Source organism: Canis lupus, chromosome 22, assembly GCF_011100685.1.
Source record: "Canis lupus familiaris isolate Mischka breed German Shepherd chromosome 22, alternate assembly UU_Cfam_GSD_1.0, whole genome shotgun sequence".
Classification (NCBI taxonomy): Eukaryota; Metazoa; Chordata; class Mammalia; order Carnivora; family Canidae; genus Canis; species Canis lupus.
The window spans coordinates 17,706,624-17,850,802 of NC_049243.1; the positions used below are offsets into that span (position 1 = coordinate 17,706,624).

The 144,179-nt window shown below is 34.5% G+C and overlaps 1 long non-coding RNA gene across 1 annotated transcript; it reads right to left on the reverse strand.

The window, feature by feature from the left end:
• Nucleotides 1–835: 835 nt before the first annotated feature.
• On the reverse strand, nt 836–71,077 carry LOC111091831. Its single transcript, XR_005376013.1, has 4 exons — nt 70,946–71,077; nt 59,871–59,938; nt 12,307–12,431; nt 836–978 (listed from the first exon to the last, which is right to left on the reverse strand). It is a non-coding gene; the product is annotated as an uncharacterized LOC111091831 (long non-coding RNA).
• Nucleotides 71,078–144,179: the final 73,102 nt, after the last annotated feature.

Below are 144,179 nucleotides of genomic sequence, written 5' to 3' on the forward strand. Positions count from 1 at the left end.
TTCTTCTTTTTTTTCCTGTTTTGGGGGGTGGGCTTTTGTTTTTCATTTCTCTTTTAAAAAAATTAAGTATAGTTGACACACAATGTTACATTATTTTCAGGTGTATGACATAGTGATTCAACTTCTTTATGTTATGCTGTGTTCACCACAAGTGTAGCTCCTATCTGCCACCACACAACACTATTACAATATCACTGACTATATTCCTTATGCTGTGCTTATTCCTGTGACATACTCATTGCATAACTGGAAGCCTTTTTCTCCTACCGGCCTTCACCCACCCGCTATCCCCTTCCCTCTGGTAGTCATCAGCTTGTTTTCTGTGTTTATAGGTCTGATTTTGCTTTTTGTTTGTTTATCATTTGTTTTGTTTTTCAGATTCTACATATGAGTGAAATCATGTGGTATTTGTCGTTCTCAGTCTGACTTATTTCACTCAGTGTAATACCTTCTAGGTCCATCCGCTTGTCACAAATGGCAAAATCTCATCCTCAAAAAGAGATGTTTTGATTTGATTTCTTCATACACAATGAGCTGTTATCTTAATTATAATGCCTGGAAATTTTTTATTGCTTTTTCTTATTTAAAAGACACATTTCTTTTACAAGCAGTATTCCTGAGGAGACTAAGAAATAGATTTTAAAGTACAATTGATTGTGATTTTCTCACTTTAAATACAATACATAGTACTGGACCAGAGACCTTAATGCCAAAACTAGAGACCCTAATACCATTTTAGGTGATACCCTTAATATGTCTGTGTTACCTAGGATAATACTATATCCTATAACAAATAAACCCACAAATGCCAGTAGTTTAATTCAGAGAGGTTTATTTTCTTTTTTACGTGGAATCCAAAGATGGATATTTCTGGAACCTGTGAATTCCCCAAATTCCATGAACTCACTGCTTCAAAAGAGTATTCAGATTCTCAGGCCGACAGAGGCTGCTCCATATGCATGTCACCTCCAGGCTTCACTGACATCAACCATTATTGAACAGACAAGAGAAGAAACAGTTTGAAAACTCAGTGGGAGGTTATCATGGTCCAGGTCTGAACATATTGTTATTACTTCTACCCACATTCCATTGGCCAGAGCTGAAAGTCTCAGCCACACATAACTGAGAAGGGTTGATAAAAGTACTGTAACCATGTGCTTGGAACTAAGAGAAAAGGGATTTCATGAAAAAGTAGCTTGTGACTACCAGTGTTCTTGATACACATTGAACTGAATATGAGGTACATCAGGTGACACATAAAAATGTCATTTTTTGTGTTGGGGAAAAATAGACTGTTAATTTGAAGGTCAGTTCTCTGACTTTAGCTCTACTATAACTTAGCTTAATCTCACTAGATCTGTATTTTCTCATCTGTAAAATATTGGACCAATAAATTGATTTAACCATTGTGTGAGTCTCATATTTGTTTGAAAACCCAAGACATTCTCCCTCTCTCCTTTTTCTTTCTTATTTTTCTTTTTCTTTGAGAGAGAGAATGCAAGCAAGGTGTAGGAGGAGAGGAAGGAGAGGGATAAGCAGACTCTGTGCTGAGCGTGGAGCCCAAGGAGGGGCTTGATCTCATGACCCTGAGATCATGACCTGAGGTGAAATCAAGAGATCCTTGGCTGACTGAGTCACTGAGGTGCCCCTCCAAGACACTCTCTTAAAAATGTAAATACAGGGACAGCTGGGTGGCTCAGCAGCTGAGCATCAGCCTTTGGCTCAGGGCATGATACCAGGGTCCTAGGACTGAGTTTCCATCAGATTCCCTATAGGGAGCCTGCTTCTCCCTCTGCCTATGTCTCTGCCTCTCTTTCTATGTCTCTCATGAATAATTTTTTAAAATTATGTACATAGTACACATATACCATATTACACCTAATCCCATATAGGTTGCAGAAATCCTATAATGCAGGCCTAATATTTGTAAATATAATATAAAGAAGTTATTTTAGGAAGTAACTTCCACATCTTACATAAGAAATGCTTTATGTTTGCTTGCTAATAATACACTAGTGAGAAAGTGTCTGCAAACATCGATGTATATATATTAATGTTTTTATTAGTGGGTGGAAGAAAGTTTGAGGAAAATGGAAAGCATTGCTGGCTGGCCAACCTTGTGTGACTTTAATAATAACTCACTGCAATGACAGTATTAGTTCATACCTATGTGAGGTACATATTTCTAATTTTGTGTCTTAATTATTTTTCAAAATGGGATAGACTTTGGGAAAAGATAGATTGATCAGATCTTTAAAAATCTGATAGGTTTTGGAAATTGGGAATGTTGCCTTCATAGAAACAACACTTTTCATTTTTTTGAGTTGAATAGGGAACAGAGAAAATATATCTTTACTCTTACTTTCTTTCTCTGAGTTGCTCATATATCACAGACCATAACATGGCATGAGAAAATTGATTCCACTGGGTATAAGTATTAAGGATCAAAACAATTCCATTAATTTTATCCATTACTCTTCTTCTGTCCTAACATTTGGACTAACTGGACAATGTCAGCTATTTTTGTGGTGATAAATAATAGGGCTATTATAGAACTAAGGTGTTTTTGGATCATTCACACTTGAATTACAGGATGAAAAATGTAAGTTAAACTTAAAGGCTTTTAAAATATCAGTTTCCACCAAAATTTATAGTTAACCTATAATTTCTACTTGTATTTATGCCAATTTCATGAAAATTCTCCATTTTCTTAATTGACAACAAGATGTTTATGTAACTGCATACTACATAATACCTACGTTGTTAGTATGCACAGAATTTCTGATTCTCCATCTCCTTAGTGAGGCTAACTATTTTTTGTGAGTTATGGAAAACTGAGATCTTAATGATCTTAATGGACATGATGAGTTGCCACAGAGACGTAACTAGGTAGAAATTCTGCTCACCCCCCCTCCCCAATTTATTCTTTCTCAGAAAATTTTATTTTCTTTTAATTCTGGAACATGTTTTTTTATGTGTGAACAAATCAAATGGAAAGAGAGAGTGCACTCCTAATTTAAAAAATACTTTGGGGGTCCCTGGGTAGCTCAGTCAGTTAAGTGTCTGTCTTTGGTTCAGATCATGATCCCAGGGTCCTGGGATGGAGACTCACAGCTTCAAGCTCTTTGCTCAGCAGGAAATCTGCTTCTCACTTGTAAGTAAGTAAATAAATAAATAAAATCTTAAAAGAATACTTTGGAAACTAATGGTAGACAATAGCTTTCAAGGATAACATCTAAGGGGCAGCCCGGGTGGCTCAGTGGTTTAGCGCCACCTTCCGCCCAGGACGTGATCCTGGAGACCTGGGATCGTGTCCTATGTTGGGCTCCCTGTGTGGAGCCTACTTCTGTCTCTGCGCCTCTCTGTATCTCTCATGAATAAATAAATAACATATTTTTTTTTTACAAAAAGAAAGATAACATCTAAGAAATGGATGAGGGGGCAAGGGATTGTACATGGGAATAATTCTGGAGATGAGTCTTTAGCAGTTGTATTTCCAAAATTGATGAGCAATAGAACATCCTACAAAGCTTGGAGGCCTGAAAAGGCAGAATGGATGAATGCTGATCAATACAATCAAATCCAACATGTTAGAGGGCCTCAACTTACTCCTAACAGCAGGGTGAAAAGAGATGAGAACATTCTGAAGTGACTTGTTCCAGTAGTGAAACTGACTAAGCATATCCTGGATTTACAAAGATTATGTCTTTCTTCCTCAGATGGAATGGGCTCTGACTAAAGAGTAACTTCAACTTGGAAAAATGAAATTATTTTTTTAAACATAATGCAGGGCTTAAAAATATATTCAGTTGATTTGTTTTGTACTATATGCTTCCAAAAACAGTTTCATTTTCTGTCTCGATGTTCCTCATTAAACAGATACATTATATCCATAATAGATAAGAGGAAACTGAAGGTTTTGGGGCTATGGGAGTAGCATAATACAGCCACTATGTGGAAGAGAGGGAAGTCGATTTCAGGATTCCTGGTAAACTCTCTGATTCTATCAAACAGTGCTCCATGCCCTTATTAGTTAGGACATGTGGAGGTGGGTAAAACCAAACAAGCTTTTCTATGCAAAGATCACATTAATGATGTTATACTATGTAGTTTGGAAAGCACTGCTCTGGATAGTTCTCTGATAATCATCTTGTATCTTGAGGTAATGCTGATGATGGAAACCGAGACTTAAATTGGATAGATCAGAAATAGATTGTTTCCTCATGTCCTCAAACAGCCACCATGCATGCCTTGGACTACTTCTCTCCAGAAAATTATATGATGTTAACATCACTATTATTTTGAGTTTTCATATTAGATTATATTGAACTGAAATTCATTTTACTTTGCACACCTTATAAAAATTAAACTGTAGGGCATAATAAGAAACATTAAGTAATAAATAAATAATAGATAATATACTATGAAAAATAAGATCATACATAAAATTTTTCTGTGAATGACAGAAGTAGAGACTGGGCTCCAGGACATTGTGAGACTTTACATTATTTAGATAATTTTAGCATACCTTAAAAAAATAAAAGAATAGATCATAGAGAAGGAGGAGAAGGTCAAAGAGGAGAAAGAGGAAGAGGAGGAGTCAGAAATAGAGTAAGAAAATTGAGTAACCGGGGAGCAAGGTTGGCCGTTCACCTTCTGCACTGTGCAAGGAACATAGAGTTGTGACATAAAACTCTGCTGTCTTGGTGCTTATGGCAGACATCTTTCAATGATGGAAATCTGCAAATGAAGCAATCAGAGCCTGATGCTCTGTAATATTTGAAGCATGTAAAATCACTCTCCTTATTGTGATTTGCATGCTCACAGGAAAACCTTCCGACCATGATTTGGTTTGCCAAATTGATTTTTTGGCCACCCAAGCAAGTATTAGTTTGTGTGACAGGTATATTGCTCACTGAGGATTAGTATATTAATTTATCTGCTGATATATATTTTATTTTTTTTTGTGAGTTTAGTTAGTGTGAGTCAGCCTGATTAAATACGGGGAACTCTGGAACCCAGATAGAAATGTATTTTTTCTAACCTGTTTGTTTCTACATTTTGCGTCTTTCTCACAGGATAGAAAAAGCTAAAAGAGTAATGCTTATAAAAGAACCTGATACAGGAACTGGCCTATAAAAGGCCCCCGCAAACGTTCTCCCAGCTTTTTCCAGCACTCACTACATGAGTGATCATTGATGAAGTGCCCAACTTCTGATTTCCTATTTCCTCATAAGTATCAAAGAAATTAGCTTAACATTGTTGAGTCTTGTGAAAAGAAAACCTATGCGATGGTTGCATATTACAAAATGTTTCACCAATCTTAGCTTTCTCCCATATGGATATATAGTGCATTCATTCCAGACTTTTTTTTGTAAGAGCAGCAAAAAATAAAATGGGGGGAAGGGGGGTTGAGTTTCTGGACTGACTGTTTATCAGGTTGTTTCATCTACTACCAGTATTACAGAGTGTTTAAAACCGTATTATAGGAACACCTGGGTAGCTCAACGGTTGAGCATCTGCCTTTGACTCAGGTGTGATCCAGAATCTGAGGATCGATGGAGCCTGCTTCTCCCTCTGCCTATGTCTCTGCGTCTCTGTGTTTCTCAGGAATAAATATATAAAATCTTAAATAAAAAACATATTATAAATATTCTCAAATAGTGCTATAGATTATAGCATATGTCAGGATACAACAAGGCCAACTATAAAAAAGTCAACTCAGAAATGGTTTGTTCAAAATTAGGCTAGTTTCTATGGAACCATCAGTAAGGACAGATTCTAGTACAGTAACCTTTGTCTATTATTTGAGGACAATTTTATTATTTGTTTATTTTAAAAAATATTTTATTCATTTATTCATGAGAGAGAGAGAGAGAGAGAGAGAGAGGCAAAGGGAGAAGTAGGCCCCATGCAGGGAGCCTGATGTGGGACTCGATCCCGGGTGTCCAGGATCATGCCCTGGGCTGAAGGCAGTGCTAAACCACTCAGCCACAAAAAGCCACTGAGGACAATTTTAGATTTTTTTTTTTTTGCCTCCTTTTGTCTAGTTTTCATACTCTGCCCTTAGGCAGTTAAATTTTAATAATATCTGCTCTCCTTAAACATCACTTCATCCTTTCATAGGCGTTGATGAGAATCACTATTCTTAGAATCTTAAGTTCCTCTGTCATGTTAGTCTTGATAAATCATGTATATTTTCACCACTATAAGTCTGAGATCTAGGATGCACATAATCAAGAAGAATGCTATTCTCATAATTATAGCTTCTAACCTCTGATTCAGTGAGTTGACATAATCATATTCATCAAAGATGACTTACACATATATTGGGAATGTAGGACAATTTACTTTGTCATTTTGTGGAAAGATGCATCTTAGAAGTAGAATTCAGAAGGTCTGTTAATATATTGTAACCACAGTGTAAGGCCTACTACACTTACCTCCACTTACACATCTATGGATAGCATGTTGAATATCATTGAGTATGACATCTGATATTACTTTGATACTATTTTATTTCCAAAACCAATTTATAGTTATCAAACTTCCCATATTTCAGGGTAGACTTCACTTCTGTTTCTGCTATAATCTGTTTAAAAATCCAGATATATCATCTAGTCTAGATTGTTACAGAATCATTTCATCTGTCCCTGACCCAGTACATTTTTAAAAAATATTTTTTTCTAATATCTCTGAAATGTCAGTATGATGGTAAAGGATACTTTTCATCTCTGAAAAACTATTTTTTCTTAACTATTTTGATAATTATGATCAATTAGACATTTCATAAATACATAAATACATCTCTGGGTTTTATTCAGAGGAAAAAAACTCTTTTTTCTAAGTAATGTATAAGAAATAAAAACTTTTACTGATTAGTAGTATAGACATACTCAAGTGTAAACCCCATGAGAGCCTCAAGTTTATCTGATCAGTATTATTATCTGATCAGTATTATTTTCTCAGGACTCTCACAATGAACGAGAAGGTGGATGGATGCATGCATCTGTCACACACACACACAAACACACACACACACAAAAGCTCTGTGCATTCTGAAGATAGGAATTTTGGAAAAAGAAATGAGAAAATTTCATTTTACACTTTCTCTAATCCTCATCAAGCACATTGCCTATGTTTGTTTTTTAAATAATTGACTTACAGTGATAGTAGTAGTAATAAAACCTATTGATTTTAGAGCAATTATGGTAAGACAGTCATTTTAAGTACTTTCGTATAGGAATTCATTTAGTATCCACATTATTAATATCCAATTTTTCAATTGAGGAGAATCAGGTATAGAAAGATAAATTATTGTACCTAAATTCAAAGAAGCAAATGATTATCAAACCATTATATAGAATCTGTGCTCTTAAGCCTAAGACTATCCTGTCTGTCAAAATTTGAGTGGGGCAGTATTTATAAATCCAATTCCTGGACACCAATCCAACATTAAAACAGATTATGCATATTTAACATTTTTTCTTATTATCTGAGAACTTTAGTAAACACTGATTTAGAATAACTCCTTAATGTAAAGGAAGTATAATGTCTTTTTCCACATTTTTTTGAGGCAGATTTAAAAAATTTTCTATTGATGCTATAAATCCACATATTTGTACTTTAGCAAGCTGGCAAGCTTGCTAGATACTGTGAATTTGGATGTATACTATAGCACTACTTTGACAATAAGTGAGACTAAAATGTATATGTTTTAAGGATCTGTATTTCATTCAATAAAATTATTTTAAGTTTAATATTAAATGCAAATGAATGAAATGTAAAAGTATAGTTTTACCCATATATTTTAGATTTTAATTCCTCCAGAGAAGTATCTAAAATACATAGCATACCCACATTCAATGTACTACAAATATTATTTTGTATTTACATTTTTTTTTTTTTTTGTATTTACATCTTGAAGTCAAGGCAGTGTTTTGAAAAATGTGATACTCAACACACCATCAATTAGTCTACAGGTCATTTTTTGGTCCCAGGGAAAGAAGGGATGAAACAATTATTCTCCTATACATTTCACAAATTTGAAATGTAAGGTTAAGGTAATTGCTAGGAGCTTCTAAGCCACCTACAAAGGTAATAACGCATAATACATTCGGGGACAAAATGAGGTTCTGGAAAATAACCTTGCCAAATTACATGCTTGACTATTCAAAGCAGTGACATATAATGTGCAAGAGCAAATAACACCAAGAGTTTGGGCTATCTGATAATTTAGCTTACAATGGGTAAACACACTAGTATGGAGAGAATATGCCATCTTTTGTAAATGTGTTTTGACACAGGAAGGAAAAATGCTTAATGACTTTTTGATCTGTTCAGCATTGAGAATATATGTTACAGGAACAGGAATATTTTCTTTAATTCTTAATACTGGACACCTGGGTGGCTCAGCAGTGGAGCATCTGCCTTGGGCCCAGGGCGTGATCCTGGAGTCCTGGGATCAAGTCCTACATTAGGCTCCCTGCATGGAGCCTGCTTCTCTCTCTGCCTATGTCTCTGCCTCTCTCTCTCTCTCTCTCTCTCTCTCTCTCTGTGTCTGTCATGAATAAAAAATTCCTAATACTTCTTGGTCAGTATTGACAAAACTACTATGTGAGCAGCAGAAACCTTAATATAGACATAAAAGATTTTGCATCTGAATATCAATCCCAAAACCGCACTAATCAAAAAATAATTATCAGTCAAAAATATTCTTTTTATTTGGAGTCAGTGTTAAAAAGAATAGTGAAAGTCACTTGTTAAAATATCATGACCACTTACGTTTTCTTGGATACCTGTTTGAATAAATGGATGTAGGATCAAAACATATATATATATATATATATATATATATATATATATATATATTTTTTTTTTTTTTTTCAAATCTGGAAGGCTCTCATGGTTAATGAAACACATGTTCTTAAGAATGTCTGAATTAGGGGGCAGCCCCATTGGCTCAGCGGTTTAGCGCCGCCTTCAGCCTGGGTGTGATCCTGGAGACCCGGGATCAAGTTCCCCGTCGGGCTCCCTGCATGGAGCCTGCTTCTCCCTCTGCCTGTGTCTCTCCCTCTCTCTCTCTCTCTCTCTCTCTCTCTCTCTCTCTCTCTCTCTCTTTCCCTCTGTGCTTCTTATGAATAAATAAATAAATAAAAGAAAAATAAAAGAATGTCTGAATTAGAGGACAAAACTACAGATATTTTCTCATGGTATTCAATACAAGGTTAAGAGAAACTAATATTTCAGTGGGCCTCTTACAGCCAGTGTTACCACCATGGGTTTTGTAGCTTGAGGCAACTAAGAGTCACAGCCAAAATGTGATAACTTTTAATATAAAATAAGACCTTTAAGATTTTAGGATTTTTTAATAGGATTAAAAAGCCAATGTGTCAGTCTCTGAATTTAACTTCTCCCCATCAACTGATAATTTTTGTCACACGTCTGTGAAAGAAATGATAATGAGGACATACTGAAAGTGTACATCGAAGCATGGGATTAAAAAAATTGGAAGACTTTTCAAAGTGTGAAGATAATAAAAATATACACTTTAAATCAATATTCCAGTATCTCCAAAGTCTCCTTATACCTAATGACATGCTTTTTAAATTAGTATCTGAAATTAGAGCTGAAAGTAGTCTTTAGTGACTATTTTCTTCATAACTCATGGATACAAATTGACCCCCAAAACTAAGAAAGTCTAGCGGAGCTGCAAATGACATGCTACTTACCATTCTTGACAACATATAATTTTGAGGTAAGATTTCTAGCATGGTAACAGATGAATAAAGGTGTGATTATAGATCCTACGCTTTAAGCAAGCTCTTACTGGGTATACATATCTTCGAGAATATTTTACACATCATTTTTGCACTGTTCAAAAATAATTATGAATAATTTTAATATATGTTCTTGTATATTTACTGTTAATATTGCAAATAACTAAAATTGATGATCTTCATGCACACTAACTTTTGACTATTATTGAAATGTTAAAATTGTAAGACACAATGGGAGTATCTAATCAAAAAAATTATTTGAAATGCAAATATGATAGGGCACTTTAGTAACTCACTGAGAAATAAAGATGTTTCACAATAAATTAAATTATTTTATATTTTTTCCTTCAAGATATTGATTCAGCTTTGAAGCATGCATCCTGTTATCCTGTAGAAATATGGCTGTAAAGACAAATCCTCGTGCTGGAACAGGGACTCTAAGTAGGGGCTATAAAATAAGTGGTAAATTTCACTTAGCACATTTGGATCTAGAAATAGTCTTAATATTCTACTATACAGAAGACATTTCACTCATAATCACTAAAATAATGGTTTCTGTCATGGTATATGAGACACAATTCATAAGATGTGAAAGCAGTACTCAGCACTAACTGTAAACCTATTATGAAAGTCTTGTCCTGGAGCCTACAGCTTATGAAGTCATGCTCTTGTCTCCTTCCAGTCTTATGCTACCCCATATGATGAGGCACTTAAAGGCCAGAGTAAACCATAATTCAGATCCTTCCTCTGTCCCAGCAGCCCCAAGCAAGTAGAGTGAACTGGAACATTGAATTTCCCAACCAAATAATCTTGAGCCTAATTCAAGGGGAGGACCTTCTGTCCTCCTGAAGGTCTGCTAATGTTGAGTCATTAACTCAAAGGCAACTCTGGTGGGGATAGGGGTGGATCTTGGATATGTGTATGAGTTCCTTTGTAGTGCAGAACAGACTGGAAAAGAGAAGAGAAGAGGGATGACAAAGCACATGGATCCAGAGAAATGAGAGCCAGAAGCATAGGCCTACTATTCCCACATCATTCAATCCCAGCACAGAAATCCAAGGATTCTGAGAATTTGCATATTCAAAATTGACCTACCAGCTTATTCATGCTGTATTTCTACATTAGGGAGGACAGACTTTTTTTAAATGATTTTTTAGCTTGATTAATAATTTTCAAATGCTTAGAAATATACAATGTGAGCCTTTGTTTATTATCAGGTATACTTCTTGTCCATAAAAATGAAGACCTCAGAGTATTCAGACTTCATGCATGGGAGCTGATTTGCCTCAGAGTGCAAAATTGGAAGATGTCAAACCTTCATAAGGCTTAGCCTGGAAACTGACACAGCATAACTTCTGCTATATCCTATTGAGTCAGGCAGGTCACAGGCCAGTGCTGATGAGAAGGGATTACACTAATCCCTGAGTCATGGTTCACTGGACATCACTAAAACCTCTCAGAACATACTTAGAAAGATTAACTGGCATATTAAATATTAGATCAGAAATTAATACAGTCAAAACTTAAGGCGTAATGATAGTTAGGAACCTGCTACAACTTTTCAATTGTGAGGTAAAAAGTATGAATGAGGAGGAAGATTTCACTGCACTAAAAAAAAAAAAAAAAAAAAAAAAAGATTTCACTGCACTTCTGTTAGAAACCATCAGGTAGTGGAACAAAGTTGAGTTTGCTGACTTTTTGCGACAGGAAGTGTCCTTAGTGAGAAGTCATACAGCATTTCAGTAAGAGATTATTAGGTAAGACTAGGATTTGACCTTGTGTAATGTGATTTGGGGGGAGCTTACCTATGGATTCAATGTTGTTGGGAGCCAGGGTAATTTTGGGATTTGTATCTAAGGATTTGTATCTAAGTTAGTTTCCTGGGGCTGCTGTAGCAAAGTTTGACAAGCTGGAAGGTTTAAAACAACATAAATGTATTTTTTCACCATTCTGGAGACTAGAAGTTGAAAATTAAGGTGTGCACAAGACCATCAACCTCTGAGACTCTAGCTAGAATCCTTCACTGCCCCTTAGCTTCTGATGGTGGCTTTTAGTCTTTGTTTTGTAGCTGTGTCACTAGTCTCTTCTTCTGCCCTCACATAGAATTAACCAGCATTTCCTCTTTCAAGGAGGACCCAACCTTACTCTAATATGACTTCATCGCTATTGAACAAATGATACCCATGATGACCCTATCTGCAGTTAAGATCACTTTCTGAGGTACTAGAGAAGGATCTCAACATATTTTTTGGTCCATAATTCAACCTGTAACTGTATTCTAATCATTGTTATCTAAATGGTGAAATAATAAAGCAAGGTGAAAGTAGCAATTTAGGAAAGAAGCAGAAGTCATTCATATTAGCCAAGATCGGGGGAGGTGGGTGGGGGCGTTTGGTCATTTTTGTGGTTTGCACAATGAGTATGTTTTGTTTCTCAGTGTATAGATATGATAATGGAGTGGTCTTGTTTTTGTTTAGTTCCATCACAGCTACAGACTGGCCTTGTTCCATAAAATTACTATACTCACCATGAGAACCCTGTGGCCTGGCTGGAGCGGATGGGCTGGCTTCTAGCAACATGAAGGCCAGTTGGTAGTGCCAGGTCAGCTCCCAGCTGGCGGGGACTACTTTGCTCTTTGTTGCAGTTCTGGGACTAAAAAAAATAAAATAAAGTAGAGAGTCATCAACACTTCTAAGCTATTTGAAAGCAGAAAGTAAGAAAAAGGAAAAGAACCAATTACTCATATACTAAATAGAGATGTAAAGGATTAGGACTGGAGTTTAGGCAAAGAAGGTTTTTTACTATTAGAGTTGGTGGGCCACTGGAATATTTATATGGGAATGTGATTAAGGAGTTAGAAATGTGATATGGAGCTCTGGACTGTTTTAAGAAGAGATGGATTCACTGTAAGAGATTATATGGGAAGACAAGATGGAACTTTGGATACCTATAATTAGGTTTTGGGAGAAATAATGTAAGGCAACTAAGAGCATAGTTAGAGCTATTCCATACGGCTATAGGACTTCAACAAATGGGAATATATTCCATAGGATAGGTAGACAAACCCTTATAGTAAAAGTAGAATAGTACTTAGAGATACATTGAAAGAAAACAAGGTGCTTTATTAAAAAGTTCATTCTCTAATAGAAATTTTAAAAGAACACCAAAATTCCTGCCTTTTGGTAAAGTTTCCAGACTTGGCTTTATGAAGCCAGGTCCCTTCTGATCCTGAGTCCACGATTCTATTAGAGGTGATGTAAACTGGTGGTGAGGTAGAGGAGATAAGTTGGACACTGATGGAGAGGTGGTTTACTGAAGCAAAATACTAAATCTTTGACCAGATGTTCTTAATTAGTACATGCAAGAATTTTTCTAGGGGTGCCTGGCTGCTTCAGCCACAAGACCCTACAATTCTTTTTTTTTTAAACTTTTATTTATTTATTCATAGGAGACACAGAAAGATAGAGGCAGAGACACAGGCAGAGGGAGAAACAGGCTCCATGCAGGGAATCCAACATGGGACTTGATCCCGGGTGTCCAGGATCATGCCCTGGGCTAAAGGCAGATGCTCAACCACTGAGCCACCAGGTGTCCTGAGCCTACGACTCTTAATCTCTGGGTCATGAGTTCAAGCCCCATGCTGGGTACAGAGATTACTTAAAAAAAAAAAAACTTAAAAATTAAAAAAAAATTAAAGCAAAGAAGGGCACTCAATAAAGAGTGATAATGTAAGAAATGAGGAAGAGAGTTGAACAATATCTCTGAGTCGGGAAAAAGGAATCAAAATTGCAGCGTTTTAAGTTACAATTGGCATAACAATTGGCATCCCTTTAAGAAAAGAGTTTAGAAACAGTATGTGGAAGCTTTTCTTTTCACAGATGATTTTTGTCTTGTTTGTAACAAAGCCAGAGTGTATAGGAACTTGGTAAGTGAAGATGCTTTCACACGGTAGGCCAAGTGTCCTCAGTATAGCATGAGAGGAGGACCTCTGCTGACATAAAAGGATCTGGAAGTGTTGAGGTGTTTGAAGCTTGGGGAATAAAACCATGGAAACACTGAAAATATGGGGGAGGGTAGGAGATAAAGAACATCAAAATAATACCGGTTCCTAAGACTATCCAGGCAGGATAGTGCCTTTCTCTAAGTTTCAATGTGTAGAAGCTGACAAGGTGAATTTCGAAGTGATGTAGATTTTTAATTGGCATAGATGAAGTTCAAAAATAAATAAGTACAAGTGGAAAATTACTGGAAAGTGTTGCTCATATCATCCTTACAAAGGAGGAGCCAGGTGGAGCCTGAAAGCAAGTGAGCATGTTAAAGTGCTGTGAGAGAGCGGCGGTTCAGTGGTATGAGGTTATTGGCAATATTTCAGGAAATTGTAATCTGCTTGGTAGCAGTAGTCTAAAATAACCATTTTTTTAAATTAAGAGGGTTAACTTAATGTTTATTGAAAATAGTGCTTATACTTAATAACATACTGAAAAAGCTCAGATAATTAATTGCCTTACATAGAAAAGAATAATTTACACTTGAGACGATATTTCAAGTACTTAGTATAACTTATTAAAATGGTTTTAATCAGGAATAATGCCAATTCAATTAGGAGAATAAAATAGTCTTTGCGGTAACAGGCCAAAAATCAAGTTTAGTAATGAATAAAGAATATCAGCAATAATGCCTCTATTTGCTAAAACAAAATGGAACCAAATCATTAATCTTCATTTATATTCTAGTTTAATAAAATGGCAACTATATATATGGTAAATAATTGAATAAAATAATTGAATACAAATGTTTGGTTTTATTCTCTGGAGGATTATGCATGGAAGTGGAGAAAATATGTAGAGATTGTGCAAAACCCCAAAGCATATGTCAGAAGAAAATTACTTTAATTTTTTGAAGAACAGATATGGTACAGTAGATGCATGGTCAATTAAATTTGATGGAATTGTATTGGTCAGCTTCGTGTGGTAGGAACACAGGGCATTTGGGATTAATCCTATACAGATTCTGTTTCTTTTACTAACTAGCTGTGTAACCTTGGGTGTCTATTGGCCTTTCTGCGATTCAGTGCCTCTTCCTCTTTGTAAAATGGTAACGATATTTATCTCTTAAAATTGTTGAAAAGATTAAATTGTTTCATGCAATCGGTATGTAAAAATTTCCAAGTATGGCATCCTTCACATAGTGGATAATAAAAAATGTTATCCTTCGTTTCTCACATTTGTCCACTCTACTTAATTTTTCCCCCTTTCAGAGAGCAAGTGTTATGTAGGAGACAGAGTCTGTAGAGCTCCATTGCTCCATGGTGGCATGATCCACATTGCTCTCCTTGTAAGTACAGCTCCTTGGGGACAGTGAAATGAGAATGTTGGCACATTTAGTCAAGGAGGAAGAAGAGAGGAAAAATGAGATTAAAATGAATCTTTGCAGATAATTATTTTTAAATGGAAGATTTATTATTATTTTTAAATGGAAACTAATGAAATTTATCATGATATCAAATAATCCTTTGGGTTTGGAGGGTTTGTCTTTGTTGTCTTTTGGTTGACATACAAAGAATACTCAACATACATTAAAGTCAGCACCAGGTGTGTTTGCTTGGTCTCTAACATCAAAGCTACTACCAGAAAAAAACTGGCTGGTTATGTGTTTTTAAATCTATGGTCCCTTTAGGGGGTGCTTTTCTCAGAACAGTGAGATGACTGCTTGAGTGGGTTTATTCTAAAGCCAGCATTCTTAACTCCTCCTGAAGGTAACTAATTGTCAAACTCTTCAAAACTTGAAGGAGGCCCATAGATTCAGACGGTATGCAATCATGTCAGAAGTCCTCTAAACTAGCTCTAACATGTGTTTCAGAGAGATAATCACTTGATGATCCTGGTAGCAGACTGGCGAAAATACAAGGGCAAGAGAAAAAATTCCACCAGCACAGACATTTCTCTCATTCCTCAGTCCATAATGTGGTACACGTTTGGAATCAGGATATCAGAAATTGAAGAATATATTTAACATATGTTTTTTTAAAAAAATCAAGTGTTACCAATGCAATTGCTGTCTTCATTGCTGTTCACATAGATGTTGTTTTTTAAAATTTTATATTATTTTTAAGATTTTATTTATTTATTCATGAGAGACCCCGAGAGGCAGAGACATAGGCAGAGGGAGAAGCAGGCTCTGTGTGGGGATCCCAGTGCAGAACTCAATCCCAGACCCCACGATCATGACCTGAGCTGAAGGCAGATGCTCAACCACTGAGCCACCCAGGTGCCCCAGATGTTGTTTATTTTTAACAAAATGTAACATAATTTCCTAGAATTCTGGCATTTATCTTAGATAGATGTACTTTCAAGAAATGTGTTTTCAATGTTTTTTATTAGTATTATGAATAATATAATATTAATTTTTTAATAGTTTTGGTTAACTAGGAACAGCTTTTTCTAGCTATCTAGCTAACAACCACAAAACAAAAATGAACAGAGAATTTATTTGGTTTCAAGTAGTCATAACTACTGCTATGTTCAAAAGCATCAATTTGAAATTATTTCATAAATAATTTTTGGTTGAAATGAGTGAAGAGATATCTTAAGCAACTTTACATAACAAAAATTATGGGTTTCAAGTCTATAATATTTGCTTATCTTGTTAAACTGTCCTCTTTTGAATTGATATAAACTGTCAATTTCCCTTGATAAGTTCAAATGTGCAGAAAGTACTTTCCCAGGCCAGATTGCCTTTAGACCATCTCCTTCTGTGAACTGGGAACTGTGAATTGATCTCTGGCTTATTCCTGAGCCCACTCCACATTCCTGTTTCTGATCACCATTTTTCTTCAAGCCTGTTTATTACAAAGTTCCTAATTACCAAAAAAGAGAGAGGGTGGGCTCTCAAGAGTTATCCTCCCACCAGCAGATGAGGCTTTCTGTTCTCTCTTATTCTAAAACTTCCAACAGAATAAGAAAATAAAGCTTCATTTTAGGAGAATTTGGAAATTTGGAGAATCAGATAGATGCGGAAACCTTAGGGGTATTTTTACATCAATTGGATGTTACCATTAATAGCCCTCATCCAGATAATTGAGAACTGTGGAATTTGTTCAATAGGCACCAATGGTGTGCTTGGAATAATACATAATTTTTAAGGCTTTTTAATCACAAATATTATATTGATTAAGTTTTGTGCATATTGCATCAAAACTAGTTATTTAGTATATAGCTAAATTATAGTTTTTGTTTTCACATGTTGTAATGTCTTTGTATCACTACTATTATTTATGGGGCAAGGATAAGATTGATGTTTTAAAGTTAGAAACTTTACTATAAATTAAATTATCTCTACCTGATATCCACTTTCTTCCTTTTCCCAACTATCAAGTGTAAGAGTAACTTGTATACTTCTATAGTTATACCAATCCTGTTTTACTTTGTCTTCCCCACTTGCATGTAAGATTCTTGAGTAAGGGAAATGTCCTTTTGTATCTTTATATCTTTAGTAACTAGAACAGTCACAAAATTTTGACTGGTACATAATTTTATTGGTGTGTTTACTAAGTAGATAATTCATGAAAGAATGGAATTATTTAGGAGGTTTTCTATTAAATCAAATATAAAAAAACTGATGATTCTTTCAATCATTTAGTTACTATTTTAAGGTCCCTGATACACCTTATTTTGTGAGTGTTCTTGAATGAAAATACAGTGCTGGAGCAGCCTGGGTGGCTCAGCGGTTTAGAGCCACATTTGGCCAAGGGTGTGATCCTGGAGGCCCGGGATTGAGTCCCACGTGTCGGTCTCCCTGTATGGAGCCAGCTTCTCCCTCTGCCTGTGTCTCTACCTCTCTCTCTCTGTTTCTCATGAATAAATAAATAAAGTCTTTAAAAATAATACTGTGCTAGTAAACATACTTTATTTTTCATTTTATTTGCATTTTATATTTACCTTTTACCAATTTCTGAAGTTCAAACTACTTGATTTTTTTTTTAAAGTTAGCCATCTGCTGTTCAAGCTCATTTAACATTGCAAAGTGTCAGAATTCAATCAGAGATCTGCAAATTAAGCAATGGTAACCAATTACTTGAATTAAGTGAGAAGTGAGAATGCATCATTTACTCTTAGACCTCCATTAGATCTTGGCCTTCTGTTTCTAATAGAGTGGGAAGGTTGTATAAAAATGCTGAAGATGGAGGAGGAAGAGTCAAATACTGCAGTTATTCATAGAAACAACTTACTAATTGAGAATAAAAAACACTGACCCTTCTGTCTCTGTCTCTTCTATGTGCCTCTTTCTCTCTCATCTCTCTCCTCTCAACTCTAGACTACCTGTTACCTTCCTCCAGAAGTAGACTTTAAGATCCCGTTGGATATAGTAAATTGTTATATTTGCACTGGTAAGAAAATTAGCATCAAGAAGAATTTAATCATCTTCAATTCATATGCACATGACTTCATTTCACATATCATTTTGTATACTTTGGGTCTCTAAATATTGTAAATCATATGTATCACCTAAGATATTGGCAAAGGATGTTGTCTCCCACCTGGACTTGTGAGTTAGATTCTGATTGCTTATGTAAAAACTTACCATGAATTTAGTGGCTTGAAGAACACAAAAATTTTATCTTGTATTTCTGGAGGTCAGAAGTCTAAAATCAAGGGAACAGCATTGCCGTATTCCTTCTGGAAGCTTCAGGGGAAAATCTTTCTTAGCTCTTTACAGAATTTGTATGGATTGACTGAATTGGCTTGTGGCCCTTCTTTCATATGCAAAAACCTCTGGACTCTGATACTCTTGTTTCTCTTTCGCAAGGATGCTTGTAATTACATTTCAATTATCAGGACAATCTAGGATAATCTCTCCATCTCAGGATCCTTGACTGGATTACATCTGCAGGATCTTATATACCATGTAGGGTAACATGTTCATAGGTTCTGGGGCTTAGGGCATGAATATCTTTAGGAGGCCATTATTCAGACTACCACATTATGGTCTTAAATGTTACATAAAAGATATAGTAGAAAATGAACTCTTCTGTTAGGATATCCATATAATAGGATTACTCAAGAATAGAAATGACCATATATTATATGGTTATATGACACTTGACAATATGGTCTCCATTTTAATACCCCTGCAAACTAATTGCATATCTTATGCTTAAATAATTCCACCAATAAGTTTGTAATGAGCTAAAACATGTCTGCTGGGAAGTTATGTTCATCATGCCTTAGTATACAAAGACTTGGAATTTAATACTAATTTACTAAATCTATAGTGTTAGAAAATTTTATAAGCCTCTATAAGCCCTCTACCTTACTTTCTCATTTTTAAAGTGTAGATAATTATACATAACATAATTTAAAAGAAGAAAATTATAAAAATTCAAAAGTTAAATTATTTGTTATTAATATTAAAATAATTCTCATGCTCAACTTCATTTCCATTTCCCTTATGAGAGCAGGGTAATCACCTCCTATAGGAACTGGCAAGAAAAGTAAGATGGGACAATTTTTATTCCTTCAGTTTCACTAAAAACATGATATCGATTTTTGCAGTTAAATTTAGAATTTCCTAAATAAAAACTAACTTTCTACAGAGTTAAAATTGATATGAAAAGTTAATACTCTACTAACCAAATATTTTATCTAAGGAGATTACAGAAAAAAAGAAATAGAAGAAAAAGCTGATGGAATGAACTAATAAAAATTAAGGCAAAATCAATGATACTGAAAATAGGAAAAAATTGAAAAAAAAGCCCCACAAAGTCAATATATGGTTCTTTGAAAAGATCAACACATTTTGTAGCATCTAGCCAGGCTAACCAAGAAAAAAAGAGAAAATATCATGAATGAAATAGAGGATCATCAATTTTTTTTTTTTTAAGATTTATTTATTTATTTATTCATGAGAGAGAGAGAGAGAGACAGAGAGACAGAGAGACACAGGCAGAGGGAGAAGCCGGCTCCATGCAGAAAGCCCGACGTAGGACTCAATCCCGGGTCTCCAGGATTACACCCTGGGCTGAAGGCGGCGCTAAACCGCTGAGCCACCCGGGCTGCCCCAAGGATCATCAATGTTATAACAGAACATTAAAAGGATAATAAAGGAGTATTACAACCAATATTATGCCCACAACTTTGATTATTTAGATAAAATGGACCAATTTTTAGAAGAGGCAAACTAGCAAAAATTATAGAAGGAGAGATAGATACTATTAATGTACCTGTATCAATTAAAGGATATAAGTCACTAATTAATAACTATCTGAAAGAGAACTTATAGGGCCCAAAATGATTTTACTCTTGAATTCTACCAAGTATTTAAGGAATAAGTGATACCAATTTAACAATAACTTCCAGAAAACAGAAACAGAGGGAAAATTCCGAGAAGCCAGGATTACCCTAATACCAAAATCAGATAAACCCAGTACAACAAAGGTAAATGACAGATCAATATCTTTAATTAACAGGTTTAAAAATCCTCAACAAAATATCAGTAAATAAAATCCTTAATATATATAAATTTTATTTTTTCAAGATTTTTTTTTGTTTGTTTTTGTTTTTGTTCATGAAAGACACACACACACACACACACACAGAGGCAGAGACACAGGCAGAGGGAGAAGCAGGCTCCATGCAGGGAGCCCGACGTGGGACTCGATCCCAGGTCTCCAGGATCACAACCTGGGCAGAAGGTGCCGCTAAACCGCTGAGCCGGCCAGGCGGCCCTATATAAATTTTATACACAGTGATCACTGTGATTTATTCCAGGTATATAAGGATGGTTCAGTATTTGAGAATCAATCAGTGTAGTCTCCCACATCAACAGACTAAAGAAAAGTCGTATGATAACATCAATGGATGGAAATAGAAGCGTTTTATAAGATTCAACAATAATCCAGATAAAAGCTCTTAGCAAGCTAAGAAACAGGAGCATAACTTCATTTTGATAAAAAAAATTATAAAATACACAGCTAACATATTTTGAGAAATTGGATACCTTACCAAGATAGGGAAAATGGGAAGCATTTCCTCTTACCTCACTCCTACTCAAAACATCATACTAGCAAGCCCTGGCTCATGCAATAGGAAAAAAAGAAAATAAAATGTGTTCAGATTATGGAGAAATAAAACTCTCCATGCAGAAAACTCCTAAAAACCAACAAAATCTCCTCACACTGAAAAGTTACTACAAAAAGATTGTAAAATGCAAGGCAAGTTACAAAGGGCCGTGGCTGTCATATATAGCAGCAATGAACTTTCAGAACTTGAAATTAAACATTATTTGCAATTGCTCTCAGAAAAATTCTGCACTTAGCTATTAGGACTAACAAAATATTTATAGGGTTTCTCCAGAGAACTACAAAATACTAATGAAAAAAAAAATCAAAGCAGATCTGAATTAATGGAAAGCTAGTCCATTCTCATGGATTGGAAAGGTCAACATTGTTAAAGTATCAATTCTTCCCAACTTAATTTCAACCTTGTTTTTTTTTTTTTTTATTTTTATTTATTTATTTATTTTTTCCAGAGGGACTGGTTCTTTATTTCAAAAAGACACTTGTCGATTTTCACTATCAAAACAGTTTGCACTATTGTTTTCTTTCTCCCAATCGGCACCCAAAGAGAGGCCACCAAAGGAAGAGTGCATTTTATGCCAATAAGCTGCAGGATGCACACCTAACAGACCTCACAGAAGCCTCACCTAAAAGGAGAGTTGGGGAGGGAAAGAAACTTTTAAAAGATCAGCACACTGTCAGCCCACAGACTGTAGAGAGTTCTCAGCCAGACAGGGGTGGTCAATGTGCCCCAAACCTAAAGAAGCAAAGCTTCAAAATAATATAAAATTTAAAAACAGTTCTGTACATAAGCTATTCAAGATTTCTCCAGCACTAACTGATACAAAGCACAATGAAAAAAAAAAAATGAAAAAAAAAAAAAAAAGCACAATGAAATGGCACTTTTAGAGGCAGCAGCTTTGGACCCAGAAAAGGGTGATGAGATGAGTTTGCTTCATGTCAAATCCTTGAGTTATTCTTGCAAAAGAGTCTATCACTTTGGCAACATACAAGGAAGTCTTTATTTCCCGCAGATTGATACTTTTCTTGCCTCAATCAGCTTTTGTTTCTTTGCATAAACTTCCATGTATTAACCAAGAATTACCATTTCTAGGGGCGCGTGGGTGGCTCAGTTGAGCGTCTGACTCTTGGTTTCTGCTCAGATAGTGATCTCAGGATCATTGGATCAAATCCCAGGACGGTGTCATACTGAGCACAGAGTCTGCTTAAGATTGTCTCTCCTGGGATCCCTGGGTGGCACAGCGGTTTGGCGCCTGCCTTTGGCCCAGGGCGCGATCCTGGAGACCCGGTATCGAATCCCACGTCGGGCTCCCGGTGCATGGAGCCTGCTTCTCCCTCTGCCTATGTCTCTGCCTCTCTCTCTCTCTCTGTGACTATCATAAATATATTAAAAAAAAAAAAAATCCTCTCTCCTTCTGCCCCTCCCCACTGTGTTCTCTCTCTTTCTGAAAAAAAGAGATCATTTCTAAATTCCACATAAAAGTGAAATCATGTAGTGTCTGTCTTTTTCTGTCTGTATTTCACTTAGGGTAACACCCTCTATGTCTATGCAAGTTGTCACAATGGTAAGATTTCCTTCTTTTTTGGTGTAATGTATAGGATTGTTGAATCACTAAGTTGACAGTTGAAACTAATACAACATCATATGTCAACTACACTTCAATTTAAAAAGAAAACAAAAGGAGTTACCATTTCTACATAAAATTCTTGAGCCTGGAGCTCATCCTACCCTCAAACATATACAGAATTATGAGTAATTATAGCAGATTAGGGAATCCTTCAGAAGAGTAGGTGATGGTGGTAGGGAAGGGATCGGCTAAACCTCTATAGCTCAAGACAGACATAGATTCTTTCAGTTAAGTGTCCTGTGAAGTCATTTCACCATCATGTTCTTCAGACTTTTCACTAGTTATCTTATTTCTTAGATTAGAAAAGAAAAGCAGGGCTGTCCGGGTGGCTCAGCGGTTTAGCGCTGCCTTCGGCCCAGGGCCTGATGCTGGAGACCCAGGATCGAGTCCCACGTTGGGCTCCCTGCATGGAGCCTGCTTCTCCCTCTGCCTGTGTCTCTACCTCTCTCTCTCTCTCTCTCATGAATAAATAAGTAAAATATTTAAAAATTTATATATAAGAAAAATAAAAGGATATAAGCACATTCCACAAAGAAAATGATTCTTGGGGTGGTTATGACTTAATAAATCTTTAAAATACAAACAATAGTTCAATAGCCTTATAATTAGCAATTTGAATTCCTTCCTTCCTCTGGAATCAACAGGAACCATTATTGTGCACAATACTGATTGGTCTCTTCCTGACCATCTTCAGAGATGACATGAATAAAAATAAAGCCGATTTACTACCCAGTAGCTGCTACCTGATTAACAAGAAAGTCTCTAAAACTTTTATTTTAGTTAGAATAATAAGTTGTCTCTGTGAGCCTTCCTTATCCATCTTCTTCTGTAGTAAAACAAAAAATGATAGCCTGGACTACTAGCTCTATTATTACTGTTTTCATTATTATTACCAGGGCAAAGTTTAATCAATTATTTATAGCAAAATGTCATAGTAATTCTCAAAAGACAGCTACAATGACCTCTGAGTTTGCATTTTTGAAGGTTTGATTGTTGCAGTTTGTTTAGATTTTTTTTTAATTTTTAACACCCAGATAAATTATGACAGAGGAGGATGAAAAATTCCATATTTCTTTTATAGATGCAGTATTTCTACTAATAAAGTATTTTTTTGCATTAGATTTACTGGAAGCATATTGCATTATTCATTTGTATTGACTGTGAGCTACCACTTGTAAATTATCTTTCTGGATGCACTTGTTTACATAAGTTCCTCTCAGTTTAAAATAAACAGTTGATATTTTGCACCAAACTGCAGGACAGATATTTATCCATATTAAATTTATTTAAAATCAGTTCATCATCCTACCTAGTAGTCTTTGGGTTTTTGTCATGTAGGTGACAATTATTCTTCTCTGTGTTTAACAGTCCAAAAATCAGATGAAAATGTCTTTATGCATTAGATTAAAATATTAAGCAAAATAAGACTGAAGAAAAGATGCTGTACCACAAAATTAGGTAATATTTACCTATATTATAATCTTAGGCTCCACATCTTTATATCTACAAACATTATCATAAACTTCCTGACAGAATTTTGTTAAAATCTGGATACTTACTCTATCAAATTTCTATCAACTACTAGAGTAGTATTTAAAAATAAAATACATGAGGGATGCTTGGGTGGCTCACTGGTTTGGCGCCTGCCTTCGACCCAGGGCATGATCCCAGAGTCCTGGGAGCGAGTCCCACATCAGGCTCCCTGCATGGAGCCCACTTTCTCCCTCTGCCTGTGGCTCTGCCTCTCTCTCTCTCTCTCTGTGTGTCTCTCATGAATAAATAAATAAAAGCTTTAAAAAAATAAATAAATAAATAAATAAATAAATAAATAAATAAATAAATAATAAATAAAATCTACTATGCCTCTCCATATGTAGAAGATACTTTGTCATGCTTTATTTTTGTTTATTCATTAAAATCAATTCAAAAATTTTCCTAACACAAATACCACAAATTGTAGTTAATTGTAGTATTAATGTGAAGGAGAAAAATTTTCTCATACATATATTTATGTCTCAATAGTCCTTATATTACCTAACTATAAAGGATCTCACCTCTAGCAGGCAGAATTTGGCTCCATGGTCTTCACTGCCTGTTATCATGTTTATAAATATGTTCTGCTATATGCAAAATGAAGTTTGCAGATAAAATTAAATTCATTGACCAGTTGACTAAGATTAGGGCATTATCTTGGATTATATGAAGGAAAGCCTAATATAATTGTATGTACTCTTAAAGTGTAGAATTTTCTCTGGCTGGATACAAGAAAGTATGACAGAAGGGGAGGTCAGACATTGAAAGCATGAAGATTTGATACCGTTTTGATAGTTTAAACATGGAGGAGCCCAGGAACCTCAGTCCCACAACCACAAGGAACTGAATCCTGCAAACCATCTGTATAAGTGTGGAAATGGAATTTTCCTTTAATCATCTAGGTAAGAGTCCTGCAGGGCCAATACCTTTATTTCAGTTTTGTGAAACCTATTCTGTTGGGCCTCTGACCTACAAAATCTGTGAGATAATGCATTTGATAATTTAAACATTATGTAATTTTGCTAATTTGTTTCAGCAGTAGAAAATTAATGCATCCCCTGATTATCAAATAAAGGTTTTGTTTCTGAATTATATACCTTATTTTGCAGTTTTTTAACTCTTCCAAAATAATAAATGAACCTATAAATATTTCTGAAAGTGGAATATTTCACCATAAAATGGTTTAAACAAAAAATTTAAGTATATATATTTTAATATTAGCCAGAGAACTACATTTTGACACTGCTTTAATATTATTTATTTTCCAAATAACCAACTTTAAACCTTTGATCTGATGTATTAGACTCCTCTCTAATGGTATTTTGGACACCTCTTTGACACTTGAATTTACTGCCATGTTCAGAATTTTACATTTATTTAATCAAATATATAGCTCCTCTATTTTTGAAAGCATTAAAAGTAGTAAAAGAAGTGGGAAATAGGTAGGCTACTAAAAAGGTTATTTATTAGTCATAACCAGCAATCCTTAGTTGTGTTAGTGTATTCTGCTCCTTTTATTATTTATATCATTTTGAAAATCTTTCGAATTCTATTAAGACTATGATATGTTTATTTTATAGAATAAAATAACTTTACCTGTATCTTTTCTTGAACACTACTTGAGAATTTGATGCTATTTTTAAAATTTCTTCTCACCTAACTATAACAAAAACAAAGTTAATAAACTATCGGGATGTCTGGGTGGCTCAGCAGTTGAGCGTCTGCTTTTGGCTCAGGGAGTGATCCTGGAGTCCTGGGATCGAGTCCTGCATCGGGTTCCCTGCATGGAGCCTGCTTCTCTCTCTGCCAATGTCTCTGCCTCTCTCTCTCTCTCTGTGTCTCTCATGAATAAATAAAATTTTAAAAAATAATAATAATTAGTAAATATTGATATATAAGCATTAATTTATTCATGTAATCAAGCAGTGATTGTTGTCATTTTTAAATACTAGCTTAGTCTGTTATTTTAAAAGTCTGGTTAAGTTTTGTTTTATTATTTAGAAATAAACCTCTGATTTAACATATAATAGAGTATTGATATTGGTAATGAATTTGTAAATAAGTTCAATTACATAGGAATTTTTATAAGTAAAAATTATATTTAAAAAATTATTTGTGTTACAAAAAATATATACCTTAAATCCACAGCAATGTGATTTTAACTATTTCTTCGCTTACTATCCATACTTATTTAGAATAGAATAGACAGCAACATTTTTCTCTCACCCTTAATAAGCAAAAATTCTACTTTTATGCAATGATTTAGAAGGAGTTTACATTTTCCAACGTACATGTTCAATGTTACTATTGTTTTTTGAGGAAACAAAGAGAAGGAGCAAGCACATTTTTAAAAAGATTTTATTTTAAAATGATCTCTACACCCAATGTGGGGCTCAAACTTCCTACCCTGTAATCCAGTCACATGCTCTAGGGACTGAGCCGGCCAGGCACCCCTGGGAGCAAACACAGTTTTGATTAGTTGCATAAATCTTCTCAATGAACCTAAAGGTAATTCTCTCCAATGTGTGCCATTCTTTATTCTCGTTTAAAAAAAAAAAAAAAAAAAAGACTGCTCTGAAGTTCAGAAGATTTAGGTCACACATTTGAATCATATCATTGGGATGATTAGGAGCCAGCCAGTCTTTAGAAACTAAAGTGTATCTGATTACAAAGATTGTGTTATTTGTACCACAGCAAAATGCTTCCAAATTCTCTAGATTGCCACCAAATTTTCTAATTTGTTTCTTTCCAGACCAACATCTGTTTACTATTATTGAATGTAGAATTTTAGGATTTTATAGCATAAATTCTTACTTAGTTTTGGAGCCCTTGCAGAATGGTTACCATATAATCAATGATAAATTACTGTTTAAGATGTTTGAGAATGTGTATATAATAAGATTTCTTCTCTTTCTTGAAACCCTATAATTTGAGTGTAGAGGGAAGTTTCAGCTTTGGGGATCACACATAACTAGGAACTCTCTAAGATCTTTCCACTCTGAAACAGTCTATATACTTTCTGACTTATAAGGGGAAAGAAAAGGACTCCTTATGAACTACCACTCGTATAGAAAGATATCAACAGTAGAAGAGCTGATTTGAATTGTGGGCAACAAGGAGAAACAAGTATCCTGGAGACAAAAGCACTAAAACAGCATATAAATCCTAGGGATAAGACATATTGTTTTACTTGAATTTATCCTAGAAATAAGAGGAGGATTAAATAGTAGAAAAGAATCTTTAAATGGCAGTTACTTCATTAATTTAAAAGAGAAAAACTGTAAGATAGCCTTCGTCAATGAGATATTATTTCATAAAATTAAATTACCATTCATGATTTTTAAAAAATACTTTTGTTAAGAGTAGAATATAGTGGTTCAGAGACAGGCCAACATTCCACTAATCAAATATACTAAAATATATATATATATATACTAAAAATAGTAAATCTATAATAATTTTAAATAAATAACAAATAAATTTTAAAAAATAATAAGTAATAAAAAGTAAACTATTATCTTTAAAGCTGTGGAACCAACCTGGACCAGAGTGCATACAATTCTGGAAAGAGGAGAAACTTTAATAGATTATGTGAGAATTTGAAGGCCTCAATGGTGGTATCTAACCAACCCTGGTTCAGGCTGAAGTCTGGGAATTTAGTCCAGACACAGGCAAAGGGTTACTGCTTGGATGGAGAACTTTTGTCAAACCATGGAGTGGAATGACAAAACCAGGTATCTGAGGGGTTTCCACTTGGCTAGTTTTCCCCTCAATATAGATGCTAAATTTTATATCTATGCCAGACAAGGGACTTGAGAACTAAACCAAAGACCTTAGAAAATCAGGGTTTTTCTCTTGAATAGACAAGTGTTTATTCAAGAGAGAGTCTCAAAGATTATATATAAGAAAAAAGCTTTTGAGACAGTGACACTGAACATCCTTTTTTGCTCTTTTTCAAGAAGTTTGCCTATTTTGGTGGATTTGGAGTTTGGCTGGGAACTAGGCCCAGAGGAGAGAAAACTGGGTAAGATTTTAGGTACTGTTAGGGTTTGAAATCTAAGAAATAGTGAAATGGATTATAAGGGAAAGGAGGGGAACTGAGTGGGAAAAATTAGAGAAGGAGACAAACCTTGAGAAACTCCTAACTCTGGGAAACAAACAAAGGGTTGTGGAAGGGGAGGTGGGTGGGGGGGATGGGGGTAACTGGGTGAAGGGCACTGAGGAGGGCACTTCATGGGATGAGTACTAGGTGTGATATTATATGTTGGCAAATTGAATTGAAATTAAAAAAAAAGAGAAAACTATGAAACATCAAACTAGGGACTTGAAGATTCTCAAAAGCACAGATTGAAAACATTTGCCATATTTTAAAGCTATGTCAGTCTAAGCCAAAACTTCTAAAAAGCAATGTAATATTTTCACTCTCTTGTGACACTTCTGTGACATGCCAGGATCACAAGGAACAAAAATATAGAGGACTACATATTAGATACAAGGACAGAGTAAAGAGGTAGTCTCACTTTTACTGAAACTGCAACCCAGGTTGACCTCAGCTTTGGGATTGTCTCTAGCATATCTGCTTAGCAAAGAGTAAACCTTCACTGGTTGAAGATATTAGCTGGACTCTCTAGATTTTTGTGAAAATGTGAAGCTGCTTATTCAAAACCACTTGTTATAAAAATAGACATGGCTATGTAAGAGAAAGAATACACGATAAAGGCAATAAATAACTATGTTGTTTAACAGCAGATTGAGCACAGGCATTAGCATCAGTGAAATGGATAATGGGTCATTAAAAATATCTAAGCTGAATCAGATTCCTTAAATGAGGGGAAAGGCAAGAAATATGATGATCAACCCTCTATGTCTGTTATAATCTGAACAATAAAACAAGAAAAAACAAAATTTCTAAAAAAGGAAGTAAAACTATCATCTTTAGATTACTGGTGATAGAAAACACCAAAGACTCCACGAAGAATTTAATAGGACAGTTTTAAAAGTCAACATAAAAATAATGTACTATTTACCAGTGAAGACATAAAAACAAGCTTTAAAACTTCCCCTACTTATTTGAGCAATATACTTAGGAATAAGTAAAAAAAAAAGTGAAGTCTAATTATTAGGAATTTATACAACTTTTCTGTAAAGAGTTAAAGAAGACAGAAATCATCAAAAGATATTGTATATCCATGAATTGGAAGAATTAATTTTGTAAGAATAATAGTTTTCCACACTTATTCTGTGGATATAATCCAATTCCAATCAGATTGTCCAAAGAATTTTCATGGACCCTACAAAGCCAATGGTACACATTTTTAATGATAAGAGCCAATCCTTTCCATCTGTTCTTTAAGTTTAATCACTCTGAGATTCATAAAAAGCTAGATTTTTTTTATTGTAAAAAGTAACATGTGAAATATTAATATTCTGCACTTCCAATTATGTTTTGGGGGGACATAGAGTATATTGATAACAAGTATGAGGTTTTGAAGCTTTTGATTATATGTTTGAAATTGAAGTTTAACCTGGTACTGAATATAATATCTTTTAAATCTGATTGCATTCATAATGGATGATCAAAATTGGGAAAGGATACATTTTTGTTGGTAGTTTGATTAAATTCTGCAAAATCACTGATTTTATGTTTCTATATACTTTTATTTGTTTTCTTTGTACTTTTAGAGCCACTTCATGAATTCAATTGAGATTTTTCTCTTCTAGTAACAATATGTTACTTTCAACAGCACCGTGTTAGCTTGATAAAATCATGTGCATCTAGATTTCAAGTGTATTAGCATTTCATGTGTTGGGTGCTTATATTTAAAGCCAGATCACTTTAATTGTTAACCAATTACAATTCATCTCTCAAATATTGTCTGTATTCAGTAGTAAAGACAGAAAATAAATGAGGTCAAACTGAAAAACTTAGGAAATCTAATTGAGATCTTTTCCTTGAGCCAATTCCAAATTAATGTTCTCTCAACCTTTCATAATTAAAATGTAATATTGTGTGGAGCAGTGCAATTAAACAGCAAAGCAGATGGTGGCAGAGGGGATAAAAATTAATCCTTAGCCACTTGTTGAGTCATAGGCTGTAGCTTCAATTTTAAAGAAGCATTATTGTAAAGTACCTAATTCACTAATGGAAATTCTCCAAGTTCCCAAAGTCAATCAAGAATTGAAAGTTTATGTTATCTTACCTATAAAATTTAGTGCAGTCTATCATGATGAGCACTGAGTAATGTGTAGAATTTTTGAATCATAATGTACGCCTGAAACTAACAGAACACTGTATGTTAATTATACTTGAATTTAAAAATATAGAAATTTAGTGCAATCTAGGAAATATCATAATGAATGTTCATACATTTTTTTAAAGATTTTGTTTATTTATTTGGCAGAGAGAGCACAAGGAGAAGGAGCGACAGGCAGAGGGAGGGAGAGAAGCTGACTCCTCGCAGAATAGGGAGCCTAATGTGATGTGGCCTGGATCCTAGGACTTGGGGATCACGAACTGAGCTGAATGGAGACGCTTAACTGACTGAGCCACCCAGGCACCCCTGAGTGTTCATAAATTATATCTCCTATAGCCATGTGGCTACCATCATAGACTAGCCAAGGAACACTTTTTTTTTTTTAGTTCTTTTAAGTGAATACCCATTCAATTACACAGAATTTCTCGATCTTGACACTTTTATCATTTCTTTCTTAGATTTTGATTTGTCAATCATATTATAATACTACATTGTTGTGAGGGCTAGCCTGCACATTGTAAAAGCTGCTTAGTGGCATCCTCGGTTTCTATCCACTAGATGCTATAAGCAACCCCCAGCTCAAAATGCAACAAACATGTCTCTAGATGCTGCCAAATGTTCCCTGAAGGACAAACTTACCTCCAATAGGAAGCCACTCACCAATACCATAAAGTTGAAGTTTTTTTAGGATAATGTCAATGCCTATGATAACTTCATCTCTTTTATTATCATTTCTTTCTTAGATTTTTGCTCTATGAACACTAATCCTTCTCTGTGTTTCTGCATACACTCTGTGATTTCTAGCCTCTATGTGATTGCTTCTGTTTTCCTGCCTTCTAATCCTTTTGTGGCCACTTCATCTAACAATGTGACAAGCGTCTTTTAGAACTTGATTAAAAAATATCCTCTCAAAGTTTTTCCTAATGCACAAAAGACGGACTAAATGCTTTGCTTTGGGCCTTCTTTCCTGCCTTGGTCTGTCTCTGACTTTGTACTCACTGCATTGCAGGCATGTCTGAGCAGAGAAGCATAATTCAGACCCTTTAACCCAAGCATCTAGCTCCACACAAACTTTGGATGTTATTCAAATAAAGAACTGTAGGAGTAAACTGGAAAGATGCTTTGCCAGCAATATTAACTTTAATGTTAAACTATGATCTACCTATTTATCTATCATCTACTTTCTATCTCCCTGTCTGTGTCTATCCATCCATGCATCCATTGACTCATCCATCCAACCATCTATCTACCTATCCATCTATCTATATTTTTCTGAATGTAATTGCCCCAGTTACAGAGCTTGGTGGTAATGCTATACACCCATATATTGATGCACTCATGCACACATTCATGCATTCACGCATACCATCCCATCCATCAAGTCATGGGGCAGGGCTCTGGGCTCCTGTGAGTATATGCACTCCCCCACCAGTATCCCATTGCCCTAAGGAATGCAATATTAAATAACAAATTAAAAATACCATGATAGGTAAGGAAAGGGCCTCAGAAAAAGGAAAAGAGTTTTTTCCTGTTTTTCTTTTTTAACAAGGTTCACTACATTTTACTTTGAACTGAACCCCACAAATTACGTAGGTGGACCTCTTCCAGATGTATGACAGTTTCATTTCTCTTCAATTAGAAAAATCAGAATATAATCACCGCTTAGGTTGTAACTATTTTTAATTAATTTTTGGTACCATTAACATGCTTATGTAAGTGTTTGAACTTTAAACCCAGTCTTTGAAGATTATATATGAACAGATATCAGCATCATAGTTCATGATCTTTTGTGACCCAATATTGAGTTTTAAATTTTAATAGTTAGCATCTAAATGGAATGAACTACATTTGCATGCATCAACATAAATGTTTCAATAAGAAAACTCCTGGTTTAAGATGTAACTTTTAGATTTTTATAACTCAGTCTAAGTTATATACTCCCTGTTTTACTTGCCGGTACTGCCAAATTTCAATTTGTGAAAACACTAATTTTTATTAACAAGTCTCAAAATGTGACATGAAATTAGGATATGTAGTCTTATAACTGCTGAGTAGCTAGTAAGATCACATGAAATTAGTATCACTACATACAAATGTTAGGCTTAGAAATAAATGAAAATGTCAAAAAGTACTTTTTCTTAACTTTTTTGATAACATGAATATTTTAAAAAGTACTTTTTCTTAACTTTTTTGATAACATGATTATTTTACATTTTATTAGTTCTCATTAAGACTTTTCCTATTAAAATCTTACATTAGTTTTGTATTTGGGAAGCCTATTATGTAAACAAAATCAGATAGATGATAGAGACTAAAACTTCTTTTCTCACTTCAACTATATTAATGTTACAGCATGTAGTATTTGTCCTATGACTGGCTTATTTCTTTAGCATAGTATCTTCCAGATTCATCTATGTTTTCACATGTGGCAGGATTTCCTTCCTTTTAAAGGCTGAATAATATTCTATTATACATTTATGCCATACGTTCTTTATTCATCTATCAGTGGACATCTGGGTTGTTTCCATATCTTACTTATTGCAGGGAGCAATGGGTATGAAGTTTCACTTATGCAAAATGAATAAGTTCTAGAGATCTCCTTACAACATTGTGCCAATAGTTAACAACAACATATTATACACTTAAAAATTTAAGAGGGTAAGGATACTTAGGTGACTCAGTTGAGTAAACATCTGTCTTCAGGTCAGATCATGATTCCAGAGTCCTGAGATCAAGCCCTGCATCAGGCTCCCTGCTCAGCAGAGTGTCTGCTTCTCCCTCTGCATTTACTCCCCCTCAAATAAATAAATAAAATCCTTTAAAAAGTAAAAAATAAAAATTGAAGAGTGTAGGTCTGATATTAAGCGTTCTTACCATAATAAAAATCAATCAATAAGAATAGCAATAGTTTGAATGTTATTTTTCTCAGTAACTGCGAATCTCTGATAAATGCATTGCTCTGAAATCTGCTTTGTTGGACTCTAATGTCTGACACTCCAATTGCCCCTCCCCCTCTTTGTTAGTTTTCTATAATTTTCTTCATACCTTTAGTTTTAATCTAGTTGTGTATTAATACATAAAATCTGTTTATTGTGGCAACATAGTTGGCTTGTCTATTATATTTACAACATGAATATTTTGTATATGTTTTAAGTATTTCAATTTCTAAAAATAAATTTGTGTTATTTGGGGGTTTCTGTGAGTTACTTCATTTCTTCCTAATAAATATCTTCTTTTCACACTTCTGTTAGTCCTATCTCAATAGGATGCATTAAAAAAAATAGGATGCATTTGTTTGGATCGTTCAATGCAATTTCCACTTTTTCAAGGCTAACCTTTACATTAGTTGAATTCTTTGTAGACATAAGTTTAGATATAAGCATAGATATAAGGCAAACTTGGAATGCTGGAATTCCTCTTCAGTGACAGGAAAATCATGACTTCCTTGTTCTTGTTTGTAGCTAAAATGATGGACAACACTTACCCATTAGCGGGATTGGAAAGAACTCTATTTCTTATCAGCATCTTTTAAAAGTAAGCACAAGAGATAAACTTTCTTGCTAGTCGAACAGAGCTTCAGCTCTCAAATTCTGACTCTCAATACTTCTAGGGACAATCAGGGTAATTTACCTTTGCATATGAAAGCAAATTTTCAAAGAAATTAACAAATTTACCCCAGGACATAGTAAATGAATCATAATATGGCAATAAACTTATTCTAAGAATGTGGGACTGTTCAGATTAATTTATCCATCAATACATCATTTATGGTTCTAAGGACCAAATGCTTATTATTATATCCATAGGAGACAAAAAAAAAAGTTTGTGCTGAGTTAGACAATTCTAACTATAATTACACAAAACCCTACATAGGATAGGACACACTGCGAAATGTGTTAGATGCAGAAGACAGGATGAAGCTAAAAAAATATCTATATATTAAGGTCAACTGTACAAAGATTTTTCTAGGAAGGTACTTGACATCCTCAGGTGAAATAGCCCAGAAACCCTGAGGACAGGACCTCATAGATCTCTTGGAAATTTGAATTTAAGACCAGAGAAGAGAAAAGTCCTGATCCCTGACAACTTGTTGCTGGGCAACCTTATCTTACTGGGTCGCTTAGTAACAATCCTGCTGGTTCTTCTTCAAAGGATATTTTCATATTAAATAAATACGTTTTGCCAAAATCTTCTAAAATTATATTTTAGCACCAAAGATCATAAATATTTAACATTTGTGCCTTTCAAAATATGATCTAAATAAGACTCTAGGAAAATCACAAGGGCTATATTCATCTGTAATTTTTGTTTTAATTTTACTGCCTAATATGGCCTAAAAGTCTTTTTAACATTATAAAAATTCCATGATTTGTATTCTGTGTATCTCCCGAGAAGATATAAACTGTTTATTCTCCATTTTAAGGTAAGTCTTACTCTTCAAATTAACAGAGAACAACAACTCTATTTATCGGGAAAAACTCTTAATTGCAGGACATTTTTAAAAGTAAAAAAAAAAGGGGGGGCAATCACTGGTGACATTTTAAAATATGTTTATAATTTTATAGAAAAGGCATCTCTCTTTTTTATTTCTTCTGAAAGCATTCAAATTCTTATTTTTTAAAAAAATATCTTACTGAATCTCTTCTTTTGGAATGTGGCATAATTATAATATCAGTTTCTAGAATCAGACAAAATTGGTGGGGCGGGGAAAACAGCCTTATTTCAAATCTAGATAATCTGTCATAGACAATTTTTCAGGTTAGTATTTCTCATTTTGCAAATCTTGCAGGAAAAGGATGAGAGTCCAGATTAAGAAAAAATTCATATGCTCCAAATTTATTCATAACATTCAGGTCAATTTTCCCATTTCCTATCCATCAAGCTGCAATGTAGGGAATGCTATGAAAAACAAGTATTACAAAAAAGACCATTTCTTCAATACATTGATGGTTTTTACTTAATTTCTCAGATTAATTGAATTTAGCTAGTAGGTTTATTTTTAGGAAACATATGAGTGTCTTTATTTTTTATTTTTTATTTTTTTAAGATTTTATTTATTTATTCATGACAGACAGAGAGAGAGAGAGAGAGAGAGGGAGAGAGAGAGAAAGAGGCAGAGACACAGGCAAAGGAAGAAGCAGGCTCCATGCAGGGAGCCTGATGTGGGACTCGATCCTGGTCTCCAGGATCACGCCCTGGGCTGAAGGCGGCCCTAACTGCTGGGCCACCCTATATGAAGTCTTTTGAGAGGAATTTATACGATTATAGTTGCATGTAAATTTTTGAATTATTTATATCAGCTTTAGATATCAGTTGTACCCATTTCCTGGTAGATTAAAACACCCTAGATTTCATATAGTAGAACAGGTAAGGAAATGTCGGTGTATAACAACCCCTGTCCATTCACTCTCCCATATGGAAGCATTTTTTTAACTGAAAATGAAAATAAAGGGGTGAATATCTGTGAAAGCCCAAATTTAAATGGTCCTGAAGCTTTATAGTTTGTATTCATAAAAACAGCATCATATAATAGGTAAACTTTTGTGTCTGGCTCCTTTCACTTCACTTAACGTCATCAAGATTTATATTATAGGGTTATTACCATTTCATTCTTCTTGTTTGGCTGGATAATATTCCATTGTCTGACTACACTATGTTCTGTTTATCCATTCAGCAGTTGATGAAAATTTTGGTTGTTCCTAGGTTTCTAGTATCAAGAAAATGCTGCTATGAATATTTGCATACAACTTTTGGGTGGATATGTTTTATTCCTCTGGGATATAAATGTAATAGTGGAATCGCTTCACCATGTGGTAATTCCATGCAAAACATTTGAGGAATTTTAGTCTTTTTTTTTCTCTCTCTTTGCCTTTCCATTTGGGAATTTTCTACTGACATATCTTTAAGTGCACGGATTCTTTTTTTTTGGGGGGGGGGTGCTGCTGGTGAGCCCATTAAAGGCATTCTTTATTTCTGTTATTGTGTTTGATTTATAGCATTTCTTTCTGATTCTCTCTGAGTTCCCAGATCTGCTTATATAACATGTTTTCTTCAATGCTGTCTATCTGCTTTTTCCATTAGCTCCCTTAGCATAGTAATCATAGTGAATTTAAATCCCTATCTGGTCATCTCAAACTCCCTGCCATATTTGACTTTAGTTCTATTGCTTACTTTGTCTCTTACAACTGTTTAGCTTTTTAGTATATCTTTTAGTTTTCTGTTGAGAGCCTGACATGATATGGAGTGTGAAAGGAGTTCAGGTAAATGGGCCTTTAATGTGAAGTTTTCTGTTTTATCTGGTTAGGGGTTATGCTGTATGTGTTGTTTGCTATGGCTCCAAGTGTCAGAGGTGAACATTTCTTTCAGTTTCCTGGATTTTGTCTCCCTTCTTGGCTTTGAACTCCTCTAGAGAACTCCTTAGGTAGAATGTGAGCCTTGCCGCTCTTTTAGCTCTAATAACTTGATACCATATAGCAGCCCTATGGAAGTGGCGGTAAGGTGTGTGTGGGGGGGATCCATCCCATATTCCACTGATCAGGTCCCAGTCTTTTCCTAATGCTCCTTGGGCTATGACCTTCACAGAACCTAGGCCCCTAGACTATGACCTTCACAAAAGCTTCTCTGTCCCTGCCATACCCCTACCCTTGGGTGACACCAGAGGTCAAGAGGGAGCTGGAGTTGGGTTTGTCCTTCTCTCAGGTTGGTTTGGCTCTACTAGAAGAGTTTCTCTGAGGCAGATTTAGTTAAAGAGAACAGAATGGTTTGGAAATATTTCCAAATGAAAACTTTTCTCCTTCTCTTACCCGTTTCCCTTCCAGGATGGAGGGATTTTTTTTTTTTTTCCCTGATTGTCACTATGTGAGCCTGGTGGGGTTCCTAGAGGTAAAATTCAATAAAGTATGAGGGCCGCCTAAACCTGAGCCTTATGTAGAATTTTTATCTTACAGACTTGTCCACACTGAGCCTGCAGCAATTTATCAGAGTGTAAATCTTCCTACCTTGATACTAACTGCAGCACTTTCTGCTCCAAGCCTCCTCTTTCAGTAAGCTATGATTTTTGGTATTCACTTGTCTCTTCAGTATTCAGAGTGGTGGTTTGTCATGTGACTTTAATTCCTGGGTGGAATTAAGAAAAGTTGATTTTTAGTTTGTACAGCTTTTGGCTTGTTGAGAGACAGGTAATGATTTCCACACTGTTTATATATTAGAACAGAAACAGGAAGCCGATGGCTCATCTTAGCACTTTCTGACAGTCCTTTATTTTGATGAAGCCAATTTATTGTTTTGTCTTTCATTGTTTTTGCTTTTGCTGTCATATCCCAGAAACCATTGCCTACTCCAAGATCATGAAAATTTAAACCTGTGTTTTTCTCTAAGAATTTCATAGTTTTAGTTTTTACATTTATGTCTTCGTATATTTTAATGTATATGATGTCAGATAGGGTTCCAAATTCATTCCTTTTTGTATATATCCAGTTGTCCCTCCACAATTGTTGAAGACTTATTTCTCCCTTTGAATTGTCTTAAAATCAACTGGTGATAAATTTTTGGATTTACTTCTGAATTCTCTATTCTATTCCATTGATGTATATACATCAATCCTAGACTGTTGTGAATCTGTCTTGCTTGTTGTAGCTTTGTTTAAGTTTTGAAGTCAGAAAGTGTTGGTCTTTATATATATATAAATATATTGGACTATATATGTGGCTATCCACATCCCTTGCCTTTTCATATAAACTTTATAGACTCATAAAATTCTGCAGAAGAGCCAGTGTGGATCTTGATAAAGATTGTGTTGAATCTGTAGAACAATTTAGGAAGTATTGTCATCTGAATGATACTGTCTTCAAATTTATAAGCATGAGATATGTTTCCATTCATGTAGGTTCCTAATTTTTTTCTAAGCTGATTTAAGGTTTTGAGTATACATGTCTTGCACTTCTTTTGTTAAAACCATTCTAAGTATTTTATTCTTTTTGATGTTATTGTAAATACAATTGTTCTATTAATTTTATTATTTGTTTATTGCTAGAATATAGAAATACACTGATTTTTGCATATCAATCTTGTACCTGCAAATTTGCTGAACTCATTTACTAACATTTCTAATATGTTGTTGTTTTTTGTATAATGTTACCTAGAAATGGTGAGCATTGTGCTTGATCTTAAGAGAGAGGCCTTCATTCTTTCACAGTTCAATATGATACTGGCTGTGGATTTTTTGGTAGAAGTTGTTTTTTTAGGTTGAAGTGCCTTCTATTCCTACTTTGTTGAACAATTTGCGATAAAAGAATAGTGTTTTTTGTTAATGCGGTTTCGTGTGTGTCTGTGAGCTGAGATGACCATGTATATATTTTCCCCCTTATTCTATAGCATATTACAAAGATTTGCTTACTTCTATTGAATTTTGCTTGCATACCTGGAGTAAAGCACACTTTGGGAGGGTGCAACATTATTTTTGTATTTTCCTGAATTTGGTTTGAAAATATCTTGTTGACAATTCCTGCAACTACAGTCATGTGGGATATTGATCTGTTAACTTTTTTCTTGTGATGTCTTTGGTTTTATGGAATGAACTGGAAACTGTTACCACCCCTTTGAATTTTGGAGGAACTACAGAAGGATTCACCTTAATTTGTCTTTAAATGTTTGAAGAAATAACCAGCGGAGCCATCTGGCCCTGGACTTTTCTTTATTGGAAGAGTTTTGATTACCTATTCATCATATTTACTTGTAATAAGTACACACATATTTTCTATTTTCCTGAATTCAGTTTTTGTAGTTTGTGCATTCCTAGGAACTTGGCAATTTTATCTAGGTAATCTAATACATTGCCATAGAATTGTTTATAGTATTCCCTTATAGGACTGTTTTTATTTCTGCAAGGTTGATATTCACTGTCTCCTCTTTTTTTGAAAAAACTGATATTTGTCATTGATCTCTCTCATTTGCTTGGTCTTTCTAGCAAAGTTTGTCAAGTTTGTTTATCTATTCAGAGAATCAGCGTTTTAAAAATATTCTTTACTGTTTTTCTGTTTTACTATTTATTCCTTTCTGCTCTGATCATTATTATCTCCTTTCTTCTCCTTGCTTTAGGTTTAGTTAAATGTTTTTTTTTTTTTTTAAGTTTTAAGGTGGAACTTATCTTCATCCTATAGGATTTGGTACATTGTGGTATATTGGCTTTATATGTTTATTCATTACAAAGTGTATTCTAATTTCCCTTGTGACTTCTATGGTGGTTAGATTTTAAGTTATTTAGGAATATGTTTAATTTTCAAATATTTTTAGATTTCTCAAAGTTCCTTCCATTACTAATTTGTCTTTTTATGCCTTTGTGTTCAGATGAGTTTATATTATTTATTTCTGTTTCAATGTATTGAGAATTGTTTTATGGCCTAGCATATGGTCTATGCTGGTACCTCTGAACTTAAGCAGAATGCATTTTCTACTGTTGTTAGAATCATCTGTAGGTTTCTCTTGGTTCTACCTGATGTATAGTAATTTTTAGATGTTTTATTTTCTCATTGATCTTTTTTCTAATTGTTCTAACTAATATGATAAGTATTTACAGTCTTGAACTATTATTACTGAATTGTTTTTTTCCTTCCTTCAATTATGTCAGTTTTTGTTTCATTTATTTCTGGACTTTGTTGTTAGGTGTATGTATCTTTATAATTGTGATTTATTTGTGATGTATTGTCCCTTTTGCCTCTATAAGGCAATCTCTTATTTTTCTGGTAGCAATTTTGTCTTAATGTATATTTTGTCTGATGTTAATGGACCCCTCCAATTTTCTCTCCATTATTATTTGAATGGTATGTCTTTTTCCATTCTTTTATTTTCAACTCTCTATTTATATAAGTAAGATATATAGGTAGAGGTTATGAAATATGAGAAATCTCTTATGAAAAAATTATGCCATTCTTTTACCAATTAATATTTTGTGGCTTGCCATAGACTTTAGAAAAAAAAAAAAATGTCATCCCAAAAGACCTTCAAATAATGCAAGTATGTCCTTGCATCTCTTCGATATTTTTCTTATCTTTGGAATATTTCATCCAGTATGCATCCTGATTATAATCTGAAGATTTTTCTATCACTTTTGTTCATTATTAATCTTATTGAATATTTTTGAAATAAATTTATATTTAAACTATCATTGGATCAAAATCATGACAGTTATCAGAAATATAAATTAAATTTGTTATTTTATACTAGGAATTGGCAGAAGAGAAAAATATTTTGAAATTCGAAAGGAGAATAAAAATATCAAAAGAATAAAATATCTAAAATAGTTAAAATAATATTATAACAAAATATTGGCATTGTGGTTTCTACCAATAAACTGTTGAAGAACAGAGATCGTATAGCAATTATAACTTGAAAGGATAAATACATTTGAGACAGTCAATTAGAAGTGAGCATGGTGGAACACATTATTATAGCAGAACACAAGATTAGTTTGGAAATTAAGAAATTAACTAGGAAATAGCCACAAAAAATTATAAAGTTTATTATTATTATGATTAAAAGTAAAAAAAAAACTTTGCTATGATATTTGGTAAAGTGATAAATAAGTAGATACTGAAAAAAGAAATTGACATTAAAATTCATTATAATTAATTTAGAATAAAATATTAAATCAAAATATAGAAAATGAATTAGTATTTAATCATACCATTTTAAAATATAAATTTTATAATACTGGATACTGTAATTAGGCAAAAATTCTGTATATCTTTTAAGACTATAAAAACCGTAGGATTTTCTTTCAAAAGTATAAATTTGTGGTCCTCATGGTAATATATATTTTCCCATGTGCCAGAAGCAGTAACCAATACTAAACATTATTTATAAAGCATTTAAACATTTCTGTTAAAAATTTAAAGTTAGTACATGTGCTAAATCAACAGTATTGGCCATTTGCTAAAATGATCCTTTGGTGTATTGATTTCTAACAAATTGGTTTCAGGCAAATGGCCTTTTAACCAACATGGATAGATCAGAACAGAAATGAATGTGGAAAGCATCTCAAGTCAATTTTTGTGGGGACACAGGGTGACTATTTCTTGAAGGGATTGAGAGCAATTCCATGCTGGAATAGAACTAAGTTTTCTTTCACCTTCTCTGGATATATGAGGTCCATTTGCATAGCTATCTGTACATGTATTGTACTGTGTTTATTTAAGCAAAAGAGTAAGGAAAAAAAAGATAATTGGAGAAGAAAGTGGAAGGAAAGAGGAAAGTTAAGCAGAAAAGGTGAATAATAATAGAAAAAAGCATGAGTTCTAAACAAAAATAAATAAAATAGGAGATTTACGTTTGCTATTTAGTCTCCCTTTATGAAGATCTGCTATCTTTTTATCAACACACAACAACTTTGGTAGTGCTTAGCAAAAGAATAGTGCTATCATTCTGTTAGTTCCCTGTACTCCCAGGAGAAGGATAACTAGTTTATAAGTGGGGTCAGAAACCTTACATGCTAAGTTTTTTATTTTTAAGCTAATAGAAGCATGCACACAAACACACAATGATAGAATAAACATTACAATGTATTCTATATAAACATCAGTATCAGTAAAAGGAAAAGAGATTAAAAATATAAAATCAAATAAACTAGCTGCAAGAACTTTACAATTTTTTATTTGAATGGAACTACTAACATATTTTCTCTTAAAACTAGTTATTTTGAATACTATATTTTGAATGCTGTGTCAAAATAGACTGAAAGTGAGCAAAAGCAGGGACAAAGGTAGGAAAGATATTCCAATCATCCAGGTAAGAGATATGGGTTTGCTGTGCCTAACCTATGGAAGCAATGTTTCCAGAAAAAAATAACAAAAAATAGGGATCCCTGGGTGGCGCAGCGGTTTGGCGCCTGCCTTTGGCCCAGGGCGCGATCCTGGAGACCCGGGATCGAATCCCACATCGGGCTCCCGGTGCATGGAGCCTGCTTCTCCCTCTGCCTGTGTCTCTGCCTCTCTCTCTCTCTCTGTAACTATCATAAATAAATAAAAAAAAAATTTAAAAAAATAACAAAAAAAAAAAAAATAAATAAAATGAAACACAAACCTGTAAGGTATGGAGTGAAGTATGATAGAGAAGGGAGGAAAAATTCAGCAAAAATATGGTAGCTGGTAAACTCTAATATTGTCCAATAAAAGGGAAGCTTCTGCAGCATAAAAGCATAAACCACATATTAGAATTCTTGTATGCCTCCATCTGCAAATACTGAATTTGGTCACTTGAGAGCTGGAAGAGATTTAACTTACTCCGTAATATGGTTTCCCTTAGTCACCTGAAAACAACTTTCACAAAAGCAGAGGATTGAGTGCCACCCCTGTAAAGGAAATCTGTGAGGGGTATCAAAACACCACAGAGAGGTTGAGAATTGTTTAGATTTTAAGTTATATGTTGAAGATAGATAAACAGGATTTGTGAGAGATTAAATATTAGAACAAGACAAGGTAATCAGCAATTACTAAAAAAATCAATCCAGACAATTAGAAGAATGGAATGTCTATTTACTGAAATGTGAAAGTTTCCAGAAATAGCATATTTGAAGAAAGAAGGAATTGGGAGTTCAGGGTTTTATATTATAAGTTTAATATACCTATGAGATACCCAAGTGGTAAGTGAATATCCAAGTCTGGAATTCAGGACCTTTGTGGAGATGTACATTTAGAGTGGTCTTCATTTAGATAATGTTTAAAGCTAAAATATTAGGGGCACCTGGGTGGCTCAGTGGTTGAGCATCTGCCTTCACTTCAGGTCCTGATATGGGGTCCTGGGATTGAGTCCCACATAGGGCTCCCTGCAGGAAGTCTGCTTCTCCCTCTGCCTCTGCCTCTGCCTTTCTCTCTCTCTCTCTCTCTCTGTGTGTCTTTCATGAATAAATAAATAAATAATCTTAAAAAAATAAAGCTATCAGATTATATGAGGTAACAAAGGAGTGAGTGTAGAAAATGGGCTAGGTCTATGCCCTGAACTTTTAATTATTAAAAAAGTAGGACACTGAGGATGAAGCCACAAAGGACACAATGATGGACACGATGACTGTAAACTAGTATTGAGGAGTTTTGATATAAAGGGAAAAGTGAAATGGGAAACACCGGCAAAAGGAAGTAGGTCAAGAGAGCTTTATCTTGAAGACAGAATGAATATTAGGATACTTGTCTAGTGGTAGGCCGAAAAATCCATTAGAAATGAGGGGAAACACAGTGATTCAGAAGAGAGAGCAGAGAGCAGTATCATTAAGTAGGTGAGAGGGGATGGGATCTGCTCTACAAGTGGAAGTACTGATCTTTGCTGAATAGCATGAGAATCCATCTAAAGTACCAAAAAAAAAAAAAAAAAAAAGCAGAGTATAGAAACAAAGAAATAGATAAGTTGTTCAGGTGGGAGAAGCTTGTGGCAGGATGTTTTTCTATTTTCTGAAAAATCTTTGAATTTTGTTGAGACCATTATTAAATCATTCATTCCATACCACAAAAGGATTTATATATTTGAGAGGTATCTGCTTAGTGAAAAGCTATTCATGAGGAGCAATCATAGGAATCAATTTGTACTAGGGACCACAGACAACTCCAGCAAAAATTCTCTACTGGCAGTAACAGGTATGTCAGGAGGAGGAGAGGGAGAGTTGAAACTCATTTTTATTGGAGAGCATTGCTATGCTATGCTATGCTGTTCTATTCAATTTATACTCTTTCAAATTTGTATAGTATATATTCATAAAATATCTTCTTATCTCCATCTTATTGCAAGAGATTGAGTCCCTGTGAAGCAATTTTCTCAAAAGCTATTAGCTAGTTTCTAACACAAATTAGCCTGATACTAGCATGCTATTAACATGTTGTTGTTTAACATGTTCCTCTGAGTCTTGAATTTGATTTGAGTTAATGGTTACAATCAGAGATTTGAACAAACTCAAACTTCATTTTTTGGAAGAATATTTTATACATTGTTCATGTACTTTCTAAAGCATCACATCAAGAGGCATGTCCTATATGATTGTTTCTTCCTTTATACTCTTGACTCCCTTGGTTTCTGATGCATTAAGATACCCTGAATTTGTTCTTCCACATTTTCTGTACCTAGGTTTGGCCATTAATAGAAAAATCCTACTTCTTTTCAATGGGGAATGTATGTACCTAGTGGACCCAAATTTGATGCTAGAAGTTTTCATTGCTTTTTGGTTGTTGTGGTAGATAATTTCTAAACATCAAGGCTGTGTTTCCTTCTATTCTGTATGTGCTTTTGTGTTATGTCCAAATGTAAACCTGAAGAGGCCTTCCAGCATCCATTGTTTGCCCTCTGGGAGGCCAGAGTCTGGGCTATCTGCCTGATGAGAAACATCCTGGAGGATAAGACTCCAAATGATGACACACACCATGTGGAGAACAGCCAAGGATCCAGTCATCAAATGACCTTGAAAAGAAAGCCAATGGAATGGAAAACATAGATGAGCCATCTCTGATGACCCTTTCCTGAATTTCTGGTTCTCACAATTGTGAGCTATTTATTGTTCAATGTTTAAAGCCACTAATATTTATTTAATACACCAACAGACAACTGAAAGAGTTGTCAGATGACTAACATTGGACATTTTTAAAATTATTTATTTATTAGAGAGAGACTGTGCACACACATAAGGGGGTGGTGGTGGGGTGGATTGAAGAGGGAGAGGGAGAAACAGATTCCTTAATGAGTGGGGAGCAGGAGTTGGGCTTGAACCCAGAATTCTGGGATCATGACCTGACTCGAAGGCAGATGCTTATCCCACTGAACCACCCACCTGCCTCCTTCTTAACTCTCTTACTTCAGTTGATATTCTCTTCTCCCTGACTCATTCCAGTGCAGTGACTCTGGCCTCTTTGAGGTACCTTGAAACATTAATTATATTCTCAAACTTAGAGTCTTTGTGCTTGCTGTTCCCTCTGCAGGTAAGTACTTCTGTAAGATATTTGCATGGCTTGCTCCCACACTTTGTCCTGATATTTAGTCATTTGTCAATATTCCACTGTAATCTCCCATTACCACCTTGATTAAAATTGCAAACCCAACTTTACAGCATAACATTACATATATTTTTTCCTCAGCTTTTTTCCCCAGAGCTCATATTACTTTCTAACTATAAAGTTAGAAAACAAAATATAATTTTCAAAATATAGTTTTAAATAAATTTAATTTTAAAATATACAATTTTATATATTTGCCTATATGCACAATATATATTTATAAACATATAAAGATATTCAAATATATTTTAATAAATATAAATATAATTTAAAGTACATTTTATTTTTTATTGTTGCTTTAAAGAGTTTTTTATTTATTCATGAAGGACACACAGAAAGAGGCAGAGACATAAGCAGAGGAAGAAACAGGCTCCGTGCAGGGAACCTGACGCGGGACACGATCCCATGATCCCGGGATCACGACCTGAGCCAAAGGCAAACGCTCAACCACTGAGCCACTCAGGTGCCCCTAAAAAACATTTTAAAAATGCTTTTTAAATAATTTTCTTACAGTTACTATCCATTCACTAGAATGAAATATTCATGAAGACTGTAAATTTGTGTGTTTTGTTCACTGGTCTATCATCATTGACTGATAGGTTCTCAACAAATACTTGTTAATGCAAGAGGTTATCTTATCGAACTGAGCATCAAAATCTGGTAATTGTGGCTACAGCTCTTTATGACCCAGTGATATGTGGTACATGTGTTTAGCATCCACCTTTCACGTCAAAATTTAGATTTAGGTATTTAAGAAGAAATATCAAACTGCTTATATTTTTCTATAATAAAATAAGTGAAACTATACTTTCTTGCTACTCACAATTATTCAAGATATAAAGGAAAACTAAACTTTGATAATATCATCAAAGAGCTGTAGCTGACACAAAACCTGCATGTATTATACAACAATAAAGGGGAAAGAAATTAAATATGCCACTTTCAACATCTATTTTTAACTTCTTCAGCGCTGTGATATTTACAAACCTTATTTTTTAAAATATAATTATCTAAAATAAGTCAAAGGTGTCATTTTGTAGCTATAAAACAGATGGAGGATGATGTTGAAACCTAGAAGCATAATTTCATGAAATGCTAATTGATCCCAGAGGTTGATTATTGCTTTAGTATTTCAAGAACGTTTCACTTAGATTTTCATAAATTTTCTCTTTCCCTCTCTTCTCTCTTCTTCTCTATCTACCTTTCGATAGATAGATGATAGATAGATAGGTAGATAGATGATATAAAACCTATAAGCATCTGAAGACCTGTAAGGTATTTTGGTGTATGCAAAATCACATATAAATATCCTAAAGAGGGATCCCTGAGTGGCGCAGCGGTTTGGCGCCTGCCTTTGGCCCAGGGCGCGATCCCGGAGACCTGGGATCGAATCCCACATCAGGCTCCTGGTGCATGGAGCCTGCTTCTCCCTCTGCCTATGTCTCTGTCTCTCTCTCTCTCTCTGTGACTATCATAAATAAATAAAAAATTTAAAAAAATAAAAATAAAAAAATAAATAAATATCCTAAAGAGACATTGAAAATTGTTGTTGAGTTACTGTTAGACATTTCCTTCATATATAAATAAGGTATTTGCTATAATCACAGAGGGGCTGCTATTTACACATAATAATCAGGTTATTTGGTGTTGACTAGTTGTTTCCATGTCAACTGCATTCACTAACAGGAATTAGTCACCGAATAGTTGAGAGAGCCATCTGTGTACTCCAAGGACTAGCCTGTTTATGCAAATGGAATCGTGTTTTGTAAAAGGTTAAAATGACAGAAATATATGAATTATGTAATGTATCAATGAGATTGCACAAAGTACATTTTCCTAATTGTTCATATTAAATTCTCTTGGTTATTATTGAATAATGCCATTTTACTTTAGGTGAGAAATACCATAATATATTAAACAGACTTTAAAAAAAATGAAGAAGGAAAACAACAAATTAGCTTAATAGTTTAAGCAATTTTGCCAGATTACCTTACCATGAAATTCACTGGACATTTTGAGGTACCCAACCATTATGTACATTCTGATTCTTCAACTGGCTATATGCAATATTTTGCAAGTCTGAGAATTTTTAAATATTGGCAGGAAAGCAAAAACAGTATATTTCAGTGGCAAAACGTTAAATCCATCCTGAATCTCTTTCCTTTTTACCAAGGCCACTTCTGTAAGCATGAATTTTTCTGTTCCAGGAAGATCAGTTTTTAAGTAAATATCCTTTATGACTATTTAGGAAATTCTTTAAATCTAATTTATTGAATCAAATTGGTTGCTCATCTGGGTTAAATCTCCTTTTTCAGGATAATAAATTCCTTACCCAGGCATCCAGTTTACTATCAAACAACTTTTGTTTGATCACCAAGATTTAATTTAATTTCCTCACTAAACATTTTACCACAGAATTTGCCTAATCCCAACCAGATAGCCATATTGGAAAATCCAATTTAAATCTTCTGAGTGTAGCTCCTCTTCCAGCCTATGAATATCAACCCATGACCTCTCTTTCTGAGGTATTATTAAGTCTCTGTCAAGATAGTGTTCTCTCCATCTGAGTTAGGGCTCATAAACAGATCTGTTTGATCAGTGGAGGTCATTTGGGGAATGTTTGCTGTCAGGAAGCCCAGAAACCTCAAGTATATCCAATCGAAAGCCCCTCTTTGCTGAGGCTCAGAACCTTAGCTTAAAAGCAGCATGTTCCTCTGAGACCCTTCAGCCTCCCTCTTAGGGATCCATATAACTGCAACAATGAGATAAACCACATAATGGTTTGTGCTATAATTTCTTTGTTCTGCTCCCAAATTTTGATTTCTAAGAATTAAGAAAGAAACCTTTTTAGTGTTTCTTCAATTAACTGATCTTAGTTAGAAACATATTCTTTTTTTTTTTAAGATTTATTATTTATTTATACATGAGAGACACAGAGAGAGAGAGGCAGAGACATAGGAAGAGGGACTCGATCTCGGGACTCTGGAATCATGCCCTGAGCCGAAGGCAGATACTTAACCACTGAGCCACCCAGGTGTCACAAAACATATTCTTAATGTTATTTTTAACAACACTATTCTTTGTCTCTCTCCTATCCCTATCCCTTTTGTTAGAGTGTCTTTAAGCAAATATTCACAGGGAAGAGAACACACATCATATAAGATCAAAAGGTCTGAGAGATTAGATACTTTAAAGCATAAACTTTGCCTTGAGTCTTCCATCAAAACCTTATAAAATTTTTCTTGAACCTATCTTATAATATCTGTTAAAAATATGGCATTAGGAAAATCTCTGCTCCAAAATTTTCCTTTTCTAAGAAAAACAGATTTATTGATACCACTACAGAAAATGATCCCTCACTAGTTTGAGGCCCCCAAATCACAAAATGCACAAGTGTTATATGTTACCAACTATGGCCAAACTCTTGTGGCTTAGATCAGGTTGAATTCAGTCTAAGAGTACTCACTCTTGGACTGATTGATATGATCCTATCTTAACCCATGCTTCTTCCCATCTTATCTACCAACTGGCCTTCTCAATGGGTCATTTAGAGATCAGTGCAAATGCATTATAGTTCATGTTAGGCACTCGTCTTTTTCAGAGTAAAGAAATATTGTCAAAGCTTGTTAGTAGTTAGACAAGATATGTAGACATTTAGAGATTATTTAGAATGGGTAGTATATAATCTGAGGCTCTATAATATTTACTAATTCTTTAATATGTAAATTGGACCCTCAGATTAAAAAGACAAACAAGCAAATAAAAAAACAGAAACAAACAAACAAAAAAACCCCATGAACAGAAAAGTTCAAAATGGGGGCACCTGGGTAGCTCAGTGGTTGAGCGTCTGCCTTTGGTTCAGGCACGATCCCTGGGATTTGGGATTGAGTCCTGCATCGGGCTCCCCAGAGGGAGCCTGCTTCTTCCTTTGTCTATATCTCTGCCTCTCATGAATAAATAAATAAAATCTTAAAAAAAAAAAGTCAAAAATGGGAAAACCATGATAATAACTTTAGAGTCCATGAATTTCAGACACAAGGTCTTTGGAGGCTATCCCCAATTCTTTCCTGTGTAAACATATGGGACTCTCCTGCAGTTTTTAAAGTAATGAAAGGATGAATCCGCTGGGAAGTTCAAGGATAAATTTACTCTTTAATGTCTTTGTAAGCTTTGAAATATATCCTTGAGAAAATGTGACCCTAACTACCTATCTCCTGACTTTTTAAAAATAGACTAAATCTAGAAATACAAGATTTAGCTGGCAAACAGAAACTAATAAGAAATTATCCCATTGTCAAGTCTCCAAATCTTTGCTGAACATTTTGAAAGAGACTTAAAACAAAAGTAGAATAATACCCAGCATAAACTAATGACCCAGATAAAACAAATTCTCCCACTAAAGTTAGTAAATAACATCAGAGGAGGAATCCATTTGATAAAGGTACCTATAGGTATCATATGCAAAAAATATTTTGGAAAAATAATTGTTTTGCAATAGCTTAAGAAGATGAAGAAAAAATATAGCAATCAATGAATGTGCTGTAAGAGAATCAAGTACTCAATTATTCATTTTACTCTTAAACTCAGAAAGAGAAATCTATTGAAATACTTAAAGATAGCTGTGCTACTTAATTTTATATATCAATTTGACTGGCCCACAAGGTGCACCGATACTTGAGTATGTCTCTGAGGGTGATTCTAGATGAGATTAACATTTGAGTCAGTAGAATTTATAAAGCAGACTTCCCACTCCAATGGCAGTGAGCCTCATCCAATCCATCAAAGACCTAAATAGAATAAAAGCTGAGTAAGAAAGAATTGTCTTTCTGCCTGTCTTTGAGATGGGACACCAATCTTCCGTGTTTGGACTTGATTCAGACTAGAATTTACACCATTTGCTCTCCTGGTTTTCAGGCCTCTGGACTTGAACGGGAGCTCCACCATTAGCTGTCCTCAGTCTCTTGCTTGCCAACTGCATATTTTAGGATTTCTCAGCCTCCATAATTACATAAGTCAATTCTATTTCTCTGGCAAACCCCAACTAATACAGATTTTTGGCAGTGAGACTGGGGTTCTAGAAAAACAGAATTTTAAGGATGAGTTTTCTGAACTGCTTCTGGAGTTTCTGGAATTGGCTCTCTAATTTGCTTATATTTAAAGATGCTAGTGACTATTTCCAGTAGTAAAGAGTACATGATACATGATCTGGCATTAGAGATATGCAAAATATCTCCCGGTTGGATTCTCCTAATCGAGCACTTATAAGAAATAAGAAGCTTGGTGACTATGTATATGATATTTTCAAACATTTTTGGAAAACTAATGATTATGAAGCTAGCTGGTTGCTCCTAATGTCTGTCAACAAAGTAGTAAAAGAAAAGGATGCGCTCAGGGATTCAAATTCCCAGCTCAATCACCCCAGAAATGGCCTTATAGCTTCTATGTGTGCACTGAAGGAAATTTTTATCTTCTGTAGCCACAGGCAGAGTTTGCTGAAAATCACAGGCAGAGCCTCATTCTGTGATTGGCTAAATTACAATGCAAGTAGAACTCCCAATCTTGCAGGTGTCCATTAAAGTGAGGGCACTTACTGGGAAAGAATAAGATATTTTAAGTTGGAATGGGGATGACTGATATGCCTGATGAAACTGGAAACATCGACCTTATAAATTCTGATAAATCTTCTTTGCTAACGAAAGGTACCTCACCAATCCTAGCAATAATAGCCTCCCCATCCCAGTTTGCATTGCTAGAGGAGATGATAATAGGCTCCCCTGAGGCAGTTGCCATTCAAGACAGTGCTGATTCTCCTCAGACTCACCCCCATCATTCCACTCTGCTTCTAGATCTAACTAGATTTAAGTCCCAGCAGGGTCCTAAAGGTAAAGTACAGGATGTGACCCATAAGGAAGTGAGCAGTCCAAAAGGACTTCTTATGTTTTTGTTTGTTTTTGTTTTTTTTTAATGCATATACACAGAAGCCCAGAAACATATGTGGGGATGGATATTGAGGGTATGATATAATGATGGAAGGAACATAAAGTTGGATCAGGCTAAATTTTGATATGGACTCACTAAACAGAGATTTTGCATTTAAGGCTGCAGCTTGGAAAGCTAGGATGGGCTCTAATTGTTTTTTGGTTGGTTGGCTGAAACATGAACTAAATAGTGGCCTACAGTGAGTAAATTAGAAATGTTAGACCTACTAAGGGAAAGATTCAAAGCCTCAAGGAGATTGAAATGTTAGAGCAGATTTATCCCGTGAGACATATGTGTCCACACTTATGCTGGGAGGGTCCAGAAGACATACTTTTACTCAACTATGAGAAAGATATTTGGGAGGTGAGTTCCAGAATCCTTGAAGAGCTCTGTCATTGATCCTACCAATAGGCCAGACCTAACAGTGGTGACTGGTGACTGCTGTCAATGAATTGGTAATTGGATCCCAGTGGGAGGACCAAGGGGCTGCCAATTGGCTGTGGTTACTATAATGGACAGCAGAGTTAAAGCAACAATCAGAATAGTCTGACTGACCCGACCCTATGATGTTGGCTAGTTAATCATAGTGTTCCTAGAAGTGACACAGATAGGAAGTCTAATAAATTCTTACTTGGTGTGTGTAAGTTAAAAAGTTTGAGATTAAAAAAAAACAAAGATCTATCCTGAATCATAAAAATGGAGAGTCGTGTCTTCAAAATCAGTTCCCAGACTTGAGCTGGTGTAAGGGTCCCAGAATGTTTTTTTTTGTTTGTTTGTTTTTATTTATTTATAAATGTATTTTTTATTGGTGTTCAATTTACCAACATATAGAATAACACCCAGTGCTCATCCAGAACGTTTTGAATGAAGGGGAAGTTGTATCCCTTTGAGAAAGGACCTTTGTACACTGTCAAAAATTGACACTGTTAGTCTTTCTCACAGCCTTCCCCAAAGGGCCCTACAACCTTTTACCAAGGTAATTGTGCACTGGGGAAAAGGAAATAACGAGTTCTTCTGGGGACTACTGGACAATGGTTTTTAAATGACATTAATTCCAAGAGACCCAAAATACTACTGTGGTTTACCAGTCAGAAATGACTTACAGACATCATGTAATCAATGAAATTTTAGGTTAGGTCTGTCTCATAATGTGTAGAGTGGTTCCCAAACACACCTTATGGCCGTTTTGCTGAAATGTGTGTTTGGAGAACATATTCTCAGAAGCTGACACAATACCCACATTGGTTCCCTGACCTGTGAAGTAAGGGCTATTATGGTGGGAAAGACTGAATGGAAGCCATAAGTGGACCTTTTTAAGTGTGTAATTAATTCCAACTTTTACCTTCTAACTGGTAGAGAATGTTTGACTCATATAAAGTTTATAGACAGCTGTACTATTCATTTTTAATCTCATGATTTGTTTCTCTTTTTTTGTCTTTGTCTCTTCTTTTTCTCCTTCTCTTTCTTCTTTTCCTTCTTTACTTTCTCCTTCTCCTCCCCAGCAATATTAGTTTATATGTCTGTGTTACATTTGATGCATATCTGTAAGCCACATTAGATCATTTCTAGAAGATGACCAGATTTAAGTAAATACATGAATAAATAAATGGCCGTATAAGCTATGATTTATATTTGAATCCAGTTGAATTCCTTTTTGTCTATTATAGTAAAATGTTACTTCAAAATTATATCATATTGAAAAAAATATCAAAAAGTAAAAAAAAAAATTAAGAGTAAATTTATTTGGAGACCATAAAAAAATAAATAAATAAAAGGACAAATCTGTTGATAGTTAAAGCCACCGGCCGACTGAACTGTATATCTAAATGCAAGTAAATAACCACAACATATTTTGATTATTACAGAACGAGAAAACATTTCCATTTAAAGAAGAAGACTATTTGCTTGAACATAAGAATGGTATGCATACTCCCCATACTCCTGTTTTAGGCTGAAATATTCTATTGTTGTTTGCCTTTTGAGGATACACTTAAATTTTAATGAATGTATCTGAAAGAAGGTTTGAGTACAGTTCTATTTAGTAGGAAAAAATTATCCCCCTATGTGTATAATACTGAAACCAAGAATTGACACATAACCTGCTGCTTGGTGATAGAACCATCATTCTGGGGCAAGAGCTCTAAAGTTATCATATAAACTTTCATTCTGTACTGAATACCTCAGAGAGCTGAGCGGAGACAACCATAAAACTAAAGATAAACCATTTTATTCAAAGATCTGCAAACCCGAATTCTGAATTAGATATGTAAGAAAAAAAACATCTAGCACTAGAAAGGCATCCATCAGAATAAACTGCATTATTAGTTCATGTTTTTAAGAATTAATATCATAAAATAATTTAAAATACTCTAAGTGGGATTTTTTGAAGTATTCTCAAAAGAAAATGATGAGGTGATATCCATAATTAACAAGAACTAAAGGGCAAAATCATACAGAAATGAAAGAAAACTGAAAGAAAATTAGAAATCTTAGGAAGAGCATAGTCATTAAATTGATAATATAGTTAAAGATGCAAACCATTAGGTCAATCTTTTTTTTTAAGATTTTATTTATTTATTTGACAGAGAGAGAGAGAAAGAGAGAACAAGCAGGGGGAAGAGCAGAGGAAGAGGGAGAAGCTTACTCCCCACTGAGCAGGGAGCCTGATGCAGGGCTGGGTCTTAGGGTCCTGGGATCATGACCTGAGCTGAAGGCAGATGCTTAACTGATTGAGCCACCCAGGTGCCCCTAGATCAATCTTTATTAAAAACAATTCTGATCTATATCAGAAATAACCAATCTGGAAATTAAATAAAAAGCAAAAATTCTATTATCCATAATGACAGAAGTCATAAACTACATGGAAATAAATTATACAAATATTGTGCAAACTTTTTAGGAATAAAATGATAAAAATAATATTAAAATAGATAAAAGGCATTAATAAATTGAGACATAAAATCACAGTGAAATGGCAAACTCAGCTTTATAAAGATGTTAATTCTCAATGAATTAATTGGCAAATTCAGTGAAACTCCAGTCAAAAATCAAATAATTTGGTTGGTTGCTTTGTTAGTTATAGTTGTCCAGGTGATACTAAAATCCATAATAAAAATTGTAAGGGGCTTCTGTTGCCATCCAAGATGGACCAACAGGGACCTAATTTATCTTTCTGTTTGAAACAAAGACAAAATAGCCAAAATATTTTAAATAACATATTTAAAGACACCAGACAGCCAACAAGGGGCAGTGACTGTGAGAGGTAAGAAGCAAACAAGATTACCCCTATCATTGCCTACCCTCAATTTCTTGATAGTGTTTCCAGGCCATGGTACAAGGGAAAAAAGGCAGATGACCCCAACAGACTTTTTGATTTGAGGACAGTGAGCTGGAGGTTGATAAAGGCAGAGGTGACAATGGTGGTTCATAGATCAGAGTAACGAAGTGGAGGTAGACATCTAGAACACCTCACAGGGTACCTCCCAAATATTCAGCTAAATATTGATAAGCACACATGTGAGAATAAGGCCAGGAAAAGATCTAAAGAATGAGTGGTGACAATGCCAGTGTCCTGGACTCAGGGCCTCCTCCTATCATCCATTGTGGAAAACCTCATGATTCAAGGTGCTAGGTTGAGCACACAGAGGGCGTTGTGTGAGTAGTGAGAAGTAATGATCCCTAGTGGAGCACTGCTCTGCTTTTACCTAACAAATTTGGTAAACATTAGGTCAATTATCCTTCTAGGAAGCTTCCTCAAAAAACGAAGTGTACTTCATTTTGGAGACATATTTATTGCTGAGGGTTACATGATTTATCATGAGTGGTTTCTCAAGATTCAAGATCTCTTACAAATGAGGGTGCATGTGTTCATGTTTTTAGTAGGTAGGTGTTTTAATTACTGACTTCAACACAATAAATAAAATTTAATGAGCTAATTACCCCAGAAAGAATTTTTTTTTTTTTAGATTGTTGAGACCACCCCCCTTCGAACCAACCAACATACACATACGGGATATACATCAATTACTGGGTACAGGTAATAGTACATCCAACATCCAAAGGGATTTGCCAGCCAAAGAGTAGGTCGTAAGTTTCACAGTTGAGTTTGAATAATTAAGTTGAATATTTGTTTTTCAAGGACTTCTAAGGGCCATTGGACCAATCTGTCCTAATATCCAGACCATCAGTCAGGTGACACACATCCATTCCATGGCATAACAAAGTGATAGTTTTAGGAAAGAAGGTGGAGAAGAGATCTAGAGTAATTGTTAGGTGTTTTGTGTGGGAGGTACAGGAGTTGAGAACATTTGTTGTTTGCTAATAGGTCAGAACAACTCAACAGGAAATGTCAGACCTAAGAGTGAGTTAAATTTAAGGTCCTTGCAGTGGCTTTTAAGATTTGTACCATGGTGTTTTCCTTCATGAGGGAGGATTCAGAAATGGTTCTAAGAGAGAGAGATGACATTAATGTCCCTCTATCCTACTTGTCCTATATTCTAAGGTGACCCCTCTCTAGGAGTCAAGTTGTTGTCTTCCTTCCACCATTACAAAATCAGTGTGTACCATTCCAGTATGTGTAAATTTACCTTTTGCTCAATTATCATCTCCCTTCATGAAGATCTTTTGTCTTGAAGGTTAGATAGAAAAGGAACAAGGTGATTTTCATAATCTTGTTTTTTAGAGATTTTATATATTTATTCATGAGAGACACCCAGAGAGAGGCAGAGACACAGGCAGAGGGAAAAGCAGGCTCTCTGCAGGGAGCCCAATGTGGGACTCCATCCTGGAACTCCAGGATCATACCCTAAGCTCAAGGCAGACCCTCAACCACTGAGCCAGCCACCCAGGCATCCCTATAATTTTATAGATATCCATTGTCTTCCACTTTGACCTACTGGTAGAAAGGGAACTCAGCAAGGAGTGTACTCAACAAATGCTAATTATCTTTATTGTATAAGACTGCAATCGTAAATGAAAAATGTAGGTGTCTAGAACAAAATGAGTATTGAATCCCTGAGGCCTTCTTTTGACTTGCTGATACCTGGAAATTTCATCAACCAGATCAGCCTGGATTGCCACAGGGGAAGAATAAAGCATAGTACCCAGGAAAAGTCAGGATGGAATTACAAATTTTTGAAAAATGGCTATATATCCCCTGTACTTTTTGTCTTCATCATTATCTAGACTGAGAGGAAATGATCCCTTTCTAGAAATAGCACATTCAGTGACAGAACTGCCTTATTAAGGTCAAAGAAGTGAGGAAGATAGAGTCAGAAATCTTTGAGTGTATTTTTCGAGGAGTCTATTCTACTGCTCAGCAATACCAGATATCAGTGGATGGTGGGGAATGTGGAGCATCCATTAAATAACTTGACATGAGTCCAGTATTCAGAGGCTTCTGGGATAATGGCTGCACCATTGTTGGATGGGAAATAATCTGAAAAACTGAAAAGATGGCAAATAATAGTCTCAGGGGCCAATGTGATATAGACAAGTCAGTTGATTGACTGAAACGGCATCATCATAACCTGAAAATATATCATCAACTATACAGCACCACTGACAGCCCCTGAGAGGAGGCTCAAAATCAAATGTAGTCAACATGCCAAAAGCAGGTGGAGACAACACTTCTGTCAACCTGAGACAACTGGGTCAACTTTGACAATCTGGCAAGCAGTTGTATCCTCTGCATTAGAAACAGAATTGTTTGCTTAGAGCCTGGTTTGTGTTGGTGATGGATTTCCATGCCTGGTATGATGATGAATTCAGACAGAAATGGTAGGAATCTGAGTGTTGCTTGATTAGTAGATCGACTTCAGTCTGTCTCATCAGAGATTGTTTTCTTACAATGGTCATCTACATGCATAACTCAGCTCATTCAGTGACTGAAATCAGTTTCAGTTTTAAACCTATCAGCCAATAGTTTTCCAAATGTCAGACAAATAAGCAGTCAATTAGCAATGGCCCAAGAGTTGGTAAAAAATATAAGAAATTTCATTTGACAAAGACTTGGGAAGAGCTATGAAAATGCCCTTGATATCTGTTCAATGAGGGAAGAAACAATATTCATGTTTGGTCCTGCTTAGCTGGTGCTGATGTTCACCAGTGGTAGCAGCCTACTATACACTATCAGGTTTTGACTTATCTAAATCATCATTGAAACAGGCCTGGAATTTAGGGCAAGATCTGTAAATTGAGAGTCTAGGTAATTCAATAGCTTTGCTTCAAGTAGCATAGTTAGGGCTAAATTTTCCCTAAAGTGGTAGCTGCCAATTTTTCAGGTAAAGATGAAATAATGCTGGGACCCAATTATCTGCATTCTTTAATATTGCATATCTATTTCTCAGGTAAGCCTCATTGGATCCTTTTTAACTTGCTGACCATTAGATTTGTGATGACTTACTCTTAAATGGCAATATGATGAATAACAAGGTCTCAAAAAAAAAAAAAAAACAAAAAACAAGGTCTCATGAGTCAGGAGTTAAGTTTCAATCGGAGTAAAGTAGCAAGCTAATAACTTATTTATAAAAATTGGAATAATTATTAACCATATCTGGAAAGTGAGTCCACAACTCAAAAGACGCATCCAAGTAGAGGCTTTTTCTCTTTGCTAGAAGCTCTAATCAGCAGAATCATCATTTACCAAGACATGTGGCTTTAAGAGAACACTAGGCTTGCAGTGCCCTAAATATAGAACATGTTCAGTTTACTGGATGGATTCTAAAGAGTTAGATCTATTGGTTTGGGTAACACTCAAAAAAGTCTGATGTGGGATGCCTGGGTGGCTCAGTGGTTGAGCGCCCGCCTTGTGCTTGGGGCATGACCCCAGATTCCCAGGTTCGACTCCCACATCGGGTTCCCTGCGTGGAGCCTGCTTCTCCCTCTGCCTGGGTCTCTGCCTCTCTCTATCTCTCTCTCTCGCCCTCTCTCTCTCCGTGTCTCTCATGAATAAATAAATAAATAAAAATCTTTAAAAAAAGTCTTATGTGTGGTGGCCTATATATATAAAACCTCAGTTTAAGGTAGAAGGGAGCCAAGGAGAGATTTCGTTCCTCAACTGTCAAATAATCCTTATGAATCTACTCACATAGTTCTGAGAAACATTACTTACCAATAAGGCCCCTAATTTTCATCAGAATTCATCATTGACACCTTCTGGAGGAAGGTCCATGGACTAAATCATGGTCACTGGGTTCTAGTCTGATTAGTCATACAACAGTATATCATCTACATAGTAAAGCTTTGGACATTAGAAATTAGAACCATTCATGCTAAACCCTCATCCACCCCAAACTGGCAAATGACAAGGTAGTTTAGATGCTCCTGGGGGAGTATTATGAACACATATTGGATACTTTATGTTATACTGTGAACTTTTCTTGAACCTGGTATGTCCAAGACTGCTTACCAAGTACTATCATTTTGTGTAATGGATTTGGATATAGTTGCAAAGTCTGTAGCAGCCAGGGCTATAGAGGCAACAAATGAGTTCACTTAAGCAAAGATCCATTCTAAGCTCCCTTTACCACTGAACATACAGGGCTAATGTATTGAGATACTGCATCTCACACTCCTGCTGCCTTTAAGACTTTGATCAAAGTCATGACTTTTAGTTTCTCCTCTTGTATTCTATACTGAATGCTGGACCACCCAGGAAGTTGTAGAGAGGCAAGTTGGCATTTCTAGAGAGGTGGTGTGGTTGTTCCTGATGAGAAGAACATCTTTTGGCACTCTAAAACAGGAGGCACGTGCGTACAGCACATTAATTCCTGCTAAGCGTTATAGGTAGGAGCAACAATAATACAACTAATTGACTCAAAGGACCCTGTCAACAGAGTCATGTTAGCTCTCCTTTTCCACTGTGAACTCTGCCCAGGCAGAATAAGTGGAATAAGGGCCCCTTTTCCTTCCAGAGTTGTGGGTAAAATAACAGCTTTAGTTTCTATATTCAACAGAGCTGTAATTGAGTCCCTTGCTTCAGAATTCCCCAGCATACTCAGACAGGTACATGGGGACATTGATTTTCTTTGATGACAAGGTGTCCTTAGCCCCACCTTATTTATCTTTTACTATAAAGTCTCTGACTTGTGAATAGAGGGGGAGAGATTGAAGGAATAAAGAGGGAAAGAGGTGTTCCATGCCATTAAACAAGGCTTGGCACTTACTTTTCGTTTGAACTTTATGGCGACAGGTGTGATTCAACCAAATAAACTGTCCTGTGTTTTGGTCTGATGCTGTATATTAGGTAGCATGGATCTCATTGCTACCATCATCTATTACAACCTTGGGAATCCCTGATTCAACCCCAGAAGGTATACAACAAGCTGTATTTCTCAGACTTCTCATTTTACAAACATCCTTGAAAAGATAGTCTGGTACAAAGACAGACTGTAAGACTTGTAGTGATGCAGGGGACCCACAGTGGGTTATCTCCTGACAGTTGTAATTGACGTGAGTTTGTTGATGCTGTTTTTCCTGTGGTTTTCAGAAATGAATAGAGAACTTAACCCACCATATTTTACTCTTTCTTATATTAAGCAATTCGGAGACAAACGTACATGCTTATCGATCGGAATGAATTTTTGAGAAAGATTACTTACCTGTGTTGGCACTAAACAATACTAGGGTTAGGCAAAACTTATCTCTTTGTTCTGGAGAATGCTTATTTCTGAAAGATAAGAATGAACCAACTAAAATAACTTACTTATCAAGATTCACAGTTCAATTATCAAATATACACATCAGTACACTTGCCTTCCTTTGCCCACCAACCAAAGCTCTACATTATAAACTAATGCCAACTGAACTATATCTCCACCTTGCAATACCATCCTTAAAATTACACAGACCAGACTCTAGTGCTCAATGCTCTCCACTGCATAGATGATTATAATGCAATCTGTTACTAGGACCCTGGCACTTTTTACCTGGCAAATCTGACAACAGTTTCTTTGCTATCCAGCTTTTTCCATTCCTTATTTTTACAAATGACATATTCTATTTTAGAACTCCAAAATGACAATACTTAAAACTGTGTCATTTTTAAACAAATGTCTTTAAAAATGTATATTGTGTATAGTTTTATTCACAGTAGGTAAAAAATTTATTTACACTTTGTATTTATATTATCACAAAGATAAATGATTTTCTTAGACCAATTTAAAACATTTTATAGCTTTTCATATATTATTCCACTGAAATAACAAATATTTAAACTTATAGTTCATTTTTTTATTCTTCAAAATTCTGCCACCAAATCAAATAATGTGCAATCAAAAGATTATATATTTTTATGCTGTTAGAGTAAATTGACAGTATGGAGGAATAAAATGAAAATAAATTGCAATAGTAAAAAAAAATACCTCTTTGTGGAATAAAATATGGGTAACATAAAACAAGAAAAATAAGCATAACCAAAGCAATCTATGCATTAAATTATCTCATTTCTTGATTTCTGAAATGTAATATTTTCAGTGGCTCTTTGATTTAGCCTGGGGATTCTGAGATGCACTTTTTATGGGATATATTTCAGCTGCTTAATTGGTACTAATATTATCCCAGTATTGTTTTTATTTTGTCTTCAAGTCATCATTTCAGAGAGAAAGTAAAAATTTCACCACGTGGTGGTGCTGGTGGATAATATAAAAAGTGAATTATTCCCGGAGCACATCTTGAGAGAGCTGGTTATGGTGAGTTAAATAAAATTAAGGGAAGGACAGCTTCATTCACCTCTGTCATCCCCTATTTTTCATTTCTCCTTTTGACACAAAGAGTGTAAATTAGGCAGAATGGTTACTACCGGTGGCTTGGGTCCTTGCTAACTAGCAAGAGGAACAGAGATCTTTAACACAAATTTCATGGCTTTGGAGATTGACGATTAATGAGGCTATTATTTTCATTTTTAAATTGTCCCTGCTGCAGTATGAAAGATTGCTTCAATTACACACACTATTTTCATCCTTCCAAAAGGACAAATTTTTGTGTGACTGCCCATGTTTTCACCTAGCATGATGACCACTGGATTCTATTATCCTGTTCTGGATACAAATGCAAGTATTTTAACATGCCATCGAATGTTTTTATACCAAAATGAATAGTAAATACATGTACAAACTTGAGTAACTGCTCAATTATAGTTGATGTCAGGATATTTTCAGATGGGGAGTGGGTAAGCAAATGGCTCAATGTCATTTACTATTTATAATAATTGTTAGCGCTTGCTTCCAGAAATAAATTGCTTTATCAAAAACAAGCTCTCTTAAAATGGTAACAGTTTTTCATATTTATTTGGCACTGTTTTTTACTAAGCTCAGCTTTGGTTTTCACATTTTAAAAAATGCATATATTATACAATTTTTATGAAGTGTTCAACCATGTATTACTTCAAACACTTAAACACAAGAGAAGTATGTCTCATATATATATATATATATATGAGTATATATGTATATGTGTATATTTTATTATCTATTAACCAGGGGCAAGTTCATGAATTTCTTATGCCCAAAGTTAACCTAGACTGCAGTCTCTGCAGGGGGTGTGAGATGGAAGACTTATATGGAAAGGATTTTCAAATGACAAAGTAGTTTTCAGTTTTCACCTCACTTCAAAGAAAAGAACCCAGCAGACACATATTCTTTGTCACATTGGTAGGCAGATACATTATTAACATCTTTGGCATGGAAGAAAAGGCAGCCTGAAGGCCTTAAATTCTCATTCTATATAGATAAAAGAATAAGCAGTCAACTCTGCTACTGAACAACAACTGTTTTAAATATAAGGCAAAGAATGAACCCAAAGCTTATTTGTAACTCTGCGTGCCCATTTAACCTCTGGGTCAGATACTACTTGATTTGAGTTTCCATTACTGCTTTTGATTCTTTCAAATGCAGTTGGTAACAATAAGGGTGGTTAGTGAAAAAGTTACCCCCTACAAAACGCTTGCAAAGGTTAATAATATAACAGTCCATAATTCTAAAAAATCTACTAATACAGATGGAATCAATCATTCACCTTCTCTAATACACACACATAATGAAAGTGCAGTGTATGTTCATTAGCAAGATTTACACAGATTGATTAAAGGAAATGCTAGACCGCCTACTAGAGAAATCTGAACTTAAAAAAAAAAAAAAACTAATTCCAGTATAGTTAACATACAGTATTATATTAGTTTCAGGCGTACAAAAGGGAAAATCTAAACTTTTGTCATAATCTTGTTAATACTATGAAATTTTTTAGCCATATCAGTGATTAGCTTTGTTCTCCCAATAATAATCTCTTATATTATTATTCTGTTATTCTTTGTAAAAAACAGCAAAAATAATTCTCTTTATTTGATCAAGTACTTTTAACTTGCTTTCACATCACACTTTCTTTTCCGGTGCATATTTTGCCTCCCTTCTTTCTTCCTCTTGATTACTGGAAGCACGATAAACAAGTAAAACAAGCAAAAAATATAACAGATTAAACCCAGCAAATTAAAATTACTTAGAAAAACATGGACAAATTTTTACTCCGATCACACTGTACTGTATCATTTTGTGTTAGAATAGAAAAACAGAATTGATTTTAAGTCAAATGAAATCTAATGCAGTCATAGTTCTAACATTACAAGTTGATAAATTGTTGATCTTTCACTTCAACTCTGGCATGCAATTTTCTCATTTATAAAATGGTAAGATATGGCTATTGAGAAATTGAAATGTGGCTACTCTGAACAGAGATGTATGTTTTTGAAATTTAAAACTGACTTCAAAGGCAAGATAAAAACAAGAATGTAAAATACTTTGTTAACAATTATGGGTTGGGTTCATGTTAAAATGATGATAATTTAGACATATGAAGTTAGATAAGACATTATCAAAATCATTTTAATTTGTTTCCTTTCGATATTTTGTCTATAAGAAATTTAAAATTACATGCTCAGCTCACAATTTTGGCGTGCCTTACCATTCTATAGGACAGTGCTGTGATAAGAACCAAAGTTTTTTCTTTTTTTAAGATTTTATTTATGTATTCATGACTGACACAGAGAGAGGCAGAGACACAAACAGAGGGAGAAGCAGGCTCCACGCAGGGAGCCCGACATGGGACTCGAACCCAGGTCTCCAGGATCATGCCCTGGGCTGAAGGCAGGCGCTAAATCCCTGAGCCACCCGGGCTGCCCCAAGAACCAAAGTTTTAAAAATATTTTTGCTGGATCCCTGGGTGGTGCAGCAGTTTGGCGCCTGCCTTTGGCCCAGGGCGCGATCCTGGAGACCCGGGATCGAATCCCACATCGGGCTCCCGGTACATGGAGCCTGCTTCTCCCTCTGCCTATGTCTCTGCCTCTCTCTCTCTCTCTCTCTCTCTCTCTGTGTGTGTGTGTGTGTGTGTGACTATCATAAATAAAATAAAAATTAAAAAAAATCAAAAATATTTTTGCTCATGACAGAAAACTTGTCAGATCTCAACGAATCTTCATCAGTTACTTTGAACAAGATATATTTGCTATTTCGAAATATTCCTTCCATATGTAACTTGTCATTTGAGTGGTTGTTATTTCTTTTTTTTCTAACGAAGTGTTTCTTTCAAATAGATTTCAAACTTATATTGCTATTTATGTACTCTAAGAATCCAACAGCTGGTACTTTGTTAGTAAAACTGTTTTTACCTGTAAAGTTGATTCTCTTATGCTAAGGACACATTTGAAGAGAAATACTGGTAACTGGGAGAAAGGAAGGGAACCTACTTAAAGCAGCCATCTCAGTTGTGCTGTAGGTGTTCCTCAGATAAATGCCTCCTATCAGTTGTCACTACTAGATTTGGATGCTAATAGAATTCCCAATGTTAAAAAAATAGCATGCAAAATATTACAGCAAATTTTCTGGATTAGGTTGATAAGTTTCTATTAGCCTTTCATTAAGAATTCATAATAGTGTGAGTTAACCCATCTGTCCTTTATCAAGAACATATAAAAGAGATGTGTTGCAGTTATTTATGGATTGCTGCTTTATTAAAGCAAGTGATTACTTTAAAGGGATCCCTAACTCATGTCAGAAGAAAAGTCCTATTGTCACTATTCTTTAGCTAGAAATGTCTAGCTGCGTGTTTGTAAAACATATCTCCTTTTTAAGCCTTAGATTAAAGTAAGATCCTTTTAGAGCTAATTATATATATTTCACAGGTTAAAAAGCATTTTATTCTCAAAGAAACACTTTCTTTGTTAGGTTGTGTCATGTTCAAAATCTTTATTTGTTCAAAGCACAGCCAAAGTTATTTTCTCTCTTACAAAAGTATAGCTTCATTGTTAACATATGCATTCATTCAGAAAATGCTGTCTACTTCCTACTTACTGCAAGGCATTGGGTTATTTATAGCACCAGAAAATAAGATAAAACCCATAAGATTGGAAACTATTTTCTTAATGGTAATTCTTTTAGATGATGAGTTTGAGTGCAATAGACTCCAATTACACTTCTGGTTTTGTTGAATAAATGAAAACTACTGAAGACTGTTGATATTAAAAAAGTCATTAAGAAATTTTGTAGTTTTCAAATTGAACTCTACTGTTGAGACATACTTGTTTATTTGTATATTTGATGGTAACAATGGAGGATGACAACCAGAACAAATTGAATTATTTTATCATGATACACGATTGAAAATGCAGGATATTGTAAATAGACTTCTATCATGCTTTTCAAAAATATAAGTGAAAGTAATAATAATAAATATTTGATAAAGCAGTGCTAAAGCATTCCAGGCAATCTTAATTTCTAACAATGATTACTGGAAGTAGGTTTTTTCCCTATTTAGGTTTGTTATATATATGTCTGTGTGTGTGTGTGTGTGTGTGTGTGTGTGTGTGAAAATAAGAGTCAGATGCTTAACTGATTGAGCCACACAGGGGGCCCCCACATTTAAAATATTAATGGCAGAGTCCAGATAGAATATTTCCTGATAATATTGAATAATTATTATAAAATTTAGACTCACTTTTTCTCCTTTCCTGCAATTTTTCAATGCAATATAATTGTTTACAGAGTAAACAATGGAATACTGACATTTCCATTTAAATATTGCAATTTTAGAGAAAATATATGTGTAATGTGTTTGTTATGAGAAGGTCTCAATGACATCTTTAGCATTATCTCATTAAGACCATTTTATTATTAATGATATAACTATGTAGGTAGTAGTTTTTCATATTTTCTTTTATTAGTATAAAACTGGAGCAGAGAAGATAAATCACTTTCCTATAGGAATAATGCTTTTAATTGGTGGTTTGAACATTCAATTTATGGAAAGCTAATCCATAATTGAACTGTTATATTAGAGTATTCCTTTATATGTTTTATCTTTTTAGTAAATCTCTTTAAGACTTTACCTTAGAGAGAGAGACAGAGAGAGCGGAGAGAGAGAGAGAGAGAAGAAGGGAGCATGAGTGGGGGGGGGGGGGCAGAGGGAGAAGCGGACTGTCTACTTAGCAGGGAGCCAGATGCTGGGATCAGTCCAAGAACCCCCGGATCATGACCGGAGCCGAAGGCACATGCTTGACCAACTGAGCCACCCAGGCACCCCTCTTTTTAAATCACTTAATTAATAAAACCTTACTTTGTTTATGTGAAATATTCTGATAGTGATGATTTTTATCTTGTTGTGAAGCAGTAAATGAAGATAGTCATTACTTTCACAGACATAATTTGCTTTTGTTTCTCAACTTCAAATTTTAAGCAATAAAAATATAGTTATTTTCAAAAATTGGACTAGTTTTCTTTCATTGCTTAAAAGAAAATATAATAGAAATCAATGGATGGTAGTGAACTTAAAATGACAAATCACATTACTTGAAAAATATTTTTTTCCACATATAAAAATTCCCTACATTTGAATTATCCTAAAACAACTGAATACTTTGGAGCTAGGATGAAATTGGATCTGCAACCGGTGCAGTCACTTATAATATATTGGACCTTGAAAAATTCCCTTTATTTTTAATGTTTGGTAGGCTTTCTAAAGCAATCAAATAATATAATTTGTTGCTTTTATTTTTGCTTAAAAAAGAAGAATATTGTGGACTTGGAGCAAAATGAATCTATACATATTCATATTGCTGCTTAGTTGCTATTGATATTGTATAGGAATATCCAGTATAAAGGTACACAACTAACAATCCTCTGGAAAATATAAAAGTAGCAAATGTTGGTCAAAATGATCTAAAAGTATTATATGATGGAAGCATGAGGGGTTTAAGAATTTGCACAGACCAAGATTCTGTGGCAACATTACTGCTATGGAGAAGGACGAAATGACATAGGAACAAAGATCTTTCCAATATTGCAGCATATGAGCCAATACAAACGGGTTAATGTTAAAGATGACACTACCAGTAAATGCTATAAAAAACAGAGTTCCTATAGATCAAATAGTACTTTCACTTCGCACTTGCAAAGTATTCTTTTTAGTTGAACTGCAGTATTGTTTTCCATCATTATGATCTTAATGGAAATGTTCTGATAAATTCTTTTAGTTTTAAATCAAATCCTAATGTGCCCTAAAATGATCTGACCCCTAACTCTCTTTCCAACATTTCCAACTATATTCTTTTTCTCAGTTCCTCAAAAAAGCCAGATACCGTTTTGCTTCAGGGTATTTATAGATGTTATGTAACTAGAGAATGAATGTCCATCCCCAAATAAACACAATTTTGTCTCTTTATTCACCTTCTGTTCAAACTTTACCAAAACCCAAAGACTTTTTCTGGTTATATTATTTATAATAGCCCTTTCTCTATATATCTTATTATGTTGATGCTTTTACACAGTATATATGACTACTTGCCAATAAGTTCGTACATTTGCATTAGTGAGTGTAATTAACTCTATAGCCTCTATAACAAACGATCAACAAAAACATACTGGTTTAGTTCAGTACAAATTGATTTCTCATTCACATTACACTTTGGACCCTTGTCAATGAGATTCTGCTCCGAGCTTGGACACTTTGGGTCATGAATTTTTCCTTCATGAGCCTTTGCCATTTTCTAAGATCATCAGTATTATGTCAGTGAATTAATGGCAAGAGAGTGAAGAAAAATTACAGGGCTTGTCATGGGTAGGTTTAAGAGTGGCATACACAATGTTTCCCATTAGCCAGCACCCAGTAATATGTCCCCATTATCACTGAAAGGGAAGTTGGAAAACAAAAAAATCACTGCATGCTGTGTGCGCAGGATAAGGAGATGGGGTTGGGAATCCTCAAGGAAGAGTCTATCATGATATTTATTGGTCTGTATGTTTCTATTCTGTCTCCGGAGCTACATTTTATGCCCCTAGAAGGCAGCCTCATTATTTGATTTGGTTCCTGTTCTATCCTCATTGCCTAGAACAGAGCTTGGCATGTGGTAGCTGCTCAGTAAATATTTTTAAAATGAAAAAAATAAATGCAGTATTTTATCTTTTGCTTCACATTGGCCTAAAGTCTGATAACATACATTAGAGGCAAGAGAATCTCCTAGGACTAATATTCCTGAGCTAACTGGAACTGATCAGAAATGTAGTCGAGCTAGTAGCTCTGACTTACTCTTAAGGTGGGCAGTTCAGGTTTTTTGGTTCATTTTGGTCATACACTGGCATCATTGCATGCATAGACTAAGTTCCTCTGACTATTAAACAGAATTTGGAAATACATAATTTTGTTAGGAAATTTTATTACAAAGTGCAATTTAAAATCTGATTAGAATTTTGATTTGTTTATGTTCTTATTTTTGTAATGGGAAAGTGTTGGGACTGAATATTATATTTAATTCATCAGGGCACTTCTTTGTTTTTGTAACATTTGCATGGAACTTAACAAAACACTTGAAACTTTATCAGTCTCTGGCACAATATAAGAAGGCTGTTGTTCTAAATGCTTCTATTTTACAGAAAAGCACATGCGTCTCAGAATCTGTTACTTTCACAATTTCACCAACTCATGAGCAGCTAGGTTTTAATCTGATGCTCATTCCACTGCATTTATGAACAAAGCTCTCATAACCTCCAAAGCAATTTGCTTAGGAAGATAATCATAATCATTAATTTTCAAATGCATTTTTTGATCTATCGACCACGGTTTCCTAATTTAGTGGTTCCAAGAAAGTATGACTTCAAAGCTCACATGGACCTTTTTTGTCAAACAGTGCTGAAACCTTCATCATGAGTTTTCTAATAGAGGAAAATGCCAGAATGGGGGGAGGAAGAAGATATTGTACCTTACAGAGGAAGGTCTAGCTCCGAAATGTGGTTACCAAAAGTTGGACCAGCTTACCTAAATAGTTCTGGGACCACTCACAGTATAAGAGCAGTAGTCTCAGCACTTTTTTTACACCATACACAAAAATAAACTCAAAATGGGTTAAAGACTTCATGTGACACCTGAAACCGTAAAACTCCTAAAATAAAACATAATGATCTCTTGGACATTGGCTTGAGCAACACTTATCTAGATATATTCCCATAATATATTCCCATATATATTCATATATATATATACATATATATATATATATATATATATTCCCATAAGCAAGGGAAACAAAAGCAAAAATAAACTATTGGGATTACATCAAAATAAAAATTTCTGCACAGCAAAGGAAACCACCAATGAAGCGAAAGACAACTTAGTGCGAGAAGATATTAACACATGGTATGTCCAATAAATAAGGGGCTAATATTCAAAATATAAAAGGAATTTCTACAGCTCAACACCAAAATCCCCAAACAATCTGATTAAATAATGGGCAGAGAGTCTGAATAGACATTTTTCTAAATAATACATACAGATGGCCAACAGACATATGAAAATGATGCTCAACATCAGTAATCATCAGGGAAATGAAAATCAAAACCACAGTGAGATATCACCTTATATCTTTCAAAAGGGATAAAATAAAAAAGACAAGAAACAAGTGTTGGTGAGGATGTGGAGAAAAAGGATCTTCATGCACTATTGCTGGGAATGTAATCATTGCAGTCATTATGAAAACAGTGTAGAAGTTCCTCAAAAAATTAAAATCACATATGATCTAGAAATTCCACTTCTGAGTATTTATGGAAATAAAATGAAAACAATTCAAAAAGATGTAGGCTATCTGCAAAAAACTCTATAGTTTTTGCAGCATTATCTACAATAGTCAAGATATGGAAGCAACTCACATGTCCATCAATGGATGAATGAATAAGGAGGATGATATATATGATATATATATATATATATATATATATATATATATATATATATATATTGCTCCATATCATGGGTATTGTAAATAATGTTGCAATAAGCACCCATTATCATGGATATATATTCCAATTAATTATCCAATATTATCCATTATACTATATATCCATTGAATATAATGTGTATATACATGTATATACATATATATATTCTAATACATATATATGTGTGTATATGTGTATATATGTGTGTATGTATGTGTGTGTATGTATATATAATGGGATATATGTAATGGGATACTACTCATCCATAAAAAAAAAAAGAATGAGATCTTGCCATTTGCAACAACATGGATAGGCCTAGGGGGCATCATGCAAAGTGAAATAAATCAGAGAATGCCACATGATTTCAATTTGTTGTGGGATCTTAAAAAAATGGTAAATAAGCAAAAAGCAGAAACAGACCCATAAATACAGAGAACTAGTAGTTGCCAGAGAGGAGGGAGTTGGGAAGTTGGTCAAAATGACTGAAGGGTGGAGGGAGATGCAGGCTTCCAGTTTTGGAATGAGTAAGTCACGAGGATAAAAAGTACACCATAGGGAACAGAGTCAGTGGTACTATAATAGTGTTGTGTGGTGACAGATGGTGGCTACTCTTGTGAGCATGGCACAAAGTATAGATTTGTTTAATCTCTATATTATATGTTGGAAACTAATGTAACACTGGGTGTCAACCATACATCATTAAAAAAATTAAATTAAAAAAATTAAAAACACACCAGAATAGTAATTTCAGAAAGCATCTTTTTCAAACAGTGGTTGTAGGAATGCTGACAACACGGACTTCATCTTTGGCCCTTTATCTTATTCTCCCCTCTGGCACACAGATAGCACCACTTTAGATAACTAGTAGAGATGACTGGTGCACAGAAGTCTCCACTTTAGTTAACTGCCCTGTGACCTCACCACCATGCCCCTCACTCTCTAAAACTCAAGGTTGCAGTTTGGGCTTGGTAGAGAATAGCTGCGTGGTGATCTGAGTCCTCCGTCCTCCCGTCCCCGTCAGTAAGTTACCCTGACTATAAAACTCTGTAAGTGATAGGGAGTGGCTTGCTGTGTAGTTTGGTATTAAAATGCCCTCTCGGGGTGGAGGATACTTTATTGATCCTCCTTCACCTTCTATCCGTGGTTTTGCGAGAATTTAAGTGAGGTTAAATCAGAGCTCATGTTAGAGGGAGGCATTTGAGTACAAAGTTCTCTTTCCATGATAGTTGTAGAAAATCACAAAGTGACTCACAGTGGGTTGTGACAACAATGGGAAATTAGGTTTATATGCCAGCAGTAGTCTAATGAGGTAGGGAACAAAAGAAGGAACTTAGGATACTAAGCATATTGTAAGATGGGACGTTCTCAGTTCAGTGCTAACACACCAGATTGCAGGTTAGGGGCTGCAGAATATTGTCAAGCCTCACCATTAAAGAGACAAACATGTAGAATTGCTTCGTGCTCTTGGCCCTGAAAACCTGGACAAAATTGAGCCCAGAAGCTAACGGTTTTCAGACAGCTGTTTCAGGGCAGGTCAGGATGAGGCAGGCAGATCTGGGGCATCAGCAATAGCAATGTAAACATTCTAGGGGGTGGTGCATGTGGAACACAGGATGACGTTGAGAATTCTATAGCATCTTCTTTTAGAGTTTGCATGCACTGTGTTTTTAACTCCTCCATCTGTTCAGGAGAGAGAGAAGTAGCAACATGATCTATAGGAAACCGAGTTGTATAAATACATCATGGTTTTCTTGTGGAGAGGATGTTTGTGTAACAGGTATAAAGTATTAACCAATAAGTCTTTTAATTAAGAACTTTTCATTTCTGTTTTATAAACTTAGAGTTTAATTAGTAAAATACTGCTCTTTAAATTTCACAGTGTGCTGCCTTTATTTGGTAATAACGAAAAGTTGTTTTGTTTGCTTCTCTTTACAATAGTTAACATACCGTGTACTATTAGTTTCAGGTGTACAGTACATCAAATCAGCATTTTTATACAACACCTGGTGCACATCACAAGTGCGACCTCATCACCCATTTCCCCCATCTCCCACCCCACCCCTCTCCTCTCTGGTAACCATCAGTTTGTTCTCTAGAGTTAAGAGTATATTGCTTGGTTTGCCTCTCTTTGTTTCCTTTGTTCATTTGTTTTATTTCTTAAATTCCACATAGGAGTGAAATCCTAAGATATTTGTCTTTCTTTGACTTATTTCGCTTAGTGTTATACTCTGTAGCTCCTTCCATGTCATTGCAAATGGCAAGATTTCAGTCTTTTCTTATGGCTGAGTAACATTTCATTGTGTGTGTGTACACCACATCTTTATTCAACAGTAGATGGAGGATATCCATATCCATATCTTGGGCAAAAGTTCTGATATGAAGTATAGTCAAAGCCGGCCATCTTACAATTAGAGACAGAATATGTCAATAAATGGCCATCTTACAATTAGAGACAGAACAAAATTTAGGTCCATGCTTATTTCCTTTTTCTAATGCAAGTATAGCTTTTAATGTTTTGTTTTGTTTTATTTTGTTTAATGATGGAGCAGTCTGATCACTATCTTGACTCTTATTTGGGAAATGCCTGGGTGACATTGGTTATCAACCTGAAAATTTTCTTTTCTTTCTTTTTTTTTTTTTTTTGAAAATTTTCAAGTATGATTTGACATTCTAACAACACTAATTCAAGCTAATTACTTTTTTCTTATATTGGAAATTTAATGGTTTAAATGAGTTTGATTTGTAAAAGCTCTGGATAGTGATTTCTTTTATGTGTTTTAATATTAAATCTCCTAGTGTATTTTTCTTAAAATCTTATGACCTTGCTAATTGTGTTTTTTAAAGAACATTTTAATGTATTCTAATATATTAACCTTACTTCAATGATTTATAATACTACTGCTGCCTTATAACAAGTTTATGTATATGATTGGTCTAACTTTAAAATTTTTTCCTATTGTATTGATGACCCCTATTCTTCACCAATAGTACTCTCTTCATTTTTGTAGATTGATAGAGTATCTCTGCTAGAATAAATCCTACAACCTCTGTAGATCAATTTAGGGGAGGTTTGAATGTATTACTTCATTGAGTCTTTTAATTTATGAACAATCAGGCTTTCTGTCTTTCTGTTATTTCTGTAACTACTTCCTAAGAAATGTTGTGGGTCTTTTTTTCTAGCTATATTCCTAGCTATGTTTTGATTTTGTAGTCAGCTAAGAATAGGATTTTTGTTTCCAAAGAATGATAATAATCTTTGTATGATAATCTTTAGCTACCCAACTTGCATAATTATCCTATTAATTTAAATGGTTTGTATATATGGGTTTTTGGATTTTCCCTGTAGTCAATTAGTCAATTAAAAGCAAAGAAGTTTTCATTTCTTCTTATGAATCATGACCTATTGTTTCTGGTTTTATTGCATTGACCAGGGACTCTAATACAAGGCTAAATAGACATGGTGGAAAGGGCTATATTCTCCTTATTTCAATTTGGTATTCCTCAATGACAGGTTCATTGTTTACTTTTAATATGTCATTCATTAAGTTAGGAACATTTTATTGCTAGTTTCCTACATTTTCTATAGGTAATGAATGAACGTTGACATTTGCTAATTATTTTTAAGCATCTACTTGTGGGGATCATAGCTTTTCAACTTCTAAGTACACCATATTTAATTGGTTTTCAAACTGGAATACACACAATCCTTAAAAATGTTCAAAAACTTCCCAAAGACTACATAGACTTAAATGATTTTAAGAGAATTAGTTTCATTATCCTCAATTTCATTCGTGTTCTTTCTCAATAGAAACATCTGAAAATGTGCATTTTGCCCTTTTATAGATGCCCTTTGAATGTAATCAGTCCTAATTTTAACCCATTTAGGATTTTTCTATGATGAATTCCCACTAGTTATAAAGTATGTTAGAACATAACATGGAGGGAAAAATTAAATGTGTTTCTTCAAAGACTACTTTAGCCAAGGTACAACAAAGCTGAGGAAGAGCATTGTGTCATTCTCTGTCCTATGCATGTTTTGCTTAAGGGTGCCTAGTGTGACATAAAGATGGGCTGTTTTGACCTGTACTGAGCTAGTCAGGATTCAGAAATGTTCTAATGAAGGGGCAGTGATGATAAGTTTCATCTAATAACTTCACCTCTTCAACTCTACAATTACTGTACAAGAAAGCCTCCCTGCTAAGAAAAATTTAACAAGAAAAATAAAAGCATCCTTAAATAGCAATGAGTGCTATTTATGTGATCTTTATTTCTTTTATGTTAGAAACTCATAGCAACCCTTTCTAGTTTATCTGTCTTCTATAGGTTGCATTATTGTTTTCCTCCATCTCTGAAAATCGAGTGCCTTTGTCCTGTGATGTTGCTTTGATTTCCATTAGAGTTAGCTGAGTATTTATACTGACCCCTTCATGTGGGGTTTGGCCTTCTTTGACCAATGGAATATAATATGGAGAAGAGAAATTAGCAGTGTAAGTGTTGCTGGCTAAAGCCTTCATGATCATGGAAAGCTTCCACCAACCTTTTTATATGTTCTCTCTCCACCATGAGGAAAACACATTGCAAGCAGTGTTTTCTTCAGCCTGGGTCCCAGAAGGAGAACAGGTGCAGCAGAACTAAATTGCCTCCAAACCTCCCCTACTTTCAAATGACCAGGAAGGCAGACCTGAAAACTTAATTTTGTTTATGTGAAAAGTGTGAGGGCCTGGTTATACCTAAGAAAATATCCCCCCTGCCTCATAAGAAGGGGATATCTCTCAGTAAAACAAAACACTAAAATAGGTGGTGCATTCACAAGTATATTCATGTGATGTGTAGTAATTGTGGAGAACACTCCCTTTTTGATCATTGTGAATAATGAACACTGTTGTGGGTAAAACCAGGAATTACTTTTTTGAAGTTGTTCTTCTCTTTGCTCTGTGAATCAAAACGAGGCATACAGCTCTAGATTTTCCCATGAGCACAGATAAGAACACTTGAAAAGAATACAACTGGGACCCAGATGCATGCTTTTTATGTATGTGTTTTGCATTCCACTCTTCTTTAAAGGATAGACTTCTCTTTAGTGTTATTATAAATTGTATCTAAATTTAAAGCACTGCCAAAGGATGAAAAACTAGTGTAGTGTATTCCTAAATGAAGCAGATCTATTCACTGACAAGGCAAACTGTCAAACTGTTAGGAAGAACAAGACTTAAAAAAAAAAAAAGACGTGAAAGCTAATATTTTTCTGCTAAAGGGACTTGAATGAAATGGAACACTGAGGATTGTATTTAGGCACTGGTATTTTTGTACTAAGAGGACGCACAGGAGAAACTTGAAACTATTAGGAATGCTTCACCACATAAAGTTGCTGTGCCTACAGATGCAGCAGTGGGCAGCTTAGATTTTAAAGGCAAACAGATGTTGTGGATGTCCTTGTGTGCATCATAGGGGAGCCCAGATAACCAAATCCGTGTCTCCCCCTTTCCTAGATAAGGTCAATGGAGACTATTTTAGGAAGGCTGATGCATGTGTTGTAAATTCTAGTTCCGGAATTATAAATATCTAAGTTAACAACCTGGATTCATTTGGAGGCCTAAATTTAGGGCATTCTAATGTTGCTGCAAAGTGTTGATTAAAAATGTTATAAAAGGAACTCTAAAAACTATATGAGCAAACACAAAAGTAGTGCCATTCTGTATGCATTAAATGTCAGTCAACATAGTTTCAAAAATTACAGTCCAAGTTATGTATTTCTGAGGGTTACAGATATCTATTGAACAGATTCTGTTGTTAGGTGGATTATCATAGGATCAACCTATTCTACAAAGAATGAAAGAAACTGAGATTGTTAAGGTCCAACAACTGTTAACTCAATTTTGGAACTGAATATTCAGAATCATGCTGGCCATTGCACTGGTTAAAAATAAAAACAATAAAAATGTAGGGTAATTAATAGCATTATGGGAAGAAAAAAATCCTAGGAATAACGGAATTATAGGCCACAGCTCCTATTTCTCCAGAGATCTTTTTGGAAAGTTAAAAAAAAGGGGGGGGGGCGGTTAATCAAAAATGAAACTAACATAACACCTGGTAATTTATGCTTGTACCCAAATCTCAGTGCAGGAAATGGTAGCAAATCAGAAAACCTGGCTTAGGCTCAAACCTTCCCTAGTCTTTTCTTCTCCACAACTCACACCCACAATGAATAGAAAAGTTAGAAGAAAGGGTCCTGGATTTCAGGAGAGAAGAAGGAGGTGTTTGGCTCACCCTTAAAAGAACATGAATCTGTTTTCCACTCTGATGCCTGTGTACCAACGAGATATCAAGAATTAAATGATTTTATAGGAACCCAGATAATGAAAATGGCATTTTCGTTGTCCTAAAATCTGACCAATCAGATTAAACTGCCCATCCTTGAGATAGGATAGGGAAAGGATAAAGAAGGGAGTAAGTGTAAATGTGTATTTGTCAAATTCATATTTAATAATAATTTTGATAAATAACCATCTTAAAAGGAGCAGTGTGCTATTTTTCTAGGCTATAGAAATTCAACAGGAAAACAATATTTCTAGGCTTCTCTGAGACTTTAAAAGGGAAAAAATAGCTTAGGGATGCTAAGAAATTGTTGAGAAAATGCATGGCATCTTACTCATGAATGAATCAAAAATGGAAAAGGGAAATATGTAAAAAGATTGGATGTAGCTAAAGACTGATAAATCAGATTAGAAGGCTAGTGAGGAAGAGAAGGATGATTTTAAACAGGAATACTTAGCAAAATAAAAATGTACATGACTAAAACAAAATGTATAGAAAGGTTAAGCCAAACACAACTCTAGTCTTACAAAAATTTTAAGGGAAGAATCAATGATTTCAACTATATTCAAAATACCTATTTTTGAGGGGAATAATCTTTATAAAAACTGGAAAACAAATATCTAAACTACATAGATGTTTTCTCTCAACGAAGACTTATCCAAATGAAAATAAGTTTTTAATTTCTGGCAAATATTATTTAAAGGCAGAATCTAAAAACAACAGCAAACCAATACCAACCAATGGCAAACTTTCTTCAAAGAACGATAGCCATCAAAATGGAAACACTCATGACATGTTAGAAAAGAGTTGGTAGAGAATATTCTTCTGATACAGTGTTGTTGATATGAGAATTTGAGATCAAGTGCGTGGTGTAAGTCACTTGTAAAATTCTAGAATCATTTAGAAGATATAATTTGGTTGAATGTTTTAAAAGGATCAATAACTAATACACTTTACCAAGAAAGATTATACCACGCAAACCTCACTTCTTCTGGGAATGCATCTCATCCATTCTATATTATTAAACCTATGACAACATAGATATATATCAGTTAAGATTGCAACAAAAGAAGGTTTCTCATGAGACACTCCAGAACAAAATCTGTACTCTAAAGGTGAAGTGAAAAGTTTTAGTTGACTTCTGTTCTTGGCTTTCTCTGTTCACTATCATCAGAAATAATAAAAATAACTAATAAAAGTTGAAGTTGAAGCAGCATTCATAAAATCTTCAGGTACTGGATATGGTATGGTTTAACTATAACCCAAATGCTTCAGTTGAAAGAAGAAGGCTTAAAAATGTGATTCAGGAAGTTGCTGGTATCGGTATCTGCTTTTACCTTATTGAAATAAAGAAATTGAAATTGTGGCATGTATCTCACTAAGGAAAGAGCAATGAGAATGGAAAGCCAGGAGCAGGTGGATGTGAGAGATACTATTGGGGGTATGATGATCAAAATCACTTTCTTGACTGTTATACGAGAAAAACTAAGAATTCAAGATGATTCTTGAGTTTCAAGCCTTGATAAGTAGAAGTGTTTTCAAACTAGAGTTGAGTGGAAATCCTGAAGGAAGATTTAGTTTGTGTGTATTGATTATTATACTGTTTTTTTTAAAGATATTTTATTTATTCACGAGAGACAGAGAGAGAGAGAGAGAGAGGCAGAGACACAAGCAGAGGGAGAAGCAGGCTCCATGCAGGGAGCCCGATGTGGGACTTGATCCCGGGACTCCAGGATCATGCCCTGGGCCAAAGGCAGGCTCCAAACCGCTGAGCCACCCAGGGATCACCTGATTATTATACTGTCAAATGCACTGAATTTACTTAGCTATGGAAGCAACTGAATACATTCCTCATTAATAAGTTATTTATATAACTTTCCTAGAGAACACAGTACATACAAAAAAACCTCATATATATATCAAAGTGGGGAAATACAGAAGTTAAGAGAGTTTAGGTACTCCCAAAGGATTAGAAGTCAGCAAGGGCAGGACTGAAACTCCTGCCTAGTTGACTCCAAATTATAAGCATAAAATATCTGCTTATTCAGTCATTGCTGCTTTTTAAAAAATATATATATATATTTATTCATGAGAGAGAGGCAGAGACACAGGCAGAGGGAGAAGCAGGCTCCATGCAGGGAGGCTGACTTGGGACTCGATCCCAGGTCTCCAGAATAACGTCCCGGGCTGAAGGTGGCACCAAACCACTGAGCCACCTTTTCTAAATCCTAGGGTTTTGTCCTATCCCTCAGAGTTAATTCGGGTTTCCTCAGAAGCAATATACCTTTTGAGCTCAGAGGTTTCAGTCACATGTGGGTTTGAAACCAGACTCCCTATTAAACAGGTGTATGACCTTGAATGACCACTTTCACCTCCCTGAGGATGAACAGAGCTGTTAATGAGCTCACAAAACATATCACCAAGTAGTCCTCACAAAGTACAATTAGAGATAGCAAGCAGGCCAATTAGTAATCAGAAACAGGAAATGATTCAGATAGGTATCAGGGATGCTCACTACTGAATTAGATCACTCAACAATCAGTCTGGGTTAAGAAAGGAGAAAGAATCATGAAAGATCTCTTGAATATATATGTACTGATTCTGACTTCTTCTGTATCTGAAGTCCATGACCCCTGTTTTTTTTTTTTTGTTTTGTTTTTTAAGATTTTATTTATTCATGAGGAGGGCAGGGAGAGAAAGAGAGAGGCAGAGACACAGGCAGAGGGAGAAGCAGGCTCCATGCAGGGACCCCAATGTGGGACTCAATCCCAGGTCTCCAGGATCACGCCTTGGGCTGAAGGCAGGTGCTCAACCACTGAGCCATCCAGATGTCCCCATGACACCTGTTTTTAAGGGATGTTCATCTGAGAAGCAGTAAACAGTTGGAAAAACCAGAGCACTGAACTAAGAACAAACAATTTACTGTATCTTAAAATATGCTCATTGTCAGTATTTGGTGTTGATTATAAAAATAGAAATACATTAGAAGTAAGGGGATCTGCCTCCTAGCATGTTCTATCAGGAATATGCGGGTGACCAAAAAACAACAACAACAAAAAAAAAGGAATATGCAGGTGACTCCTATGGACAGTCCTTGAATATCTCTGAACCCACTTCTCTGCTCTGTGGAATGACAGTTTGGGATGAAAAATTTTCAAAGACCCCTTTGACATTAACATTTCTATGATTCTATTACTTGAGTTCTAACAAAAATAAGAGAGATAGAAAAGAAAGCTTCAAACAAAAACATAATATTAAAGATAAGCCTGGCTTGAAAGGGAATAGTCCCACATTAAGGGAGAGATTTTAAATTAATGCATCCTTTAATCAAACATGATTAGAGGTAAAGGGTGTTTTTATTTATACAATACAAATAAGTATATAAAACACAGGCAGAAAGAAACCAAAAGCAGATAAATATTTAGATATATTAATTGGATAAGTACAAGACTATTTGTCTAAACAATCTATAAATTTGTGGTAGTAGTGAAAGGAATGAAAACAGGTTATTCACCCCTACCAAAGAGAACTAAAGGAGGATTGCTGTGCTAGAATTTAAATGAAGGGATCTGAATATTATATGTAATATAATGGTACACATATTTACAATTTATCACACTTAATTGAAAAGAGAAAAAGATTTTTGATTATTAATAGAAAGTAAAAAGTTAATCAGAGATGTAAAATTTTAGATCAGTCTTTAGTGAAATTTTGAGACATTTCATTGTATCAAAAATAGTTGCTTCATTTTTATCCTATAATCCTAAGAATTAAAAAAATTTCAAGTGCACTGCATTTCAATCCATTTTTTTTTCATCATTTCATGAATCACATAATGCCCACACATGATAGAGCCTTATATTCTAAGGTTGTAAGATGTTGACAATGAACTACCTCGCCACCTGATCCCAGTGCCATTATTCAATGCTTTTTTGTTATACATGGGATTTTTCTATCACTTTTATTTAAGTCAACCTGAAAGGGCTGTTAAAAGTGCTGTGATTGTTGTTCTTGTATCCTACCAGCATGGACGGCTATGAGACATGGTTTGAAATTGGATTTCATTAATAGCTCAGCAGCCTATTAGTATCCCCTCTGTATGAAGGCATGTCAGATTCATAGAGAACAAGCAGGGACCTGTCTTAGTTTGATCTCACAGGCATCATCCCTTCTAAAATAAGGTAACATGCTCAATCAAACCACAGGCCTTGATGCATGTTCGTTCCTGAAGACCCAAACCCCAGGCATATGGGTTTGTCTCATTTTTAGATACACATAATAAAACGGTCATTCTGAAAGTTCATTCATGTGTGCCTGGTACAACTGCTGACACAGTAAGCTTGCATTCTTTTAGAACGCAGGGCACAGTGGGGGGTTGCAACAGGCTCTAGTTGCTAGTCAGCTCTCACAATGGATCACAGTCGAAGTCCTTTCACTCCAGGCTTCAAAATTGAAACGCGAACCCTCTGAGAAATCTTTCATGTATCCCTTTTAAGCTGCGCTGCAAAAATAATGAGCAATTAGTTCTTGTAATGATGCACTGCTGTTTGGATGAACGACTTGTAGATATTTCAAGTAGCCCATTGGGATCCTGGAGAAAAGAAAAGAAGTCTACTTAGGATGAGCCTTCCTATTTAGTCTTCAAAGTCCTAGGTTGCTCACCACCAAACTGAGCTTCTGAATAAAATGGTTGCTTTTAGCCTCCATGAAATGCTGGCCCCCTGTGAGAATCATGTATTTCAAGTTACATTTTCTAGTGCCAAATTTTCATGCTATGTAACTCTTTAGGTAGCCTCCAAGAAAAGTTAAACCTTTTTAATATATAAAGTCATATTATTTTCTACAGACTAAGTTCTATTTAATAGGTCTGTTTGTAGCTTTTACCATACCTAGACTTTCATTAAAAAAAAAAAAAAAAAAAAAAGAGCGAGAGATACTCCATCCTTGAGCTCTTTCTTCGAAAGCCAGTCAAGGGCTTTGGGATTTGATATTTTGTTTTGTTTTCCTGCGTGTGTGTGTGTGTGTGTGTGTGTGTACATAGATGGATCTGGACCATATTCGATTTAAATTTATCTGAAACCCTTTAATCCCAATTTATATAGTTTAGTAATCCGTGATTGATTAATTTCTATTTGACTTTTTTCCCTTTTATAAAAGATGTGAACATTTTCAGAAAGCTCTAAAATTCTATTATTAGCATTTAACTAGTTTTGGAAAATCTTAGAAAATTCTTTTAGGCATGAACACCTGTATAGAGAATCCAGATCCTCATGGTGAGTGGTATTGTTCCATTTCTAATTTTGTATAAATGGTGCTTCCAAACAGTCTTATGATGAAAAGGCAAGAATTAAATATGCTTTCTCTACTGTCATTTAATCATGTTACTTCTTTTAGGTCACCTTATTTTATAAAAATATATAAAAATTAATACATTGAGGCAAATACTGGCAGTGTAATTTATTAACACCTTGAGTCCAATTATTAGTTCATCACATCCCTGAGAGAAATATAGAAAATAAAATGAGACACTGTTAGGAAACTTTTAAAGGAAAAAGAAAAACATACATGTATAGTTAGAACATGGTGCATAAGAACCATCTCTAAATGATCTCCCTTAATAGATTATCAGTAACCAGGAAACAGAGGTTACCATGAGACAGCAAATACCCCTTTCCCAGAAACTATGTGTTCTGCATCTTTACCTAGCACAAGATACATCATTCAATCCCTACCACTTAGCAAGTACTCAGTCTCTGCTGAATTAGTAATGTGTGGCATTTGTTTTATGGCATAATCTTCTGACAAAGTATACTGGGTGAAAGTGGGGTACAGAAAGTAGGAATAGGTGCCATAACCAAAGGATGTTTTCCATCCTAATCTTTCATGGGTATGTTCGTCTGTATGACCTCCTTTGTGTGACTATGAGAAAAATGCCTCTCTTCAATATTACCTGCCATATTCTCTCTAGAACCTTATTCCGTTTGAATGGCAAATCATCTTAGTTTTTGCTTCCTTGCACATTGCTGATGACAGCAGAATGTTCAACGTGGGGAATCCTGTTTGAAGCCATCGACCTCCCTGGACAGTGGGAAGGCACAGAGAAGCTAACGACTACAGTATTCCAGAGTAAGAGTTGGAGAGAAGTTCCCTCCATACCAGGCTCCATGTTTTCTGTAAATCTGTTTTATCCTCTCCAGGGAAAGATTCAATATGAATGACATAATTTGTATTTCTGCAAAGCAGGAATATCTCTCTAGTGGAGGATTAAGGACTGAGAAAATTAGAAACACTCCAGGAGCTGAAGAGGGTGGGAAGCTAATAGATGACGGGTAATGGAGAGATCAGAACAAAGGGCCTGGGGAGGATTATGAGTCTAAAGACCACTTCATCAAAAATTTGAAGTGAGGAAAACCTATCAAATAGGAAAGCAATGGAACCGTTTATTCAGCTCACAAAAGAGACTTTTTAGAGGATTCTTAAAGAGACTTTCTAAGCAAAACTTGTAGTGTAGGCACAGCAAAAACTTCACACATGAGGAATCAAACAGAATAGTAAATCCACCATTTTTCTGCATGGAGGGCTTTAATGTTAGAAAATTTCCTGACAAAGAGGATACAAGGCCCACAGGCTCCTTGTTCTGCCCCCAGTAATGATCTCATGCATTCCAGAACTACAGGCACTTAGAAAGAAGCACAAAATGCTAACACCTGGAAAATAAGTCTGGCTTCTCTGTTTGCAGAAGCATATATCTTTCTTATTTTAGATATATTTTCCTGTCTCAAAATATTCGTTTTTAAAGCTAAGCTCCCTGGACAGAGTTTCAATATCATTTTCTCCAACTGCTCATACAGTAAGTAAATGCTTTTTTGTTTGTGTCTGTTTTCACCAAAGCAGCTGCTTGAACTCCCCCATGATCTGTAAACATAAGCTTCCTGGAGGAGAGGTTTGGTAGTACCAGGTAGGAGTTGAATGAATGTGGTTTCCCCATGGCTGTCACAGGCAGGCAGCTTCTTTGTCTTGTTCTGATGCTTCAGTCTTTCTGACACCCGGTGCTCCAATACCTCTCTCCTTCCCAAATGGAGTTCCAATTCAAATGGCAAATTACCATCCTAGAGCTGTCCAAGTATTATGGAACAAGTCCAAACTGATAAAGCCTGTTTGCTGACTCACAAAATCCTCTCCTTTTTTACATTTCTAAACTGTCAAATGATTAAGAAAGAAGCAAAATGAGAATGCTTTTCCATCCTACCTTTTCTTGTAGCACACACCTGGATTATATTTGGGGAGGTTGAAGGGGAGGCGGGAATAGAAGTATGAAAGTCTTGCATCATACTCTTTACCTGGATATTACTCTGTACCTCCCAATAAAGTATCAATAAAGTATACTGGGTAAAGGTGGCGCATAGAAATTAGAATGGGGTGCTATAATCCAAGGATCTTCCCCCTCCTATTCATTCATAAGTAAATTCTTTTTTTTTTATTAAAGATCTTATTTATTCATGAGAGACACAGAGAGAGGCAGAGACACAAGCGGAGGGAGAAGCAGGCTCCATACAGGGAGCCTGATGTGGGACTTGATCCCAGAACTCCAGGATCACGCCCTGGGCCGAAGGCAGGCACTAAACCACTGAGCCACCCAGGGATCCCCTCATAGGTAAATTCTTGTGTATGATTTCCTTTCTGTGACTACAAAGACTTCTTAATATCTGCAAAATTCTCTCTCTAATATCTGCAAGAATTTTGCTCCCTGAGCATTGCCGATGACAACAGAATGTTTAGTGCAGAGAGTCCTGTTTGGTGTCATATACTGTGCAGGATGTGTTTTTTTTCTTGGGGGGGGGGGCACTTCTCCCAAGACTGCATTCCTATTGTGCCTGATAGGAAAAGCCAATTCCAAATATGGGTAACTGCCTGCATCCTAAGTGACAAGCTTTTTTCTTCATATGTAAAGAAGAAAGTCGGGAACCCTGGGTGGCGCAGCAGTTTGGCATCTGCCTTTGGCCCAGGGCGCGATCCTGGAGACCTGGGATCGAATCCCACGTCGGGCTCCCGATGCATGGAGCCTGCTTCTCCCTCTGCCTGTGTCTCTGCGCCTCTCTCTCTCTCTCTCTCTGTGACTATCATAAATAAATAAAAAGTTAATTTTTTTAAAAAAAGAAAATAAATGACTTAATAAGGTGATTTCTTGAGAATTATGAAGACTCAACTAAAAAACACAATTTACTTTTAAAAGAGAGTTAAAGCCTTGCTTTAAAATAATTGAGAAAGAAATCTAATTTCATTAAAATTATCATGAGTCTCTTCATTCAATTACAGTCAATCATAAAATGAAAGCCAATTGAATCTCTAAAGGACTATCAGGAAACAAATATTTCTCCAAATACCATTGGAGTTAGAGTCTACATGCTTAATTGTTGGAACTTTAAAAGAAAACGTAAAGCCTAAATCCATCAAGATTTTCTATTTGCCTCCTCAGTAATCTCTAAGAGCAGTTGATGAGAGAGAAAACAAAGTAGGCTAATTCAAAGGACAATACTCATTTTTTGTCTTTCAAAGCCTGGTTTTCAACAATTTCATATTAAATACTGCTTCATTTCAAGAGTGAATTTCTAAAATGTTAGGCTTGACACTGAGAACACCATTGGAGCAGAGGACAAAGCCTGTACAGAATAGAATTTTCTTTTTCCTGATATTTTTCTGCCACTCTGAGGTCAGACTGACCTTTTATCCCTCTGATTTTTACCCTTAAACTTTTCTATCTCATTAGTGAGTTTTTTTCTAATTTTAATGATTAAGCCTTTTTCATAAAACTAAAAGTGTTTACCAAAAAGGGATCTTGAATTCCAAATGAGAATGTCTTAGACCTAAGGAGAAAGAGGTCAAATTCTGTAATCAGATCAGATCATCCTATCTATTGCAGTGTTCTTTGATTTTTTTTTTTTTCTTCTCATACTGTTGTCCAGTCTCTTAACAGAAGGATTTTGGTCTATTAAAATTCTCCAGAGTTCATTGTCACAAATCTGATTTAAAGAGACAGGTTGGTATTTCAACTTTTTAAGTGCTACTATTTAATAAAGTATTTACTTTTATATTTCATTACTTTTTAAACTCAATAGTTTTTTTTTCTTTCTCATGTATTCATTAGGTTCTTATTTGCTAAATCATATTCTTTTCATATCTAGATTTAGGGAAATTTTAATATATAAAAAGGAAATTCCCAGCTCATGTATATTCCTTTCTGATTAGATTCCTTTCCCTTCTTTGATCATGAACAGCATTCCTTTGCCTGCCCTTATGTGCCTCTATTCCTGACAGGGATGTGTGTTGGTTTGAAATCTTGGGACTTACTGGGGTAAGATCCAAAATTGGTTTCTGTACATAGAGGACAAGGAGAGATTGAAAAAAGTGGCAGACCACTCCAGATTGGTGGGTAGAGGATTTATTAAGCAGGGAATTTACATACTAGACTTGTCTTGGGCAGCTGCAAGACAAATAGATCTCCACAACTGCCAACCAGAATATTAAGAGTTTATTTAGAGCCCTTAACAGGGTTCAGTTTTGTACTCAGTCCAGATTGTCTCTACCACACAGTACCGTCTCAAAGCTGCATCTTTGTAGTGTCTTCTAGTGTGGGAACATGGGTGGAGAATGTATATTCCAAGGATAGGAGGAAGGGTAAGGAACCTCTGGTTGCCTGGGTTCTGCTTGCAGGTCAAGTGGCAGTCATGACCCCTTGATGATCACCACCAACCAAGTGTTACAGAACAGAATCTTTGGGACTCAACTTCTAGATTGCCCAGTTCCAAGTTGTCCGTGTGGCAGTGAGCAAGGGCTCAGCATCTCTCCTTCTGTTTTCTTATCACTAATTTATGGTTAATAATAATAATGTTTAATAGTAATGTTAAAAATGGACTAAGATGTTTCAATTAAAACATGTAGTGTAGGGGCACCTGGATGGCTCAGTGGTTGAGCGTCTGCCTGTGGCTCAGGTCATCCTCCCGGGGTCCTGGGATTGAGTCCCACATCAGGCTCCCTACAGGGAGCCTGCTTATCCCTCTTCCTGTGTCTCTGCCCTTCTCTCTCTCTGTCGTTCATGAATAAGTAAATAAATCTTAAAAAAAAAAAGATTCATAGTGCAACATGTAACACCTATGATATGCAATCGGCTTTAATCTAATATGAAGAAATGGTGGTGTTAGTCTTGAAGGGCCTAGAATGCAGTGTGCACTCTCTAACTATGTAATAAATTGGAGCTAACGCATCACATCTAAACTAGAGCAAGCTAGAGAATGAGCAAGCCACACAGTGCCTAGAGCCTCTGTATAAGAAGTTTATGTCACATGGGCTGGAGATAACAAATAGTAAAATTAAGACTCCTAAAAGATGAGGATGAGATTTGCCAGCTTCAAACTATTTGTTGTAATGGTAATGGGTCATAATGTGATGTGGATGCAGATAATGGATTGAATATGTTATAGGAGAAAATTGTATTTACTATTATTAGGTCTACTGTTAAAAAACATACAGTAACTTTTAATAAAATTAAGAGAAACACAAAATCTCACTGCCTTTAATCTGAAAATAAGATAATATTCTGATATACAGAAAGATAGACAAGAGCTGGAATACAGGGGGCATTTTGTACTACATTTAGAGTTTTCTACTTGGGAAAGTGAACCAAGAAGGGATTTAGATAGATCTGTGACACAAATTTGCAGTCAGAGTCCTCTTCAGATTGGTCAGAAATGATAGCAGAGGCCGAGAGGTAAAAAGATGGCAGTAGCAGTCGCAGTCACCAAAAAAGGGAGGTGGAAATGCCAGACTTCAATAATTACAGTGGGACTATTAAGAAGCTAAAAAACTAATGTGATTCAAAACCAGAAATTTCTTCTATATAAAAATAAAAGAAAAAAATGGATTTCTGTCCAGGTTGTCTAGACATGATAGTTTGTAGTTCTGAGTTAGAATATGTGTAAATGAGTGCTTCAACATCCCATACATTATCAGGGAAATAATAGTCTGAAAAGAAGATTAAATCTCTATCTAAGGCACCTATTTAAGATGTTAATCTGTAATATCCTGAAAATTACCCTTGGAGGAAATACATCAATTTATTCAAGCAATAATCTAAAGTCTCTAGCATATGAATGACCTTGCAACTCACTGGACATGTCCAGTGCATTACTGGACCTAATTGTTGATTGTGGGAGCCTGAGCCTCTCCAGAATTTAGCTTCCTCTATGGTAAACCAGCTGAACAGAAGAACAAGTAGCCTTAATGAAACTAACTACACAAATAACAAATTGGTGTAATGCATTTCAAATTAATTGTTACAATAATATCAATGTATTATGAATAAATGCATTCTGAATGCAATGATCTTTACTAAAGTTTACAGCTTCTTGAAGGTCATTTCACATTTCAAAATTGGTGCATTTGATTCAATTTAGTAAACACACATTGATCTCTTTCTATGTGCCAATCACTACACCAATGCCAGGAGTATAAAGGGGTCACAGAAGGAAATAGACTCAGCCAATTATAGCCAGGATGTAAACCAATCCATTAAATTGAAACAGTTTGGGGAAATATATAGTATACCTCTCTTTACAGGAAAAAAGAAAGTATCAACTCTAGAGATAATCTCCCAATCTAATTATTAACTAAGATTAATAATCATATTACACTTCAGAACTTCAGAAAAATGGATTGGAAATATTACCATTTAATTAAAATATAAATATAGGTTAACTGACATGGTAAATGTATATGAACATAATTTGATATTTTAACGTTGCTTTGGCAAGTATTTGGTGAGTGAGTAGCCCCTTTTAGCCATGTTTAGATTCTATCAGATTTTGCTTGTATGGTTTGTAAATGAGAATTTACCTTCCCTACATTCAGGATGAAGAATAGGTATGATAAAAAAGGTTTTAGAAGTGCAATAATTGAAATAATCCACAGCTTTACACTGAGATCTGAAGTCTTTGTGAATCCTGCTTAGCTTCCTTTTGTTGTTGTTGTTGCTTAATTTGAAAGAGATCTAGCAATCCATGGAACTATTATAGGTGAATGGGTACAGAATTCACATCAATGGTACTCTCATCTGTCAAGAAGATCAAATTCATTCAGTTTACCTATCATTTCTCAAGGTTAAGATGGGAGAAGGGTATTTTTATTTAAAAATATTGTGTTCATGCTGGCACAATACAAAAAAAAAAAAAATCCACAAAGCTCCCTTAGTCCTTTGCAAGCAAACAGTAAAATTGCAGAAGTGTGGAGTAGAGCAGCATGCCCTAGTCACAGTTCAGTAGCAATTACTGAGGATGATTGTGTTTGCTCTCTCCAGGAGATGTCACTAAAGAGACTGGCAAAGACATGCTTCACCTATTTGTGGCAAAAATACAACCAGGGGTGGTGGTGGTAGCAGGAGAGATGTAAAACTTCACTATACTGAAAATACATTTGTCCATTTCAAGTGTGTTCTTCCTTTGAGTAAAGGGGAGAGTCAGAGAAAAAAAAAAACAATGTATAGCTTGCTTTGTAGAAATTTTTAATTTTTGTACCTTTCATTAAGGAAGGCCACTTTTAACTAGATTTATAGAAGTATTGCTGATAAAAATACCTGACGAGGGAAGTCCTTGGTTGGTGTGAAGCACAATAAAAGCATTTTATTTTTTCCAAAGAGAAGTCGTATATGCTTTATTAGAACCTCAGGGCAAGAATTTGTTTGTAAGCTTTTCAGTATGTTTTTCATGCATTGGTTTCCTTAAATATAAAGGAACAGAAATATATTTCTTTGGCAGAGTTGAACATGTATTTAGCTTTCCAACTCGAATGCTCAAAATCTTTACAACATGTATGATTCAAATCTAGAAAAGAGAGTGCAGATTTTATCCATAAGATTTCTCTCCTAGTTCCACAAATATTTTAGTGTAGATACTGTCATAGGAGATGCATATGTTATTGATTGCAACATAAATGTTAAAATCAAACATTATATTTAGGCTTTGGATTATCACAAGACTAATTTTACTTGATGCATTTAATCTATTTAAAAGTTTAGGAATTGAGGCTCTTGGGTGACTGAATCAATTAAGTGTTCAACTTTTTTATCTCAGCTCAGGTTTTGATCTCAGGGTCATGATTTTGAGCCCTGCCTTGGGCTCCACACTGAGTGTCATGCCCACTTAAAAAAAAAATCCTGTTAAATACAGGAATGTTTATAGACTAACTAAAATTTGGTGTTTGAGATTTTTTTTTTTTAGTTCATAAAAATTTTATCAAACTCTGGAGCCTTGGGACTCCACCTGTAATATGTTTATGGAAGAGGCTGCTAAGCCAGGTCCTTCTTGCTCTCTCATTCTACTTAACTGAGCTAAAGCCCCTCACACATCCACAAAGGTATTTCAAGCTTATCATTGTCACTGACTCACGTGGGACCCCAAAGGTCCTCTCAGGGCCTTTGGAGGAACAGATGCTACTGAATCCCAAATCACTATTCTCTATCTGCTTATAATAATGTACAAAGGATACATCTACTCCTTAAGAGTGAAGGGGAAAAGTAAAAAATAAAAACTCAGTAGCATAAGATGACAAAATCATAATCATGTAGCAAAAACTACAATTTTTTTCCCAGTCCAGATTTCCAGGAAAAACATAAAGAACCTAGGAAGAAAGCATGCCATCTGTTTTCCTTGGCTCCTTCCTCTGTAGCAGAGGTTAAACAATCTCTTTCTCAGAGGGTACACATTTAAAACAAAAGACATATTAACGATATGTAATTGATTTTTAAAACATTGATTGTAGATGGATCTGTGTGTGGATGTACAAGAATCATGGAGACCTCAGGAGACAGCAGCTTGCATGCAAAATGACAGTTGCCACTAGCAATTCTTCTAGAAATCAAGGAATTAAGAAAATCCATTCCAGCTTGGGATTCAGCTATTCCTGTCTTTTTCTAGAAGATCTAGAGTGGTCAACTATGGCCAAATGGGATCAGTCATAGTTCAGACCATATTGAAAGGCCTAATCCATGCAAGTGGGTTAAATTGCTTGTAAAATAGAATCTCAGATTGTGATCTCTTGGGTGTCAAAATGGGCTGAAAGTCCAATCCTCTGGAGAGGAATTACACTTGCTTCTGCTGGTGCCTTTTTAGAAGGAAATTCCTGGTTTGTGGTTTCACAAATAGAGTGAATTATGTCCCACACCTTTGTGCAGTGCTTCCTGTGGATTCAGTGATGGGGGAGCCACCTCTCTCCTCATAGTCACGTTTCCTCTCTATTGCCTCCACGAAGACAATGCCTTTTCTCATAGATGCTTCCTCTGAGGCTGCAGCACTGCATAATCTTTGAGCAGGGACAGGGGAAGGTTGTGATCTGACTTCCTGCCCTGCGTGAGCTCCTGACTTTGATGTTCCTCTTCTGTGCTCTGAGTCACCTGTTATCAGTAACAGGTGGCTTCAGCATCCACTTACCCTAAGTAGACTTGTATTCTTGCTTTGTTCTTGGTTTTAAAATTTACTTCACTATATTTTAAGTTCATGTATGCATGGAAAAGAGTGATTTTTTTTTTAATATCTGACCTGGCATTTTTAGTGTGAAGATTTCAGGCCATTCTGTTTATACCATATATCCAGAAGCTGAAGTTTGACTCCTTGGATATATTCTCTTTAAAATTCTGATGATTGCATGATTAGATAGCAAACAGTGCTTAATATAGGTGTGTTTAGTGTAGGTAATTATGATATGTTAGAGAGAGTGCTCTACATAGAGGGAACAGAGATTTAAATGGGGTGGACAAGCTGGCATGAGAATCACCCATGAGCTTATGCTAATGAGTGGCCATGGAAAGGAAGACAGAAAACTGCTTTCTGATGATTAAATTCAACTTCTGCAGGACTTGTAATTGTTTGAGAATCTCACAATGCAGTGTGTAATTTGTGTTCAAATGCACAGTACAGATTTTCATATCACTTGGTTACTAATGTTTATCTCTAATCATCTTAAGAAACCTCAATCTGTTTCAATGCCAGAGGAAAAATTGTTGAACCTAATTAATAAGGCTTTTTATCATTGGCTTATGTGACTTTTAGAAAAATTTTGCTTATACTAATTTATTTTACATTCAGAATTTAGAGCTTAATTTCCAGCCTTACCATTGCATTTATAATTTCTAAACTGTCTTCTAAGGCACGTGCATGTTTCTAATAAGAAAATATTTTTTAAAAAGCAGAAGTATTCATATTATATTCTTTATACCCTTGAAGAAAACTTGACATGATTATGCTGAAAAGCAAAAAGAGACAAGCATTGTTAGTAGCATCTTGATTATCAATTAATTGCCATAGTGATCCCCAAATTTCTTTTCACCACTTTGACAAAGTTGAGAAATATTTCACAGTGCCCGCTGGGGAATGGATTTTCAAATGAAAATTGAGCACTCTGAAACAAACATTAGGAAAATGAAGGAGCAGAGACTTGGAGTTGGGGGGAAGCATTCACAAGTGGTTCTTACATACTTTCTTGGGAGTTCTGTTAAGAATCATTGCCAAGAAAAACTAGAGGGTATTCTAAGTGAAATAAGTCAGTCAGAGAAAGACAAATACCATATGATTTCAATTACGCATGGAATTTAAAAAACAAAGCAGATAAACATTGTGGAAGGGAAGGTAAAAACAGGAAGGGAGACAAACTATAAGAGACTATAGGGAACAAACTGAGGATCGCTGGAGGGGGTGTGGTGGAGGGATGGGGTAATTGGGTGATGGGCATTAAGGAGGGCACATGATGTAATGAGAACTGAGTGTTACATGCAACTGATGAATCACTAAACTCTACCCTTGAAATTAATAATATACTATATGTTAAATAGAATTTAAATAAAAAACTGAAAAAAAAATCCTTGCCATGAAAAGATGAGTGGGTGTGCTTCATAATTACAATTCACACATAGACCCACTTGGAAGAAGAACAAGAAGAAGGAAAGAGAAACAATACAATTAGAAGCAAGACCCACAAATCAAATATTGAATACTTTACAGCTTTATCTAGTGGTAACTCATGTATATCATCTATCTCATCTTAGATACTTCATGAAAATGTCTGAAATGAAAAGATTTATGATAGATTCTTAATTGGAGGCCAGAGGTGTAAGAAGTAAGATTGGCTATATGGCCCTGGCTGCTTGAACACTGACTCCAGTCACTGAACCACCCAGATATTCACATCCCACATGAATATCTTATCATACAATTGCAATAAAATACATGAAACATTTCTTATTGCTAGGGAAGTTATTAATGGCACACAAAAACTTTCCAAGCTTCAATGTAGTTGATAAATCCAAGGACATCAAACAATAAGTATAAAATAGGAGACTTCATGCTTTTGATAATGGTGGCAGTTAGTTTTGTCTCTAGCATTCAAATCTTTAGAAATATTTGATGTCCCTTTGAACTTGAATTTATTAAGATTGCTTTCTTTTCTACGTACCACAGTGAAAGTTGCCATAATATTAAAATCAGCAAATCCATGAATTCTAAACTAATTCCAAGAGATAACGTCCAACATGGCCTTAACATTTCCCTTAGTTTGACAGCACCCTGCACAAGTTTCTTGCTGCTCTTGGCCTCTGACCTCCCCTCTGCTACAGCTCTTATGTAATACAGGTGCCCTAACCACAGAGATCCTTTCCCTTCCATTTCTTAGACCACTTCCTTTAGGAAACTTGTAATTGTAAATATTTTCTCTTTTGAAAGTGGATGTAAATCCTTTCAAAAAAGAAAAAAAACAAAAACAAAAACAAAAAGCAAAACCTGTTGCTAGTTTTCTAACCCAGGAATATATTTTCCAAGGACATGGGAGCCATCACTTTGAAATGTAATTATTAGGCAAGATTGTATCCCTAGTTGCCAGTTTCTCTGGGAAGGTAGGATCCTAACTTGTACCACCTCCTTGCTCCAGTGGTGAAACTAATGTCATGAGATACTAGGCTACCTTTGTTAGCAAACATAGGTAGCCTACAGCCTCCTTTACCCCGGCTCCTAAAAACTCTCCTGCCCTTCCTTCCAGTGGAGTGGAGTTGAGAATACATTCTGCTCTAAGTGCAATAGCCTTGAATATAGTTTTTCTTACCAGTTTAACTTTTCCAGGACAATCTTTGCTTTGATAGCTAACATTATTAAGGACATAAATCTTTAACATTATTAAGGATTTAGAATATATTAAAGGTATATTAAAGGCCTGAATTCTACAGATAATCATTTATTTGAAATTCCTCAATGCTATAATCATTCATATATTTTTAGTGTTTGGTATTAATTACATTCAGTGATGATTTGACAACAAATCTTCAGCAAATCTTCAAATATTCACTGAATACAAATGTCTATATGATGACTGATAATAGTAACTTAAATTTAATGAATAATTTGTTATGCAGTAGAAATTATGCCTAATTATTTTCACACACTGCCAAGTGGAATCCTTGTACAACTATGTAAAGGAATACTATTATCTTTCCCCCAAAAAATTGAGGCTTAGAGTAGCTAAGAAACTTGACAGAGATTAAACCCATTATAAACTAAGAACCTTGGCTAAACTCAAAGCCTGAGTATCTATTATTTGGCTTATTATTTGTAGGGCAAGTTATGATTTTTTACAACCATTTTTGGTCATTTTTGTAAAGATTTCTTTGGAATACATTTATCTCTGAAAATACCAACTGTACATTAATGATACACACTTTTGCTTATTCTAGAAATCATGCTTTCCATGTATATTCATTCTATGAATATTTGAAATTTATGCATTTAATCCCCAAACGTATTTTATTTCTAATTGAAATCATCCTAGTTAAATACTTTTCAGATATGACATGTACCATTTCCTATTTATGCCAGCTTTGTAACACACATACTGTTTTATTTATTTATTTTTATTTTATTTTATTTTATTTTATTTTATTTTATTTATTTATTTATTTTTTTTATTTTATTTTATTTTTTTTTTATTTTTTATTTTTTTATTGGTGTTCAATTTACTAACATACAGAATAACACCCAGTGCCCGTCACCCATTCACTCCCACCCCCCGCCCTCCTCCCCTTCCACCACCCCTAGTTCGTTTCCCAGAGTTAGCAGTCTTTACGTTCTGTCTCCCTTTCTGATATTTCCCACACATTTCTTCCCCCTTCCCTTCTTTTCCCTTTCACTATTATTTATATTCCCCAAATGAACATACTGTTTTAATATGCCAATGGATGTGATCTTTGATGTATATAAAGTGGTTTGTCCCCACATCAAATGGATCCAAATTGCTGCTGATGCTTTTGCTGTGCAGATTTATAACATATTTCATTTTTCTTCATTTTAGGTTTTATAAACACCATCAAATATACATGTTTCAGCTCTGAGTCTACCATTCATGATAACTAAGGTAAAATTGAAAAAGTCAAGTAGCCATTTTTGTGCAAAGAGTAACCCTAATTAAACAGGATATTAAGTAAATGCCTCTTGTTTAAAACCATCTATGTAGGGGCACCTGGGTGGCCCAGTAGATTAAACATCTGCCTTGGGTTCAGGTCATGATCTCAGGATTCTGGAATCTAGCCCCACATTAGGCGGGCGGTGGGGGTGGGTGGGGGGGTGTCCTTGCTCATGGGGATGTCTGCTTCTTCCTTTCTCTCAAATAAATATAAATATATCTTGAAGATAAATTATCTATGTATTTTTTGGCAAGTTTATGTATACATATGTGTCCATATAAGCTATTTTCCTCTAAGATTTTTTTTAATTTTACTTTAGAGCCTTTAATGATATTATAGATACTGTATGGCTTTTGGAGTCAAATGGATTTAGGTTTCAATCCTCTCTCTAATACATAGTTTCAAGTGTTATAAAGTTCCACAGATACCAAAGAATTTTCTTGTATGTAATGGGAAAAAACAAACTTTCTATACAATGAGATAATTTAAGATTATTGTTAATTAATTTACAATACTATTCTTTATTTTCATCTTTACTTCCTTTCTTCTGTAGTAGTTCACTTGGAATTTGTATGATAAATATATCTTGTATAATCAGGACTATTTCAATTCCAATTAATGGAAATTCATTTCTGAAATGCCAAAACAACAGAAGTAAATTATATTTCTTAATTAAAAAATAAAACAAAACATGATTTCAGTCTTAGAAGTGGCTAGCCCAAGGTTTTTAATGAAATTAGGGACTTTCTCCTCTCATCTCTGTTCTTCTTTGATGGTTTCATGATCTCAGGTAAGCTCGATTGATGACTGGCTCTTTCCCTAAGTTTATATTCTTATAGTTCTATGATCAAAGAGGATCTGTAGTACTAGATTAAAGAGGAGAAGTAGCTACTTTATCAAAACAATTTGAAAACTCCTAGGGAAGGACCCAAATGTACCTGGTTCATGTCACATGCCTATACTTTAGACCAACACCATGATTGAGGAGGTGGCACAGAAATTATTATGGATGTGAATATTATGAATAGATGTCTCATGTGTGAGTGTGAGAAACTAGTCAGTCAAAAACAATATCTCTGGTTTTTCATGCTTTTGCAGCAAATAATTGTCAAGGGCATGTGTCAAACAACTGAATATGAAATTTCCTCTGAAAAATTATTTAGTGCTTAATTTCCATGTTCTTTATCAAGAATTAACATTTTACATACAGATTGTTAATTGCAAATAAAATAACATCACCACTGAGTAATATAAATGCCATAGGCTAGCTTCATTAGATTAATGAGCCAATGACTCCAACCTTGATGTCTCTTCTAATTATGCACAATGTACTGTTTCTTTCAAAAGAAGACATCTAATTAATTAGATACAAATGTCATCTATAGGTCATTGACAGCTAAGATGATCACTGATGATTCAGTTTATTCCAAGGTAACTTAACACTCCTCTGGGATTTCCAGGAAATGTCATCTTTGAATCAAAAGGTTCTCCTGTAATGAAGGATTATAGAAAAGTAAATCTCCAAATCCTTAACTTTATCACACAGAGTAACTTGTTACCTAATCTGAAAGGTAAATGCAGTCTTTTCCACACACACACACACACACACACACACACACACACACACGTGAAGATTTCCTTTTAGTCATGTCAACTAGTTAGATGATTGAAAAAGCATGTGCTTGAAAAATAGGGCATTCATATTTTTCATTGTCAATATTTTAAATGTCATTCTTCTTTAGGAAAAGCAATATCAAATATTTGATAAGAATACATATTTCCCACCATTTGGTGATGAAAACTAATCCTTTCCAAAATTTTTATGTTCATATATAAACATTATAAAATTGATGCTCTGAGAATATTTGTTAAATATGTTCTTTGTAATAGTAGTAAAATAATACTCCATTGAATCATTGAAAACAGTATAAGTACTGTAGCAAAATAATCACAAAATGTCTACAAACTCTATTTAATGTGTCATGAAAAGATTAAAATTAGGAATAGAACAAAAATATTTTCTCCCAATATTCATGCTAGTTGTCTGAATAACATGATGCCAAATAATGAATATGATTATTAATAATGTAGAATATTTCTATATTTAGAGTATTCTCAAAATGTTTTACATGTTTGTGGTATTTATAAACTTTGGCAAGGAAACCACTCTTTATAGAATTGGTTATTCAACAATGACAGTGCACCAAACACCCATGTTTACAAAGGTAAAAACTTTAGATTTGGTATTTTATTTTTATTGAAAAGAAAAATTTTATTTTTTTCTCAATGTTGTAATATCCTAAAGGAACAAAATCTTATGTTATTTGTGGACTTAAATTTTAAAAATCAGAAGAGGTGATAAATGCACATATATACTTTGTTATATTTTTAATCCTCTTTTAATAAAACTATGGTGGAATTATTCTACTTCTCTAAAAAATGATGTAAGTAAAATTTGTTTTTCTTAGATTTTTTTTATTCAGAAGTCCAGACTCCTTTTGATGTGTACCTATAACACATGAACTTGAACAAGCCACTTCTATAAGAAAATATTGCTATATGTTAGCCAGGTAGATTCTTTGGGATCTTCTAGATTCTAGGTAGCCTTATCTAGCACTTATTTTTACATGGACTTTTAAATCAAGCACCTTTCTGACTATATAAAATCATATACTCTCAAGTGTAACATGAAAGAGATATGAGAATAATTTTTAAAAGATATTTTGACAGAAGTTATCATCTAAAGGGATCACTAGGCATAAATATAAGAAATTAAAATACTAAGTAGAAGTTTTCTTTCTTTTTTTTAAAAGATTTTTATTTATGAAAGAGAGAGAGAGAGAGAGAGAGAGAGAGAGGCAGAAACATAGGCAGAGGGAGAGGCAGGCTCCATGCAGGGAGCCTGATGTGGGACTCTACCCTGGAGTTCCAGGATCACTCCCTGGGCCAAAGGCAGATGCTAAACCACTGAGCACCCAGGCATCCCTAAGTAGAAGTTTTATAAAGCACTAGGAATATTGCTAGGTCCTGGAATCAAGGAAGATATGATGAAGGGAATAGAGTGACATTTATTTTGGGCCTTGATGAGAGGTTATTACGACATGTGATAGCATGTGGAGAATAATCTAGGCAGAGATTGGACCTTAAGTGAAGACAAAATGCAAATGAAGATGTGACATTTCTAGGAAATGACAAGCAATAGAGAATTCCATTGGTGTCTAGAATGTATACATGGGGGTATATAAGACCATATGCTTTAAAAATATGTTGAAGATCAATTATTCTCTATAAATTCCTGTTTGGTTTATTTTAGTCAGTTTTCACTGAGTAAATGACTCATTTGGAGAACCTTTAGAGATTAATTTCATAGTATGGTATATAGGACAAATTAGAATAAAAGAAATACATGTAGTGATTTTCAGCTTTTTAAATTTATACCTCTCCCATATAAAATCATTATACAACCTCAGAGCTTCCTTTCTATTATACCAGTAATATGGACTTTATTTGAAATTTAAAATAAGTTACTATAAAAAAATAAAAATAAAAATAAAATAAAATAAAATAAGTTACTATAACAAAAAGAAAACCAAAGTTAGTGGGCAAAATTACATGCATATAAAAGCTAAATTTTTAACTAATAATTATAGAGCTTAATGCTTTGGAATATTGCAAAGATACCCTTAAAATACTGCTTCAGTTTACATGACTTACTGATTTTAATTTAACTACATGTTAAATTTGAATTTAACAAATGTATGTCTATACATGCTTATAAATTTTATCTCAGGATAGAGATTATAGGCCAAATAGTGTTCAAATGAGGAGCATGATCAGCAAAATCATTAAATGGCATACTGTTTACATTTATGGTCCACAATTTTTAAATCATACATTTTGCTTTTATAAAAGAATTAATAATTCTGGGGGCACCTGGTAGCTCAGTTGGTTAAGTGTCTGCCGTCTGCTAGGGTCATGATCCCAGAGTCCTGGGATCCAGCTCCACATCAGGCCTTCTGTTCAGTGGGGAGTCTGCTACTCCCTCTTGTCCTCTCCTCACACTCCTCTTACTCTCTCTCAAATAAACAAAATCTTTAAAAAATAATTTTGAAGCACCACAGATTAAGTTCTACCTCGAATTTCATAACAAAAACTATTCAACATAGATTATTTCCATTTAATTATTAAGCACACGATATATTCCTGTGTTGATGGTAATGGATAGTAATCTAGAGAACAGAATTGTCCAAATCAGTGCCTTATCATAGATTTCAAACACAGCTAATGTATTTTGAATATGAATAAAAGTGAACAGATTAATGTCCTGGAAGAGGAAAAATAGGAAACACTGGATATATGTAACAATATTTGAATCTACTGTAAGAGGCTGGGAGAAACTTCTGTAAGGAATTCATATCTAACTTGAAGCCTAAAGAAGTGGTACTCAAAGTGTGGTCCCTGGAAAGCATATGGAAACTTATAAGAAATGGAAATTCTCCAACTTGACTCCAGACATACTAAGTCGGAAACTCTGTGAGATCTAGGAATCTGTGTTTTAACATACCATCCTGGTGATTTTAATGTGCAAGTTTGGGAAGGTATGGTCTAAATTCCTACAGGAAGAGTAGAAATTGAGTGAGCAAGAGGTAGGATTGGAATGCTCCAGGCCTTGCACTTCATGTATAAGGAGAGAGATGTTTGCTCAAAGAACTAAAAGGAAACAAGACCAGATATAGCATGGGCAAAATGAAGTGAAATAATGGCAGGTGTGCAACCAGGACCTTAATTGTGAAGAAATCAAGGAGGGCTTTGAACTTTATTTTAAAAAGGATTCAATTATGTATTTATAGTATGTCACTTAATATAAAGTCTCAAATATTTATACCTTACAAAAGTAATACTTTTAAGAATATTAAAGAATCTACAACCCATTCCCATTATGGCACCAAGCAATAGTGCCTTTTCCTTCTGTTATATGTACCCTATTAGTTCCTTTCTTACTTTTATGTGTTACTGATAAAAACAACTAAATGTAGTAGATAACTAAAAATCACTCTAATTTCAACAATTTGTGCCAGCAAATTTAAAATAACAAATATGCATTAAGTAAATCAATTATTTACATACAATATTCTATATCAGACACTTTAGAGTTCAAAAGGTAGTATTTCATATATTGTTAACAATGTCAATAAACTTTAAAAGATCTAATTTATACTTACGAATTTAAAAAGCCTGTTCTAAGATTCCATACTTAGTGCTATCTCTAGTGGGCCATGCACTCCACACATTTATGTATTTTTCATCTGTTTTCTTTACCAGTGGACCTCAAGAACTTAGGAGTATCTGAACCATATGTTCTTTGGGCAAGGACTTTGAGAAAGTATCTTAATAAGCAATTGAGTCACTATGGCATTATCAGCTACTAGAATTTATGGATTTTATGTCAAAACGCTTATTAATTTTAAAATCTTCCATTGCCCATCTCTGTCTTTCTCCATTTATATAGCATGACAGGCTATTTAAAATCTTGTGTATAATATTTTATCATATGTAGATTCTCCCTTTCAATAGACATATACAACATATATTTCCTTTTTCCATTTCTTATCAACTGACCGTCATACACATTTTTGCTGGCCAGGGTGAAACAGCACTCAATGTTTTCCTTAATAGCTACTATATATATATATAGTATACACACACACATTTTAAATCTAGTTTGTTTTGTGCAGTCATGTGGAGTGAAAGATTCATCTATCTTCTGCATAAAAATCAAGCAGTGAGTAGTCATTGTGACAATACGTAAAGGATGAGCTATTTGCTCATCCTTTCAGCCATGGCAAAGAGAGGGATTAAAAAGAGAAGAGGAAAGATGCACATTTTTCCGTTATGTTTTTATACAGCCCCAAATAAGCTTGCTACACCTAGAGGTTTAAAAAAAAAGTATTTTTCCCAATATACCTTATATTAAAATGTATGACTGCCTTGGCAACCTTCTACATATTTATATCCTACTTCCATTGGGTTATGACTTTCTCAAAATACAAATAAACAATAAAGCATTGGAACACATTGGATGAAGCCAGTGAACAGAAGTAATTTTCTACATTTGTATCACATTAGGAACATCTTAGCAGTTTATTTCTGGGTTTTGCTGTAAAATCAAATGTATACATTCCAATTGGAAGGATGACATAGAACCAATTTATAAAGCATACGGATAAGGCAATAAGATAATTAAAAAACACATTTACATTTGACAATATCTTTCATAAATGCCAAGCAGGCAATATGTCTGGGCCCCTCATATGACATACATCTCTATACAAACATACATGCCAGCTCTATGGAAGACCAAAATAGGTTTCATCATAAATTTAGTTTTTTGTATGTGAAAAAAGAATTGTGTATACATATGTAGAATACAACATGCTTTCATTGTTTTGGCTCTCCTCTTTGGAGTCCTGGAAGAAAATGAGTAAGGAAAAATTCTATAATAAGTAAATATGGATTAAATTCTAAACATCTTCACTATTAGATTCTCATTTGTTCCTTGCAGTGGAGATCCTCAGGAATAATGGTGGAAAGTCTAGCTCTAAAATACATTTACTTGGCGGGCACCTGGGTGGCTCCGTTGGTTAAGCATCAGGCTCTTGATTTTGGCTCAGGTCATGATCTTGGGGTTCTGAGATCAGGCTCCATGCTCAGTGGGGAGTCTGTTTGGGATTCTCTCTCTCCCTCTCCTTTTACCTCTTGCCCTCAATAAATCTTAAATAAAGTGCATTTATTTTGTTTCAATTTGAACTTTGTCACACCCTCTAGATGATTTGAACAAGGCATGTGACACCTTCTTATTTGGAATGGGGTATTATAGGAGCAAATTAGATGTGAAATAAGAATAATATGTAATGTGTATAATTTTTTTAAATTTGTGAGATCCACTTTTACTGTTTCTTTTACATCCATCCATATCTAAATTAAACCCATTGTGTTATTTTTAATAGTATGTGCAGCTTTTATCAGCAAAGCAAAAGTGAATTTATGATGCCTTTAATTGTATTAATGTAGAAAATACCACAGTGTAAATCTGAATAATTTTTTTTTTGCTTTTCATTGCTTGATTCCTTTATACACTGTTCCCATTTCCTTACCCTCTGAAAAACCACTTATTATTTTTCAAAGATCAGATTCTTTGTATTTCCTTAATATTTTAGTCTTGACCTTTTAAGACTGTGATCATTATTGAGCAAAAGAAGAATTTAAATTCTGTAACACTGGGCAGCCCTGGTGGCTCAGTGGTTTAGTGCTGCCTTCAGCCCAGGGCCTGATCCTGGAGACCCAGGATTGAATCCCACGTCGGGTTCCCTGCATGGAGCCTGCTTCTCCCTCTGCCTGTGTCTCTGCCCCTCTCTGTGTGTCTCATGAATAAATAAATAAAATCTTTAAAAAAATAAAGAAAATAAATTCTGTAACATTAAATGCCATCATGATCTTGCAAATCTGTGTGAATTTTGGTTTTTAATGTTTTTAACTATTTATCTCTTTGTTATTATAATCCCTTAATTGTTTTTTCACATTTGTGTCTCTTTAGTTATACGCTTATATGTTCTTCAAACTCTAGTTTCTCATTTATATTCTCATCTTGGTGCCCTGATTAATGGTGTGACCCTTAGTAATTTGCTCTGTGACTCCACACGTCTCTTTTAACTCTGCAGGGTATTATGATCCACAATATTTCTAAAAGAAAGGGCTGTGTGTATAAGTCTTTGGTGATGTTTAAAATATATATTTCTGATGATATAAAGTAGAAGTACTTATTGGAGGTTTAAATGGGCTTCTGTGGATCTTTGTGACATTTTTCTAAGAATGGAATCATTTTGTGAAGTTTATTGATTGGGTTCAAGTGAGATCAGTGAATCAGTTGTAAAAACTGCACCTCATATTTTGTAATCTTAACAATGAATGCACTGACCAATTTCAAGGTTTAGAAGAAAAGAATCAGAAACAATGCTGCATTTGTTTAGAAATGTGCAGAATGTGTTAGATAAACCAATCAATACCTAATTACTAGTCTGCAGCCTTCTCTATTTTAATGCTTAGGCTTTCAGAGAGATAAACCACCTGCTGTGTGACCTGATGTATTTGTTCTGACAGCACTTTTAAAGGGACTGCTCAAAACCTGGCAATAACTTCCAAAAGAAAAAATTTTCCAAGAGGCTTATTTCCCCACACATATTCAACTAAATATACAAAGCCAACGAAATTCATGAACAAATATATAAACCCTAGAATCTCCAATTCTATATTAATGTCAGTGAAATGCAATTTTTTAAAAAGGCATTTTTTTTCTTACTGTAATTAATAAAGTCCAAGGACATTAGTTACTATGTACAATTCTGTGACTATGCAGGTTGGTTAACAGGTGAAAGCTAATTCTAGCTATGACATTTGCTCCAGCCTCAGTGTGATCAGTCCACACAAGTACTGAAGTCTCTCAATGGCTCTCTGTGATTCCACCAGAATAGAATTTAGAAAAAATTCAAAAATTTTATTTTCGGTTATTCATGCATTGTTGTCATATATTACAAACAAGACTCAGTACTAAGCTCTGAGTAGAATTCATGTATTTATAAACTCTGGCCTTTATAGCTCCTATTTATCTAATAAATATGTACCCAGAGTATTTGATTACAAGACAGCATTTTCCATTTCCTTGAAATGCCAAAAAAGGAGGATGCTTCAGCCAAAGAAGTCTTCAGGGGAAAGGGGAAACGAATGCACCATAAGAACATCTTTTCCTCTTAGGGTAGCTTGAAAACATTTTTTTTTTTATTGAATTAATGTAATTAAGATGCCTGCATGCAAAAATTGCCTATTAGAATATATTTCATCTAGATTTTATATTAAAACCTCAAGAAAACCATATCTAATTTAAGAAGTTACTTAAAAACTTAAAAAGTTACCTTAAAAACTCAGATGCATTATAAAGAGCAGATGCCACAATGATGTTCAGCATTACTGTTCTGTATTATTTCCTTGGTAGTTCATATAATGGTTGTTAATTTATTTTTAAAAGGAAACATTATCCACATATCTTCAAAGTGTCATTCTCCTCTACATTTTCATTTCTTTTTAAAACCATTTCATTTATGTGTTCTTTACTTCTGGAAGAAGTTTGTCCTTTTTTAGCATGATTGCAAGTTTTACAATGTAACCGTTGTCATTAATTATTTCAAATATTAATTGTATTACATTATTTTGGATCTATACAGATATTTTTCCCAAATTCACATAACTTTATTTTCAAGTCTGTCAATTCCAGCCTGTTTGATACATGTGGCACTCTAATCCTAGCTCAGAAAGTCCACATAGTCGAACATTGAGAGTAAGAATGTAAGTACTCCTTAAAATTTCATTCTGTGTAATAGAGCAATTTTGTTTTTTGACTTGTGACTTTCCTCTGAGTATCCTCTTGTGATGCACAATTGTTCCCTAAGAGCATGCTTTTTTGGTTCATTTTACTTATTTTTGAATGAAGAGAGATTTAACCAGACCCAGTATTTAAATATTTGCAGGTAATGAGGAAGCTACCTCTCTTATCACTCTTAGATTTTATTTCTCAGGGTGTGAACTGGAGCAGAGAGAGAATTCTTCAGCTTCCAGTAAAGATTTTAGGACCTGCAAACTTTGATCTAGTGAAATAAGATCTGCCCTCTCTATGCTTTGATTAATTTTGAAATTGATATGTAACAGGTAGGGATTTTATTGAAGCAGAATTTACAAAATTATGCCAGCCCTATAACAGCACACCAGAGCGAACTCTTCCTCTACAATTTTTCCTATCATTTTTCTAAGATAAAAAGAAGGCTTGCTGATTATAAGGTATCAGAACCTAGAACAGACCATCTCCTATTTCTTAATTTTTTAAAGTTTCCAGTTGTAGCTATATTTAGAGAAGAGCCTGGGGGCACCTGGATGGCTCAAGTTAGTTAAGCATCCTGTCTTTGGCTCAGGTCCTGATCCCAGGCTCCCTGCTCAGTGGGGCATCTGCTTCTCCCTCTCCCTCTGGATTCCCTCCTCACCCCCTCCTAGTGCTCTTCAAATGAATGAATGAATGAATGAATGAATGAATGAATGATAAGAAAAAGAGGCTGTGATCTTGTGACCATTATAACTGATAGTTGAACAGAAATTGTATATGAGTGTATGTGTGAGAGAGAAAAAATAACTCTACTTTAATACAGCTGTCTTAGTCCTTCTGGGCTACTTTAACAGAATACCACAGACTGGGAAGCTTATAAACAATGGAAATGTATTTCTCAGTTCTAAAACTGGGAAGTGCAAGATCCGGCAGCATGGTCCATTGCAGGCCATCTTCCTGGCTCCTAACAGCGTCCTTGTCGCTGTATCCTTATAGGGTGGATGGGTCTAGGAGCTCTGCTGAAATGTCTTTATTAAGAGCACTAATCCTATTCATAAGGGCTCTACTTTCATGACCTAATCATTTCCTAAAAGCCTCATCTTCTAACACCATTACATGAGGTGCTATGATTCCAAACTATGGATTTTTTGAAGATAAACATTCGGACCATAGCAATAGGCATGTATTTTTTATAAGATTTATATATAGTCATGTTATATATAGATGCACATATATGGTTAATTCATATACACATGCATAATCATATCTATTAATATATGTGGACATTTATATTCATGTGTATATATAAGATATATAATCATGGTTATTAGTTATATATGTGATAATACATGCTTGACATAATGCCAGAATTGTGTGTACGTGTGCAATGTGTGTACATGTATGTGCACATGCACGTGCAAACACATGCTCTTTAAGTGATTAATCTGTTGCAAAGTAACAATACCTATGCAAGTTTATGCAAAATGCATAAATAATGATTGCATTTTTCTCTTATTACTGTTGATCCACCAAGTAAAGTTTTATCTCATCACTCATAAAGTTCCACTTTTCCCCATAAAGTCTGTTTCTCTGAATTATAATGTGCTTCCGGTGGGTATAAAAGGAAGACTCAAAACTGTTTTTAAGTCTTGAATACTTCAAGAGCTCTATTTTTAGAGATAGTGATTTTGTGGACCCCTTCAGTACTCGCTTCCAGGCACTTCCATTTTCCAGAAATCACAATAAAATATATTCTTAAATATAATGTTATATCTTGATATATTTAGTGCTTTCTCACTCTCATGCCTTACTCCTAATTCAATAGTGGCTATCTCCATGCCAACTGGGGTAGGGAGGACAGACATACCCTTAATCTGAACTTTGTTTCAAAGATGAGTTTTTCAAGGGCTTTGCCATTCTAAGGCTTTGCCAGTTATATTTCATTTGGATTCTACAAGTTCACTTAATACTATAAGGGCCTATATTTCTCGATTTTTCTCTATTTCTAGAATTTGTTTAAAAACCACTTAAGTTTTTCTTTGCCTATTTCCTTCACATAAAAATCTACAATAAGGAGTTAATAGGACCCAACACATAATATCATACTCTCATGCTGACTTTTTCTTACCACTTTGCCTAGGGCCTCCCTTCAAGTAATTGAAGGCAACAGGCTGGCAAATATTTTTTCACAATAAATCACAGTTCTCCTACCTTTGATCTTCATTGCCATGTTCCCCATCACTCTACTGCTAATCCAAGGACATTTAATGTATTTTTAAGCATATATTCCTAAATGAAAATATCATTTTGCATTCGGGAGGAATATTTGTGATATACAATACCAAAATAAAGGTGACTTAACACAACTTAAATTTTTTCCTAGCTGTCATAACGACTCAAGGAGTGTTCAACAGGCAACTTTCCAACCTGTAACTCAAGGAGCAATCCCTCTTCAGTCTTGTGGATCAGTATTCTCTAGGACCTGGGATTTCTCTCTTTTTTATTCTGATGATGGAGAAGAGAAGATACTACAGAAGAAAAAAAAATTGTTTCCTTTCTTGTTGGGCAGGACAGGAAGGGGCACCTATTATTGGGCCCATATTATATTGGCCAGAACTCACTGAGGTGGCCAAGGCTCACAGTGAGGGAGTTGACAAAGTATGGTCTAGCTGCATCCCAGGAAAGAAGGGAAACACTTAAATATTGGTGAGCACAGTCTCTTCTGCAGGTGCTCTAACGTTAAGAGGCCATATTCTCTACATTATGTGAGTGCCAACCAGGAATATAGAATCACTTATGATAGCTCATAAAAGGAGACAATTTATAAGGTGCAATGACTATCACGGTGATTTGAAGTTAGCAATCATGATTTGACAAGTTCTCATAAAATTTACAGTTGGGAAATCATTAGAAACTAATGCTTATGTTTTATCCAATATTTGAGGCTACATGATCATATCATTGCTCCTTCTCCCTGGATATTTAGCTCCTAGTCTTTCTCCTAGCCAGTTTTTTTCAGCTTTATTTTGCCTATGGACCCTTAGTGAGGCAATGTTTTATAGTATGTGCTTGCTGAGGCAAAAAGATCTGTGTGCAGAGTCATTATACTTATTTTCTGTATATTCACTCCCTGCGTGTAATACATAAACCTTGATTTGCGTAAAGTTGTTCCAGAGATCCCTGCCAAATATTGTCAAATTATTATATATTCATAATAATACATATTATAAAAATTTAGGCTTTTCCAGATGGAAGTCTCAACTCAGCTCCAACATTAAATCCCAGAGCGGAAGGGATTTACCACCCTCTAGACAAAACAGCATAATATACTTTCCATATTTGCCCTATTCCTAGCATAATTTAGCGTCTTGCTAAAATTTGGTTAAGTTACAAGGAATAGAGTCTCACTCAGGGTCACTAAAAAGTAAATTATTTCAGGTGTCCTTATTACTGGATAATAGTAGACCCTCCCCCCCAATATAACAAAACTTTATAGGAAGGGAAGCAGGGACACCATCATGGCTATGAAAATTCTCTCTCTCTCTCTCCCTTTTGGGCCAAATGGTCATAGTTTTTCTGCATATTATTCTGCTCTCGTTGGAATGACTTCTTAAACTTCAGCTTTGATTGCATGTGGTCAAATATTTTCTGCTTTTCAATATAGTATAACAACTCTTAATAATGATCCTATTAGTATATTGTCTTTATATGTCTTTTGAGTTCTCTGTTATTAATGAGTCTCAGATCTTGAAAGTCAATATTCTAAATTTTTCACATAAGGATACAATCATCTCAGACAAAACAGTGAGAACATATCACTGGCTACAGGTATATTGCTTCTTGGTCAAGTATACAAATATAGTTCTATCATCTTTAAGGGAGTGGAGAAAAATAATACAGTGCACAAAACAAAAGTGATTACTTGGCATGTACCATAATCATGCTTTTTATACAAGGAGTTAATCATACAAAGCTCTTAGCTTTCTATGCTGTGTAACACGCTACCACAAACTTAGTGGCTTAAAAGAACACAAATGTATTATCTCACAGTTCTGTAGTTCAAAAGGCCAGGTAAGGCTTAACTGCTTTCTCTCCTCAATGTCTCATAAGGCCAAAATAAATGTGTCAACTAGCTATATTCCCACCTGGGACTTGGGGTTTTTGCCCAAGGCCGTGTAAGTTATTGGCAAGATTCAGTTCCTTGTAGTTGTAATATGAAGGTCCCTGTTTTCTTGCTCTCTCTTGGCTAAGGGGTGCTCTCAACTTCTATATGTTATTCCCAAATCCTTGCCATGTGTGACCCTTCACCTACAAATCCAGCCATTCAATATGTCTCTCTCATATCACATCTTCATATCATCAAGAAGGGCCAATCCCATTTAAGGGCTCCCTGTTTGGGTTAGACCCAACAAAATAATCTCTTTTGATTAGTGTAATTAGTAACCTTAATCACTATTAGTTTAATAGTAATTACTAATTAACTACTTAGTAATTTGTAGCTAATTACTAAATGGTTAATTAATAACCTTAATTCTAATGATAAACTGATTGGAGCTACCTTAATTCGGCTAACAATAATTAGATCTGAAAGAACCGTTTAATGAAATACAATCACAAGAATGATATTCCATCATATTTAGTAGTCCTGCTCTCCAAGGAAAGAGAATTATACAGACATGTGCATTAGGGAATAGGCACCTTTGGGTCCATCTTAGAGTTCTGTCTATGGACCATCCTCTGGCCCTCAGTGATTCACCTCCCTCCCAAAGGCAAATACCCCCTCCCTAGTTCTTTACTAGTCTCATTGCATTTGGGCACCAGCTCAAGTCTTATATCACTTAAAGCTAAATCTTATCAGTTCGAACCCATAATTTTATCATTAAAATTATTTACATCTACATCAAGTATGAATGAGGTTCCCAAGTATAAACCATTAAGTACAGCTCCTAGGCCAAAAATGTTTTCCATTTTTTGGATCTGAAACCAAAGAAAGAGGATACTTCCAACACATGCCACATACAATGGTGAGACAGGTATAGAATAATAGTTATGCATCTTCTGGTTCAAAGGAGGGAGAAATGTTGAAAAATCCTATTATCCTTTTTTAATTTTTAAAAACTTTTTTATTTTTAAAGATTTTATTTATTTATTCATGAGATAGATATAGAGAAAGGCAGAGACACAGACAGAGGGAGAAGCAGGCTCCATGCAGGGAGCCTGATGTGGGACTCAATCCCAGGACTCCAGGATCACATCTTGTATGGAAGGCAGGCACTAAACCACTGAGCCACCCAGGGATCCCCAGTTTTCCTTTTTTATAAAAATTGAAGTACAGTGTTATATTTCAAGTGTTCAACATAATGATTCATCAATTCTATATATTACTCAGTACTCCCCAAAATAAATGTAGTCACCACCTGTCACTAATCAATGTTATTGTAATATTATTAACTCTGTTCCCTAGGCTGTCCTTTTCATCTTTGTGACTTATTTATTTCATAACTGAAAGTTTTTACCTCTTAATCCACTTTATGTACTTCACTTATCCCCTGCCCCACTTCCCCTCTGGCACCCATCAGTTTGTTCTCTGTATGGAGTCTTTTTTTTTTTTTTTTTGTCTGTTTCCTTGTTCATTTCTTTTGTTTCTTAGATTCTACATAAGAGTAAAACCATATGGTGTTTGTCTTTCTCTGACTTATTTCATTTAGCATTATATCTGCTAGCTCCATCCATGTTGTTACAAATGACAAGATCTCATTTTTTTTCTTAGCTGAGAATTATTCCATTGTGTATATATGTATATATGCTGCACCTTCTTTATCTGTTCATCTATGGATGGACTCTCGGGTTGCTTCCACATTTTGGCCAATGTAAATGATGCTGCTATAAAGGAAGATATATCTTTTTAAATTAGTGTTTTCATTTTCTTTGGGTAAATACCCAGTAGTAGAATTACTGGATCATATGATATTTCTATTTTTAATTTTTGAGGAACCTCCATACTATTTTCCACTGTGGCTATAGCAATTTACATTCCCACCAATGGTACACAAGAATTACTTTAAAAAAAACATATTTTCATATATTAAATAACCATCATCTTTTAAAAAATATCAGTTTAAGTAACTTCCCAATTGTTTGCATATGAGTCTAGGGGTACTGTGACATTTTCTATTGAGCAGCAAGAGTTTTTTAAATCATTTTATCAATTCTAGATACAAGTCCAGTGTCAAGTATAGGTATAGGCATTAGGAGTAGTTTTTCTGAGTTGGTACCTTTCTATTTTGTTAATGGTGAAATTTCAAGGATTGGAGTTTCAAATTTTGAAGTTCTACCTTTTTTTTTTTTTTCTTTAATCGTTCTTGTAGTTTTATGTGCAGGATATCTTTGACTACACCAAGTTTGTGGGAGTGTTTTCCTATTTCTTATTCAACACTAATAGTTTAAGATTTACATAGATCTAGGATTCATTTTGAGTAAATGAAGTTCTACCTTTTTTTTTTTCTTTAATCGTTAGTTCTTGTAGTTTTATGTGCAGGATATCTTTGACTACACCAAGTTTGTGGGAGTGTTTTCCTATTTCTTATTCAACACTAATAGTTTAAGATTTACATAGATCTAGGATTCATTTTGAGTGAATGTTTGTGTGTGGTATGATATCAAGTTTAAGAATCTTCTTTTCCCATTAGAGTACTCATTTCTTCTTTCCTAGCACAATTTCTTAAAAACAATATTCTTCCCTTTATCCAAATACCTTGGGACTTCTGTAGAAAGTCAATTGGGCATACTTTCATACATATCAGAATCTGTTTCTGTACACTCTTTTGTTCTACTAATCTATCCTTCCATACAGAAATGTACAATTTTTTATTACTATAGCTTGTAAGTCTCACAATAAGGGGATGTAAATTCTCTAAATTTGTTATCCTTTCAAAATTGTTTTGGCTCTTCCATGTCTTTTCCCTTTGAACATAAGTTATGAAATCAACTTGCCAATTTCCTCAAAAAAAGCCCTGTATGAATTTTGCTTGTAATTTCTCTGAATTTATAGGTACTTTGGAAGAGAATAAACATCTTTACAGTATTGAGTTGTCGGACCATAAATACATCTATAAAAAATTAGGTCTTCATTAACATCTTTCAGCAATGTTTTGCAGATTTTTTTAGGTTTTATTTTTTAAGACATTAATTTATTTGAGAGAAGATAGAAAGAGCATGAGTTGGGGTCAGGGACAAAGGGAGACGGAGAAGCAAACTCTGGGCTGAGCAGGGGAGTCTGACACTGGATTCAATCCCAGGACCCTGAGATCATGACCTGAGTTGAAGGGCAATGGTTAACCAACTGAGCCCCCCTAAGGTGCCTGTTTTGCAGTTTTTAGTGCAGAGGTCTTATGTGTCTTTGTTAACATTACCCCTAATTATATTTTCATGCTATATTATTTTTAAAATTTCATATTCTACATATTCATGTGATTATATAAAAATAAATATGATCTTTAGTTTTTTATCATATGGTCTTATTAAATTTACTTAATTCTGGTAGTCTTTCTATAGATTCTTTAGGATTTTCTCCATATTCACAATCATGTTGTCAGTGAATAAGAATAGTTTTGCTTCTTTCTTTCCAGTTTAGGGGTGTCTCTGTGTGTGTGTGTGAGTATGTGCCTGTATGTCTGTGCGTCTGTGTATGTATATGTACATTTTCTCATGTTTAATTCACTCAACAGGACTTTCCGCATTATGGCATATAGGATAGATGAGAGTGGTTTTTTTTTTCCCAATTTCTATTCCATAAAGAAGACATTCAGTCTTTCACCATGTTCATAGCCAAGTATGATATATATTGTGGGTTTTTTTTATCGATATACTTTATTGGATTTAACATTTCTCCTGTATTCCTAGCTGGCTGAGCATTTTAATGATTGGATATAGAATTTGATAAACTATTTTGAGGTATTACTGTGATCATGTGGGTTTTGTTATCCTATTTGTATGGGGAATTGCGCTGATTGATTTTGTTTAATTAATTAATGTATTTATTTGAGAGAGAGAAAGTAAGAGAGCAACACGCAGGCTTGTCTGAGAATGGGGGAAAGGAGAGGATGAGGGAAGAATCCCAGACAGACTGCATGCTGAATGCAGAGCCCAATGTGGGGCTCAATCTCAGGATCCTAATATGACCTGAGCCAAAACCAAAAGTCAGACGCTTAACTGACTGAGCCACCCAGACACTTCTTCAAATATTAAAGTAATTTTACATTATGGTGCTAACCACAATTAATGAGTTATGATGGATTATCTTTTTTATCTATTGTTAGATTCAATTTGCTATTCAAGTAGAGCATTATAATATATTACTAGAAAATCTCTACCAGATTTATCCATACACACGTCTGTGTGTATGTTTAAATATATATCATGTTTTTTTAAAGACATTTCCATAGTGTCCTCAAAGTCAAATTAAGAAACTTTGTAAAAAGGCCTGGTTTAATGCTTTTAACATTTCCTTAATTTATTGTATTATTAAGTATACTGGGTGTTTTTTGCTTTGTTATTTATTTATTTAAAACCAGTTTATTTAGAAGTTATTTTTTTTTAGTATATTCATCTTGCCACCAAAGATCACTCTCTTTTGAAATATTGTAATTTATATTTTAAATATTGAGCCAACAAGGGATCTGGTGATAAATTCAAGCAGTTGGTATGTTTTTCCTAAAAGCTATGACTTTTGTTCTCTATTGATGATTGAGAAAACATGTGCTTTTCTCACTGTTTCCCACATAACCTCAAGGTTAATTTTTCATTAAGTTTAGTCAATTTTGATCGTGATATTTTATTTATTTTCCCATTCATGCATTCAATAAATATTTAAACATCAATATTTAGAAGACCATTTCCTAGAACATCTTTGTGATTAGGTAATTAAGCAAATGCATATTTGCTTCTCTATTGTAACCCTTGCATTTAGGTTGGGGCCATATAATAATGCTAAATAATATAACATGAGTAGAAGTAAAGGATGATGATTTGGGGAAAAGCATTAAGGTTGGGGGTTTATATATTTTGGTAATTTAAATTTAACATCTTAATCGTTATTTGTTCTTCTTTACCACATTGTGTACTTTTTCTGAAACTATAGATTAGAATTGTTTTTTTTTAGAATTGTTCTTACAATGCAAGTTATTTTTTATCATATCCACCTTTATTCTAGATTTCAGTGTCTTTGTAAAGCTAACTTTTCCATACTTTGCATTTTGACAATTATATTATATTCCAAAGATAAGACAGAAGCACATATGGATTAGTGACATAATTATTAAACCTTTTTCACCAGAAATCACCAGTTTATCATTTTTATTACAGATTCCAATATACTTCCAAATTCTTCATTTCTTTCTGTTGCATTGCACTTTATTATACCAGAGATGAAGTATATTTCCCCATCCTGCTGATATTTGGCTTCGTTATATGACTTACCTGGCCAATAGAATGCTGGTAGCAGATCTGTGTGTCCTGTCTGTTCTGAGCCTAGACCTTCAGAGGTATCACATGAATTCTTTTCCCTCTTATACTTCTGCCACTACATAGTAATGAACCTAACATGTATTTAAAAGTAGATCCAACTGAACCTAACATGTATTTAGAAGCAGATCCAACTGGACCTAACATGTATTTAGAAGTAGATCCAACTGGACCAGTGAGCATGTGAAGAAAAGTAAGTTATTGTAGTCGCAAGCTACCGAATTTTGATGTGATTTGTTCTACTGTATTATACTTATAGGTTTCATTATTTTTCAAAAAAGATTTTATTTATTTGAAAAAGTGAGAGAGAGTAGGGGGAGGCAGAAGAAGGAGAGGCAGACTCCCCACTGAGCCGGAGACTGACCACACGGGGGCTCCATCCCAGGACTCTGGGATCTCTACGTAAGCCCAAAGCGGAGGCTTCACTGACGAAGCCACCCAGGAGCCCCATTGATTTCATTATTTTTGCTAGGTCATATTGTATGTATTTCAAAATTATGTAAGGAGAGAACACCTCAGCAATTTGGAATTTGAACAGAGTAATGAAGTAGTCTCCCCTTATGAGCAGTTTTGTTTTCTACAGTTCCAATTACCTCCAGTCAACTGTTCTCCAGATCCAGGTATATCTTCAAAAAGTCAAGAGTGGCCTGACACTACATCACAGTACCTACATAATTCCCCTCCTTCATCTTATCACCTGACCATTTTATATCACACATAATCACAAGAAGGGTGAATACAGTACAATAGAACATCTTGACAGGCCACATTCATATAACTTTTATTACAGTATATTTGTTCTATTTTATTATTGGTTATTGTTGTTAGTATCTCACTGTGTCCAATCTATAAATTAACCTTATCATAGGTAGGTATGTTTAGGAGAAAATATTGTGTATAGAGAGCTCAGTACTATCTGTGGTTTCTGGCATCCACTGAGGATTTTGCGATTTATTTACAACAAAATATAGAGAGCTCTCTTTTTTGACTATGAAATCATGCCCTTTTTGTTAATGAATCTTTATTCATTTTCATCATCATTTTATTTATTATTGGTGACACACAGTAAACTTCCACAGTTATTCATATTTATATCAGTGATCCGTGTTATTTATTTCTAAGATGTCTACCATATAATAACACAACATATAATAACATAGAGGAAACCAAACAAACTATATATGTAGATATACATATAATTCCAAGATCCCAGTCCTATTTTCAGTATTTATAACATAAATTTGAGCAAATTATTTCATTTTTGGTCTCAATTCTTTCAGTAATATTGTAGAATTATTACTGTCTATAATGTATTATATTTATTTATTTGTCATTCTTTTCCATAAATCATAATACTGGTAGTAGTGAGGGAACATAAAAACCAGTCACATATAAAATCTCCCTGCTTTCTCTATTTGCCCAGACCACCAAACTCTGGTAGGTTTTTACAGATTCCTGTGTTCTCATCATCCTATTTACTATTCATCTATCTTTTGGTGTATCTGTTATATTTAATATATACATATATGGATATAGAAATATATATATCCTCTATCATGATTTATAGTGAAGTTTGGGACACTCATGGCTTTCTACATTAGCTTTGTATATAAAAAATCTTGATTTTTTCATGTAATTTTAAGCAAAAAACCAGGGATATTAATTGAGTTTAAGTTCTTGGTGACAGGTATATGAGTTTTATCTGTAATTTCATCTCCCTTAAGAAGTTACCCAGCATTTTGCTTATTAAATGAAACATATTCCACACTTGGCAAGAGGAAATATCTACAAAAGCATGACTTTCAATAATTGAACTGCTTTTCTTATTTAAAGCTAAGTGTTGGGTCTTTTTTCTGTTTTAGAGATTCTAAATATAAAGTTTTTATGCCTGAGAATTCCACCTCAGGCATAAACTAACAATCTAAATCTGTCAAAAGTAAAGTTTTTATAATTATAACTTAAGGATTTTTCTTCAATACTATTTTAAAATTCGAAGGCAGTATTCCTTGGGCCCTTATATTCTTTATTTTCCTCAGCACCAGCTGTTTAAGTGGATGAACGTTTTATTTATGCTTCTTATTATTAAAATAATATTCTAAAATGATCATCTAAAAGCACTTGACTATTATAAAAATGAATTAAGTTATCATTTGGAGAAATGCAGTCTTGAGGGAAGTTCAAATATACATATGATTAAGAAGTAATATATACACATAAGGTCACTAAGTTTACATTTTTTTTAAATTTAAATTATTTTAACTCCAGTATAGTTAATATACAGTGTTATGTGGGCTTCAGATATGCAATGTATTGTTTCAACAATTACAAATAATACAGTGCTCATCACGACAAATGCCCTCCTTAATCCCCATCACCTGTTTCACCCATCTGCCCACCACCTCCCCTCTGGTAAGCATCAGTTTGTTCTCTACAGTTAAGAGTCTATTCTTCGTTTCTCTCTCTCTCTCATTTTCTTTTTTTCCCCCTATGTTCATTTGTTTTCTCTCTTAAATTCTACATATGAGTGAAATCATATGATATTTGTCTTTTTCTGACTGATTTATTTCACTTCAAATTATACTCTCTAGTTCCATCCATGTCATTGCAAGTGGCAAGATTTTATTATTTCTATGGCCGAGTAATATTCCATTGTGTGTGTGTATGTGTGTGTGTGTGTGTGTGTGTGTGTGTGTGTGTGTGTGTTTGGACTGCTTCCATAATTTGGTTATTGTAAATAAGGCTGCTATAAACAGAAGGGTGCATTTATCTCTTTGAATTCCTGGTTTTGTATTTTTTGGGTAAATACCCACTAGTGTAATTACTGGATCCTAGAGCAATTCTATTTTTAACTTTTTAAAGAACCCTACTACTTTTTTCACTGTGGCTGTACTACTTTTTTCACTGTGGCTGCACCATTTACATTCCCACCAACATTCACCGACCTTTTCTATAAGACATATTTTTGACAGCTTTTGCTCAGTGTTTGATGTTATTGCCATAGTTATTATTGCATTTACATTCCACCTTTTAAAAAATTAATGATTTTAAAATAAAATCGTATAGATTATATGTTGGGTTGTTTTTGGCAGCTACTGACAGCAGCATGCTTGCTGTACAAATGATTTTCATCTGAGAGAATTTCAAAGTAACATTTGACATTTAGCAAATTAAATGCCTCAAATGTTTAAGGAATAGAGATGGTTATGTTATAAATAATTATATCAGATTTTCAAATATTTTCATGCCAATTTTATTATATTTTAATTTGGACAAAATTGGCTTTGTCTTGTTCATTTCTGTCTGTATGTTTATCACAATTGGTGATTTTTTAACTTCTGTAACCCATGTTTAGCTAGTACTTTAATGGATGCCTTAGATCAAAATAATCTAAGTTTCATATAATGATCATAACTGATTTTTTTCTTTCACTATAAAATTAGTTACTAGAGAAAAATAACAAAGTCTAGAGATGTTTATCCTCTTTTTTTCAAATAATTATACAAACAACACTGTTGAATATCATTTCACTTATAAAGCACCTGTAACATATTTATTTAAAAACTTTTTTAATGAAGATAGTATGTTTTCATAATCTATTGGTGTGCACCAGAATATCGCTTGTAGTAGCTACTACATTGGACCCCAAAAATAGCTCTAAAACTCACTACAAATGTAGAACAAATTCTGAAATGATTTTAGTGATTTTGCTTTTTATCTGAATTATACCAAAATGTAATCATGACACTCTGTTGCTAAAAATTATCCATATTTGTTCACTGGAATCATATTAATGCTTCATGTTCTTGGTTGACTTATATTTGAAAAATACATTTCCAGAAATAAATCGATATTAGCATACAGATAGAATTGAATATTATGTCAATAGTGATTGACAAAGTTGATATGTTGCTGGTTGCCTCATTTTAGATTAGTTATACTTTTTTCTTGGAGGCAGAAAATGTAAAATAGCATTTCAATTTTCCAATCCATTTAAACTGAGAAGAAAGTAATAATCTAGAGAAAAATAATAAAAGGCTTTGCGGTTAGGGTATGATTGACATACAGCGAAAGTATGTTTCAGTTGTAAAGACAAGCCTGTATCAATAAAAGTGTGTTGACTCAGTTGGTATCCTCAGGCTCCTACTGCCCACATAATAATTGATTTTAAATTTTAAAGCTATGAGTACAAAAGAAAAAATAACACTTTGTTATGTCTATATGGTTTTCCACTGATGTGGCCTTACTGTTTTATTTGAAATGCATTTGAAAAGAAATGAAAATGTTACCTAAAGCAAGTATAACTAATTTTTCTTAAACATTTTTCATAATGGAAAATAAACTTTAAAGCTTTGTATTTCATTATAACAGAGAAAGAGAATATCTATATATGTACATGTATAATGAAATGATAAATAATATATAGCAAAAATGGAATGTTGGGAGATAGTCCAAGATGGCAGCACAGGAAGATCCTAAACTCCTCTCTTCCTATAGACACACTACATCTCCAGCTATATGTGTAACAACTTTCCTCTGAAAAAGACCTAAGAACTAGTTAAACAGTTCCTTCGTAACAGTAGTATCAGGGCCACATTGAGACAAGTATGAGAGTCAGAGACAGGGTCTCACCAAATACCCTATCCCAAGTGTGGTAAGCTACAATTTGGAGGTATCTCACAATTCTGGAACTTCTTCCTGGGGACAAAGAAGTTTGTGCTCCATATTAGGAAACCCAACTTTTGGGACCTTCAATGGAGAGATGAGCCCCCAAAACATCTGGGTCTGAAAATCAATGGGGCTCACGTCCAAGAGACTGAAAGGGCTGTAGGGAATTGAGAAACTTCTCTTAAATGGCTTGTGCATAGACTCATTTGCCTCAGGACCAGTGCAAGAGAAATAGTTTGAAAAGCATCTACTATAAGTGAAGAAGGTGTATTTGCTAATCTTAAAGCATCTGGTGGATGGGCAAGAGCCTGTTGGGACTCTCCCTAGGGATAGAAACAGGTTCTACTTTTGTGCTATCCCACTACTTTGATACCCTCTTAGAGCCAGCAGGTGCCCTCAGCCCTGTGCTCTCCTGAGGCCCCACTAGAGTGGGTGGGCACACCCTGGCCCTATGCTCCCTTATAGTCCTACAAAAGCCAATAGGCTTATATAATCCATACAGGAGACACTTCTTGATCACTAGGTTCTGGTGGCTAGGGATTTGTGTTCCTGGGTCTCATAGGACTATAACAATAAGAATGATAGTTCTGGGTGGGCTACCATCCACGGTCAGTCACTACACAGAGGGCCAGACTGAAACACACTCCCAGTCTTTCTATTAAAAAGCTCTAATTAACTGTCTTGGAGCTTCAGTCTGAGGGGTAGTCTTCAGGTTTGCCACACATCTGGAGGCTACAGAAGTGCTCTCAGGGAATGTAGGCTGAGAGTTGCCATCTTTGCTCCCTTTGTCTTGCTACAGCTTGCTAGTATTTCCAAGAAAGAAGCTTATACACTTGTCTGAAGCCCTGATTTTTACAACTTTGGCCAGAGAACACAGGATTTACCAGTCTAGAGGCCAGCAGGGTTTGTGACTGCAGTCCCATAGGACTGGATATATTTGCATACTTTCAAAGGTGCAGCTCAAGGGCCTGGCTTCTAATCAGACCAAAACTAGATCCTTCCCTTTGGAACACTGACAAGTCTTCACACAACCTCCACAACTGGGACCTACAAAAATAAATGAGGATGCTTAGACAACCACAAAGAGTCAAGAGTCAACCAAGAGCTAGAGCAAGGTTGAACAATAAGATCCATTTTCTACACAAGGCTACTCCTTCAAAACTGGGAGAGTTAGTACATAGAAACAAACACAGAGATTCAAACAAATTGAGGAAACAGAGGAATATATTCCAAATGAAAGAATAAGATTAAAATTCAGAAAGAAACCTTAATTAAGTGGAAAAAAATAATGTGCCTGAAAAAAGAGCTCAAAGTATTGGTCATAAAGATGTTCACCTACTTTGGGAAAGAATGAATGAACATAGAACTTCAACAAAGAGATAGAAAACATAAGAAAGTCTCAACCAAGTCACACAGCTGAAGAATACAGTCATTGAACTGAAAAACAAACTAAAGAGGTTCAACAGCAGACTGAATGAAGTGGAAGAAATGATCAATGATCTAGAAGATAAGCAGTGGAATTCACCCAGAGAAGCAAAAAGAGAGAAAATAAGTTTTTAAAAAGTAAAGATAGTTTAAAGGACCTATCAGACATTAAGGGAAATAACATTCACTATATAGGGTCATAGAAGGAGAAAAGAGAGAAAAAGGGACAGAAAATGTATTTGAAGAAATAATGGTTGAAAATGTCTCTAAGCTGGAAAAGGAAACAGACATGCAGATCTAGGTAGCACAGAGTTCAAATGAGATGAACCTAAAAAGATTCACTCCAAAAAAAATTGCAATTAAAATGTCAAAAGTTACAAATAAGAAAGATTTTTAAAGCAGTGAAGGGGAAAAAAAAAAAAAAAAGATGTGCCTGGATGGCTCAGTCAGTTGTGTCTGACTCATGATTTCAGCTCAGGTCATGATCTCATAGTCCTGGTATCAAGCCCGGCATTGGGCTTAATGCTCAGCAGGGATTTTGCCTGAGATTCTCTCTCCCTCTCCCATTGCCCCTCCCCAATTTGATTTCTCTCTCTCTCTCTCTTAAAATTTAAAAAAGAAAAGGCAGAAAGAGAAAAGCAAGTTGTTATGTACAAGAGAACCCCTATATCAGTAGATTTTTTTATCAGAATCTTTGCAGTCTAGAAGGGAGTGGCACAATATATTCAAAATACTGAAAAGAAAAAACTTCCAACCAAGATAACCTACACGGCAAGGTTATCATTCAAAATTGAAAGAGAAATAGTTTTCTAGAAAAGCAAAAACTAAAGGAGTTCATTAACACTAAGCCAGCCTTAGAAAAAAATGTTAAAGGAACTTCTTTAAGCTGAAAGAGGGGCATTGATTAATAACAACAACAACAAAAAATATATGAAACTATAGAACTTATAGGTAAAAGTAAATATATAGTAAAAGTAATGGACTAATCACTTAAAAGCTATTATGAAGGTTAAGAGTAAAAATAACTGAAAATCAAAGGATATAAAAAATAAAAAGATCTAAAATATGACATCCAAAAAGCAAAAAACGGGGAGAAGGGACTAAGAATGTAATTTTTGAATACATTCAAACTTATGTGGCTATCAACTTAAACTGTTATCTATATACAGTATTATATGTGAGTGTCATGGTAACCACAAAGCAAAAATCTATAGTAGATACACAGAGGATAATAAGAAAAGAATCTAAGCATATCACTAGAGAAAATCATCATACCACAAAGACAGAGAGCAAGAAAAAAAAAAAAAGAATGCAGACCCAGAAAACAATTTTTTAAATAGCAGTAAGTACATACTTATCAATAATTACTTTATTTTTTATTTTTAATATTCTATTTATTTATTCATGAGAGACACACAGAGAGAGGCAGAGACATAGGCAGAGGGAGAAGCAGGCTCCACACAGGGAGCCCGACTTGGGACTCGATCCCACATCTCCAGGATCACGCCTTGGGCTGAAGGCAGCGCTAAACCGCTGAACCACCCAGGCTGCCCTCAATAATTACTTTAAATGTGGGTGAACTAAATTCTCTAACCAAAAGTCATAGTGTAGCTAAATGGATAAAATATCAAGACTCACTTATATGTGTTGTGTACAAGAGGCTCACCCCAGTTGGAAGGATATGCAAAGACTGAAAGGGAATGAAAATCGGTGATCCACACAAATGGAAACCAGAAGAAAGCTGAGGTAGTTATACTTATATCTGAAAAAATACACTTTATTGATTTTTTTAAAAAAGATTTATTTACTTATTTGGAGAGAGAGAGTGCACACACATGCACATGGTACAACACAGGGGAAGACAAGAAAGAATCCTCAAACAGTCCCCACTGAATGCAGAGCCTGACATGGGGTTTGATCCCAGGACCCCGAGATCATGACCTGAGTTGTAATCAAGAGCCATCTGCTCAACTGACTGAGCCACCCAGGTGCCTCAGGAAAAAAAAAAAAAAAAAAAAAAAAAAAAACATTTTAAAACAAAGACTGTAATAAAAGAAAAAGGAAAATTTCAAATGGTGGTAACGGGGTCAATACAACAAAAGTATATCACAATTGTAAATATACATGCAACAACATAGAAGAACCTAAATATATAAAGCAAATATTAACAGATCTAAAGGGATAAATTGACAGCAATACAATGATATTTGAAGATTTCTGCCCAACTACATCAATGGATATATCATCCAGACAGAAAATAAAATATTGGCTTTAAATGACACATTAAACATAGATATATATGGACATATATACATTTATAGATATATTCAGGACTTTCCATCCAAAAGTAGCAGAATACACATTCTTTTCGAGTGCAAATAGATCATTCTCTGATTTAGGTTATATGTTAGGCCACAGGACAAGACTCAGTAACTTTAAGAAGAATGAAATCCTATAAAGCATCTTTTCTGACCACAATGGTATAAAACTAGAAATCAATTAAAAGGGTCAAATCAGAAAAATTAAAAATATGTGGTGATTAAACAGCATGCCACTGAACAACCAAAACATCAATCACAGGAGAAATACAAAAACCTTGAGACAAATGAAAATGGAAATACAGTTGACCAAAATTTATAGGATGCAGCAAAAAAAAAAAAAAATCTTTTTTTTTTTTTTTTTAGAAAGAGCAAAACAAATTCTAAGATAGAAGTTCATAGTAATATAGGCCTACCCCCAAAACAAGAACAAGAAAACTCTCAAACAATCTAACTTACTCATAAACAAACAAAAAAACATTAGAAAAAGAAGAACAAATGAAGCCTGAAGTTAATAGGAGGAAGAAAATAATAAAGATCAGAGAGAAGGGGCACCTGGGTGGCTCTGTGGTTGAGTGTCTGCTTTGGCTTCAGGTCCTGATCCTGGGGTCCTGGGATAAAGTCACACATCAGGTTCCCCACAGGGCGCCTGCTTCTCTCTCTGCCTATTTCTCTGCCTCTCTCTCTGTGTTCTCATGGATTAAAAAAAAAAAAAATCAGAAAAAAAAAATGAAATAGAGACTAAAAAGACATCAGTGTAATTAAAGGTGGTTCCTTGAAAATAAAAACAAAATTGATAAACCTTTAGGTAGACCCAACAAGGAAAAAAGAGAAAGGGGTCAAATAAAATTATAAATGAAAAAGAAGTTACAACTGATACCAAAGAAATACAAAGGATCATAAGAGACTATTATGAACAATTATATGCCAAAAAATTGGGCAACCCTAAGATGGATAAATTCCTAGAAACATACAGTTTTCCAATACTGAATCATGAAGAAATAAGACATCTGAATAGACCAGTTATTAGTAAGAAGGTTGAATCAGTAGTCAAAATCGTCCAACAAACAAAAGCCCAGAACCAGATGACTTCATTAGTGAATTCTACCAAACATTTTTAAAAACGATTTATTTACTTATTTGAGAGAGAGACAGAGAAGGGACTATCTCCATCAGACTTCCTAATGAGCATGGAGCCTGATGTGAGGCTCTATCTCACAATGCTGAGATCATGACCTGAGCTAATATCGAGTCAGATCCTTAACTGAATGAACCACTCAAGTGCCCCCAAATTCTACCAAACATTTTAAGAAAATTTAATTCCTGTCCTTTTCAGATCTTCCCCAAAAAATAGAAGAAGAGGGAATGCTTCCAAACACAGGTTATAAGGCCAACATTACCTTGATATCAAAACCAGACAAGCACAGCAACAAAAAAAGAGAACAAAAGAAAAGAATTATAGACCATTATTCCTGATGAACATAGATGCCAAGATCCTCAACAAAATATTAGCACACCAAATTCACCAATACATTTCAAAGGACAATTATGAAATGGGATTTATTCCAGGGATGTAAGGGTGGTTTAAATCTGCAAATCAATCAGTGTGATATACCACATTAATGGAAGATAAGCATCACATGAGCATCTCGATAGATTCAGAGAAAGCTTTTGACAAAATTTGTGTGTTTATGATAAAAACCCTCCACAAAGTGGCTATACAAGGAATGTACCTTAACATGATGAAGACCATATATGACAAGCCTACAGCTAACATCATACTCAATGGTGAAAGTTGAAAGCTTTTCCCTTAAGATCAGGAACAAGAAAAGAATGTCGACTCTTGCTATTTTTATTCAACATAGTGTTAGAAATCCTAGCCAGAGCAATTAGTTAAGAAAAACACATAAAGACATTCAAATTGGAAAGGAAGAAATAAACTGTCACTATTTGTGGGTGACATCAGTTTAGATGAAAACCTTAAAAACTCCACCAAAAAACTGTTAGAATAAATAAACAAATTCAGTAACATTGTAGGGTACAAATCAACATACAAAAATCTGTTGCATTTCTATATACTAATAACAAACTGTCAGAGAAATTAAAATAATCCCATTTTAATTTAATCAAAAAGGAATAAAAAGTCTAGTAATATAATTAAGGTGAAGGACCTATACACTGAAAATGACAACAGTGATGAAAGTAATTGAAGAAGATATTAATAAATGGATATATACTCCATGGTCATGAATTGGAAGAATTAATATTGTTAAAATGTGCATATTACCCAAAGCATTCTTCTGACTCCGTGCAATCTATATCAATATCCCAAAGGCATTTTTCACAGAAATGTGACAAATAATTCTAAATTTCTATGGAACCACAGAAAACCCCGAATAACCAAAATAATCTTGAGAAAGAACAAAGTTGGAGGCACTAGGCTTCCTGATTTTAAACTGTATTACAAATCTATAGTAATTCAAAACAATATCGTATTGAAATAAGAACAGACACATTGATCAATGGAACAGACTAGAGAGCCCAGAAATCAGCCCAGGCATATGTGGTCAATTAATTTATGACAAAGAAGCCAAGAATATACAGTGGGGAAAGGACAGTCATTTTATTTTTATTTCTTTTAAAAATTACTTTAATACTATATGTATACCTGAACAATTATTTAATATCATTAATATCCAGTCAGTGTTTAAATTGCCCAAATTATCTGATAAATGTCTTTCTGTTTTTGTTTTGTTTGTATTTTGCAGTTTTGTTTAAGGTCTAGTCGGGATCTACAGGTTTCATTTGGCTGATAAGTCTCTTAAGTCTCTTAACATTTAATATTTCCCTCATTCTCTTTTTGGAGTCAGGCCATTTGTTTTTTAAACACACTAGATCTTCTCTCCTGTAATGCTTTCCCCATTTTTTGATTCTACAGATTGCATCCTGTAAGCTGGTAGGAAGTCTAGAGGCCTGCTGGAATTCTGGTTTGATTTGGAGGCAAGAACATCCTGCAGGTGGATGAGATTCTTGGGTGAGGCTCAGGGAGGCTGGTATTGGGCAGGAGGCATGGGCTGCTGATTGATTGGGTGTTCTCAATTTAGTCCTGAATTATAAAGTTCCCAGTGGCTAGATCCCATAGGGGAAAATGAGGCAGGGAAACTGAAGGAAACTCATCAAAAACAAAAACAAAAACAAAACAACATAAAAACACCTGTTTTTTTTCTTTTATTTCCTTTCCAGCTTCTATTCTTGCTGAGACCTGCACCCCCATCCTATTCTATCTGTATCTTTGTAATGCAAATAGCATATGTCCTCCTTGTAAGGGTCAAAGAGATAATGGTATCTTTAGTCTTCCAGCGCAATAGATAACATCTAAGGAGTGACCAGGCAGGTTTATCAAAAACAGGACCCTCCCTTGTTCTGACCAGTTTCTGGATCAGTGCACCAGACCACAATCACCAATAAAAAGCCCAGATGCCAAGCAAAGACAAAACTTCTAATCTTCCTTTCTGAGTCTCCTGGATGCACTGTCTCTCTCTCTCTCTCTCTCTCTCTCTCTGTATATATATATCTTCAGTAAACTTCAGGGAAACTTCATTTCCCTGCTTACATTTGATACCCGTCTTGCATAAAGCCAATGATCCTCTTGGTTAGTCCTGGGGAACCCCACTCTGGGTCCTCAGGCAGCCTGTCTGCATCAATATAATTAATGTCATTAGGAACCAAGATTTTCTACATAGAAAAGACACAGATATAAAATTTTAAAAGTCAAAGCCCAGTGGTCCTGAATTTTAATTGGAAATAGCAGTATAAACTCATGACTATTTTCCCCTTATTAGATATATATCCTAACTGCTCCTCCTAGAAAGACCCAGAAGCAAAGAGCTGCCTAATGGTAATTATTCTGAAACCTAGTAAAAGGAAAGAATTGAAGATTAATCCAGCCTCTCCAGTACAGACTAAATTACAAGGTAAACCAATAATTGGTGAGGGAATATTCTTTATGGGATAGTTTCTGCTAATAAATACAGAAGGAATTCTCAAGTTTTAATGTCCTCACCATTAAATAATGGATCCAAGGACAGTCTTTTTAATAAATGGTGTTAAAAAAACACTGACTAGTCACATGCAAAAGAATGAAACTAGACTACTATCTTACACCATACCAAAAAAAAAAAAAAAAAAAAAAAAAAACAAATAAAGAGCCCCTCAAAACATATTAATGACTTGAATAAGACCTGAAATCATAAAATTCTTAGAAGAAAACATAAGCAGTAAGGTCCATGGTATAAGTCTTTGCAATGATATTTTATATTTCACTCTAAAAGCAAAGGCAGTAAAAATTTAAAAATGGGACTATATCAACCTAAAAAGCTTCTGCAAAGTAGTAGAAACCATCAACAAAACAAAAGGAAACTTCCTGAATGAGAGGAAATATTTGCAAATCATGTATCTGATAAGGGATTAATATCCAAATTATATAAAGAACTCAGTAGAAAAAAAAACTGATTGAAAAATGAGCAGAGAATCTGAATAGATCTTCTTCTAAAGTAGATATATGGATGGCCAGACTGTATGGCCAGCAGTGGAAAAAGTCCTCAATCACTTATAATCTCTAAACATCAGGGAAATGCAAATCAAAATCACAATCATATCTGTTAGAGTGGCTAATACGAAATATGCAAGAAATAGCAAATGTGGGCAAAGATGTGGAAAAAGAGAACCCTCATGTACTATTGGTAGAAACGTAAACTCATATAGCCACTGTGGAAAACCATATAGAGTTTCCTCAGAAATTAAAAGCAGAACTACCATGTGATCCAGCAATTCTACTTTTGAGTATTTATCCAAAGAAAATAAAAACACTAATTTGAAATATATATATATATATATACCTCTGTCTCATTGCAGAATTATTTACAATAGCCAAGACATGGAACCAACAACCTAAGTGTTCAATAATGGATAAATGGATAAAAATTTGATACACACACACAAACGCATTCACGCGTGCACACACACAAACACACACACACACACTGAAATATTACTCAAGCAGAAAAAAGGAATGAAATCTTGCCATTGGGGGTCATATTGATAGAGCTTGAGGGTATTATGCCAAGTGAAATATAGATAAATACCATATGATTTCATCTTATTTGGAATCCAGAAAACAAAACAAATGAACTAACAAAACAAAACTCAGAGATACAGAAAATAGAATGGTAGTTTCCAGAGGAGTTGGGATTGAGGAGTAGGTGAAATGAGTAGGGGGATAAAGAGCTACCAACTTCATTTATAAAATACTAAAGTCATTGGGATGTAATGTATAGTGTGGGAATAAGAGTCCATAATATTTTGGTGTATATTTGAAAGTTGCCAAGGGAGTAAGCCTTAAAAGTTCATATCACAAAAAAAGTCCTTATCACAAGAAAAAAATTGTAATTTTGTTTAGTGATGCATAGTAACTAGATTTATTATAAATTACACCAAGTGGGGTGCCTGGGTCACTCAGTGATTGAGCGTCTGCCTTTGGCTGAGGTCTTGATCCGGGGGTCCTGGGATCACATCCTGCATCAGGCTCACTGCAGGGAGCCTGCTTCTCCCTCTGCCTATGTCTCTGCCTCTCTCTGTCTGTCTCTAATGAATAAATAAATAAAATCTTATAAATAAATAAATAAATAAATAAATAAATAAATAAATAATCAATTATAATTTTAAATTACACCAAAGTCTTTTCCTCACCCATCAGATTGGCAAAATTCAAAAGCTTAACAATATATTCTGTTAAGGAAGCTTAGAGAAACAGTCCATCTCATACATTCTTGTTAGAATTGCAAAATAATCCAGAAAGTGGAGGGGAATTTGGCATTATCTAATAAAAGTATATATACAATTATAAAAAAATATTACAGTGTATACAAACACTGAATCATTACCTTGTACACCTGAAATTTTTTTAAGCTTTTTTTTTTAATTTTTATTTATTTATGATAGTCACAGAGAGAGAGAGAGGCAGAGACACAGGCAGAGGGAGAAGCAGGCTCCATGCACCGGGAGCCCGACGTGGGATTCGATCCCGGGTCTCCAGGATCGCGCCCTGGGCCAAAGGCAGGCGCTAAACCGCTGCACCACCCAGGGATCCCTGAAATTAATATAGAATTGTATGTCAGTTCTACCTCAACAATGAAAAATTGGAGTGTTAGTCAAATGCAGTTTTAGATCTAGAAAATGAATTATAAATATTGATAAAAGGATAACAGAAAGGAATTAAAAAGGGAGAGGTAATCTGCATTATGTGTAGAAAATAAAGATAATCTGCAGAGAACATTTAGTTTCCCTAGTTAAACAAAATATGAAATCACATATATGTAATAACTGAGCTCCTCTACATATGGTGAAAGGCAGCTTTTTATTTCTGAACTACCAAATGAAAACAATGAAGCCATATCAGTTCAAAGTACTTCATAAACTATCTTAGCTGATATTTTGTGTGAAAAAGGTATAAAAGCAGTTAAACTTAATGGTAATTTATTATTCTTAGTATACTCTATTGAACATTGAAATAATATATCACAAAAGCATAAAAAAGCAAGACACAAATTTCAAATTATACATAATTTTAAATATACTTTTTAATCAATGAAATTCCAACTATGGATTAAAAATACAATTTCATAAATTTGATAGACAAATTTCTTTACTTAGTACAATGACAATATATGCCTCATGGGCTGATAAACCATAGTGAATTTATTCTAATTAAAATCCCCATTTGTGCCACTCTTTCTCCTTGACTTATTGTATGAATGTTGAGTTTTAATCATCTGGCCAGGGTACCACTGAGGAAATGTTGACTTTTTTTTTTTTTTGTCTTTTTACTTTCTACCACCACTGGGCTTCCTGTAAACTCATAAGTCACTGCAGAACCAGGCACTTCAGGGAAGTGATTTATGATAGCAGCTACTGTCCTTGACAGATTTTGATCCCCACCAGAAATTTGGCATCCATCATGTGCCTGAAATACTCAGTTGTTCCTTGATGATTTAGTATCCCAAATTCTGTGTTCCACAGTTTCTATTTGGAGTGGAAAAAAATCTGTCATTTTGGAAAAGATGCAATGATTTCCATTCTTTTTGAGTATCAGCAAGCTAAAAAAAAAAACAAAAAAAAAAAAAAAAAAAAAAACACCTTACAGTGAAAGCTACATTGTGTCATATTTTTTCTAATTAAAAAGACAATCAATCACATGCTATTCAATACTTTGTAAATATTATAGCAGGTAGCACCATCTTTCAACTAGAAAAAGTCCATTCTGTGCATCAAATCATAGCATATGTAATATATGAAGGGCTGTGTACATCAAGTTATGCTGTGACACAAAATATAAAATACATTTTTCTAATTTAGCATATTCTCATATTTTTCTTTGTCAATATTTACCAAATGCCATTTCAAGTAGTTTAAGATGCCAAATCAATGTAATTAAATATTGTACTTTACTGTTTGACTAGAAATTTTAATACAAACACTAACAAGAATGTACAACTTTTTAAGTGAAAGAAAAGGTTCAAACTTAAGGAGAAGTTGAATGTTATGAATAGGTAATAAGAACATTTGTTTATCTTCTGCTTATTGTTTTCAAAGTTGTCTTTGACGTTCTTGAAGAAGAAAATTTTTAGAGGCAATACCGTAAGAGCCATGTAAGAGCCATGAGGCTATTAGTCTGATGAAAAGGAGATGTTTTATGCATAAGAAATGACAATTCACAAAAAGAGAATAACTTAAAAAAAACAAGGCAAATATAACTGTCTCACAAGATATTTTTTGAAAATATTCTTTATCTTAATGTATTCTCTTTTGTAACTTTAATACTTCATGTGTGATGTTTTATGGAATACTTCACATCTTTAGCATGCATGAGAATGATTTGTATAACTTTTTAAAGCAGAATCATGGAAATAACTCCAGAGATTTTGACGTTGTTGGTCTAGGGTATGTCCATAAAATTTGCATTTTTAACAAGTGCCCAGATTGTGAAGATTCTTCCTGGAAGTGGACCATACTTTGAATATGACTGCTCTAAGACTCAAATTTAGAAATACATAAGCAATCAGATATTAGTCCATAGGGAACTGAGCTAGGAGATAATGTCAATGCAGCCCTCATACTTTCTGAAGTATTCTTTGTCAGTGAACAGTATAATGCAGGAGGCCTGCTATGCCCAGCTCTCCTCGGAGTACAACTTAGTCCCCTTCTTACGGAGCTAGTTTCTCCCAATGTCCAGAAAACGTTTGCTAATCCCTCTTCATGAGTTTGTTCTTCTAACTTGCCCATGAATACTCTAGAACTGCTTTTCAAGTTTGAGAGTATTAGACACAAGCTATTTGGTAACAGGTGTCTTGTCTTTCCTGAGCATCCCAGCATTCCAAGGGCTTAATTAGTGTCTGTCACCAAGTGAGTCTTCAAGTGTTTGTGGAATAAATACAAAAGACCTGAAATGTGATGCATCGCCTGAGTTAGTTGGTCCTTATCTAAACCCCCATCTCTCCCACAATATCTTGTAAACTTTTATAACCCAACTCACTAATGGCAATTATGACACATATAATCACTGAGGTTCTCCCTTGTCTCCTCAGTTAGAATGTTTTCTTTGAAAATCTCTGCTTTCTTTTTTTTAACCTCTAGATTCTCAGCACCTTGTGGGTGATTGGCATATTGTAATGAGCATGCTTGATCAATGTTTAGAATATGTTTTGAGTGATGTCTGAAAATATTGAGTGATATCTAAAATATATTTTAAATATAAAATAAATATATTTTAATATATAAAATATTTTATATTTTATATTTGAAAAGGTACAAGTGAGTATCTTCTTTCAAACTTAATTATCTTCTTCTCAACTTCTGTTCTGAGCTCACACTTTCAACTTACACTCTGCTTTCTAAAGCTGACTTTAGAACTCCTTTTCTAAACCTCCAGGCTATGTAAGGTTCTGACTTCTATTCACTGACAGCACTCTGTTCTATGTCTGAGTACTGATCTAAATGTCATTATATATCTCTTTTGTAATGTTTTATTTAAAAAAAAAACCTACCTTTTTTAAGTTAAAAATATGTCTGTCATGGTTTATTATTTTATTGCATAATGCAATTTTTAAAAAAGTTTTGAAGCAGTACATTAGATTATTAAAAGAACCTAATATTAGAGTAATTATTCAAATGAGTAAGATCCAATTACTTAAACAATGATAAGTTTATTTTCCAATTATGCTATATGTTGCTGTACTTTTCTTTCGACTTTGTCCCAAATTATTTATTTGCTTTCAATCCATAGGTCAATGTGCTATTTGATTGAAAATTTCCAATAGCTTTCAAGTGGAGTTTTGAGATACTAAAGGAGCTCACAATTTTGTCAGAGGTTAAAAGAGTTAGATATAAGAAGGAAGGAATGATAGGATATGGTGCAGAAATGATTTTAAATGGAGTCACAAAATAAAGATTTCTAGAAAATTATTTAAAATGATTATTGAATTAGGATTTATAGTGAGAAAAATTTTAAAAGAACATATAAAAACCATATAATTTGTAAAATAATTTTATGCTTATATGTATATATAGAGAGAAACGAGACAGAGAGAATGAGAATGAACAAAGACTTTGCTGTATGAAACACAGGTAGGTATTTTAAGTAGTTCATTTTAGTTGTGAAGCAGGCAGGGAAGAAGTAGAAGGTGATGGGTTAGGAAAATAAATAGGAGTGACTGATGAAGGGGTCCTGAATAGCATTTAAGCTATTGTTCTAACACCAGTGCTAGAAAATAATAGATTCTACATGGAAACTAAGGCCACCAAAATTCTTTGAGTAGCTATTGGTTGAAATTTGAAGCCTTATAAATTCCTGGAAATAATCATAAGTGTAAGTCTTGATGTCAACTTGTTAGTTTACAAAAGCGAGTGTACTTTTTGAGCCCAGATATCATATTTAATCCTAGGTATAGATGTAGTACTTAGTATTTTAACAGATATTGTATCCTAAATTACCTTCATTCATTTGTGTGTCTAACACTATAATTTATATTCTGATTCCCCAGAAAGGTTAGGTTATTTTCAGTTTCTAGTTGAAGTGAAAAGGAAATGAAACATACTACTTGCAAAGAAAGATGGAGGTTTTGTTTTGTTTTGTTTTTTTCAAATTTACCTTAGAACTGCACAATAGTATTAGTGACCTAAATGACAAAGTAAATTTTTAAAAATTGCCTACATGGAAGTATGTTATCACTTTTGACACTCTCTTACCAGTTAAATGCTATTTTAATGGGTACTTTGTTTAGCAGCAACAACGTCTCAAAGAATAGCAAGCTGTGTAACCTTGATAAGACTTATGTGAAAGGAATACATATGATTTAAAATGAATTAAACCTTGGCTTCCTCATGGAAGGACTCCTTCAGTGATTACCCAAAAAAGATACGAGAACAAAATACTTTTAATTTTAAAACACTTTAATAGAGATAATTTCACTGTCTCCTGTCAAAAATTTTATAAGAAATAGTGTGAATGTGTTATCCTACAGCAAAGATAACAATTCTGATGAAATCCTTAAAAATGAGCCTGTTCCTATTCTTGCAAGAGAAACTTGTCATGAAATTAAAATGATAAATTGTACTCCAACGTAGTCATCACCACTTTAAAATATACTAGTAGTAATAAAATTCAAAATATTTACAGAATTTTGTCCGTATAGAAAATAATTAATGCTAAACAATTAGGAGAAGTTTACAAATGGGAAAAGGAGATAAATTAACCGTTTTGATTGAAAATCAAACATTACCTTCTCTGCTTCTCACAAGAGAAGGTCTTTTGAAAAATTTTGAAAGACCATGTTTTAGGGAGCCATTTAAAGAAGTCACCTGTCTTTGATATTTCTGTGCTTTTTGTTGTTTTTTTGTTTTGTTTTGTTCTGTGTGTCTCAGATGGCATATTATTATTTTGAAAAATATTGTGAAAAAGTAAAATGACAAAAGCAGAAATATCCATAGACTAGGGAATAGAGGTATTTATACACTATCAAGATAAAATACTTTAAGTAAGATAAGGTAGGATACATATATACACACAAACTATAAAAAGAATATGGACATGTCCCAGCAATGTAAAGATTTAAAAAATCACAGATTACCTGAAGAATTTAAGGTAGAGGCTGTATATTAATTTATTGGTGGTATCAGTAACATTCTTCTTAAGAAATCAGGAATACATAAAGTTTGTTTTCTGGTTGAGCAATTATTGAAGATATTTTGAGAAATGAAAGCCAGTTTGGAAAATCTGCCTGTATTCCCTAGAAATGTGTTTAATAACTACTTGAAAGGCATTCTGTTCACCATGGGCAATTATAATTGATTTATCTATAATTTCCCAAACCCAAGAATCCAAAGGCATTGGCATCACCATTACATTCTCTATGGCTTCTATAATTTCCACCCTAGAATTCCCATCCTCTATGCATACAATGAACACATACAATTAGAAAGTTATTTTCTGTCCATTTCCATTATATAAAGATTTCTGATATTCTTAGAATGATCATGGCTGGGTATTCTCAAAACATTATATTCTTCCATTATAAAAAAAAAAATAATTTACCTCAGTCATTCCAGATTTTATAAGGATATTATATTTCGTTCTTTACTAAATTGAGTAATTTATAAATGATATAAATGAATCTTTATTTAGCTTTCCAATTTAAGAAAATCATATCCAGGCCTTTGCTCAGGGGAGATAGAATACAGTTAAAAACAAAAAACGATTTGCCCCATTAAAACAATATGAAGTCTCAATTCTCTTTTTTAAATTAATTAATTAATTAATTAATTTATTATTTATTTATTTATTTATTCATGAGAGGCAGAGAGAGGCAGAGACATAGGCAGAGGGAGAAGCAAGGCTCCATGCAGGGAGCGCGATGTGGGACTCAATTCCAGGACCCTGGGATCATGCCCTGAGCTGAAGGCAGACACTCAACCACTGAGCCACCCAGGCATTCCTGAAGTCTCTTCTAATATTCATAGTACATAGTGTAACTTGCTCTATAAGGCAAAGGATTCAATTTTTTTTCAATTTAAGCAAACTTTGTCTCTCTTATTAATCTACTTGCTGTAGAAGTTGATTTAGGTTTGTGAGGTTTTTAAAATGTATTTAAAAACATAAAAAACAAAGATGTATTTTTAAAAACATTCATATATATATTTTTTTGTTTTTTGAATGAATTTATACCATGTTTCCCACTTAAGGTGAGGTAAAATAACTTAAAATCATTTTACAAATACAATAAAACAAATAAATTAAAAAACAAATATATTAAATTGTTTACTATGTTATATTATAGGAGTTTCTTGAGAGTTTCTTTTGACTCTCTCTAAAGTCAAATAATGCTGATGCTGCCATGAAAGATTTGCCCTTCCCATGGTGTATCTGCTCATATTTGCTGTGTAACGAGCCACCAACAAAACTTACAGTCTTGAAAGAAAAGCCATGTTTCTGATACTTTTCATTTCTGATGCTTCAGCGATTTAGGCTGTTCTTCAGAGTTGTAATAGTGGAAAAGTATCTTGCTTAAAACAGGGATTTCTTTCTAATGTTTTATTCAATGAAATAAAATAAAGAAAATACTGTATTTCAGAAATAAAATCAATTTCTTTTAACATGCAAAATGACAGTATGAAAAGGCTCCAAGAGGCTGCCCTATTAAAAAAACCTGTTCCTCTCCTTGTACACAATCATGTATTTCCTGTGCTGATCATGATCAGTCACCTCATCCAACAGATTAACCACATATGTTAACCACATATTAACCACATATCGACTGTTTCATCTGTGACATGAGAAGTTCCAAATGTCCAGAAGCAAAACTCAAATTTCAGTTTAACAGATTAACAGTTCACACACATAATGTAAACTTCCCTCCCTCAGGTATAAAGGCTTAAAAAATTCAGAGGACAGAGTCACAGGGTACAGGAAGCAATACTTTGTTTTGTGAGGAGAAAATCATGTGCTGCATCACTTTTGCCTTCACCCTGTTTCCTAAATTCAGGTGCTCTGGGTACAGTTGAAGCATCATCATCTATATAGTATACTGGATAATAACATATGTGCCTTCCTGCAGATAAACATCCCACACACTCAACAAATGGTATCTTTCATCCGAAGCATAAACTAACTTTTTAAAAAAATTTTATTTATTTATTTGAAAGAGAGAGAGAATCTTAAGCAGACTCAGTACTGAGTGTGGAGCCCATGCAAGGCTCAATCTCAGGACCCTGAGATCACAGACTGACCTGAAACCAATAGTCAGTTGCTTAACTGACTGTGCCACCCAGGCACCACTAAACTGAATCTTCATAGGCCAGAGAGAAAGAGGAGCATCCTTCCTGGCCAGATACTTCTGATGAGGAGGGAGCTTAAAGGCTATGAATTATAAAATCTTCAGTTTATTGAAGCGCTTATTTGATTTAATATCAGAAAATTTCCCATTATCAGAAGCAATGCTACATAGGACAAGATGATGATGAATAAAGCTTTCACCAAGTTTCCAGATTATGGTTGTAGCAGAATCATAGATGGCAAGGAAGGTAAATCCATATTCTATTCCAGCAAGATAAACCACTTCCAGTTACATAATAGTGTGTGTTCAATGTAATCACCCTACCATCAGTATATTCATTTGGGGGCCTATAGTTGGTCACTGTTAGAGGCAATTAGGGCACTCAATAGTGGTAGGTAGCCAAGAGAGCCTTGGTGAGAAGCAGTTCATATCTTTTTTTGCATTCGCAACTTTCCACCTCTATGCCTTCTTTTTTCATACAACTATCGTGTGAATATTGCTGTGCCTGGGAAAACAAGTCAACTGATATCTACCAAATAAGAGATCTTAGATAGTTATTGAAAGTATTTTGAACATTTATATGAAACATAGTGTCACTATTTACAGCTTATTTTAAATTTACCCATACAATTTTCTTCAAAGTTATTTTCAGTCTTCTAATCTAGTATCTTATTCCTCTAAATCCTTGCACTATACCAACTGTTCTTTTTTTTAAGATTTTATTTATTTATTCATGAAAGGCAGAGAGAGGCAGAGACATAGGCAGAAGGAGAAGCAGGCTCCATGCAGGGAGCCCGATGCAGGACTCTATCCCAGATCCCAGGATCACACCCTGAACCGAAGGCAGACGCTCAACTGCTGAGCCACCCAGGTCTCCCTATAACCAACTGCTCTGTGTTTCTTATCAGAACTTGTCAGTGGCTGATATTTTGTGTACCACTGGATTCTCTAAATGAATACAAGCCAGCCAACCATTCTTCTTGGTGTCCCTATTCAAACCTAATAACATAATGTGCAATGCAATATATAGATTAGAGCTATATATTTCTTCCAAATTTAAGAAGTTTTAAGCATTTTGACACTTTCTTTGGACAAATGATTCAAATGAGGCAATTTGCTTTTCCCTTTGGAAAGTAGATCCTAATATATTATGGAGCACAAGACACTAAGTAGCTTTATTGAAATGACAGATCCATCGCTTTGGGTGGGATTTATTCCTCAGTTGACTACCAATGTTTTCCCAATAACAATATGTGTCAACATATTATTTTGACAAGGTGTCCCAATGTAGCAGATATGAGTGATGATCTATGGAATAAAGAGATAATTATATGCTATGGTGTAAATAAGTCACTAATCCAGAAAGGTAACAGCCCCTGAGGCAAAATGTGGAAGGTAGCTTGCTATCTTTGCTAGGACTATTTATTGGGTTTAATAAATCCAAACCAGCTGCTTGTATATGAGGTGCTAGGACAGTGACATTTTCAATGCTTTTTTTTCAGAATCCACATCTCTAATAAACACTGTAAATGGAGTCACGATTTGAATACAGTAATTCAGTTAGGTAATTTAAATGGCGATGTGATAAAAATTCATGATCTTTGCTTCTTTCAAATCTTTGATGAAGCATGTCTTTTGATTGATCGTGTTGGTAAGCAAGATGAGCTAGATTCTTACGTGTCAAGGGAGCTAGTAGGAGGACTCTACCAGTCATTTTATAAACCCATTTCAACTATATATTTAGAAACTAGAAAATAGTTAGAGATTGTGTTTACAGGATTACTGGATTCACTGAAATGAAATAGACCAAATTCAATATTTGTTTTGGTCATTAATTACTAAAACGATTGATATTTTCCCTTCCCTGATATGGTTACCCTGGTTATAAGTGTCAGGTATCTGGTACCTTGTATAAGTCCCTTCAGGAAATTCCTTGGAGATTTACAATGTACAATTTTGCTAAAAATGCAGAGACTTTTTCAAGATACTTTTCCAACGTTCAAGGGTTTGAATTGGTATATTCAAGGGACACAAAATTGGGAAATTTACTAGAGACCATAAGTCTTTGGGATGACTCAAGTTTTTGGTTGTTGTTATTTATCTTGCTTATCTTGTTTCATTTAAAAATATTTAGTTGACAAAAAAATGATGAAGTTTTCTATTCTAGTATAAATGATATATCTATTTTTGTCTTAGGATGCCATGATCAATTGGTCATTATTGTATATACCTATTGTTTTGCCATTTTGATGATAGTATTGACTCTGCTGTTTACTGTGACAACCACACCAGTGTCCCTGGTTGCTGAGTGCTGCTACATGATTCTGGGTACTCTGAGACCTCATCATCCTCATTGAAATCAGAGAGTTCATTACAATGGAAATATAGTTCTTTCATGCATGACCTAGAAAACATAGATACTAAAATTATTTTCAATGAGAGTTAATACTCCTATCACCAATATATATTCAATTATTGCAGTATAAAGGATATGTATTGTATTTGCTTGTGGAACATATTTAGAGTTTGTAAAGATGCATTTGATATGATAAATCTACTTAACATTTCCATAAAAGTAATTTTTAGTTTATTTTTTGCATCAAGAGGCTTCTAAACCTTATTATCCCATGTTTCTATTTAATCCAAGTTTCAATTAACCCATGTTTCTATTTAATCCAAGTTTCATTTAACCAGTAAAGTATCTAATCAGAATAGTTTTTAGAAATGCAAGTTAGACATCACAGTCGTATTCTTTAAAAGGCCCACTTTTATGGATAATTATTACCTTGTCAGCATAGAACACAAAAGGAACATGCAATGTTTTGGAAATATCTGAGCTTTTGGATTGCAACAAAAATGGGTTTGAATCCACCCTTTGAAACTTATTTGATCTATTATATTGTGTAAGTTATTGAACCTTTATAACTATTCTTATCAACGTAGACATCATTGTCTATAATAGAACTTAATTTCATATAAAGGTAATTGTGAGAATTATATGTGTCTAATAAATGGTGATATTATAAATGAAGGTAAAAATAAATAAAATTAAATGGTAATCATTCAATTCTAATTTTCATAGTATCTACCAGGTGGCTACAAAGCATTTAACTACAATGCTTTGAAACTGGGGTTATGAATTTTTTTAAACTATAAGATAGTTAAACTTCCCTGTCTAAACCATGTGTATGCTTTCATTGTTAGTCATAAGTGGTAGTTTAAGTGCTTCTGAAACTGAAATAAAAAATATATATACTGAAACAGTACATGTACACAGGCAATCGAAACACAACTCTTTAACTTGAATTACTGCACACAAAGCAGTTCCATGTTGACAGCTAACTATTATTTATGAGAAGATGATATATTACTTCAAGTTCTCCTGACAGTCTTTATGTATATTTCTTTTACCCAGGACAGTTGCAATTTAATAGTGCATTAAAAGACCATGTGCTATGCCATTTGTCATATGCTATATTTGTATAATCCATGCTATTTCCTGCTTGAGTCCTAATTAATCTAGCAAACACCTCATTACCTTTTTAAAAACCTGACTATTTTAAGGTTAATTATTAAACTATTGCAGCACTGACACATTAAGTACGCGCGCGCACACACACACACACACACACACACACACACACACATTTTGATATCCAGATAATTCACAGGGTATTGGGAAAACTATGTTCTCACTTTAGTCATGTTTAATTTTAGCTTTAATTTGTAGGTCTGGCTTTACCTTATGCTATATAATATTTACTTTTACAAGCCATGTAAACAAATAGACAATTTTGTAAACTTTTTTTATGTCACATACCTACACACAGATTATCCTGATAGCAACACTGAAATGTCCTCCCCCCCCCCCATTTTAAGGAGGTCTTCCTAAAATTTTTGGCCCTCCCAGACTATTTCATGGACTCTATGAGCTTTCCAAGGTATAAAAAACATAACAATACTCCAAAATATTCAGAAGTCTATACTGCAAAACTGGGGATATTGACAGTTATTTTCCTAAGCACATTATCTCCAAATTCCACAGAGCAAACAAAACAAATATATAAAACCCCAGGTATGGCATAAGTCAGTGGTTCTAAACTTTCGTTTAAGAATTGGTTAATAAATTGAGTCCATGTTTTAAGAAAATGACACCAAAGAGTCAGTGGAGATGAAGTCCAGAAGCCTACATTTTGAATAACCTAAGGAGGGAGTTCCTTGGGTAAATATTGAAAAATGCAGTTCTAAACTGTCTGTTCTATGCTACTCATTTTTGTTTTTCTTCTAGATCTCTATTATATCAAATCAATGGGTCTTTAAAATATTCTTTAAAACATACTTGTTTTTTTTCTTAAGAATAACATTTCTAAAAGACACATTTTGCTGCTTTCTTACCACCATTTGGAGGTAAGCTAGCATTAAAAAAAAAAAAAAAGTAGATTTTTTTTTTTTTAACCAAATAGACTTCTTAAAACAAGAAATCAAGAATGAATCCTTCATTTGTCCCATGTGCACAAAGGACAGTTTAGATACACACCAATGTACAATAAATAGGGATGAAAAGAAACCCACAGAACCATCAAAAGCTGAATGATTGAATATATGATTCTCAGCCTTAAGAGACTTAGAAATATGTTGTCATTTGGATAATAATTGGTTTCCTATGCATTAAGGATGAAAACTTGAAATGTCAGTAGCTCATCAATCACCATCCAGTAGTGTCCTGTGATGGCTTTCTTATCAGACTTCAATTTTGAGCCATAATAGAATTTTATAAAAGCCCTTCTACTTGTATTTAATTTAGACTTTCAATAAGTGCTGTATTTCAGGCAGAAAAAAAGCATGTTTCAAAAGGCAATATTTTAAGATCATCTTGGTCCTACTTGAGACAAAGCCCTTTGCTAGTACATCTAGGATGAAAAAAAAATACAAAGCTTGTCTTTCTCAGTGAAGGAAAAAAAATGAGCTCAATAAAATTGGTGAAGTCTTTCTATATAACCAATTTTACTTGGTATCCTGGAGTCTTTGTAATCAGCTTTATTAGTGCATATAACAAATACTTAACAAAAGCTCATTTTGTGCCTAGGGATCATCTAAAGTACTGAAGTAATAAGCATAGTTAACCCCTTGACCCATTATTGCCTATGGAAAAAGAATAGTTGGAAGGTTTATTTTTACTGAATATGAGTTAAAGATAATGAATTTTCAGAGGTATAAATCAGAGGTTGAGATTAAAAATAACTGAGATTATATTTATATATTATATATAATATATATTATATTTATATATTAAATGAAAATAAGACAAAAATCTGAGTTTATTTACAGGTGATATGCAAAAGAAATTCTACAGATTCCATGTTTGCCATAGGAGACCCTATGTAGTAAACAAAACAATAAAAAGATAAATACATAAACATGTAAAAAGAAGTTGAGCTTTATAAAAAGAGAATAGGGTAAACCAGGATCACATGTAAGAGGAATTTTTTTAAAAATGAATGTATACATTGTGCTCCAGATAAAAACACTAAAGTGTATGCTAATAGGAATAACTAAAGGGAAAAAAATTTGCCTATAAATTAGGCCAAGATCATGAATGAAATATCATCTGAAGTAGCCTTAAACAAATAAGCTAAGGACACAATAAAATACAGGCAAAAATACATTTCATAAGTAGGCAGCATACATTGAGAAATGAAGTAAAAATGAAATTAAAATGACATGCGTATGTTAAAAATGATTAGTATAAACCAGAATACATTACTATATTAGTTATTTTGTAAAATAGACTATCCTGATCTTTTCTTGTTGTGAAATGTGATTGAAACCTACTCAAAGTTCTTTGAGGGGGTAGGGCATATAATCTTATGCATTGAACATCAAAAAAACATATGCAAAAAGATTGATTTTGGAATGCATTCATCATGCAGCAAAGTAGTAATAACTTGTAGAAATGAGTGAGTAATTTGACTGTAGTTACAAAAACTTGACAATATCTTTTCCCACACCCAGGGAAGTCACTGGAAATGTGACAGAAAGGGCTCTTGTGAGAAAGTCAAGAATTTGCAGTAGTTAAACAAGAAAAGAAAAAGAATAATCATTCGGTTTCAAGAATTGGACAAAGACAGACAATTATTTGCCAGACACTGGGGTGGTCACAAAGTAAGGGGTAGCCCATATTGAGAACTTTTTCTTGTTGCTTGACTCTTAAATTCAAAGATGGCTGTGGAGTCCCTACGATCCTGAGAACAACAAAGAAAAGGTGAAGTTAGTATAAAGGAATGATAAGGATGAACCAGAGTAAGGAAAGCATACATGCGAGGCTACTGAAAACAAGTGTACCCTGTCTTCTTCCAGAAATGTTGGTTACTTGAGTATTTAAGAGAATATATGCATATGTCAGATAATATCAGTGGATGAGGCTTGATATTCACACACAGCACAGAAGAAAGAAAATAGTATAGGTTACAATTCCACTTGAGACAGAAGTTAAGTGAAAAGGGAAGGTAATTAGGAGGCTGGAGATTCATAAAGCAAGTGACATAAAAAGATAAAAAGGCAGGCTGGTGCCAGCAGTGGTTTGGATTGTGATGTGGGATGTAGGTAGGTGGTGATCAGAGAGAACTGCATTGATGATGAAGCATATTGGTTTATAATGAAGAATCTTTGTCTTGCTTAGCAGTCTAATGATTTATAAAACAATGTAAAAGCTAATTAGAACATTCTCAAGATAATGAAAAAAATTTTACAGTATGTCCAATATGCCATTCAGAGGAATTAAAATAAGTGGCTACAAGGTTAATATACAAAATTGTTGGAACGAACAAAATGTATTTTTACACGTTGCAATACACCCTGGGTCATAATCCTCTAATTTTCTATATATTCTCTAAGTTCTTCTCTGTCATTAAATTTGAAATAGAAACAGTATATGAAGTAATACAGTTTTAGTTAGAGAAGCTACACATCAAACTATAATTGGTCTACTGAGTGATATAAAATTTCTCTAATGCGTTTTATCCAGACATTTTCTCTTAGGGATGACTGCTATTCAAGGGTTTCATGCATTTTCTGACAGTGAGTTCTAGAAATTCTTTGCCGACAACTTAATTGTGGACCATTTCACAGTATATACAAATATAAAATCATGTTGTAGACCTGAAACTAACATAATGTTATATGTCAATTATACCTCAATAAAAAAAAAAAGTGACGCACTTGGAAAATCACAATAGTATACAATTTGATAGCTTATAAAATTGGAAAAATAAAATTCCATTTCATTCACTTTAAAAACTATTTATTTTAGAAAGAGAGAGGGAGTGGGGCAGGGAGAGGCAGGGGAGAAAGGAGAGAGAGAGAGAGAATCTTAAGCAGACTCCCCACTGAATGCAAAGCCCGACTCTGGGCTTAATCTCAAGACCCTGAGATCATGACCAGTGGGGAAATCAAGAGTCAGACACTCACCTGACTGAGCTGCCCAGGGTACCCCCATTCACTTTTCCCAATTTTGTTGGTAGTGTATTAGTGTCCATTTAAAATGCATATTTATTTCAAATGAAAATCTTTAGGATTTTGATTTTTTCCAAATATAATTAACATATTAGTTTCAGGTGTACAATATAATGATTCAAGATTTCTATACTTTCCTCAGTGCTCATGAAAATAAATATCCTCTTAATCCACTTTATCTCTTTTATCCATTCTCTCACACTCTATCTTTGGCAATCACCAGTTCTCTGTATTTAAGAGTCTGGTTATTTAGCTCTTTCTTTTCATTTGTTCATTTGCTTTGTTTCTTAAACTCCACACATGAATGAAATTATATGTTATTTGTCTTTCTCTGACTTATTTTACTTAGCATTATAGGGACTAGGTCCATCTATGTTGTTGCAAATGGCAAGATTTCATTCTCTTTTTATGGCTTAGTAATAGTCCTGTGTGCGTGTGTGTGTGCATGTGTGTGTGTATGTGTACACCACATCTTCATGTGGTGTCATCTATCTGTCATGGACACTTAGGTTGCTTCTGTATCTTGGCTATTGTAAATAATAGTTACAAGAAACATAGGGATAATTTATCTTGTAGAATTTTGTTTTGGGGGAGTTAAATACCCAGAATAGAATTATTGGATTCTATGGTAATTCTATTTCTAATGTTTTGAGAACCTTCCATACTGTTTTTCATAGTGGCTGCACTAATTTGCATTCCCAGCCACAGAGCACTAGGCTTCCTTTTTATCCATATCTTCCTCAATACTTGCTATTTCTTTTTTAGTTTAGTCATTGACAGGTGTAAAGTGATATCTCACTGTGGTTTTAATTTGCATTTCCCTGATGATTAGTGATGTTAAGCATCTTTTTCATGTATCTGTATGTCTTCTTTGGAGAAATGCCTACTCAGGTCCTCTCCTCATGTTTAACCAGATTATTTGTGGGTTTGGTCCAAGCTGTGTAGGTTTTTTATATATTTTGAATATTAACTCCTGATCAGATATATCATCACTTACAAAGATCTTCTCCCATCCATTAGGTTGCTTTGTTTTGTTGATGGTTTTGTTTTGTTTTGTTGATGGTTTCCTTTACTATGCAATAGCTATTAATTTTGGTGTTGTCCTAACCATTTAATTTTGCTTTTGCTTCTCTTGCCTAAGGAGACTATCTAGAAAAACATTCTTACACCTGATGTCAAGGAAATTATTGCCTATGATTTCTTCTAGGAGTTTTATGGCTTTAGGTCTCACATTTAAGTCTTTAATCCAATTTGAGTTTATTTCTGTGTATGGTATAAGAAAGTGATTCAGTTCCATTATTTTGCATGCAGCTGTCCAGTTTTCCCAACACCATTTGTTGAAGAGCCTATCTTTTCCCCATTGTATATTTTTGTCTCCTTCATTGTAAATTAATTGACCTTATGAACATGGTTTATTTTTGGACTCTCTTTGATCTTATTTTTATAGTTCTGTTTCATGTTTAGTTTTGCAGTTATTTTTTAGATTACTTACTTTCAGCTAGAAATCACTTATTAAACCAACTTTTAAATAAGTCCCCAGGAATGTGATGAAAATCAGTCTCTGCTTGTGAGGATGTCTAAAGTTTAACTTTAGTTTTTCTTACTTCT